The 128,292-nt window shown below is 35.3% G+C and overlaps 8 protein-coding genes, 1 long non-coding RNA gene and 1 pseudogene across 11 annotated transcripts in view; 4 read left to right on the top strand and 6 right to left on the bottom strand.

Moving 5' to 3' along the window:
- The first annotated feature begins 14,404 nt into the window (after nt 1-14,404).
- Nucleotides 14,405-16,269, top strand: LOC114165204 (uncharacterized). The gene is made up of 2 exons (XM_085667490.1): nt 14,405-15,359; nt 15,452-16,269. The coding sequence occupies exons 1-2, from the start codon at nt 14,405-14,407 to the stop codon at nt 16,267-16,269; spliced, it is 1,773 nt and encodes a 590-aa protein (XP_085523616.1).
- Nucleotides 16,270-25,602: 9,333 nt separating this feature from the next.
- Nucleotides 25,603-26,874, bottom strand: LOC146883249 (uncharacterized). The gene is made up of 2 exons (XR_014985316.1): nt 26,391-26,874; nt 25,603-25,812 (listed from the first exon to the last, which is right to left on the bottom strand). It is a non-coding gene; the product is annotated as an uncharacterized LOC146883249 (long non-coding RNA).
- Nucleotides 26,875-29,388: 2,514 nt separating this feature from the next.
- On the bottom strand, nt 29,389-35,722 carry LOC114167543 (isoleucine N-monooxygenase 2-like). The gene is made up of 3 exons (XM_085667772.1): nt 35,355-35,722; nt 30,282-30,884; nt 29,389-30,132 (listed from the first exon to the last, which is right to left on the bottom strand). Exons 1-3 carry the CDS (start codon nt 35,718-35,720, stop codon nt 29,509-29,511), a joined length of 1,593 nt encoding a protein of 530 aa, XP_085523898.1. The 5' UTR covers nt 35,721-35,722; the 3' UTR covers nt 29,389-29,508.
- On the top strand, nt 31,372-35,012 carry LOC114188859 (phosphatidylinositol 4-kinase beta 1-like). 3 transcript variants are annotated; one of them, XM_085667769.1, is made up of 9 exons: nt 31,372-31,582; nt 31,738-31,827; nt 31,938-32,042; nt 32,501-32,635; nt 32,887-32,984; nt 33,068-33,172; nt 34,087-34,140; nt 34,257-34,400; nt 34,619-35,012. In XM_085667769.1, the coding sequence occupies exons 7-9, from the start codon at nt 34,105-34,107 to the stop codon at nt 34,694-34,696; spliced, it is 258 nt and encodes an 85-aa protein (XP_085523895.1). In that variant the 5' UTR covers nt 31,372-31,582; nt 31,738-31,827; nt 31,938-32,042; nt 32,501-32,635; nt 32,887-32,984; nt 33,068-33,172; nt 34,087-34,104; the 3' UTR covers nt 34,697-35,012. The 3 variants fall into 3 exon arrangements, with proteins under 3 accessions (XP_085523895.1, XP_085523897.1, XP_085523896.1); XM_085667771.1 differs by lacking the exon at nt 32,501-32,635; XM_085667770.1 differs by lacking the exon at nt 32,501-32,635 and having other exon boundaries at nt 31,738-32,042.
- Nucleotides 35,723-61,999: 26,277 nt separating the features above from the next.
- LOC114167296 (isoleucine N-monooxygenase 1-like) lies at nt 62,000-64,392 on the bottom strand. The gene is made up of 2 exons (XM_028052347.2): nt 63,344-64,392; nt 62,000-62,820 (listed from the first exon to the last, which is right to left on the bottom strand). The coding sequence occupies exons 1-2, from the start codon at nt 64,304-64,306 to the stop codon at nt 62,188-62,190; spliced, it is 1,596 nt and encodes a 531-aa protein (XP_027908148.2). The 5' UTR covers nt 64,307-64,392; the 3' UTR covers nt 62,000-62,187.
- Nucleotides 64,393-85,609: 21,217 nt separating this feature from the next.
- LOC146883248 (uncharacterized) lies at nt 85,610-88,438 on the bottom strand. The gene has a single exon (XM_085667489.1). It carries the CDS (start codon nt 88,436-88,438, stop codon nt 85,610-85,612), a length of 2,829 nt encoding a protein of 942 aa, XP_085523615.1.
- A 4,815-nt stretch (nt 88,439-93,253) lies between these two features.
- LOC146883247 (uncharacterized) lies at nt 93,254-96,082 on the bottom strand. Its single transcript, XM_085667488.1, has one exon. The coding sequence runs from the start codon at nt 96,080-96,082 to the stop codon at nt 93,254-93,256; it is 2,829 nt and encodes a 942-aa protein (XP_085523614.1).
- Nucleotides 96,083-100,570: 4,488 nt separating this feature from the next.
- LOC146883246 (uncharacterized) lies at nt 100,571-102,603 on the bottom strand (annotated as a pseudogene).
- A 10,185-nt stretch (nt 102,604-112,788) lies between these two features.
- On the top strand, nt 112,789-113,783 carry LOC146883245 (uncharacterized). Its single transcript, XM_085667487.1, has 3 exons — nt 112,789-113,269; nt 113,571-113,601; nt 113,702-113,783. Exons 1-3 carry the CDS (start codon nt 112,789-112,791, stop codon nt 113,781-113,783), a joined length of 594 nt encoding a protein of 197 aa, XP_085523613.1.
- Nucleotides 113,784-126,845: 13,062 nt separating this feature from the next.
- The window catches only part of LOC114166643 (cytochrome P450 83B1-like), a 1,642-nt gene continuing 195 nt past the window's right edge, over nt 126,846-128,292 (top strand). The window contains exons 1-2 of the mRNA XM_028051397.2: nt 126,846-127,721; nt 127,855-128,292. The exon at nt 127,855-128,292 is cut by the window's right edge and continues 195 nt beyond it. Of these exons, the coding sequence (XP_027907198.2) occupies nt 127,359-127,721; nt 127,855-128,292 (801 nt within the window). The 5' untranslated portion in view covers nt 126,846-127,358. The remainder of the gene's footprint in view (nt 127,722-127,854) is intronic.

Below are 128,292 nucleotides of genomic sequence, written 5' to 3'. Positions count from 1 at the left end.
TAGTATTTTTATTGCATTTTAAATATTAAAATTAAATATTTTATATTTAAATGTTAATTTTATAAATATTAGTTTACTTTTCTAAAATATTTTGAATATTTAAAATATTTTTAAATATCAATTTTAAAAGTATTTTAGAATATAAATATTAGGAAAAAACATTTAATAATTATATTCTTATAATATTTTAAATAATTATATTCTATTTAGCAATTAAATATAAAAATTTTATTCAATTTATAATTAAATTCAATAATTTATAATAGAATTTAAAAAATTATAAAATCATATGTCAATTTTAGAAAAAATATTAATATAATTTGTATAAAAGATATTAAATTTAGTGTCAATTTGAAAGGGACAATATTGATTTATTTTAACAGAAATTGGTACTAAATTGAACAAAAATAACGAATATAGAAACTAAATTGAACAAAAAAAAGTAACACAACCACAAAATGACACGTGGCACTAGTATTGACACATGGCACAATTGTGACTTGACACGTGGACAATTTTTTTCAAATTAAAAAGTTTTTAAAGATTAAAAAAATAAAAAAATTAAAAAAAGAAAAATAAATTCAAAAAACCCAAAGCTGACACGTGGCATGTACGGTTCAAAAACGTTAACTATTTAAACACCGTTAGTGAAAATGACCAAATTGAACAAAATTTGACGAAAATGAGAACTTAATTGAACACAAAACAAAAATGAGGACCAAATTGAATAAAAACAACAAAAATAGGGACCAAATGTATATTTAAGCCTTTAAAAATTTATTAATGTGCCATAACTCAAAATCCATAAGGTAAACTCTCCGTTTACAAAATCAAATAACTGATTATAAATAATTGTATACAAAATAGTAAATATAGAAAAGTTCTTCATGCTAGCCCCTATCCGGCTCTATGTGTCAACAACTCCACCTAAACATTTTTTGCTCTTGTGTAACGAGTCATACGACAATCACCAAACACAAGCAAATAGAGTGAGCTAATAGAATAAACACATAACAACATCATAATGTAAACACACCCATGTCGGAGAACCACCACCCCCCGATACTAGAAATCATGGCCACCACCACGCACATCCATGTTCTACCTACTCTGATGATGACCTTAACATAACCCTTGCTGCCATAAGCTACAACTCATGGTCCCACCTCTACAAACAACCACTGGTAGATACACTGTAGAATTATCATATTACGAACCACCATCCGTAACGCTAGGTGGAATTTCCCAATACGAACCACAATTCATATTCTCAACACAAGATTCACACATCACTAGCCACTACCCATGATTGCCAATCAATTGGAGCCAACTCATATGAGCCACAACTCGCATACTCACACCGGTTTTCCAATATCACCAGGCCACTACTCAGAATCGCCACATATTTACCCCCCATTCCAAGCCACAACTCAAGGAATGTCTCAGTAAGTTCCATATTCAAGTTATCATCCAAAGCGAGATATAGACCATGCACAATTCAAATGGAACAACCTCTTTCCCCTGCACTATCACCTAGCACTACCAAAGCGCCGCCAAGTGAAATTACATTGCAGACCGCCTAGCAAAAATCACATGTCGTTAGGTGCCACACACCCCAGAAGTCTCTAGTTCTATAGGTATCACCTAGCGGGACCATCCTTACCGCAAAGTGCTATGTGTTCTAGTGGCCACTGTTTTGGCCGTTATCGCCTAGCGGAACCATCCTACCACCAAGCGTTATGCGTTCCAAAGCTTCCCCGGTTCCTCCTACGTCTGGCAGCTCACCCCGTGTCACCAAGCGCCACACCAATAGTGTCAATGCTACTGGATTTTGCACTTTAAGATAGGTTCCCACGAACCTAAACACCCTACACACAATCCAGAACAATTCAATGGCACTCCATGGCACCACCATAGAACTCAAACCTCAGTTATGCATTTATAGAACTATACCAATATATATATATATATATATATATATATATATATATATATATATATATATATATATATATATATATATATATATATATATATGTATACCTTCACAATTTAGAAACCTACCACTCTTGAATTTGACCACAAACCAATTCTACTCCAAAAGACTCTAAATTAGTAATCAATTTATACTTGATGTTCCCCAAACCCAAATCTTATACCAAACAATATCTTCTAACATCCAAGTCATTATATGGATAGTCAAGTGTTTCCCTATTAAACCACTCTCAGCATGTGATCAACCCAAAACCTTAAAGTACAATCAAGTTTAACCTCATTTATCCTCCCTTCCATGTAGTAGCTTACCACCCTTGTATACTTTATCTATTATACCAATTCTCTGCCTAAACTAAGTTAATCATCCACATAATCCCAATTCCGCAATCCTTCGCATCACACAACACTCACTGCCATCATTGTTGCATTGGCGCCTAACACCAAACTAGGTGTCGTCACACGGTGCATGCAATTTTAGGTAAAACCCATAATTCCCTTGCACCTGTAAAAAATCCACAATATTCCCAAACTCATTCTCTTTGTCCATCTCCACAAATCAACAGGCAATCCATACCCCAACATTACTTAATATCAGTTTAAACTCCAACAAGCAGATCCCTAACGCAAGTCATACATCAATTAACCCCCGAGCTTAGAATCCCTAATTTTCCAAACCCTAACAGGCATACATACAATTATTTGTCCAATTACCTTAAACCACGACATAATTCAACAATTAATAACATCTAACATTCCACCAACAAATAAATATCCATTTTCCCCCAAACAGAATGGCCCATAACTCAAAAAAACCAAAAAACAAGACAATTATGCTCGTGTCGCCTAGCGGGTGTTCATCATTGCCAGACGATTCATGCCCTAAAACTCAGAAACTGTGTTCTTTAGGTTGTATCACCTGGCAACCAATTCATATCGTCAAGTAGTTTCTGGCAGAAATCTAGAATTTGACTACAACTCACATGAGTCGTCTGGCGGGCCTTCAAGGCAGTTAAGCGGTTTCTGGAAAATTTCAAGAAACACAAAAAGAAATCTAGAAAATTGAAAGGATCAAAGGTTCATATACATTTCATACGACATACAATCAAACAATCACATATTAAACATACAATCAAATAATCACATATTAAAGCACGAAACACAAACCTATGACATACACAAGACTCAAACCCAAGTTCTTTCATACTAGCCAAGTATTCTCAACCACTTGAGCTAGTACTATTCCTTATCATAACTTCCTACATTAAATGTTATAAAGATCTCTTTACCAGCATTTATATTAAATAAATATTTATTTATTTATTTAATTTCCGTGGGTCTTACACACCCTACCACTGCCCAACATCACTCATTATCGCCCAACGCAACTCAAACAAAGAAGTCCCTATAGCTCTTAGGATTTATTTTCATTTTATAGCGCCTAGCGATACTGATTGGTGCCCAACGACACCAACTCTTTGAGCTCTCTGACTTTCAAGTCCCCTATCGAGAAAAACTCTTACCCAACAATAAACATTCTAGAGAAACTATTGTCTCAGTGGCGCCCAATGCCATCTTAGTTCGTGGAAAATCCCCTTTTGATTTTGATTTGTGTAATTTGACGTTGCTTGAGCTAATTCACAGTATTTCAAAGTTCATAAAATTTGTGGGTCTTAGCTCAACCAATATCAAATTACTTAAATCAAATCTCATAGAGGCAATTTCATACCAATTCATAACTCTTCTTCACATTACAGTTCAATGCACAAAAATAACAATTTCACAATTTAATTATATCATACATGATTTGTAACAATATCACAAATGCAACAAAATCTAAAACATTAATACAAGCCTAGCCAAGCAAAAATTCTAACTTAAGATTTCAAAACACTCAACTTAAATCAACAATAACCACAAAACAAGTGTTTCATCAAAGTAAAGATTTAGTCTCCTTCACCTTTGAAAGACAGTCCAAATAGCTCCAAGAATGCCAAAACTCCTTTAACTGCACTGGATGCTTTATCTACCAGTAAAAAATCACAAGAACAATCAGGACACATACCATTATGATCATTGATAAGCAAAGACATGTATTGGTGAGTTAAACGACACATGCAACCAAAAAGGACAGCATGCAAAGACAAAATAGATTGGATAGAGAAAAAAGGGACAAAAAACTAACTTACAGGAACAAAGAATTTGATTATTCCAAATCGAAGAGCTCACCGCAAGGATCACTCCAACGATCTCATATCTTCAAACAGATGAACAAAGAAGGAGAACTCCTAGAGAAAAGTCAGAGAACTCTAGAAAATTGATTTTTAGAGTGATGGTGTATTTTAAAATAATGAAACTCGTTTATAACAAAATTATTTATACTAAATCCTTTTAATATTAAAATAATTGAATTTCATTATTTTTAAACCACTATCAATTATAAAATACCATTTTCTAGGTCTTTACATTCTTTGCAACAAGAAAAATTTTCATTCTAAAAAATTCACTCATTAGGTAGATGGAAGTTTATGCTCTTCTCATTTTCTCATGTACAACAACCACCTAGACTTTCTGACCTGCTGTTCCCAACATCTTAACTGAATAATTGAAAACTTTGTCTTGGTGCTAAGTGATATCATGTTCAATAATGTAAGATTGGCCTAGCCACCACTCCCAAAGGCAACTTCTCAAATTTAATTCTAAACCTTGAATAATCCTTTATGCCTGACCAACCCTTTGTAGCTAATACATTGAACTCATATTCCATATGCTCTCCATTACCTCTACTAAGATTTTACCAAAATATAAAGATAACATTGGATCTCAATCTAAAACGTGCTAGTTAGCACTTCATACCATCTTATTCTCTCCTTAATGTACAACTCAACCAAATGAATTGTGTAAAATTTGGTTACTTTGATAAAGGTGTACATATAGTGATCGGGATAATAGTTAAGAAAAGTTGAATCAGTCAAGGTAAGTAGATAACATAAGCGTATCCCAAAAGACATTTTACCTTTAGCCCTATAAAAAAAAACAAAAACAAAAGGGGAAGTGTGGAATAAACAAAAATCGTTCCTTTAGTCCTCCAGAATTTAACACACAAGAAATAGTAAATTTGTATAGAGATTCAGGGAAGTCAGGACGTTAGTAGAGTAAAATTGCAATCTGAGCATCATGAAGCTTTATTAAAAAAAATATATCTCTTTAAATTGATTTTGAAGAAAAGAATAACATCTAAAATGTTTGAATGAACTTCATTCCTCGTATTAGAAACACAGTTTTAGAAAACAAATATTATTAAATAATAAAAAATAAAGCAGGAAGCACAATTTCTAAATAAAGAAAATTGTACTTTAAAACACAACTACAATTAAAAAAGTAAGACGATTTTACTGATATATTTATCAGTACGATTTTTTGTTTTCAATTTAAAATTGTGTTTTCAAAAACATTTACGTGTAGTAATCTTTTCAAAATTTACCCATTTATATAAAGAAACCATCACAACTAAAATTTTTTCATATGATATTTTTCTTACAAATTTATTTTAAAAATTTGCAAAAAAAAAAATTATTTTTTTATTTTTCTGAAAATTTTAATTAGCAGATAATTCTTTTATCACTACCAAAAAAACAGGAATTACAGATGACAAAAATCCGTGGGTAATGACAAAAGTCCGTGGGTAATCAAAAATTATCCACGGATTACCGACGACTCTAAATCCGTATGTAATAGTGGCATAGGTAAATTTTGATGGATTTTTGGTCCGTGGGAAATGTCAGTCCGTGGGTAATACATACAGAGCACAGTCCATGGGTAATTACCCACCACCCAAATTCTGTGGGTAATACATACGACCACCTTTCGTGGGTAATTTCCCACAGCTTTGCTTTTGTAGGTAATGCTCACAGATCATTATCCATGGGTAATTTCCCATTGTAGATAGTTCGTGGGTAATCTCCCACTACTAAATTTTATTAGGTAAAATTATTGACCATTTTACACCTGTGGATGATTAATATGGATATATTCAAAAACCTAAATAATGCATTAACAATTGCAATCATTTTAATATTGAAATATCATTGAACACAATATTGTTCAATCATTTGACAATTAAAAATTAATTTCAAACACTATCCAAATCAAACATAATAAAAAATAAAGTGAAAGATAGCATGTCAAAATGCAATTAATCTAAAACATCATCCAAATTGCAAATGAAATTGAAACACAATCTAAGATTCAAAAGTTAACATAAAATATCCATCCAAATATATTGTAAACAAAGTTTAAACATAATCAAAATGAAGTCAAATATCCATCCTAATAATTGGCATAATCATGATCTTCATCTTCATGTTGTGCATGCTCATTGTGTTCTTGGTTGGGTGGTGGTTGTTGCTCTTGGCTTTGTCTAGGATGTTGTTCTAGTTGTTTTTCAAATGCACTTCGAGCATCAATGGGAAGCATAGGGAGGACAACACTAAGCAATGATTGCATTGTCTGTTTAAGTTTCTCATTGTCTTCCCTATAATTTTGGACTTGTTCTTTAAGTTGTTGGTTGCCTTCCCTGTAATTTTTGACTTCTTCTTTAAGCTGGTCAATTTGTTGTGAATCAAGAGAGGAAGTTGAACCTACATTATATATGAGGTTATCACCTAATTTAAAGTTATGGGCAAGCTCTCCAATCCCATAGATTCGACCTTTCTTCTTGCCTCCTGTAGCAACAAGCCAACTTTCAGTTCTTATTCTCTCTTCCTCTGTAGGATCAACGGGAGATGATTCTGATTGTCCATTAGAGGTATCCTGTGATCGAGCTTCAGAAAATCTAATCTCAAATTGTTCCTGTTATTCATAAATAAATGTAATTTCATATACATAGTTTATATCATTAAAATAAACAAAACATAAAAGAAAATTAAACTCACATATATTATTCTCGATCTTTCATCAACAAATTCGCCAGTAGTCTTTCGTACATGGGTTTTCTTAAATACCTCATCAATGTGTGCAGGACGACCTAACTCCTTTTCCTAAAAAGTAAACATGGTTAACCAAATACAATGCAATATTTCCAACTACTTAATACTTCATTGAAGCATCTAATACAATATTATCCAATAACTTAAATATCTCATTAAAGCATCATCCAATGATATATAATCTAAATTAATTTCAATTATAATCCAAAATCAAATTCAAATATAATCCAAAATCAGCATTATTAAAAGTATACGGATGGCAATGATAATGATAGACAACATTTTAATTTACCATTCAAGTTTATCCTTTCTAAAAAAGTCTGCAACTTTAATCATAAAGTAAACTGCACACATGCAAAAAGAAAATATATACCTATCTATAATAAGACAAAATCATACCTCCTACAACATAGATTGTTTCTACTTTTTGTGTGGAGTGTCTTACTGCAAGGTTGGCACCAATTAAACGAAATCCAAATGCACCCTTATTAGCATATTTTTACTTCACTGAAATTAAATGTTTTTACTCATTTATTATTATTGATGTTTTTTCTCTCTTCTCAATCACTAAAATTAAGTTTGACCTAGATAACACGATTATTAAGCAACACAACACAAAAAAAATAATCTTAAACCATTTTGAGAATAATCTAAAGTGTAAAATAATGGTTTTTTTTCTATTGTAGGCAAATGGCATTGGTTTATTACGGATATGGACAAATTTTTTAAAAATTACGGAAGTAGGCAAAACATTTTGGGGGTGCACGTTTTCGTATGAAGAAATCGTGTAGCCCCCATACGTTTTTGTGGGTCAGCGTGGTCAAAGGCGAAATCGTGTGGGAGGTGAACGTTTTTGGTGGCGTAATCGATTACCGTTTGTTGTAATCGATTACTGCATGTTGTAATCGTGCAGGGGTTTAACGTTTTTTAATCAGTAATCGATTACCGTAGTTTGTAATCGATTACTGAATGTGTTGCATTTTTCTGGGTATTGTGTAATCGATTACGCACGTTAGGTAATCGATTACATGCGAAATTTTTTGAAAAAAAAAACATTTCACTCGATAGGAAAACAATGATGTATAATATAGTTGAATATGAGAGTAAAAAATAGTGATATTAGTGAAAAAAAAATGACTATCAATTAAAGTACTAACATAATAATATCAATGTCAAAGTGCATTAAAGAAATACAAAATTTTTGAATGAAAATAAACATTTGAAATGCATCTAAGATGGAGGAAATTGGCGCCGCACATAAGCCATGTCTTCCTCAAGTTGTCCAACCCGAGCATCTATACTGTCAAATCTTGAACCAACAAAAGCCCGGAGATCGCGGATTTCATGGATAATATCATTAAGCATAGCAGCAGATGCATCCTGGGTAGGCTGAGGCGGTGGAGATGGTGTTCGGTCATCATGAATAGGTGCATCCTGCATATCACGTTTATGAATCCATTCACCATTTTGGTTTTTTACAAAACCAAAGGAATGAATCACTTCAGCACCAATTGGACCTGTTCTCTAATTAATCTCCTTAAATGGTTCATCTTCTAGAGGAACATTAAACTTAATAAAAATGTCAGTAATATGATTAGCATATGGTAAATGGGCATGGTCTTTTAATGCCTTTTTCATCCGATATCTAATCAGATGACCCCAGTTAAGCTGCCTTCCGGTCAGCATTGCCCACATTAAGATAATGTCTTCTTCAGTAGCTTGGGCAAGGTTAGTTGATCGGGGCACTAGGCATCGACATAAGATGTAGTGCAGGATACGTGTTTCCACTCTCATTTGCCCTGTCAGTATTCTTCCTCCAATATTTACATTGTCACGACAAATCATCATTTTTGCATTGTGACTTGAATAATCATCTCTCCATTCCTGAACTATGTTTCCCTCAAAACAGACCCCTTGAGTGCCCAATTGAGTGATACGATAAAACATATCTATATCCATCCTAATTTTGACATGCTTAACTTCACTAAGAATAACCCCTTCCTCAGTAATTTGTAAGTTGGAATAAAATACCCTAACTAATTCCAGATAATAACGTTGACGATTAGTCAAAAAAGGTAATAATCCCAAGTTGTGGAGTATATCATAGCACTCAAAATTTTGCTCAGCAAGAAAATCATCAGGATATCTGGGTTCAAGAATATCTCTGGCAGAAAATTTTGAATTATACCTCTCGTATTGTGCTACGGAAGAGAAGAGTCTCTGTGGTTGTGAAGGTGCGATTATTTCTTCAGGTTCGTTGACGGCGGGACCACGGCGGCGGCGAGCACCGACTTGAGTCTTGCGTTTCCTTGATGATTCTGCCATTTTAGGGTGTTTTTGAAGATTTCAATCGGTGGGTTTTGTAGAGAATTGAAAATGAGAAAGATTGTAACAAACGGGATGTGATTTGGTGAAGATATGAAGGCAGAATGATGAATTCACGGAGGAGAGAATGGAGGCGCGGGTGGGGTTTTTGGGATGCAGCGGTGGAGAGAGAAAATGTTGTTTTTATAGTGGAAGACGAGTCGCAATCGATTACAGGGTTTGTGTAATCGATTACGACGTTAAAAATAACATTCCAGGGGCTCCTGAAAGTTGTGTAATCGATTACAGGGTTTATGTAATCGATTACGAAGGAAAAGAATCAGTTCCAATGGTTCGTGGTAGAGTGGTAATCGATTACAGTGTTTATGTAATCGATTACGAATGTAGAAATAAATTTTGGCAAATTCTCCTGTTAATCGATTACGAGGGGGGTTGTAATCGATTACGAAGGTATTGTTTGTGTTCCAGGTTGTCGTGTAACTTGCGTAATCGATTACAGACTTTGGTAATCGATTACATTGAACAAATTTGGGGTTGTGTAATCGATTACGGTGGTATCAGATGTCCAAATTTTGGTAATTGTAATCGATTACACTTTCATGGTAATCGATTACCACACACTTTCATGATAACAATTTATTTTTTTAGCCTTTGTAATCCATTGATAAGAAACTTTAACATATTCCATTAATTAAAGAAAAATAAAATGAGAAATAAGTTGCACATAACTTCAAATGGAAAGCAAAATAAAAAATAAAAAAAAACGATTTACGGCAACCATCTGTATCTTCTTCTTCCGCGGTGATCCACAAACCATCCAGAATTGATATCTTGGTATTCTTCGGAAGGTGTTGGTGGTCTGATGTCTCTAGTTTGGATGAAAAGCTCGATATAGGAAGACATGCGCGATTTTTTGACAAATTGGTCTAGACTTTGTACGTGTGTCCAACGACTGATCATTTGTGAAACATCAAAGTCACATTTGATTTTCGCGGTGTCATGATATAGTCGCCTGTTGCGTATTGTTGAAGGGCGACGATAGTCAATTTGTTTGACAACTCTACGGTCACCACAGTCCACTAATTGAGTTACGGTTTGTAATAATTCATTGTAGGTGCAATCATGTCTGATGGAGAAGGTTTTCGTGGAATCGGAACGAAACTCAAGACCAAAACCTAATCGACTCTCTATGATATCAGCACCCCTTAAAGGTCCACCAAAATAAATAATAGTTGGTGAAGTTGGGAGAGTGTTTGAGGATGATGATGATGGGGTGTTTGTAGTTAAAAGAGAAAGTATTTCTTCAGGTGATCTTGTGAAGGTCACGTACAATTCAATCATGGTGTTCAAAGGGAAAGAAGACTTACATTCCAACATTTGAAAAACATGTTCATCTGTCTTTATTTCAAATGCGTCATAGACAATATTTCCTTCAGAAGTCATTGTGGGTCGTCTGAAGTATAGGTTGTTAATGGTTGTGTGTGACTGGCTTGGAATGGCTGCACAAACTCTTTGCTTCAGCATGTTGTATGTGCAGTTGTATGGAATGCGAACAATCTCCGGAGTTTGACATATGAACTTCACCCCATCCTCATAGAGTTTGATTTCACCATTTGTGTATAAGGCAGCTATGTAAGAATTGGAGAAATCCTGTGACTCTGTTATGCCAAACATTTCAGGGGAAAATTGTTCCATCTTTGGGTTTTGTATTAACAAAGAAAAAGAGGAAGGAGATGTCAAGCAATTGATGTGTTGAAAAGTTGAAACTTTGCATTTGATGTAGTGTGGGGATGTGGTTTTTATAAGCATAGTAGTTGCACAATTATTGAGTGAATGAAGAAAGACAAAATGATAAAGGTTGAATTCATTATGTACATATGCAATTGTCATATTGAAATAATACACATACAAAGTACAATATTTTCCCATAATGTGATAAGTTTATTTCACAACAACATTATTCAACGGTGGCTGCCTGTGCCGCATGGTGGCCTTCGTGTCGGTCGTCGAGGTCGTCTCTCAGGTTGTGGGGGAGGAGGGGGTGAGTCACTTTCGTCATCAGTATCTTCCACTTCCACAGATTCAGAACCTCCTTCTGACACATTAAATGAAATTTCAGGTCTGTAGTATGGTTGTGAAGATGAGGCACCTCGGTATGCAGATGGTGGAGTTAGTGCTGATGTCCCAAACATTTGTGATGGAACACCCCCATAGCTGGAAATGTGTGGGCCACCTGAACCACCATAACATTGCGCTGGACCTGATCCAAAGTTTGAAGGTGCTGGAAAAAAACCATATGAACTGGGAACCTGTTGAGATGACGATGGAGGATGCATTCTGTGATCCCAATTCCCAAATCCAGCAGATACATTTTGTGACTGAAGGAGGCCGGAAAAGGGTGTATCCGGACGAAACTGCTGATGTGAAGGCGGATTCTGATATTGCTCCGGCATGTCATACTAATACAAAATAAAAAATTAAATTTTATTATTTCAAATCAATTATAATCAAAACTTTAATTAACATGCAGGGAATGATAAATTGATTCTCACTTCATCATCGGATGATTGCGCATTAGCCGTTATATACCGGATGGTATGATTTATGTACCATTGCATGTAGGGCGAGTTATCACGCAGATGGCCACTTTTGGTGAAAGGTTCGCCCTGAACAATGGAATTATGGCGATTATTCCATAGCATGATAAAGCGATGGTGATATTGCCTCCAATTAATTTCCCCCCTTCCTCGGAGATCAATTCGGTGAACCTCATCCAGGTTCATCGGGTCGGATGGAATGTTTTGTCGCCAACCAAATTGTCTAACTACCCGGTCAACTTGGTGAAATTCAACCGTCGCAAAACAAATAAGAGGAACCAATGCCCGACTAATTGGAGAAACATTTATTATTATCATGCGATTAACATGTGGCTGTCGATATGGTGTCCATAAAAACTGCAAAAATTAGTGTTAATAATTTGAAAAGATAAAACTAAGGGAATTTCAAGGAACAAAATACTAAAGCATGGATTGATAATGAACCTGCTTTGGTTGAATTTGATCAAATTTTTTCCAGAAGCCAACCACAGTTGTTTGGTCATGGAACACAGAACGTGTTTGCCGACACCATCTCACACTTAAGGGAAACGCAAGCCCAGCCACAATCTCGTCCTCCGTGACTGCTTGTATTTCTGGAGAGATGCATGTAAATCTCTCCCATGCCCAACACTGGAGCAATAACATGCATCCACCAATGTTGTCTTGATGGAATTTTGTGCTGTGATCCAGTGCACGATAGAGGCATGCCAATACTGCGGAACCCCAACTAAAATTTGAAATATGCTCCAAATTTGTTAACAAGGGCAAGAACATAAAATGCACGAGACTGGCTGATGTATCCGGCATCAACATGCTGCCAATCAAAATGAGGATGTGTGCTCGTGCATACTGTCCAACTGTAGCCAGTGTTGCGTCATCCGGTAATTCTCAGAATCTGTTATTTAGCCATGATAGCTTTATTCGGTTCCCTGTAAACATATTTTCGGGAGGAATATCCCCCAATAAATCTTGACACAGTTGTAGTAGGTTTGCTGAAGTTCCACCGGTGACAGGTTCACCATCAATTGGCATCCCCAGTTGTAGTGAAACATCTTCCAGGGTAACAGTTGTTTCTCCGAGTGGCATGTGGAAGGTGTGAGTTTCAGTCCTCCACCTTTCACATAATGCTGTTACCATTAAGTGGTTAATCTCCATATTACTCACTTTCAGAACGTGACCAAAACCAGCTGCATCAATTACCATTCTAACCCTAGGGTCAATAAGATCTGTATGTTTTAGTATCCAGATAGAATGGCGTCGTGGTCGGAGGACCCTCTCGTTTCCTTCCCAAATGTGGTTGGTGATGTGATCGTCTTGATGACGCAACACGGACAAGTTTGCTGGGAGGTTGTTGTTCTGAGCCATAATAAACTACATAAAAGTTTATGAAAATATTAACAGAATATCATTTGAACTTAATCACTAACAAAACAAACAAAAAACAAATTATCATAAAATTTACCAAACCTGTTAGGTTAACGGAGGACAAATAAATTTTTCTATGCTGCAAATCCAACAACTACGGGAAGCCAATGAAGTATTCAGTGATGTGAATGTTGCACCTCATATGGATACTTAAACTACTTCACCACACTATTCACTCACATGCCTTACTTCTCATTTTTCTCTCTCTCACGTACTCCACCACCTGTCTAAAAAATAGGACCCTATTTTCCTATACCTCCATGCACACCACCACATGGCTCCCTATGTTTGCCACTCAAACCTTCTCTTCAATAATAATCACTTTTTCAGAGAATCTCATACTATTTCTCATATTTGCAGGTGGCAGAGACATTTCCAATCAAACCATTATTGTGAATACTATAATGTACAACAAAAAAGGATGCATTATTTTCAATAGTAATGTGCAGAAGCGTGATTTAATTTGACCACAGAAGCGTGAATTTGTAATAGTATGATGGCAGGTGCAGTCCAGGAATCACGCGGAATCGAAAAAATGTAAGAAGAAAACGTGCTGGGGGTCCACGTTTTCTGAATAGAAAACGTATGGAGGGGGCACGTTTTTAAACTAGAAAACGTGTGGGGGGCACGTTTTCTAGTAGAAAACGTGTGGGGGGTGCACGTTTTCTTACAAAATTAATTTTTTTTACTTTTCACACCCCCTAACCCCTCCTTTTGCACACCAACCCACTCCAATTCATTGTAGTCACTAAAACGCGTATATATTCTACCACGCTACCATTGTTTCTCTTATCAAAAGTTCTCTGCATACAAGCTTCACATCTGAAATTTTCTTATCTATTTTTTGATCTAAAAAATTCGAGTGTAACCTTCCATACCAACCTGTTCATAATGAGTTCCTGGAATTATGGAGGATCTTCTTCGCCTAATCCAATTGATGACGAACCTATCATTCCAGACATTGTCGAAGACTTTACTTCCGATGATTTTGAGGAAGACAATGCAGACAATCAAGAAATTGTCCCAATTCCTCCTATGGATTACAATCCCTATGGGGAAGTTCAACTATAAGAAGGCATGCAATTTGATTCTAAAGAAGCAACGGTGTCTGCCATCAAACATTATCACATCACTAATGGATACAGCTTCAATGTGGTAGAATCAAAACCGCATCTTTATGTTGCACGATGCATCCATTACAACAATGGATGTCAATGGCGTCTGAGGGCCAGTTATAGTAAAATCCGACATCATTGGGAAATCAAGTCCATTGATGGTACACATACGTGTTTCTCTACATTAATGTCACAAGATCACTGCAACCTAGATTCGACCCAAATTGCTTCCATTGTTTTTCATTTGGTCCGCACAAATCCAAGCATTCGCATCAAAAGCTTGGTCGCTAACATCAAAAGTCGTTACGGATACACAGTCACATATAGAAGAGCATGGATTGCGAAGGAGAAAGCAATAACAATGGAGTATGGTGATTGGGACCAATCTTATAATGAAGTTCCCAGATGGTTACTAGCTGCCCAACAAACCAATCCTGGGACAATTTTTCAACTTTCCGGTCCTCCAGTTAATATTGATGCTGAGGATGGAAGTTCCACATACATTATGGAACGTTGCTTCTGGGCATTTGGACCTTGCATTGAAGGTTTTAAGTATTGTAAACCTGTTGTTCAAGTGGATGGAACCTTTTTAACAGGCAGATATCATGCCACCTTGCTAACTGCAATTGCTCAGGATGGAAATAGAAACATATTTCCTTTGGCATTTGCAATAGTAGAAGGTGAGACAAAGGAGGCATTGATTTGGTTTTTTCAACTACTGCGAGAGCATGTAACTCCTCAGCCAAATCTCTGCCTAATTACTGATAGAGGCAAGGGAATTTTGTCAGCCCTACGATCAAAAGAAGTTGACTGGGAATCAGACAATCTTCACTTTGTCTACTGCATACGTCATCTGGGTTCCAACTTCAACAACCGCTTCAAAAATGCCGATCTCAAGAAACAATTCATTAACTTGGGTAAGACGTTTTCCTAACTTTAAATTCCAGATGCACAAAATATTTCCTATACATAATACTTTTTCATTTCATTTTATATTTCTTTTTCACAGCTTATGAAGTGAAACAACCTATCGTGCAAGCAAAACTTTCAGCTATGAGGTCCCAATTCCCACAAGCAGTAGCTTGGATTGATAAAATCCCCTTACATAAGTGGTCTCAGGCTTATGATGGGGGGCGCAGGTACACGCACATGACAACAAACTTGGCGGAGTGCATGAACTCTGTGCTAAAGGGGGCTCGCTCATTACCTATCTGTGCACTTTTGAAAATTACATTTCAAAACATAAATGCTTGGTTTGTTGAACGCGGCTTAAAGGCAGACTCTATGTTAAGAGCTGGACATCAATATCCAGAAGATGTCACAACCTTGCTCCAACAAAATCAACATAAATCTGCATATTGTCATGTTCAACGCTACGATCGAGATAATTCAGAATTCGAGGTGCAAGAGATATCGAGCCCCCATTACTATCGGCCAAAACCAATCTCATTCACTGTCAGATTAAACGATTGGTGGTGTGATTGTGGTCACTTCCAAGCTAGTCGATTACCCTGTCAGCACGTCATAGCTATTTGTTCTTTTGGTCACATGCCACTTTCAAATTTTATCGATCCAGTTTACACCCTTGATAACATAAATAAGGCTTATCAAGTCCAATTCCACCCCCTGCGAAATGAGGACTATTGGTCAACATATACAGGTCCTAATTTCAATCCAGACCCCCAAACTAGGCGTAAGGCTTCCGAACGACCTCCAAGGACTAGGATCCATAACGAAATGGATCAACCCGTTACGGATAAGCCAAAAAAATGCTCTTATTGTCGCACTGAGGGTCATCATAGGGGACAATGTCCATTTCACCAATAAGTTGTACATTTTTTATTTCAATTAATTTAATTTTCAATGTTTTTTTCTTCTTTCTACAATGTCAAAACTAAGACAATTTTCTATGAACATTAATATTTCTTATGCCTTCATCAACTACAAGTTCAAATACTTTATTCTTTTATGGACCAACAAAACTTTATCAAATGAGAACAAATTATTATGCTCGCCTATGTATCCAATTCTAATTTAACAACTTTGTTTTTCAAAATTTGTACTGTAATCGATTACAATACCATTGTAATCGATTACAATTCACTCGAACAAAATGCATTAACCATGTAATCGATTACACTCCGTCTGTAATCGATTACATTACACCCAGAAAACTGCAACACATGCAGTAATCGATTACAGCATGGGGTAATCGATTACTCAACTAAAAACGTATTCCCCCCCACGATTTCATCTAAAAACGTGCTCCCCCCAACGATTTCCTTTCAATGTCGTTCCCCCCCCACACGATTTCCTTTAAATGTCGTCCACCCCCCACGCGATTTCGCTCGTTGACAAAATCAGATCGAATAACGTCCGGGGGCTACACGATTTCTTCATAACGAAAACGTTCTCCCCCAGAACGTTTTGCCTATTTCTGTAATTTTCAAAAATCTTGCCCATATTCGTAATAAACCATGCTGATTTGCCTAGAAGGGAAAAAAACCGTAAAATAATAGTACTGGGAAAAGAATATGTACCAAAAAAAACCAAAGAAATGACCTGTTTTCCCATATCACCATTACCTATACAATTTCAGAAATCTTAAATCACATAAATACCTTTTCGAAAAGATCCCAATATTTGGTTGTCCTCTCAAACTCTACTTTGGTTCGACAATACCATCTAATTCATAGTCCTGAAACATGTAAATTGTAATGCTGTAATGAAACATAGAAAGACTACTACACACTTAGTATATGTGATGCAACACCAGCCACTTTTTATCTTTATGCAGCCTTTTGTTCTCTTTATTTCACTTTAACTTTAATGACGGACAACACATATCAGCACATAGCAACAAAAAGGAAAAAAAATAAAGAAACACTTTGCAAACTTTGGAAGAGAAAAAGTATTAATGCACTAGGATTCCACATCACCGTACCACGTACGTCATCAACTGTATCTGCACTAATATATAGCAGAAATAGATATCAAGTTTTTTAATGCATTCCATATGCAGTAATATATAGCAAGTCAACATGGCTTTGTTGAACAATTCTAATATAACCAGACAATCACAGACCATCCATATCCAAACACAACTTCCACATCAGAGGCACACCCACCATTTCCACCCTCAGAAATGTTACTCCCACTTTCTAACTTCAACAGCAACATGTGTTGCATATGTTGGTTTCACACGGCAACACATCATTGCACGCCACTCCACAAGAGTAGTCAGGTTAGCATTTTGGCACTAAACTGAGGTTGGCAGTTGGGCCAGTCCCGTATTTGAATATGGCACCAGAATCTTGTTAGTTTCAACAGCCTTTCCTCCCAACAATATCCAAAGGCTAACCCTTTATTCAATCCTTATTGGCATTCTTTACTACTGTTTCCTTGTGGCTTGGATTAGAGGAGCAAGAGCCAATGAAAATAGAACCAAACTATCATCGCTTTTATCTTTTTGATCTTGCTAAGCCTAGGATGGATTATGCAGTTTCTGAAGCATGCAAGCATCTTTTGATACTTGAGAGATGTTTACCACAATTAGATTGGTGGAACTCATAGACTTGGATCTCACTAGAGTATTTTGTTTCCGTAGTGGGATTGGCACATATAGCCTAACCAATCACAATGAATAAGTGGACCCATGAATATAACTAATTCAAACCTTATTCAACTTCTGTCAAGTCAAAAGTTGTTACATAACCTAACATATATCAATGAAGTAAATAGAAAAACATCATATAAATGAACAAAAGGTTCATGAAAGGTCAACATCACTTTGAACCAATTTTGAATGGTTGTTCCGTCTGATAATAGCCTTGGAATGTGCCATGAAAGTTGGTTTTGTATAAAACTCGTGTGCATATCTCAAATATCTATTCTAATATATTATTCATTCATCCAAGATTTGCAATCGAACCTGCAAACAGCTTTTACTTTAGCAGCATCAACGACTTTCACCTCAATAAAAACTTTTGCTTCTCCCACCCTTTCACCTGCTAATTACAAAGGAGTATCAAAGTTTTCAAACCAAGAATCTTCCTTTATACCTAAAACATAAAATATTTCAATCCTTTACAACTAAAACAAAAAATCATTCACCCACCTGTGAAAAACCAAATAGGGAAAAGAGACGTAGCACTTATGTGAGAAGGACCCTTCTTTCTTCTGCTTTGTTGTGACAAAAGAATCACGCAGCAACACTTGTGCACAGCGGAAAAAAAAACTTAGTTCTCCCCATTCAAGATTCTCCCATTTTCCGTAGATTTAGGGTTCATTGTCAAAAATTTTGGAAGATTTAGAGATTTTGGGAGAGTGGGAGCTAGGTTTCAAGACATTTGTGGAGGCAATAGGTTTGAATAGAAATTTTATGAAATTTGGAACGTTCAATAGATTTTGGCAGAACAATATTAATTTTTTTTGTTTTTAATTTATTTTTTTTAGGATTATTTTATCCATGGATTAATTAGTCTTATCCATGGATTTTATTTCCCATTATCCCTATTCTCGTAGATAACTTTATTATGGGTCAAGCTTTCCTATTTTTTTATTTTTTTATTAATATTATTAAAATCAGTGGGAAATTCCGTATGTAATAGCTATTTACAGACTAACTTTTTTCTGTAGATAATTATCCGTGGGTAATTCAGCTTATTCTTGTAGTGTATGAATAATCATTTCTTACAAAATTATAAAATTTATAAGTATTTTCTATAAAATTGTCCATGAAAAATGTTTTCACTACTAAAAACATACGTTTCCCGTCAATTTTGTTTTGAAAATATTTTTTAAAAAATATTTACGATTATTTTATGAAAAATAATTTGCACGAAATTACAACCAATTTTTTTATAAAATATTTTGTATAAAAAAATTTAAAAAAAAAATTGCAAGAAATATATGCAAATTTTATAATCTTATAAAAAATAACTATCTACTAAAAAATTAGTTGTCAAATTATATATCAAATTTTTAGAAAATTCTCATAAAATATGATAAAGTCTAATAGTGTTTGTGCAAAATATTTTAGAAAAAGATTTATAGCAATTTCTTACAAGTTATTATTTATAACAAAATTTACAAATAATTTCTATAATAAATTTTTAATAAATAACTAATAAGAAATATATATTTTATTACTTGTGCATTAAAATCAGTATGGTTTATTCCAGCTATAACAATGGAAAATTTATGAATATTTTAATGATTCCCAATTTTAAAACATTTTGATGATAAAATAATTATTTATACAGCGTTGAAGATTTTATTATTTTTTATAATCATTTCTTTAAACACGTTTTCTTTTCTGAATTATGCTTTTGTTAGCATGTTTGTTTTAGGCCATACTTCTTAGTAGTACTTTTGTTTATTTATTTCAAAATCATGATAATCATGTGCTTAACTTTTTTTTTTATTCATAATCTTACCAAAATTTTGTCGTACCTTTGTGTAAACGTGGACACATGATAAACAGCTGTTCTTATAAGTAATATAAACTTTTTGAGGCAATGACTTCAAGAAGCACATGCATGGTTGCATCGTCAGCCGAATTTTTCTAACCTAGCTTCGTATTTTAGAGCACGATAGAAAAAAAATGTACAAACAAATGCTTACTTATTATCATATTATATATATATATATATATATATATATATATACATATATATATATATATATATATATATATATATATATATATATATATCAAATCAGCAGCACAATGTTTTAAATAAGATAAACAATAAATAATAAATATTACTATCATATGTGTTTTATTGTAACGGTTCAAAGGTTTGAGAGACCTAAACAAACTTAAGAATGAGACCATTTTTGAACTTATACAAAAATATTCATTAAATTGTTAAAATTAATTTCATTTAACATTTTGTATGTATTTTAAATCATTATCATAAGTTTGAGAATCAAATTTATCTTTATCATTACCTACTCTCTTTATTATTGTTTTCACTTATATCTATATTGTTATTATCTTTTCATTCAAATAGCACCCATTTTCTTATATATTTTTATAAATTTATTCATAGTTCATTTCTGTGATGTAATTAAAGCCTCAAATTATCTCTTCTTATGGATTTTTGAATAGCTTTATTTGAATTTTCTATTAGTTAACATATATATATATATATATATATATATATATATATATATATATATATATATTATGAAATAAAAAATTATAATGTATATAAAAAGCTACTAAAAGTAAGTATATAAAAAATGAGTTAAAACAAATAAAACTTAGTTATGATTTTCAAGAAAGTAAACTCGATCGTAGATTTGTAGTTTCTTAAACTCTCAAGTCTCTTTCTCTTTCTAAAGTCTTAATTTTTTCATAAATATTAAAAGTTTATTTTGAGACTAATCATTAATAAATAAATTTAAAACAAATTATTGTTTTTCAACTAGAATCCTAAACCTTAACAATACTAGGCAAAACAAACACATTTCTAAGCATAATAAATAAAATAAAAACAGTATCAACACAAATAGAAAGAAAAACATATTAACAAAAAATGATAACACTACATGAAAATCAATTATTAACAACAAATTTTAGTGACAAAAAATTGTTAGTCACTATAACGACTAATTTAGATACCAAATTAGAGAATAAAAAATTATTGGTTACTAAAATAGTCACTTTTATGAATAAAAAATTGTAATTAATTTTTAAATTGGTTTCTAAAATTTAGCTACTAAGATTTTGACTACCAAATAAAATTGGTCACTGAACATTAACTACCAAGGTTTTTTCTACCAAAGAAATTAGTTTGTATAAATTAGTTTGTAATTAATTAGTGACTAATTTAGTGACCAATTATGATTTATTATTCATAATAGTGACTCTTAGTAACCAATAATCTTTTATTGTATAAATTGGTATTCAAATTGATCATTATAGTAACTAAAAAAATTTTATCAGTGAAATCGGTGGTTAATGAAAGATTTTCTTGTAATGAAATAAAATGATTGGTACACATGAGTAGAGATGTCAACGGGGTGGGTAGGGTACGCGTAGTAGCTCCTCCGTACCCTACCCGCTGGATAAATATTCGCCCTGTACCCGTATCCATATCCGTCTGGGTATCCGTTATACAGGTACTCGTCTATTTTTTTCAATTAATTAAGTTTTATAAAATAAAAAAAAATTACAGTAAATAAAACATAATATTATCAAATATTCAATATTAAAAAAAGAATTGTTTCTTCAATATAAAATATTTTAAAAAAATTATAATTGTATACATTTCAAATTAGACTACCAAATAAAATTCTATGAAAACCAAAACATTTATTAAATTTGCAAACATTAATTAAATCTAGTTCATAAAATTAGAAAATATTTTTAAAGAAATATAAAAGGAAAATAAATATTCAAAATAAAAAAAAAAATATGTTAAATATTTGTTTACTTCACTTTTCAAAATTCTAATGGAATCTTTGATAAACTAATAAAAGTTATAAATACATTAGTTGATCAAAATGACATAAAGAACAAAGATTAAACTAATAAATAATAAAATTTTAACATAGATATTTCATCTTTTAAACTTTCATATATGTTGGATGGTGAAAAAAATTATTCATGGTAGTTAACGGCCAATTTCATCTAAGTAAATAAATTTATTTTCGAAAAAATAAGAAAAATATGTTTTCAATAGCAAATAAAAAAAGTGAAATAAGTCTTCTTTGGAGATTTTCAAACTTTGATTTTAGCACAAAACATAACAAAATAAAATAAAACACAAAAAAATAATAAAATAAGAATGAAGAGAAAATAATAAAAAAAGTAGAAGGAAAAGTCCAATTTAGTTTTAATTATCACATCCCTCCTCATCAGTCCAACCGACGATCTAAAGGTTTTATAGATATCCTCACCTCCCACTCTTTATGATGTGTTACTGTGATCACCAATTTCTTCCTTATATTCTTCATTATAATTAAGACTAACATTACATTGGTATTGCAATGTGTGAATATAAATACACATTTTATCATATGAGAGGGGATCAAAAATTACTTCTCTACACTCCTCTCTTTATTTCCCATCACCACTCACACACTCACACTTTCTTTTTACCTCCTTTGGAAAAAAAATAGACTTATAGAAGGAGGCAAAAAAAAGAAGAAGAGGTAGTTGTAATGTAGGATAAGATAGAGTGACATTGTTAGGGAAGAAGAGGAATTGAAAAGTTTGGAAGGTATGTCATTGTTTATATTTTGATTTATGCATTCTTATTTCTCATTATATTTTGTTTTAATATTGAACACATTTTTTTATTTTACAACTAATTTTGGCATTTTCTTTTAAGGACACTATTTCTACTATTCATAAATATTTTATTTTAAAAATCATTATTTTTTTTTTCATTTCTTTTAGTGTTTGTTCGGTCACTTACGTCGCGTAGCACTTATTTTCAATTTTTTTCTAAAATATATATAAAGAACTAAAAATAAAAAATAGTTTTTCTTGTTTACTCGTTGTGTCTGTCCGGTCACTTGCGTCGCATAACATTCATTTTAAAATAATTCAAAATACCCAAAACTCATAAAAGAGTTAAATTTATAAACAACCAAATAAAAATTTCTCAAAAGGTTTCTTTAAGAACTACTTGATTGATTTTCTAATATGAATGGAAATACATACTAGCGACATCAATCCTTCTCGAATTCACCAAATAAAAATTAATTTTTTTTAAAATATTTTTTTTTTATTTAGAACTACATGATCATGATTCTCCTTTGTAAATTGAGATACATGTGAACATGGTCAATCCTTGTAGGGTTGACTAAAAAAAAGTTTATTTCCAAATAGGTTTCTATTTAGAACTATTTGGTCCATGATCTTCGATTTCATTTTGAATGGAAATACGTAAGAACGAAGTACATTCTTGTCGAACCCAAAAATAAATAAAAAAATATATCTTTTTGTTTCCTTTTGAACAATAATTTCTTATTTTTTGGGAAGTTAAATTTTTTGAAGACGACATATATATTTTTGCACATTTAATTAAAGGAATTGTCTTATATTTTTCAATTTTTTCGTAGTTTTCCATAATAAATTAGGATGGCGACTTCAAACTGTTTTTCCAAAATTTATTTTTGGTTTGTCATTCCATTGCAATTTTATTTGCGACAATGACAAATACATTAAATTAATATATTATAGTAAATAAATTTATTTATACAATTATATTAATAAAATTACAAGAATGATAATGAGTTATAAAATAAAAATAATTACATATAAATATCAAAATAGTATTCTACATTATAAAAATAAACAACAAATAAAAATATCAAAATAATGATAATTGTGTATCTTAGAAACAATTTGAGAGTTTGAGACCATCGAATGAAATTGCATAAAGGAAAACAAATATATAATTAAAGGTATGATAAGATAAATACCTTATAGATCTAAAAAAAAAAATCAAATATCAACCTAGTCCATAGTTAGAGATAACGAAAATTGTTTTAACGAAACAAAAAGAGTTCTTCAAATGAAACAAAGTGAATAATAATAATAATAATAGAATCAAGAAGATAATTTTTTTATATTACCTAGTAAATGAAATTAAGAGTGTTAAGCGTTCTCATATGAAAAAAATATATACAATAAATAGAAATATTAAAAAAAGTAAAAATATTCCAATGAGAAACATAAAAAATATTTAATTGACATAATCATTTGAACATAATTACATAAAGATTTTGATAAGATGAAAAATATCTTAGAGATACGAATGTATTACAAACCAAATAATTAAAAAATTAAAATATAAAAACTGTGTAGTATATATATATATATATATATATATATATATAATAATTTTTGAGGAATTTTAATTAATAAGTAATTCATTCGGTAATTAATTATTATAAAATTTGAAAATTTACAAGAAATTTTCTACGATATTCTTTATGAAAAATACCTGCAACAAATTTTCATGTTAAAAAATTCTTCAAAAATTTCATTGGAAACAAGTCCATTTAAAACACGACAAATGCAAATTTAAATTTTGCAATAATTTTTCTACTAATTTTAAATGTACGAGTCATTTCTTGTAAGTAGAATTCTCAACTGTTTTTCTGAAAAATTTATTTTTTTAATTTTTTAAAAATGTATTGCAGGATTTTTTTTAAGTATTTATAATTTTTATTCTCATGTTATTTTAAATTGAAAAAATAATTTATGAACTATTTATTGATTCATTTTTATTAATATTTTTATTTAAAAAATAAATTGCAAAATTAGTACTTAAAATAGCATAAATAAGAATATGGAAAGGTATACTTATGAATAGTGTAGTCTATTTTCATGATATTGTGAGTAAGTATTCTCTTATGCTATATTTGTTGTATTTTATTATTGCTAACAAGGACACAAACTAATTCATATCGTGAAAAATAAAGGTATATATACACCGTTTATATAATATATAATCAAATGAGACTTCTTTATTTTATCCTTTATATAATAGATAGTATCTTTATTTTTACAACACATGTAAATCCTTTAAGAAGATTATAAACATTTGTTTATATGGAATTAAAAGTCTTTCATTCTTTTTCCTCACTAAAAAATTGATTTTCAACAAAAGAGATCATAAACTCTAAAATGAATTTAAAAATTTATTAGCATACGTGTTTCAATCAGAAAGAAGCCTATTTTATATATATATATATATATATATATATATATATATATATATATATATATATATATATATATATTCATACTTTGTATGTAGACACTTTCATTCTTAACTTGACTCCGAAGTTTGGTTACAAATTATTATATATTATAAATTATAAAGAAGATGGAATAAAATACAAAGTATAATATGAATTATAAAGTGTAATCTGATTGTAAAAAGTTAAACTAAACTAGTTAATTGTAATTAGGGATGTCAAAACGGGCCAACCCGGCCCGTTTTGACCCGGCCCGATTTTGGCCCGCCTTTTACGGGTCGGGCCGGGCTGGCCCGATAGAGTGAAACGGGTTAGATTTTTGGACCCGGCCCGCGGGCTGGCGGGCTGGCGGGTTAACGGGCTGGCCCGCATGTTTTTTTCCATATGTTTAATTTGTGGTCCAAAATCAAATTTCAATTTGTTTCATTCCAATTTTAGTTTGCTGAACATTGTCCCAATGTTATATTACCAAAAAAAATTCTCCTTCAATGAAGAATACAACAACAAGGATTTATTAAACAAGAAAATGAAAATATTAAAAACACATATAAATGATGTTTTGCTCTCTACAAGTCATGAAGGTCACTGCTGTAGCATCAATACAAACCCTTTTTGGATAATGCAAGAAAATGGACAGATTGACTGCAAGAAAATGGCAATAGTTATTTTATCACAGTGGCAAGACTTCTTTATTGATCATCAGTAGGCAAGATTCAGAAACATACATAGGACAGTACACAACTTAATATTTATTGATCACTACGCAAGATTTAGAAACAAAAACATGTAAGGGACAATACATACAAGTTCATTACTAACAGTACTTATACATTAAACATTAAACATCAACATTAGGAGTTGAAAACAGCAACACAATGTCATTATACGGCAACCCAACAACATACATCTTAATAACATAACAAAAACATCTCAATTTGAAAATGAATCTAACAGCATTTTACTACACAAACATGAACAAACAATCCAATTGCGCCATTAACGACAGCAACGAAATTGAAATTGGGGTTGGGGGAAAATTGAAGCAACACCACACCAACAATTACGATTCATAGAATGGGTCAAATCCAAAGAAGGGCAAATTGCAACAACAACAACCAGATATAGACCATAACCCCCAATTATGGGAAACGAATTTTAGGGTTACAAAAATTAGAAATTTAGGTTACAAATCGAAAAAAAGGGAACTAGAACGCGAAAACCTGTCTTCGCGGTGGTCGTGGCTGTCGGAATCGTCCGCGAATCGGAGTTCGATGGTGGCTCTGTGTTCTCCCTGCACTGCGTTCTCTTGCTGCTGCACTCCCTTCATGTTCCTGGCCAGCAACGTGGTGGATGTCACGGTGGAGGAGAGACGCGAAGTGGTGGAGGTCACGGTGGAAGAGAGACGCGAAGTGATGAATGGGCTGCACTGCCTTCGTTCGTGTTCTTGGCCAGCATCTTGGGTGGAGGAGAAATGGGATAGGTATGGTCGCGAGAGAGAAAGGAAAATGGAGGGGAATGGGAAATCTGGCAGAGAGAGCAGAGCACCAAAATTAAACACACACCTCTGCACGTGCTTTTTAATTAAGGCATACGGCCCGCGGGCTGGCCCGTTTTGGCCCGCGGGCTGGCCCGACGGGTTATCGGGCTTGACGGGCCGGGCTGTTTCGGGTTGGCGGGCTGAATTTTTTGACCCGGCCCATGCTTTTTTGGTCGGGCTGGCGGGCCGGCCCGTCGGGCCCGGCCCATTTTGACATCCCTAATTGTAATAGTCGATTCAGCTAAAGTATTAACAAGTTTAATTAATTATTTATAATTAAAATAAAATATTATAGTTACTGAACTGTAGTATTTTTTAATTAAATTAAAACTAAAAGGTAAATTCTGTCGGTAAGGTCAAATACATATTTTTGTATATCTTATAGCAACAGGTTCATAAGTATCAAAAACACATGATAAATGAGGAATAAATAATAGAAAATAATATCGATTTGATGTATACATATAAAATATGAATTCCTTATTAATCTTCATAAAATATTAATAGTTGCGTTTTAAACAAAATCTTGCAAGAAAACCTGTGTAATATATATCTATCATACGACTGTGTCAAGTGACAACTAATTATATGAGAGTTATTGTCTGTAATATATATAATTGTGAAAAATGAGAGTGATTTTTAATTGGTGTACTATATTTTAATTGCATTGTTTGCTAACATAGGATAGCCAATAATGTATAAGTAATGCAAAAGGTCAACTTTGGAAATTAAAACACAAGTAGTTTGGTCTTAATGTCTCTGTTCCGAGGGACATTTAACAATATTTCCTTAAGATCCTTGTTAGTAATCAAACAAACAAATAAAAGAACTAAGGTTTGCCATTCACATGGAATAATTTATCAAATAATAATGTTTGGATGGAATGGGTTCAAATTCTATTTGTAACCAATAAATTTCATGTGGTCGAAGTTCTATTAAAGTTTGTAGATCTGTACGAGAAACTATATATATATATATATATATATATATATATATATATATATATATATATATATATATATATATATATAATATGAACGTGCATATTCATATAAGCATCTTTCAAATAAATTTATACCATAAATAAATGGTTATAATATGAATACTATAGTTCAAGTGGAAGCTGTATTACAGAAGTTGTGAAGATGGAAAATGAGCTCACAACTTTCAAAAACTAAATACAAATGATTCTTGCCTACATTACTTTTAGAGATGACGTTTCTTAACATTTTGTTATTATGGTTGCTGGTTTGGTACATCCCCAGATTAATGAGGTAAAATTTAGTAATTTACTTAAAAAATTAAATTAGTTTATTATAACAACCTTGAATTTAAATAATTTATAAGTTTTTTTATTTTATTTCAAGAACGGGATATTAAAAGTGGTGTTCCATCACCGATTGTCACAAGAAGATCAAATGAGAGTGACAAGACTAACTAAGAACATTATTATAGAAATTTAGGATATTTTTTGGTGTAAGCTATAAAAGGGTATATTATAATGATAAAATACTTTATTTGGCTTTGGTTTTCAACATGAAAACCTTTGGATGATGTTGGACAAATAACATTTTTCTCACTCTTTCTAATTTTATAAAAAGGAGGTTAAATAAATAATGAATTGAAAAAATAATTTTACATTCAACTTACAATAGTTTGATACGTCGTAGTACAGTGACAATACTGGCACTTTTAGGTGTCATTTTTTTATGTTAGAATTCTTTTAAATTATGGCAGTTTTACTTGTCATTATTTGTGTACTGAATACGACGGTCTGAATTGTTATTATTTGTGCAGTGCATTAAATGGCAGATGTTGCGACGTTTCGCATCAGACCACCATAACTTATGACGACAGAAAATGGCAATACCTAAATCGGACATAAGTACAAAATATGACGATCATAAGCATTAGTTTATATCACAAATAACTATTGTATCTAATAAGATTTTTTGTAATGTATTCATGAAATTTAATGTATGTATATTAAAATAAACATACACAAATAAACTATTAAAAAATGATTAATCTTCTTAAATTTATTCATAATAATGACTATTTTAACAATTAATATTTTTTTTACTTTAAAGATTGATATCTAGATGAGTTACTATAGTGACTAACACTTTTTTGTTATTAAAATTGATTATTATTAAAAAAATTTCTTGTAAAATTACAAAAGTGTCACCATATTTTTATATACTACTTTTTTTCTTAAAATCATAACAACCTATCATGCGTAGTTAAATTCTTGCACTTTTGTATATAATGACTTTACAGTATATGTTTGCCATTCATTCTCCTTCCAAATCCATTTACATTTATATTAGTATTAGTTATCTGCTGACTTTTGAGTTTGTTTTAAGAGAATTTGCGTTTAATTAAATGTAACTTTTAAGATATTTATTTTTATCTTAAATCAAATAATTATATAAAATATTGAACTACATTTTAATAAATTATATAAATATTTATTTTGATTAAATATAACTAACATATCTTTATTTACAAAAAGTAAACACAAGCAGATAACCAAGAATATGCAAACGTATTTAACAAACCTCTAAGAAGAGAGAAGAAATAAAATTTGTGAAAGAAAGAAGAGAAACATGAAATCATGAAGAAAAACAACTTTATTGAATCTGAAAAGAATACACTTAAAAGAAGCCAAAAGAGGCGTGAATATACAGCAAAGAAAAATAGAAAAACATTTATATGTCCTTCTTCATACGACATGACAGTCATTTATATCATATATTTGACACTTTGATTTTGGGAACAATATTAGTTGCTTCGGTGAGTTAAAGGTGATATAATTGTGGTGCTAATCTGGGCTTAGCAACTGCCATAAGTGGCTCTGCAAGATTTAATTGATCCTTGGACTCAGCTAGGTTTATTTTTGAAACAGTGGATGGTGCGGTCCAAGTGAAGCCATGGAGCAACCTAGCAAATAACATCACGGTCATTGTGGTCCCAAGCATTACTCCAGGACAACCACGCCTTCCTGTGCTAAACGATATGAATCTCAAATTTGGTTCTGTCAAAACTACATTAGACCCATTAAGGTGACGTTCTGGTTTAAACTTGAGGGGTTCATTCCACACTTTTGGGTTTCTTCCAAGTTCTCTTCTACTTAGTATTACATGGCTAACCTTTGGGATGAAGTAATTTCCCACAGTTGTATCACTCATTGAGACATGGGGAACATTAAAAGCTGCCAAGGGATGAAGGCGAAAAGCCTCTCTTGCACAGGCCTTTACAAAGTTAAGCTTTGCTATATCTGATTCTTGAACCAACCTCTCTTTTCCCACCACACTGTCCAATTCTTCAGTGGCTCGTTGGAGCAAACTTGGTTGGTTTATCATTTCAGCTAGTGCCCATTCAAAAGCATTTGATGGATTGTCCACTGTTGCAATCAGTATTTCCTTCAAGGAAGATTCAGTATGGGTTTCCAATCATCAATCCGTAATATGAATAATAACAAGCATAGAGAAGTGAAATATGATAATGCAAAGGACTAGGGTTTCCAAAATTCATTGCTCATGAAAGCACAAAGCGAGAAGAGAAATATTACCACAATTTGTGTACTAATTTCTTCCATTGTCAATAATGGATTATTGTCGCCATCTTTCAAGGAGATCAAAATGTCAAGCCAGTCCTTTTCGTCAATCTTTCCTGCATCATTCCATTGTTTAACTCTTTCTTGAATGATAGGATCATGATATTTCTTCATGACTTTCAAAGCTTCCTTCACCTTCTTCTGGTGTCCATCCAAGTCAAGTCTCTTCAAACATGGGATAAAATCAGAAATAGAAAAAGCATAAAGATACCTAAGTAAAACAAAGACGGACTCAACATGTTCTTCCTCCTCAAAACCAGGTCCTCCATCCTTTCTACCCTTCCCAAAATACCTTGTATTAAAAAGGATTTTCCTCATAACGTTGCCACAATAATGCCTTGCAACACTCCTGATGTCCACAAGGCCAGTAACATCATTGTTCACAGTTTTGCTTTTGTTGTAGACATAGAACATAGTGTTGTCAGCTTCTTCAATCCTTTTGTCATGGAGCAATAGGTGATTTTGTGAGGAAAGCAAAGCAGTGGTTAAGATTTTCTTCATTTTCTTCCATTGGTCCCCAAATGGCACTAAAATTGTGGTTAAATACCCGCTACGTAGCTACAGTAACATTTACTCAGCTACATTTATTAAAAATGTTACTATAGATATAATATAGTAACATTTTCTTAAAATTGTTACTACAAAGAATATTAATATTAATATTGTAACGTTTTTAAAAAATGTCACTATAGATAATTACACATTTTCTATTTTTAGTAACATTTTTATTTTCATAACTATTAAAAATGTTACTATACATTAATTTTCTAAATTATAATAATGTTTTCTAAATAAAAATTATTATAAGTTATATTTTAAATAAAAGTTATTATAAATTATTAATTTATATTAATAATTATATAATAATATTTTTAAATAAACACTACAAAGAATTAAATTTTACTAGTCAATTTTGTGTAACCGTAAAATTTTAAATAATATTTTTTCGTTTTATCATTCTGTGTAACCGTAAAAAATAATTTAATTGTATAATTGATTTTAATCTACGAAAAAATTAATTTAGGTTACCATTTGCTCCCCCTTTCGTTTTATCTCTCATGCTTTGAAGGTATTCTACACCAGAAGCTAGGATAAAATCTTCTTGATCTAGGGTTCGACATAGAACTTCGTGTGAATATGGGCGTCAGTGTTCTCACTGGTTTCGGCATTGTTGCCTAGCGTCACGCTCCGCTGATTGCTGCGAGAAAGGTGTTCTTGATCGTTGCATTGTTCAACAACCCAAACCTCTGAATCAGGTAAAGATTTCGGTGCATCTCGACGATTTAAGCAATTTCTAGCTGCATACGAGGTTTGTAGAGGCAAATAAATGATTTGTATAGGTGATTTTATTCCTGATCAAAATACAAAGTAGAGGACTTTAAATGTATAAGCTAATTTCTGTTTTGTACAGGATCTGGGTCTGTTCTTCTCTTGGAGTGGGTGCATTCTTTGAAAATGGACCTTTTAGACCAAATGGGAAAGTTCGATTCCTTGATTAAATGTGCGTTTTCTTTGTGGCGAAAGGTTTTCATTTGTTTTGGTTATTAGGTTTATTTGGGAGAAGGGTATTATGCAAAGAGAACTTCGAAGCAAACTGTTGAGATTTTGCAGTGAAGAGGGAAGTCCTTGGATGCGGAGTTTGATTCCCTTGAGGCTAATATCAAGGACCTTGAAGCAGAGGCTTCGTTTTTCAATGCCACAGCTTCTCAAGTAGCGGTGAGGGTTCACTTCTTTGTTTCATTCTTCACTTTGATGATAATATGAATTTGATTTGTGTTTAGGCAATTTTGACGGTGACTTCTGTATTCTGTTTTAGAAATAGGTTGTGGTTTGATTGTTATAACCATTTAGACCATGTTAGAATAAGTTTATGTGAAATTTTTTACCATTCTTCTTAAACTCTGTATTTATGTTTTTGATTTTATGATAAACAAATTGCAGAGCCACTTCCAGTTCTTTTTCCATTTCACACACTTATGTCCAAGCTATTAGCTTTCAGATACTACTTATGCTTATTCAAATAACTTTTATATTTGAAATCAGTCATGTATATTCTAATATAGTGTTGAGTACTAATCTCCCATGCTTTGTTTCGTTGTTTCTTTCACTTTCTGAGTACTAGTCAAAATATGTTTGGATTAAATCAATTTTTTGTGTTTGTTTTACTTTTGTAGGAAGAAACCTATATGTAAACTGTTTCTGAACTATCAGAGAGGGAAAAACATGTAGAATCCATTTATCCTAGTGAAAAGATTCCTATTGGTTCTACAGAAAAACCACCTCAATCAACTATGACATAAAAAACTGAGGTATGATGCTCTTGTGACCCTGGTGAAAAGATTCCTGTTAGTTTCTCACGTCACATGCTAGTCTATTCACAATGCAGTTGTTTAACACGTTGGTTCACTTTCTAGTCTAAATATTTTAGAGCTTTGAACTTGACATCCTTTTAGAGATTTTCTTATGTGTGCTTATTATTCATTGTTATGTGAGTTTAAGCCATTATGTGAACTGAACTGTGTCTTACATATTGCTTAAAATCATTGGGCTTTGATGCCAGATATTTTCCAAGAAGCTGGTCTACCCCTCTGGCTGCGACCATATGAAGTTCTGTGTACTTCTTCTTACACAGCTATTATTGAAACAATTCCAGATACGGTAATTCTATGCTCACACAATTTAAATGTGTTGAAATATCCAAATTTTCGCCTTTTTTATTAAAAATTTTTTCTGCTATCTAGGCTTCTCTACACTCTATCAAAAGTAGATATCCCAACATCTCAAGCTTACGTGAATTCTTCAGTGCTAAGTATGAAGAAAATTCTTCCAGTTTTAAACTTGCCCAGGTAATTTAAAGATGCAGATGCACTGAGTTATTGTAGACTGAACTTGTTGATCTTATTGTTAATACTCTAATTTCACATTTTATTATATAGACATCAACTATGTTTGCACTATTTTTTGTTTAACTTTCATATGAAGAAAAGATATGAACATAAATTATTCTGTTGGGAGAAGTGCTGGCAACACAGTCTCTTTCTAACAGATTTTCTCCTCTTAGGAATTTCATGTGAATGTGACTAATCTAGGAATGGAAACCACCAAACGGGAGTCGGATCCACATGAATTTCACCACCCAATAAAACTGTCAGAAAGAGTGTTGAAAATGTATTGCTAGCATTTGTTGGTTGCTTGTTTGTTAGTTTTTCTCAGGTGGATTTATTGGCCTCCTTTATGTGTTACTTTTCTTTCTTTGCAACAAATCTTTATTTAAACAAAATAAAAAGCGTTGTCTGACACTGTAAAGAAAAATGCTTTGTCGAAAAATTTATTTAAGAAGTTCCTTTACATTCAAGATCTCCTGGACATCTGTTAGCACTGAAGGAAAGAAAAAGTTTTAGGGGCAGTCTGCAATTTTGTAGCTATAGGGAACATTAGTTAAGCAACGGGTTTCTTTTAGGCTTAACATCCATGGACCCTTTTCTGAGATGTACTAGAGCTTATTTGTTTTGATCAGTTCAGTCTGGTTGCTTCTTACTTTACCTTTGTACTTGTCCTTTATTTAATCTGGAATAACTGTTTACAACCATTTGTTTCAATGTTTAAATTTTTAGGGATTATTACTTTTTAAAAGTTGTTTGTTTAATAAATTTGCTAATGTTGACGTGCGTGATGAAGAATACCTTGTTTTTATGTTTAAAATGGAGATGATATCATTTCCGTTATTCTGTTTTATTCTGATAATTTTGCTTTCTTTCAGAGAAACTTTGTTGAAAGTATGGCAGGATATTCCCTGGTGTGCTACTTTCTGCAGGTGTGAAAGTTCTTAGTAATTGATGCTGAGTGACAATTTGAATGATAACACTATACTGTTGATTGTCATTGGATGTTTTTTGTTCAAATTTCTCTTTTTTATTTCTTGTCATCTAGGTAAAGGATAGGCATAATGGGAACCTCCTATTGGATGAAGAAGGTCATATCATACATATTGATTTTGGCTTCATGCTCTCCAATTCACCTGGTGGTGTTAACTTTGAAAGTGCACCTTTCAAACTAACTCGGGAACTTCTTGAGGTAAAACTGAGTTTGTTTGCTTTCTATTATACTCCCCGTATTCAAATGTCCATTTGATTATATATTATATTTCTATCTACAATGAGAAATATAAAGCAGTTCAAAATCACTTAATGAGTCCACACACTCTTTATAAGTGTGCCTTTGTGTTGGTTTATGTAGTTGAAATTGAAATTGTTATTGTTCGTGAGCATTGTTTCTTTTTTATTATTCAACAGGTCCTAGATGTGTTCTTTCGTGTGCCAAAGGTGGAAGGCCTTTGTCTAAGCAAGGCTTCACTTGTTGCGTTGCCATAGGAGATTAAGGACTTGTTTGTTCTTTCCAGGGTTATCCTTCCTCTCTTTTAGATGTTTTTGGTTAAATTAAGGACTTGTTTGTTCTTTCCAGGGTTATCCTCCCTCTCTTTTAGATGTTTTTGGTTAATCTTTTGGTTTCTGAACTCTGATAATTTAGCTTTGGTTGCTTAAATAAATGTAATATGTATCGGCTAATATAATAGTCCTTCAGCATATTTTAAAATTTTGGATTTTTTCCTTGTAATATGTATCGGCTAATATGATGGCGTTGGGACTGTGGTTTTTGTCCTGCCTAATCACGTGAAATTTTCTGTTATTTTTAGTAACATTTTTAACATGTAGCCTTTTTATTAAGAAAAAGTTACTAAAACTTTCTAGTAACATTTTTATAATGTCACTTTTCTATAAAAAAATGTTACTATAAACTTTTAGTAACATTTTAAAAATGTTACATTTTTATTAAAAGAATGTTACTTAAAATCTTTAGTAACATTTATGTAAATGTCTCTATTAATAAGTATAAATGTTACAAAAAATCAATAGTAACATGGGGAATACGTAACATGTGATAAAATGTTACTAAATTTTATTAATAACATTTTTCATGATTTAGTAACATTTTTTTAGTGTTACTGTACATTATATATCTAGTAGTAACGAGATCAGTGCAAGTGGTTAGTGATCTTGATGCAAAAGTTGCATCGTGTTCACTCAAAAACTGTCTGGCAATGGTGGGACATGTGACAGGGATAACATAGGTATTTCCGAGGCGGATGCATGCAATCTCAGTGTTCATTTGTTTCATGAGATTGTGTATCCATCTATGAACAGGTTTGTTTGCAAGCATCTCAGGAAGGTTGCCCACCACAGGCCATGGTTTGGGACCTGGAGGAAGTTTTGGTTTTTGTTTCTTGGACCATTTCTGAGTCAAGCTAGGTATCAGAACTTTTAGCACAATGATAAAGGATACAAACAACCAAAGGCTTTGAAGATTTGACCACAGAAGAGAAGGGGAATGTTCCATTGCTTGGAAAAGACCCTTTTGTGATGGTAAGTATTTGGATACTTTTTTCAATTTAACACTATCTCTTGCTTTAGCCACGGTTTAGAGGAAGTGAATATGATAGATATCTTGGGAGAATTTTGATTAGTATTTATACAGTGTAAAAACATTTACTTTTCTTTTATTATCATTTCCTTAAAGAGAAGTTTGATTAGTATTTATACAGTGTAAAAACATTTACTTTTCGTTTATAATCATTTCCTTAAACACGCTTTCTGTTCTGAATCATGATATCGTGCAGTGCACGTTTTCTAAATTCAAGCCAAGCTTAATTATATTACATATGTGCTCAAGTTGTTTTTTCTATTCATAATCTTACTTACCAGAATTTTGTCGTACTTTTTAAACTTGGACACACAATAAACAGGTGTTATAATATAACTAATAAAAATGTTCTTGTGGCAATGACTTCAAGAAGCAGATGTTGCATCAGCAGAATTATACTTGGCTTTCACTAAGATTTCATTACAAAAGTTGACAAATAGGAATTCATGTTCCTTATTAATGTCCTTGAATTCATACATTACTAAAATTATATGAATTTTTTTTAACAAATTTATTAAAAAAATTATAATTTTTCAATATCTTTTCTAAAAATTTTAATGGATAGATAATTTTTTTTTAAATAATTATTTTCTATAGAATTATAAAATTTAAAAATATTTTCTATAAAATGTTTGTAAAAAATATTTTATATAAAATATTTTAAAAAAATTGATAGTAATTTTTTGTAATTTCTTTTCATAACAAAATTTATAAATATTTCTTATAAAAAAATTTAAAATAAAATTATCTTGAAATATTTTTTGTCAACCTCTAGACTCTTATAAACTAAAGTTTTAGTTGAATAAATTACCAATCCAATTAATTGTTTTAATAATCATAGATACAGTTACGTAACTATCTAAATGATAATGATGTTGTGTACATGATTCAAAAAAAAAGAACAATCTTGCTGTAATCTCTGCATTTGGTTTACCGAACTTTAGAATTATTCAGAGATTATATTCATTACAGATAAATACAACTTCTAGCTAGAAAGAAAATGGTATTGAAATATAATTATCTTAAAACCAACTCACCTCAACCTATTTAGTCAAGATATATTACAAAAAGAATTATTAAATAAAATTAAGTTTAGAGATCAAAATTCAGTTTTAATTAATATTTAGAGATCAATTTAAATTCTAATTCACATATCACTTATATTATTTTATTTATAGTAAAAAGTATTTTAAATATTAAATTTTAGTTTATAAAATTCATTGTTATCTATTTTGAGTACGATGGAAACAAACGCGGACATTTTGTATTGAAAGTCAATTCCACCAAAACTTCAACACTTAGACTGAATAAGCAACAACACTTCATGGAATATAAACAATACATGACAAGAAACAATTGATGGTTATTCAAAAACGTGATCTTCGTTGGGTAATACACCAAAATGATGGTTTTAATATAGTACCATTTTGCATATGTAATGTAAATGGTTAAGAGAGACTTATTCTGTCTTTAATCGGTACTAGATTATTTCATATACAAAACCTACACGAGAAAAGTAGATTCAACTGCAATATTAATATTAAAATCAAAATTTTTTATATGAATTGAGGCATCCTAATATATATATATATATATATATATATATATATATATATATATATATATATATATATATATATAAATTTTATTGATAAAAATAATTTATGATTGATATAATAAGTTATTAGAAATGAATTTCAAAGAAAAGGACAACGCTTTTGCCTTTCTAACACATTTTAGTATTTTGGATTATGACAAAGAAATAAAACACTACCAAAAATATATCTTATTAGCTTATAAATAAATCTCTTTTAAACGACTTGTTGGTTGTTACTACTTTATAGTTTTGTAACAAAATATAACTTTCAAAAATTAATTAAAAAGGAAATCATAATTATATGTTTATTAATTACTTATTAATTAATTAATTAAAAATTACATAATATTATTTAATTTTATAAAAAAAGAATTAAAACAACAAATAATTACTTTTTATTTGAATTTGTTATCAGGGATAAAAAAATATTATTAAATCATAACCTCAAATTATAAATAATATTTAAATTTACTAAATTTTCTTTCATTGCTTATGATTAAGTATGTGATAAAGTATTTTGTATATTTTGACCTAAACTTTTGTAAGTTCTTATTTAAAAAAAAATAAAAATTCACAATGTTACAATGGAAACAGGGAAATTTATCTAAGAGAAGATCTAAGACATAGCTCCCTAAAACAAAGCAACACTATGTTTTTATAAAAATAAAACTCAATGCTCATTCCAACCTCTAGTGTTCAACAATAGAAGTTTTTTCCCTATCCAAGGTTTTATTATGACTTAAACCTCTAGTTTAATATTCTACATGGAGGTTTCAGGAAGGTTTTCTCTATGCTCAACTTTTTAATTTGGTGCTCATGTTCTCCAAATTTTGATCAATTTAAGTTTTTTTTTACAGTATTTTTCCATGACTCAATGTTTGCTTTGTTGTCGAGCTGTGAAGATAAAATTTGAATTTTTTTTAACTGTTTCTCAACATTCAACATCAACTTTGGAGCCAGGGGCGGAGCTCTTAAAGAGCATGCGGGGCCACGGACCCCAAAACTTTTCCAATTTTTTTTCAAAATTTTTGAATTATATGTGTTTAATATTTTTTAAATTATGTATATTTTAAAATTATTTAAATTAAATGTATCTTTTTAAATTAGATAATATTATATTGAAAAATTAATAAAAATTAAATTAAATGTTTCTTTATTTTTTTTATAAAGTATAATATTTAATGTTAATAAATAGAAGAATATAAAGTCAAATATAATAAATCAAAAAATTATTAAGATAATTTTCATTTTTTTTTCTTATTGTCTTTTGAGGTTTTTATATATTGTACTCATCTTTCATCTTTACTTAATTTCTTTTATTATCAAAGAAAAAAAGAGAGTTAAACATAAATTTATTATTTTTGTTCTCATATTTACATCTTTAAATCCATTTTTAAAGAAAAAAAATTGTCTCTCGTGAAATACTTGTTTAATATTTAGTATAATTTTTATCTCATGATATTTTGTATATTATTTTTTATGAATATAGAAGAGTAAGTAATGTATTATGTGATTTTTTATAGACAATTTTTAAGTGGACTTGATTATCATAATTTTTTTGTCTCTTAATTTTTTATTAGATTATGATAAATTATTTTTTAATCTTAAACTTATTTTTTAAATAGGTATATTGATGAAAAACAAAAGAATAAATCCATTTTTTAAAATTGATAAAAGAGAAGTGAAGATCAAAATAGGACAATATCGTTGATCATCGTATAACAATGAAATAAAATGTTTGTGATTACTTTTGAATCGTTATGTGCACATTAGTAAAATAAAAAATGAATATTTGTAGATAATATGGTTATTTATATTGAAAAAAAATAGCTGAAAAATTTAGTTATGATTGAATAATTTGATAAGTTCAAGAATATAAAAAAATAATAGACAAACCTTTGTATATGTGTAGTTTTTTTTTTTATAGTTATAACTATACTAAATTATCTTTTTATTTTTATTGAATTAGTAACAATTATTTTTAAATATATAAATTTTAAGTATATTATTTTGACTACCCCAATAATTTTGGTCAAGATCCGCCACTATTTGGAGCTCAAGTGCACACTTCTTGTAACTCTTTCAACAAGCATTGCATTTTCATCAAAAAATTTATTAAAATGACACTTAACTAACTTTCAATACAATTTTGTACCTCTAAACTAAAAGGGTCTTATTTACTCAAGAATATATTTAACTCATACATTTAAGTACACTTATTAGTTACTATAATCACCAATTCAGATACCAATTTATAAAATAAAAAATTATTGATTACTAAAATAGTCACTACTATAAATAAAAAATTATAATTAGTCGCTAAATTAATCACTAATTAATTATAAGGTAATTTAGAAACTAATTCCTTTGGTAGCAAAAACATTGATAGTTAATGTTTAGCGACCGATTTCTTTTTGTACTAAATACTAAAAACTAATTTAGAGATCAATTATATTTTTTTATTCATAATAGTGATTATTTTCGTAACCAATAATTTTTTATTTTGTAAATTGGAATCTAAATTTTTCACTATAATAACTAATAACTTTTGATCATTAAAATTAATTGTGAATGAATCATTTTCTTGTAATGAAAAAGTATAAACTGTTTATTATAAAATAGATAATCACTTGCAAATTCGTTATTTCCTCCTTTATTGACAAGATTATAACATGAAAATTTATTGAAATAAAATAAAATAAAATAGAAATTTATTTTAAATTAAAAGTCTCATTGTTTTCTTACTAAAATATTGATTTTCAACAAACGAAAACTCTTTAAAGTCATTTTAAAAGTTTAGTCTTTCAATTAGAAAGAGGCCTATTATATATTCATACTTTATACGTATCTTTTCATCCTAAACTTGACTCCAAAGTTTTCTTATAAAATATTATATATAAATTATAAAGAAGATGGAATAAATAATAGAAAGTAATATAAATTATAAAGTATAAACTGATTCTAAAAAGTTAAACTAAACTAGTTAATTGTAATAGTCAATTCAGCTAAAATAGTAACTAGCTTAATTATTTATTTATTTATTTATTTATAGTTACTAAACTGTGATATTTTGAATTGAATTAAAACTAAAAGGTAAACTCTGTCGACAAGGTCAGATACACATTTGTGAATATCTTATAACAACAGGTTCATAAGTCTAAAAAAAACACATGGGGAATAAATAATAAAAAACACACATGATAAATGAGGGAATAAATAATAGAAAATAATATGGATTTGATGTATACATATAAAATATAAATTTGTTATTAATCTCCATAAATTAATATGTAGTTACGTTTCAATAACAAATCTTGCAAGAAAACCTGTGAAATGTATCTATCATACGACTCTGTCAAGGGACAACTAATTATATGAGAGTTATTGTCTTTCTTTCGGTAATATATTATAACTTTGAAAAAATGAGGGTTATTTTTAATTGATATACTATATTTGAATTGTATTTTTTGCTTACATAGGATGCCAACAACGTATATAAAATAATGCAAAAAAGTCAGCTTTCAGAGGGACATTTAAGAATATTTCCTTAAGATCCTCGTGAGTAATCAAACAAACAAATAAAAAGAAGTAAGGATTGTCATTCACATGGAATAATTTATCAAATAATAAGGTTTGGATGAAAAATGAGTTCAAATTCTATTTGTAGTCAATAAATTTTATCTGTTCGAAGTTTTATAAAAAGTTTGTAGATCTCTACGAGTAACCAAACAATTATTAAAATATAAACTTCACATTATAGAGCTACCAAATGTAAGCATTGTCTCTCATACTTTGAGAAAATTTGTTTTTTTACTTAATCCAACAATAATAACAAAAACGAAAATCTGCTGGAATAAAGCAAAATTTCTCTTCAACCATTTCAGTTCCATTTTTATGAGCTAATGTATACCAGCCTTCATTGTCTTTTACTTTTATATTATTTGCCTGAAATTATAGATATTACACACTATCGGATAAAAATAAGGTTATTCATTGATCATATAAAATAATTTTACACTGTCCATGCTAAAGTTATTCATTTTTTATAATAATTGTTTTAAAAATCATATCAACATAATTATATTTTTTTATCAGTAATAACACATTTAATTATAATAAAAGCAATTGTATTGTCTCAATCCATTTATAAAAGAAAAATCAATGATCATTCTCATAACCTCTAGTTTACATTTTTTATATTGTTAAAAAATAAAAGACAAAAATGAAGAGTTTCCCTCTTATATGTCAATGAACCACTTAATCAATATTGTTTTTTATACAAATGCACATATTGATTTGTACACATAATTTCCCAAATCAACTACAAATCTTGATACATTGGATTGTCCTGTTTTTTCATTCAAGAGTGGCATATTGATGCGTATATTGCTAAGTATATTATATTGTGTTCTAGATCAAGTATACTTTGTTCAAACTGCTAAACAAAAAAAAGAAGTGAAATTTGGTTCTTAAGATTTGACCTCATCAATTTTATGCCCTTTGTGTGTTCCACTTGCCTGAAACTATGTTGCAATATATAGTAAATATTGTTGACTAAGTTTTAGAGAACTATTTCCCATACATTGACTTCCCATTTATACTGATCCATCCTAAGACGGTCTCTACTAATCTCATCTCATTCACACCCGTACTTTATGTAGTAAAATATGAGCAACATACACTAGAATGTCATACCCAATTGATAACCTGACTTGAAAACTACAAGTTTGTACACCTAAACACTAAAGTTCCTTACATATACACACATGGGTTATAGGCACTTAATTGGACTTAAGCACCGGCCAAAATACAAAAATGTTCCTTGCGTATATTTATTACTATCCTTATAGGGACAATATATATCCTATGAAGCCTTCCACGCTATCTTCCAAGTCTCCATTGTCTTCTCTCCGAGGGTGCTTTTTCTTCATCTTTTGAACATAGGGGGAGATGCCCGTAAAAGACATGATGATGCTTAAGTTAGTTTGAGGCTCTAGGTTCTTGAGACAGAATAGAAGTGTAATAATATGTTTCATAAAACGTGTCTTTTATAATAGGGTTTATGGGCTTACCTGGTTGGGCCTTGATGCAACAACCTTAATTACCTTCTAACTACGATTAGTCGCTTAACTTGTGGTTACATTTTCTTATGAATTATTAGGCTTACTAATAAGATCATTAAAATATGAGTCAACATGTTAAGGCAAACCATTAGAGTTCTACGAGCAGTAGACGAGTCAAAACAAAGCATTAGACGGGTCAACGCAAGCAGACAAAGGTACTAGGTGAGATCAATCTTAGACAAGTCAAAGTGAACTCATGAAACTAAATGTTGAATATCCCTATTAGACGAGTACTTTCATTACACAATTCAAATGGAATAATGACTAGATGAGTATAATGAAGACAAGCATTAAATGAATCAAGTTCAAATGGCAAGAAAGAGAAAAATCAAATCACAAGGTGATATGAGGGTCAAGTCTAAATTGATGAAAGAAATGGGAATGTTGAAATTGATTATTTAATAAATCAAGATATTGTCAAATTATCAAGCTTAGAAGATTGTGCAATAAGGCTCAATATTATTTGGAGATATTCTGATCGAAGATTTGATTGAAGGAAATATCAAAGTTTATTGAATATTTTGAATGAACAAATATAAAAGGAAATATTCTTTGATTGAAGATTGCTAATGGTATTATATATTAAATATATTTATCAACCAATCAAGAGAAAGAGAAAGACTCTACAAGTCAAAGATTGCAAAAGAATCTCTAAAACATTGAAACCACAACGCATGATATTTGAAATTTTATTGAATAACTGGAAAGGAAAGAAGTGATAATTTACATGAAGCAAAATACTCTGAATGAAATATCAAGAACTTCTAAATGAAGCAAGAAGAAAATATTAAAGATATGAAGAATTGAATACGAATCCAAGGTCAATAGCACAAAGTGATTATAAATATCAAGACCTAGATAATGAAGATAAGAGGAATGCGAAAAAAAAAATACAGAAATGCTATTGAAATCTATTTTGTATAGAACCACCTTGTACCAACAAGAATTGCATTCTACACTCACACCTCTAATAAGTAAGTTATCTCTTGCATCCACCTTATTTTTATTATGGTTCTACATGTGAAGTGTTATGGAGATGGTAGGGCTTTACTTTTCCGTTTTTGGTTACGTTTGGTGGTGGTGGTGGATACTTTGGAGGCTCTGTTTAGGTGGTTGGGTTCAGTCAATGTTTTAGGTATTTCAAACGAGTTTTGTTGCGGTGTTGCATGTTGGAAATATAGACTGAAGGGATAAATTAATTCTGAAGTTTGGGTAAGATCACAGTTTTCTTGAGTTATTGATTTTGTCTGGATTAATGAGTTTTTAGTTTGGGAGGGTGCATAGCCCGATTTGGTTCCAATGGTATAGGGGCTTCTCCCTACACCTCCAATTATCTCTCTTGTACCCCCAAAAACAAATATATTTTCATGTTTGTCCATGGTAAAAATTAAAAGTTACTAACTCTCTCTTTTTCACCGCATACCCTCTGCACCCCAAAACCATACACCCTCTGCACCCCCAAAACGCACCCCAATAAAGCAATAAAAGGAATCAGATTCCCTGCACCCCCAACAGAAGAATCTTTGACCTAGCTGCGTGAAGCTTTTTTTTTTTCCTAGCAAGCATATGTTGCACACTCTTCTCCTAGCCACATTCTGCTCTTCTCCCTCCACACACTCTTCTTCTCCGTAGCCTCCACACAACCTCCACACACTCTTCTTCTCTGCAGCCTCCACACACTCTTCTTCTCTGCATCCTCCGCAGCCTCCCCTTTTCTCCTTTCGCGCACCTCTGCAGCCTCCCCTCTTCTCCTTTCGCGCAACAGTATAATCCAGTTAAGTAATCTTATATCATCTCTGTATATTTTAATTGATTTTAGGAATGGTTGTGCAATAGATTACAGATCTGTTTCATAAAAATTAGAAACGAATATCATCTTAATTTTTCACTGAAACGGCTTTCCAAATCCATTTCGCACAAGCCTGAAACGGAACACACAATCTATTTTTTTCACCGAAACGGATTGTGGAATCCGTTTCGCAGAAGGCTGAAATGGAACACACAATCCGTTTCTTTTTTGTTTTTGTTTTTCACTGAAACGGATTCTGGAATCCGTCTCGCAGAAGGCTGAAACGGAACATGGAATCCGTTTTGGTGTTTTTTATGTTTTTCACCGAAATGGATTGTGAAATCCGTTTTAGAATTGTGGGAAACGGAATTCAAAATATGTTTAATGTTTTTTATTTAAATTTTTTTTTGTAATTAATTTAATACCAAAATGCGTTTCATGTTTTTTATTTAAATTCGTTTCATGTAATTAATTTGATTGTGATTCATCTTGAATTTGGAAATTTGTGAAATTAAACTTGCATTTAGAATTATTGTTTGCACTATTTAAAGACAGAGAGGTTTATACGAGGAAAAAAAAGGAAAGATGAGGGCGTGAGGCTTTTTTATTTATTAATTTTTATTTTATTTTATTATGTTTTCATATTTTTTAATATATATCTAAAAATAAAATTATATATATATATATATTGAAATTAATTAGATAAAAAACAAAAACAAAATGGCTAAGACACGAGGAAATTTATATTGGATTGTAATGTTTCAAACTTTGAATTATAGATATGGTTAGGACACGAGGAAATTTATCTAGATGTGGTTCACATGATGCACCCGAGAGTTCCACACATGGTGCCACTAGTGCAGAATTCTCATTTTACCTCGCCTTATATGCCTCGGTTGACCAGAAACCGAAGCATATAATGGCGCGGTGGCATTTTTGTTATTAGAGTCAAGTTTTAGGCCTCGGTTCTCCAAATACCCGAAGCCAAAGAGGGGTATAGGCCCCGGTTCGCTCAAAACCGGTGCCAAAGAGGGGTATAGGCCTCGGTCCAGTAGGACCCGAAGCCAAAAAGTTGCTGGAAGTCAGGGGTATAGGCCTCAGTCCAAGGAGACCCGGTGCCAAAAGAGGGTCAATGGCTTCGGTTCCTCTAACAACCGAAGCCATACCCTTTATTTAGGGTTCAAAATTCATAAACCCTTCTTCCGCCCCGCACCACCAGCGCCTCCCTCTCTCTCTGCGAGCACGAGCCTCCCCCACAATCTTCCACACGCTGTCACCGGCGCCCGAGCCCCGCCGCCGCGAATCCTCCCTCGTCGACGCCTCCGATGGCCCCAACTATGGCCCGGCACCACCAGCGCCTCTCTCTCTCTCTGCGAGCACGAGCCTCCCCCACAATCTTCCACACGCTGTCACCGGCGCCCGAGCCCCGCCGTCGCGAATCCTTCCGCGTCGGCGACTTCCAACGCGATGGCGCACACGCCGAGGCCGTGCTTGGCGGCGAAGGAGAGGCAGGCGGCAGCATCGCAGGTTGGAATGGCGGCACCCGCGGAGATGGAGGGAGAGAAAGTCGCGGAGACCTCCAACGGCACCGGCGGAGATGGAGGGAGAGAAAGTCGCGGAGATGGAGTGATCTTGGGTTGTTCTACTCTCCTGCAGTTTGTGTTTTGGTTTGAATGCAGGATGATCAAGCACGCGGGGTGAATGCAGTTTGTGTTTTGGTTTGAATGCAGTCTGCAGCAGCCATGAGCGAGCAAAAGGGTGAATTAAAAAAAAAAATTTATTACCTATGGCCTCGGTCCTAACTGACCCGAGGCATAAAACTGGGTCTATGGCTTCGGGTGATAACCGAGGCCAAAAGGTAAACTTTTTGGCCTCGCCCCAATATGCCTCGGTTCCAGACCCGAGGCAGAATGCGGAAATTAACCGGGGCAGAAAGCCCTTACTGCACTGGTGTGCTGCACAAAAGAGACCGACAGCTTCAGCTCGATGAAGGGGTCAGCATGAGGCTAATGTTGTTCAGGATGATGTTGTTGAGAATGAGGTTTCTGATGTTCCTCAGGACGAGGAGCAGGGGATTGATAACAATGGTGCAGTATTTCCAGGTGGTCTGTCTGATACATCTTTATTGACTCGGTACCAGGATCATGTTGCACGCATGATATGGGATCGTCAGGTCAGTAAGAAGTTTTTATATATGTTTAATTTTGTTGTTGTTATGTATTTTTATTCTTTTTTGTTTCTTTTATGTTAGGATCGAGTTGTGAAAATAGTCTCCCATATTAAAAAAGTGAAGAAATTAGGACGTCCTCACCCTTCTATTCTACCCTTTGTGGTAGTTTCTGGATTATCGCCTCTATGTGATATTTTATATGAATATATCGATCTTGGGTTAGTATTGGGTTTCGTGGAGAGATGGCATCCCGAGACTAATACTTTTCATCTACCCATTGGGGAGATGACCATCACTTTAGATGACATTTGGTCACTCCTCCATCTTTCCATCACTAGAAATTTTTGCTCCACTAAAAATCTTGAATATGAAGATTCAGTTGAGATTTTGATGACACTTCTTGGTGTTGATCGGGCCATGGCTTGTGAGGAGCTGAATAAAAGTCGGGGTGCACAGGTCAGACTTAGCTGGTTGAGAGAATTGTATGATAGCTGTTATGAAAACGAGCTATAGGAGTTTGCTACACGTGCATATCTTTTGCACCTTGTAGGGTGCACGATATTTGCTAATAAAAGCGCCACCTATGTTCGTACACATTATCTCGAGCTATTTAGAGATCTCCCGACATGTCATAGATATGCTTGGGGAGTTGCTGCTCTTGTCTACTTATATGAGCAGCTAGAAGATGCCAGCTTTGCAAATACAAAGCAATTAGCTGGATATCTACCTCTTCTACAAGTACCCATTTATATTACATTTTATTCAATATTTTACTTGTTTTTTGTTTTATATCACAATGGTTAAATGAAATGTTATTTGATACAGGCTTGGATATACGAGCACTTCCCTACATTAGGAAGGAAGCAATTACGGGATACATATGTGGAGACCGAACCCTGTGCCATACGTTATGTCACTGGATGCGCTATTTCCGCTATAACTGATGTTAGACTTCAGTTGGATGCCTTGACATATGATGGGATGATTTGGAACCCATATGTAGCACATAGAGCTGCTCGACCACTTCTAACACATGGCATGTTTTCTGGCTTCCTGAGGCTTGGTACCCTCGTACACCGTCATCTGCCGGAGCGTGTGTTGCGACAATTTGGCTTCATGCAGCCTATTCCACGATCGTCGAGTTCGCTTCCCATGATGGACTTTTAGGCTATTGATGATCGGTGGAAAAAGCACGAGCAGTATGTTGTACATCAAGTGGTCCAAGCACCAACTCCTTTTTCATGTTCAGATGGATATTTGTAGTGGTTTAGGAGAGTCTCCCATCCATACATTTTACGTGGAGCTGAGGCCAACCGACCTAGCCTTGTGATTGTGCCCCGACTTCGTCGGAATTTGCCAGATGACATAACAGTTCAGAGGACGTCACCGTCATCATCTTCCAGTGGTTTATTGGTATGTTACAAATTTATTTGTTCATATTATTAGTAACTTTAATATTTGACATTAACTTGTTATTATCACAGGGTCTCGTGAAACGCATTTGTAAGCGGTCTTCAGCGGATGATAGATTGTAGAGACGTTACTGAGGGCACAATTGCTTGGGATCGCACGCATGAGTTATTGCATATGGCTCGTGATAGCGTTGAAGAGGATGAGACTAGAGGAGGACGTAGAGTTCGAGGTTGACGACCATCTACGTCTGGATAGTCGATTTACTATTTATTTGTATTTGATGTTAGAATTTACATTTTATTGGATTTTATATTAAGATATTTCGTCTATATATGGGATTTTATATTAAGTTATTTAATGTTAGCAATAAGGCCAAAATATATTCGTCCCTTGGCCAGAGGAGTTAGGATTTTATATATTATTAAAATAATTACAAACTACAACAGTCAAATATTTAATATAATTAACAAATATCAGTCTTCCATGAGATCTACATAACTATGATCCACTACGTGTAAATCTAGGAATGCTTGCATCCTATCTCTATAAAATGATGCCCACCCTTTTGCCTTTGGGTAACAATTGCTAGATGATATGATATCCATTGTCGGTAATGGACAACCTTCTTGTAGACGAACCTGTAAATATGCAATTAGTCAATAGAGAAATAAAGTTGTTTAAAAGAATTATATATATATATATATATATATATATATATATATATATATATATATATATATATATATAAACATATATACCTGCACAAAATGAGAACTGTAAACATGTCCGATACAAATTAGTCGATGTTGACTTTGCGAAATAGGTGGGGATGTACGAAGTGGGAATATCGTCAAATTCTGAACTGATAACAAGCACACGAGGATTACATTATACGGATTAGCAATCGCATACCCCATGTCTGGTATAGTCATCCACTTGTCTCGATTAGCCTGTATATAATTAATTAGATTATAATAAAACAAAATCATAAACTTTTAATACATAAGTTTCAACATTAGTGTGTAGAAGTTATACCCCTGATGGTGGATGAACTAGCAAAGACTTTCTCAGTTCTTTCAGACGATCATAGCCTCCAACTAATGTTGCATATTCATCTCGCCATCGACTAAGTTCTTTGTATAGATCAATTTTTTTAGAAATATTTATTACATTTCATAACATTCAATTCAAATTTTTTTTTCAAAATAAATGTTTCAAAAATAATTTTTGTATTTGGAAATACATTACAATCATATCAATTTTTTTTTTTTATATTCTAGAATGACTATTTTGTAAGATATTTCGAGATTCAAAAATACTTTTTGTAACAGCGAATTCAAAACAAAAAAAAAGTTTCCCAAAATTGGTGTTTTGGAATGTATTTCCAAATTCATAAATGATTTTCAAAATATTTGTTCTGGAAATCCTTTTTCGTTTTCCGAAATGTATTTTCAATTCTGAAATATATTTATGAATACAAAAATACTTTTCAGAACAGCCATTTTGAAATATAAAAAATAATTTTAAAAATAAACCTTTTAGAATGTACTTTTCGAATTTGGAAATACCTTGGGAAACATTTGTTCTAGATTTTTTCTTACATTTCAAATTTAGAAATATCTTTCGGAACACCTAATCCGAAATATAAAAATGAAGTATTTGTCGCCAAGGCTCTTTTTGTCATCTCCTACATAGGTCGAAGGAGAATTGTTGCAAAACGTGGTAATTGAGAGAGAATGATAAGTGTAATTACTAAAAAAAATATATATAGGAAAACACATAACAATTACCATATATATGCATGAGAGAATGTTACTATGAAACTAATATTATTATCAAATGACAGAAGAGAGATTTATCTTTATTTTTTCTTTAAGATACTATAAGAGTTAATTTTATGTTTTCGAAATAGAAGAAAACATGTGTTGAAATGAGTGATGAGTAGAAAGAGTAAGTAACTCAAGAGATAAGGAAAGAGGAAAAAAAATCTTAATCAGACTTTTTTTCTTTATAATAGTTAGTTTAATTTTTTATTATTTACTAACATTAAACAATATTTTTATAAAAAATTTAATATCTATCTAATTTAATTCATAAATTCTCATTATAAATAGAGTATATGTATTTTTTTTTTACAAATTTAGGGAGTGATGGCACGCTAATAACTTCCATAATCCTCCTGCACTCGTAAAATCCATATAATAAAATGATAAACATTATATAAGCAATATTTCAGACAGTCCAGATCAGTAGAGGACCCAAATTCAATCAATTAAGTCTGGTTTTCTATTCATACAGTGATTTATCAAATGAGAAACAAAATCATGTGGTCATTCATATTTGGATAACCCTTCGAAATTAACTAAGAAAGAGTAAACAACAAACAAACCAAAATTGAAGAGAACGAAGGATCAGAGACAGTGATCACAAGCAGATAAATCAGGAATATGCAAACGTATTTAACAAAGCTCTAAGAAGAGAGAAGAAATAAAATCTGTGAAACAAAAACAAGTGAAATCATCAAGGAAAACGATTTTATTGAATCTGAAAAAGAGTACACTCCGAAGAAGCCAAAGAGGCATACATATATAACAAAGGAAAATTAATTACAGAAAAACACGCTAAGCTAATAACAAACACGTTGAGCGTGGAGCAATGAGGAAAATGGCGCCGCCCAACGACAAAAACGCTTCAAAACAGCACAAACACAAACTAATTTTCTCAGAAATTTTGAGATCATCCAAAACCCAACCAGCGACAAAACATTATATGTCCTTATTCATAACACATGAGATATCATATATTTAACACATTGATTTAAGAATAATATTTATTGCTTTGGCAAATTCTTGTGCTAAATTAAAGGTGATATAAGTGCAGTGCTAATCTGGGCTTAGCAACTGCCCTAAGTGGCTCTGCAAGATTTAAATGATCATGCAATGAAAGAAAACTACCATTCTTTGAGCAAATAAATCTTGTTACATGAGAGAAAAACTAAAAATGAGAAAGCGAATTTTCTTAACCATGAGTCAATGTTTTAAATGGGGGACAAGAAAGTGAAGGGGAGACAAGGACATGTTAATTTAAATTTATGAAATATGATTTGTTTCTGCCTGGGCAAGTTGCAAATTAATTTATATAGTGTACATGTGCTAACCTATGCCTAGAGAGAGATATTATATATTTAAACGGTTTTCTCAATATGTCATTATAAAAAGAATAAAAATTTTGACTTTGCCCTAAATTATAGCTTGGTTAATTAGGTATAAGTGAAAGAAATAGTTAAAAAATGAAATAATTATTTTGCAAAATTTAATGTACTATAAATTAATTGTAATCTATGGAAAAATATTTATTTTTGTTATGAAATAAAGCGAATAATAGAGATAATAATAGATAATAGAGAAGAGAAGAAACAATAGAAAATAGAGAATGAGAGAATAGGGAGCAACTCATCTGTGTCTTATTATTGATAGGAAGAGTCTTATTTATAGATACAACATGTATTCCATAAAGGAAACAAATCAACGTAGTCAATACAAAAATTTACATAAAGAGTAATGAATCATATTAGTATCAATCATATGAGTAAATGTATCAAATCAATGGACAATCATTAATTCATTAATTCATAACACTCCCCCTTGAGTGTCCATTGATACAAGAATGTGTCTCGTTAAAACCTTACTAGGAAAAACCCTTTGGGATAAGAAAAAATCTAGTGAAGGAAAAAGAGTACAACATTATGTATTCTGTAATACAATATTGTTCATCACATATTCTATTTCTCTTCCTCATATAAACTTACATCATTAAGGTGACAGAGTCCGAACTTGTGAATCATTTGCTCAAAAGTTTTTCTTGGCAAAAACTTCATAAATAGACCTGCCATATTTTCACATGAATGAATTTTTGGATATCTATATCATCCTTTCAATTGAACAATACACTATTGTCTTCATATATGGTTGTTGATTCCATCTTTGTCGGGGATAGTCACAAGTTTCTTACACATGTTGAATTATAAACCTTAACCAAACATATTCACAACTTTCCTCGTAATTCTCTATGATTAGATGATGTTGCTACTATGGTTTGTTTCATATACCTTCATGAAACCATTGTGCTACCACATGTGAACAAACATCTTGTTTGTGATCAACCATTGTGACATTGTAAGAATATGTAAAATAACATCCATATCCATAACCCATTGGTATGAATCTGAATCATTTGGATGGAATAAGCCCATATTCATAGTACCCTTAAAGTAACGAAGTATATGTTTTACTCCAAACCATTTTCTTCTTGTAGTTGAAGAACTATATATTGCTTAACAAATTTACAATAAATGCAATATTAGATCAAGTATAATTAGCAAGATACATTAGTGTTTCTATGACACTAAGATATGGTGTTTCTGGACCAAGAAGATATTCATCATTTTCTTGAGGTCTAAGAATAGTCTTTATCAACATCTAACGATCTCACAACTATTGGAGTGCATAATGGACATGACTTGTCCATTTAGAACATTTTAAGCACCTTAATTATACAAGCTTCTTGACGTATAAAAACACCTTTATTTAAATACTCAATTTCTAATTTCAAATAAGACTTTGCCCTTCGAAGATCATTCATCTCAAATTATTTCTTTGAGTAATCAATTGCCTTTGTGAGCTCATTAGGAGTTCCAACGATGTTTATGTCATCTTCATAAACAATAATTATGGCAAATTCATTATTTGGATCTTTTCATATAAATACAAGAACAAATAGGATCATTTTTATATCCTTCTTTTAATAAGTACTCAATAAGACAGTTATGCCACACACGTCCTGGTTTCTTTAATCAATAAAAGAGCATGTTCAATTTTATTGAATAACCCTCTTTAGAATTTGTCTTGTTGGGCAAATAAAATCCTTCAGGGATTTTCATATAAATATGATTCTAAAAAAAATGTACAAATAGGTTATAACATCATTCATTAGATGTAAATGCAAACCTTGTTGTGCAACTAGGATAATAGAATATTACAATGTTGTTGCATCCAATACTAGTGAATATGTTTTTTCTTAAATCAATACAAGGTTTTGTGAATAACTTTGAGCAACCAATTGTGCTTTGTATCTAACAATTTCATTATTCTTAATTTGATTTTTGTGCAAAAATCCATATGTACCCAACGGGTTTCACAACTTCAGGTGTGCGAATTATACGTCCAAAAACCTTTCGTTTAGCAAGCAAATATATTATGCTTCTTTGCATATTTTCATTTTGGCCAATCTTTTTTTTTTTGCCAAAAATCTTCAATGATCATTGCTTATTGATCCTCATTGTCATTCATAGCATTCATCGTTATGTTATAAGTAAAAGTTTTGTCAATGTTAACTTTATTTTGGTTCCATATTATATGATTCATAACATAATTTATTGAGATAATAAATATAATTAATTGTATAAGTGAAAGAAATAGTTAAAAAATGAAATAATTCTTTTACAAAATTTAATGTACTATAAATTAATTGTAATCTATGGAAAAATATTTATTTTTGTTATGAAATAAAGCGAATAATAGAGATAATAATAGATAATAGAGAAGAGAACAAACAATAGAAAATAGAGAATGAGAGAATAGGGAGCAAGTCATATGTGTCTTATTATTGATAGAAAAAGTCTTATTTATAGATACAACATGTATTCCATAAACGAAACAAATCAACGTAGTCAATACAAATATTTACATAAAAAATAATGAATCATATGAGTATCAATCATATGACTAAATGTATCAAATCAATCACTACAAAAAATCATGTATATAACGATGTTTTTAATACGACGGTTAATTAAAATTGTGGCTTTTCGCAGTATAATATGTTAGTTTGATAACAACCATAATATACATGTATAATATGACGTTTCTAACCACCATCTTTTACATTGTCATATTATTATTTAAAATTGTGTCATTTTGAAATGCCACTTTATATAAAACATTATTTTTATAATTTTATGAAATTATTTTCTGTCCCACTTTTATCTCGATACCCTCTTTTTTTTTTTTGTAAAACTTTGTTCCATCTCTTTTCTATTTCATTTTCCCACTCAACAATTTAATATTTTCTTAACTTTCCAATGACACCCAAATTACTCAAACCCCATATCACTTCACTCTCACAACGTTCACTCAGCTCTTCGTTTCGCCTCTTTCTCCTTTCTCCTTTCTCCTTCATTTCACCCTAAATCACTTCATTCTCACAACGTTCACTCACCTCTTCGTTCACTCACCTCTCCGTTTAGCCTGTTTCTCCTTTCTCCTTTCTCCTTCATTTCACCTCTTTCTACTTTCTCCTTCCTTCTCGATCTATGTTTGCACCTCCATCGTGAACAGCCTATCATCAGGTTTCTGGACCCTTGTCTCTGGCCTGGGATTAATATTGGGGGTGCACGAGAAAAACCACACAGACTCATTTTTTCTCTAACCCTAATTAAGCTCACTTCACCAAGGCAGCCCCTTCTCTGTTGCCTCTTCCAAACTCAAGCAACTGCAGCCCATGTCGAGCCTCCACGTCGCCGCCGCAATCGCTGATGTCGCTGCCCCCCATGGTCGGCCAAGGCCAACGTCAGCGACACCATTTCGACTTCGCTCTTTCCTTCTTGGCAGTCTCTTCTTCTCGACACCAACAACACCAATCCAACCCCTGAAACATGCGTTCACCTTCTAGCCATCACCAATGACACCGACACCCGCCGGAGGCCTTACCGGCGACCCCGTCGCCCTTCGCTCCGCCACGCATGAAGCGCTCCTACACTAGCGTTAACAGCGTCTCCTCCTCCGTTTCTCCAGCACGTTCGAGACAGCGCAATTCGCCACCACCGCATCAGCCACCGCAACTGGGTTCGTAATTGTTGCGACTGGCTGATTGGGGTATATGAGGCTTGAGTGTTTGGTACTGGAATTTGGGTTTCTATTCTCTATTCTTGTGGTTGGGGTTGTTATGGTGATTTTGGGTGTTTTGTTGTATATGGCTCGAGGGTGATGAATGATGCGAGTAGAAAGGTGGGTTTGGAGCGTTGTATTGATTATCTTTCTGTGTATGCAGATTCAGGTGAATTGGAGGTATACGTTAACCGAAGAGGGTTTGCCTCTAGGCATTGGGGTTCGATTCATCGTTGAACCCGAACATGGCACCCCTTGCTTCTTCTTCAATTCTAGTGACAACACTAACATCGCTTCTTCTCTTCATGTTCAGGTACCTCATTTTCCTTCAAGTCTAATTGTCTCACAACAAAATTCCTAGGTTCTTCTCTTCCTATGTTCAATTAAATCATGTTTCCTTCCTCGTCTCTTATGGGAATTGTCAAAGTTAACGACTTTATGGAGAAACTCCCCCTATTGAATTATTGATTTCTTTCCTTTCCAAAAATTATGCTATTTTCTGGTCATATATTGTTATGAGCGACTTTATTGATGTTACAGAGATGTTATGATTTCGTGGAATGACAATATTTTTTTTTGGAAAGGCGATATTTGTTTGTTGTGCTATGTTTTGATGTCAATTGGTTTTTGGATAAATTGAATTTGTTTGTGATCCTTATATATTTGTTTGAAGATGAAGATGATGACGTCTTTGTGATTCTCGTGTGGTTTTGTGATGGGTGTGGATGGTGAAGGTTCAAGCTGTGTGTTCTATATGGGTGCCCCTTTGCTCTGTGCGTGTTGTGTGTTTTGGAGGTTTTGGTTGGTGTAATGAATAAAGGTAAAGAAATTGAATATGAAGAGTGTGATGTGGGCGAAATTGAATCTATGACTTTGAACGATGAAGGAAATGATGAAATGCAAGTGCTGAAAGTGTGATGAATCCTCTATAAAGGAAAGAAAATTGAAGGGAAAGTAGATAGATAGGTGAGTGTGATGGAGAGTTTAGGAAAATGAGTTTGCCACTTTGCCAAACTTTAAAGTCAATGACAACAATTTTTTGATCAAACATTACACAGATGGGTGGCAATTCTCTTGTTCTACATATGATAGAAAAATTAATAATTGATCAGATAATAAGTTGACACATTTTATTTAAGTTTTCTTGTGTGAGATTTTTTCTGTCTACTTTTCTGGTGCTTCCCAAGCTCATTTATAAACTTTTATTCAAATACTGATTTTGTACCACAGCCGAAAAAAAAGTCTTCTTTCGGTGATAGTGGCTATCTCCTAAGAATGCTTGTTACATAGGATTCAAAATCCATTAGATTTTCTGAACAAATTGTTGCTGCTTTGGGCCATTAGATTCAAAATCCATTAGATTTAGATGTAACTTGGTTTCTTGTTTTACATATTTTGATCTTGGTTTCTTAGTTCATGCAACCTTTATTTTAATACTTCCTTGGTTTTTTCATGTTTAATCTTTATTTTACATTTTGTTTCTTTGCAGGCTTAGGTTGTATAGAAAGTGGGCCTGTAACGGTTAAGAATCAAATGCAAAGTTGCTTATCTCTATTGCTTTTAGAGAAGAAGTCTCGAAACATCTTGTTGTAATGGTTATTGGTTTGGTACATCTCTCTGCTAATAAGATATAACGTAGAAAACAATATTACTTAAATTTATTGTATTGTTATCTAATTCATAAACTGATATTCTTATTCTTTAATCATTGTAGGTACTATATGTTGGGAGTGACGTATCATCTTCAAATAATATAATCGAAGCTAGTGGTGAAAGAAAAGTATTTTAGGATTAGGATTAGGACTTTTAATGTTGTCTTCTTTTTTTTCAGATGCTTGAATATTTTGGTACTCTCAGTGTTGTCTTTTTTTTTTTCTCAAATGCTTGAATTGGTACTTTGGCGTAGTTATGTTATATTGACAATGAATCAATTTAGTTTATCAATTTCTATTTGATAGAGCTATAATTTTTTATATATTTTAAATTATCATGAAAAAATAATTTTATCGAATTATGAAAGTATAAGAAATATTAAAAAAGAATAAATAATTAAATATTAAAATTACGTCACTTGATACATTTGATAATGATGTAATTAATCTCAAAATTAATTGTAATTAATTAAACTGGTGACATTTTAAAATGTCATAATATAATGATAATAGTGTCAGTTTAAAACGTCGTTTTTCACATTATATTTGCCATCCAGTAAAAATATTCGTCAGTTTTAAATGATGCTTTTTGCCTCTTTAAACCGTCACTTTATAAGTTATATAAAATGACGGTTGTTGCGGCAGTTCATCTATAACCGCCATATTATACTTTGTGACGACAAGAATTACGACATTTCAGGAAACCGTCACTCAAGTAAATAACGACAGCTAAAAATGACATAAATTACAAAAATAAACGTCGGTATTTACATGTTTTTTTGTAGTGAATGGACAATCATTAATTCATTAATTCATAATATTTTTTCTTATTACTCCTATTTTTAATTCGTAATACATAACTACAGAGAATTGAAATATGATAACGCATAGCATTAGGGTTTCCAAGAATCATTGTTCATGAGAAGTATTTTTAATTCGTAATACATAACTACAGAGAATTGAAATATGATAACGCATAGCATTAGGGTTTCCAAGAATCATTGTTCATGAGAAGAGAAATATTTCTTCTACAGTGCAGAAGACAAAGATGATAATGCATAAATATTAATATTACCACAATCTGTGCATTAATTTCTTCCAATGTCAATATTGTTGGCATCTTTCAAGGAGATCAAAATTTCAAGCTAGTCTTGTTCTTCAATCTTTAGGGCATCACTCCATTGTTTAACTCTTTCTTCAACGATGGGATCATGATATTTCTTTATCACTTTCAAAGCTTCCTTCACCTTCTTCTAGTGTCCATCCAAGTCAAGTCTCCTGAAGCATGGGATAAAATTAGAAATAGAAAAAGCATAAATATACCTAAGAAAAATGAGGATGGAATCAACATGTTCTACTTTCTCAAAACTAGGTCCTCCATGCAACCTGCATGTCCCAATGATCCTCCACCATTGATCGCACCAATACAATGACAACAACTTCTTGACATATTAAATGTTTCCAAAATTAAGTATCGTCTTGAAGATAAAATGCCATTCATTAGACTATTAAAATGGTTCTCACACCATGTGATAATTTATATTGTTTGATAAATATATAAAAAAATACAAACATACCAATAAGATTGTCTGTCGAATGAAAATGAGGTCATCACTACAAAGAAGGGCAATGCGATTTTAGATGGTGGTTTGTAGCTTGATAATGTCCTTTTTTTTCCTCCATTAACAACAACTTAATTTATGCCTCTAGTTATATTGCTCAATCTAATAAAGGACAGGGAAATGAGATTGGAGCGGTTTAACGAACCAATGAACTTTATTTTTATGTTTTTGTATTTTAAAGGTACATGATGTTATGACATTGACAAGTATACCAAATTATATAAGAAATAAAGTGAACAAGTCTAGATGTCATTTTTCTACAAAGACTCACGTTGTTTAAAAAAATTGTGATTCTTTACTGATTTAAGCGAAAAACTTTGAAGTAATAAAAATTATTGGTTTTTAATTATAAAATAATTATAAAATTGTAGACAACAACTAAATTGATTTAATGAACTATCTGGTAAAGATTTCGTCAGAGTTGGGTTTCACGATCCAATTCAAAGCAAAAATACAAAACAATATACTTCTAATTTATGCTCTGACATTCACACCTTCTTTAATAAGCCTTAATGTCTTAGTGTTGCGAGATTGATAAATGTAACAAATTGCACAAATAATAAAGTAGATAAGTAAAGATATTATTTTCCCACAAAGATTCACGTTGTGTAGAATAACTATATATGATTGTTTACTAATTAGAGCCAAGAACTTTGAAATAATGAAAAGTATTAATTTTTTTTATAAAATAATTCAAAATTACAAAAAACAAATAAAATTTATGAAATTAAAATATATGGTAAAGGCTTCACTTGGGTTAAATTTCATGCATCAAATCAATATGAAAATACTAACAATATATTTCTAATTCCTGACTCTAGCACTCACACTACTATGTAACAAACCCTAATGTCTTAGTGAAGAGTCTAAACTTTAATAAGAACTCTAATGTCTTAGACCTTTTCCTTATTAAAAGTTTGCATTAAGCCTTAAGTTTGGATGTTAACAATGACCAATTATGTACTTTATGTCTAGATGCACAATGAAGTAGTTGTCTATTCTAGTCTAGGTTCTAATATCGTGTATAATGATTAGATACCCACAAGTATGCCATAAATAATTATCATACAGTTAAGATCAAGAATAAAACAAAAGAGTATGGAAATAAATATATTGAATAGAAGAAATCACAAAGAGTTAAGATACATTACATTCAACCCCTATGAATAGGGAATTAGTTACTCCTATACGTTCTGAACACTAGAAAAAGAATGATGTTGAATACCTTCAGCCTCTAGAATGCTCATTGATAAGTGTCAAGAATAAGTAAAATTTCCATTTGAAATTGACACTTATCATGTATCAAATGGTGTTATTTGTGTACAAAAAAAATCTCCTTAACTTAAGATATAGAATTAGGTATTTAGAATTGGAGTTTTATGAACTATAATGATATTTTTATGTTTTGCAGTGAATATAAAAGAAAAAGTCAAGAATGCAGCTAAGCCACCGTACTAGAGTTGAGGCATGGAAGTAGAAAAAATAGGACAAGCTGAGCAAAATAAATGGAGTTGAGCCTCGTGAGGAAACTCTATTTTTGCAAGGAAACCTAGAGCCCAAATCCATGAGACTGAGTAGCCAAGAAAACCATTCAAAGAAGGAAAGGTCACGTGCTAAGCACTAGGACAAGTGGCTGAGTTGAAAAAGAAACCCACTTGTGAAGTAACCCTGTGGCTGAGCACTAAAAGTTGGGCTGAGCACCACCCAAAAATTTTTATAAATAAAGACCTTGGGTTGTCATTACAGGCATTGAGTGGAGGTTAAAAATCGTAGCAATAGTATAGAATATAGTCAGTGAGCCATGAGGGAGGTGCTTTTGATGTAAATCTTATGTGTAGATGTTGCTGGAATTGCATTGTAATATTTTATGAGTAGCTGAACTCCCTCGTGCCCAGGTTTGATGTAATCAATTATGAATTTATATACTTCTACTTCTTGGGTATTTATCTTAGCTTTCATTCAATTGTTTGTGGTTTGATTTATGGTTAATGATGACTTAATCACTCATCTTCTTTCACGGGTTTGATTTGAGTTGGAAGACTGGTCTCAACTTGTGTGGATGAATTTATGACTCCTCCTATTTCACTGGTTTGGATTGAGTTGAAAGACTGATCTTAAACTAAGGTCAAATCTATCATCATACCTGTACTAGTGCTTATTTAAGTAGCCAGAGGGGATGCTGGAGGAGAGAGTCTTGCACATTAAAGCAAGGATTCATCCTACCAAGAGTTGAGGAGTCACACTAGGTTTGAAGTTCTTAGGTTCTAGTGTATAAGGGATGAACCTTGATCTACATAGAAAAAGTACTCCAAAGACACTGAATGATTTGCACAATAAGTTAACAAGATTGTAATAGTATAGTAGAAGAGGATGAGATGAAATCAATTAATAGCACCTACTCTGCTCAATTTAATTATTACTATCTACTTTTACACACACTCTTTATCAAAAATCAAAAACCCAAACATCAAACTACCAATACGGTCGCTAAATCCTTGTGAATACGACACTTGTTGATACTACTATGCACCAATGCACTTGTTGGGAAATAGTTGTTAAGAAACCATCATTAAATTTTTGACGTCGTTGTCGGGGATTTAATTTAAGTATTTGATAGTTCTAACCATTATTTTTGTGAATATGTCAATACTTTGTAAAAACCATATATATATATATATATATATATATATATATATATATATATATATATATATATACTATTTTCGTTTTTATTTTTTTTAAATTAAATTTAATTGTTTTTAATTTTAATATAGTTTTATTTTTTTATATTATATAAAAATTAAATTAAATATATAAATTTATATATTATATATATATATATATATATATATATACATATTTATTAATATTTTATTTTATTTTAAAATATGTGCTAAAAAATAGTAATATTTTATTATATTTATATCTTAATAAATAAATAATTAATAATATAAAAAAAAATTAAAGAAAAATAATTAAAATTTGAAAGAAGTTAAAATTTCAATTAAATTTAATTTTTAAATATATATTAATAAATATGAAAAAATAAAAAATAAATAAATCAACAAGTAATGAACCAAAAAACATTTAAAATTTAGAAAAGTTAAATTTTTTTTCAATTTTTTTTAATTTTACTTAAAGTTTAAAATTTTAAATTTTAATTATTTTTTGTTTTATATATTTTTTATTTTTAACTTAAATTGTTTTATAATTTTATTTATTCTTAAGTATCGTTGTAATTAATATATTTATATAATTAATATATTTTTTATTTTTTTAATTTTATCTTTTTTTAAAATAAAATTTATTCTTTTAATTTTAATTATTTTTTCTTTAGCTTTTTTTATGTTTTCTTATATTTATTTTCCATTTTTTAATTTAAATTTAATATAGTGTGTTAAAAAATAAAAGAATTAAAAATAAACAAAACTTAAAATGCAAGAAAAGTGAAAACGAAATATATATATATATATATATATATATATATATATATATATATATATATATATATATATATATATATATATATATATATATATATATATATATGGACGTTGACTTCCAATATATATTCTTTTTGATATCCGAAAATTTAAACTCTTCATCGGATGTGAACATATTCTTCTCCGAAAGTCAACGATCCGAAGTAAATTTGGAGATATGTTCTGCATAACTTTTCTCAAATAATCAAAGAGTATTTTAGGTTTTGAAAAATTTTAGGACATATAGGAAAAATTTTACGGGTGTAAGAAGAAATCTCCAAGCGAAAATAGGAAGGCCTGTGGGGAAGATACATTAGGGCATCCTCACGATCATTCGACTCACGGCGTGTTGGGAAAAAAAGTGAGCGACATGTATTACGTAACAAAGTAAGAAACTGCATGCAACATGTATTACGTAACAAATAGACAAAAGAAAAGTTCCAATCTACTTTTATTGTATTACATCATCATCCTAAACCCTACCAGCGACAAAACATTTATATATCCTTTTTCGTAACACATTACGTATCATATTTTTAACACTTTGCTTTGGGAACAATATTTATTGCTTCGGTAAATTTTTCTGCTAAATTAAAGGTGATATAAGTGTGATGCTAATCTCGGCTTAGCAACGGCCATAAGTGCCTCTGCAAGATTTATATCATCATCGGACTCGGCTAGGTTTATTTTTGAAACATTGGGTGGTGCAGTCCAAGTGAAGCCATGGAGCAACCTAGCAAATAACATCACGGTCATTGTCGTCCCAAGCATTACTCCAGGGCAACCACGCTTTCCTGTGGTAAATGATATGAACCTCAAATTTGGCTCTGTCAAAGTTACATTAGACCCACTATCACTCTTAAGGTGACGTTCTGGTTTAAACTCGAGGGGTTCATTCCACACTTTTGAGTTTGTCCCAAGTCCTTTTCTACTTAGAATTACATGGCTACCTTCTGGGATGAAGTAATTTCCCACAGTTGTATCACTCATTGAGATATGAGGAACATTAAAAGGTGCCACGGGATGAAGGCGAAAAGCTTCTCTTGCACAGGCCTTTACAAAGTTAAGCTTTGGTATATCAAATTCTTGAACCAACCTCTCTTTCCCCACCACACTGTCCAATTCTTCAATGGCTCGTTGGAGCAAATTTGGTTGGTTTATCATTTCAGCTAGTGCCCATTCGAAAGCATTTGGTGGATTGTCCACTGTTGCAATCATTATTTCCTGCAAGGAGATTGAATATGGAATTCCAATTTTATATTTGGAACATGCAATGGAATATAGAACTACCATTGATTTGGCTTTTTCCTGGTGTCTTTACAAATAAAAATTGTTACATGAGAGAATAACAAACAGAAAGTGATATTCTAACCATGTGTCAATATTTTAATTGGGGGAGACAAGGACATGTTAATTTCAAAGAAATATTTTTTTTTTTTTGAAACGACAAGTTGCAAGTTAATTTATATAGTGTGAATGTGCTAACCTATCTCTGATGGAGACGATATCTTTAAAGGATTTTCTCAATAAGTCATTTAAAAATAAATAAAAAAATTGACTTTTCCCTATATGTATAAATTGGTTTTAATCTGTGAAAATTTTATATTTTTTCTTATTTATACTCATGTTTGTCATCTATATATAATAATACGATCAAGAAGAATAGTGAATTACGATAATGCATATGATTAGGTGTTTTCCAAAATTCATTGTTGGTGAAAACACAAAGAGAGAAGGGAAATATTACCACAATTTGTGCATTAATTTCTTCCAACGTCAATAATGGGTTATTGTTGGCATCTTTCAAGGAGATCAAAATATCAAGCCAGTCTTGTTCATCAATCTTTGGTAAATCATTCCATTGTTTAACTCTTCCCTCAACGATAGGATCATGATATTTCTTTATCACTTTCAAAGCTTCTTTCACCTTCTTCTGGTGCCCATCCAAGTCAAGTTTCCTCAAGCATGGGATATAATCAGAAATAGAAAAGGCATAGACATACTTAAGCAAAACAAAGATGGAATCAACATGTTCTTTCTCCTCAAAACTAGGCCCTCCATCCTTCCTACCTTCTCCAAAATACCTTGTATTGAAAACAATTTTCCTGATAACGTTGCCACAATAATGCCTTGCAACACTTCTGATGTTGACAAGGCCAGCAACACCATTGTTCACACTTTTGCTTTTGTTATAGACGTAAAACATAAGGTTGTCAGCTTCTTCGGTCCTTCTGTCATGGAGCCATAGGTGCTTTTGTGAGGAAAGCAAAGCAGTGGTTAAGATTTTCTTCATCTTCTTCCATTGGTCCCCAAATGGCACCAAAGCGGTGGTTAAATATCCGCTAGTAACGAGATCAGTGCAAGTGGTTAGTGATCTTGATGCAAAAGTTGCATCATGTTCACTCAAAAATTGTCTGGCAATGGTGGGACATGTGACTGGAATAACATAGGTATTTCCAAGACGGATGCATGCAATCTCAGTGTTCATTTGTTTCATGAGATTGTGTATCCATCGATGAACAGGTTTGTTGGAAAGCATCTCAGGAAGGTTGCCCACCATAGGCCATGGTTTGGGACCTGGAGGAAGTTTTAGTTTTTGTTTCTTGGACCATTTCTGAATGAAGCTAGGTATTAGGGCTTTTAGCACAATGATTACAAACAACCAAAGGCTTTGATGATTTGACAAGAAAAGATAAGGTGAATGTTCCATGGCTTAGGAAAGGCCTTTTGTGATGCTAAGTATTTGGATACTTTTTCAATTAACACTATCTCTTGCTTTAGCCACGATTTAGAGGAAATGGGTATGATAGATATCTTGTGAAAAGTTTGATGCCTACTAGTATTTATACATCGCTGAGCAACTCACCAAAACATAACAATGTGTTTGGAAATGTAAATTACTATTCAAATACTTGTGTAAAGTAGAAGAAAGTTCAAAACTAAATGATTGAAAAATATAAAAAGAAGAAAATGTTTAAATAAAACTTTGATCTTTGACTTTTCGCACAGTATATTTAGATGCATAACCGATTATAATTTAACATAATTAATTATGTTAGTACTACATTAGAAATTCATAATTGATGTGTGTATACATATCTAATTACTATTAATCAATTTTATATATTCTTACTATTACATCGGATAAAAGTAATCTGATGGCCAAATTGTTTGAAAATAAACGACTATTGAACCAGGTCAAAGTAATTTAATGTTGTGCTTAATCCAAAAATAAACTATCACCACATCAGATCAAGGTACTATAAAATTTTTTGAAAATAAATGGCCATAACAGTAATAAAAAAAAACGAGGATCACATTGGATCAAAGTGATACGAATAGCTTGATTGAAAATAAATGTCTATCTCATTAGATTAAAGCAATACGATGATCACAAGTTTCATGAAAATAAACTACTATGACGTCGAATAAAAGTAATCAAATAAGCACTTAAGAATGCATTCGATCAAAATAATATGATGATTTTAAAGGGTTGTTTGAAAAGAAATGTCCATCACATCGGGTCAACACAATATGATGAATATTAAAAAAATTAATTGTCAAGTGACTCCATCTCAAAGAAGTAAAAGTCTTTTATTAAAGAACACTCACAATCACATACGTGGTTATGATCATACCAATTAGAAAAATCGAATACATTAACCCTACGAAAGGTCACAAAGTATCAACCTCAAAAGATACACCAGTGCAAAACAACTTTTTTACAACAATGTTTTTATGTCCCAAATCCTTCTCCCAGCAACGCAACTATATCTTCATCTTCATCTTTGCATTTTTACTTTTCTCTAAGTGGTCAGAGCTTTGTTCAACAATGTTGGTTTGCTCATCATTCATGGTCCTCACGTCAACAGTGGTCTGCCCGTCATTAGTTCTGCACCGCTCGCCGCCGGTGATGTTCCGCTCGGTGACGGTGGTGCTCTACTCTGCTGTATCTACTTCGCTCGTCACTACTGTTGCGGAATATGCTTCGCCCGTTGTCGGTGTTGTTGAATCTGCGCAGTTTGTCACTACTGTCGTAGGATTTGCTCCGCTCGCCATCGGTGCTGCTGGATTTGCTTTGCTCGTAGAAGAAATTTTACAAAGTATATTCGTTTTCGTAAGAATATATATATATATATATATATATATATATATATATATATATATATATATATATATATATATATATATATATATATATATATATAAATATAACCTTATGAACGCCGAAAATCTGCAACTGGTTATCATAATAAAATATTTTTTGCAACTTGTTTGTCCTCAACCCTTTCTACACCTTTTCATTTTAACTAAACTTTTGCTGGGCTAACTGTTTTAATAATTTAGGTAAGTGTATATATAAAATGAAATTAAATAAACTAGCTGTTTTAGTTTATTACTACAAAGCTTCTTATACTATCTTCAATGAAGATACTTTAAAGAGTTTATTCGAATTTCTTATCACGAAAAAAAATATCATTAATCTGGGTAAAATAGTTAAAATTATTTATATATTTAAGTTTACAAACACTACTAAAAAAATTTGCAGGAAATTGTTGTCAATTTTTTTGCAAAATATTTTGTATAAAACACTTTTCGCAACAAATTTTGTAAAAAATACTTGCGAATTTTATAATTTTATAGGAAATAATTACCCACGAAGGAATTACCTGTCAATTAAAATTCTTAGAAAAAATAGTCGGAAAAAGCTTTTTCTTGTAATTTTTTTAACAAATTTGTAAAAAAAATTTCCATGTAATATGAAAATTTGTAGTAGTGAAAAATTTATTTCGTTGTTTCTTATGGTTGAGTATCTGAGAAACTATATTATATTTTGACCTAAAGCTGTCTAAGTCCATGTTTAATAAAAGATTTCACATGTTGACATTATTATAAAACAATTAATCTCAACATGATGAATATTAATTCATCAATCGTGTTAAAAATAGTTTATAAATAAATATAAAATAAATAAAAAAACACAATTATCAGAGTCTCAATTTAGTTTTTTTTTTTCAACAATAACAATAAAAGACATGTATAAAACACAGAAGTATATGCTGAAAAAAAAAGTTAGGAAAATCAGTCTTATTTCAAATAAAATTATTTCTAACGAAGTCACATCCAAGTAAGCTGACCAAAAAACAAGCATATCCCACCAAGTAAAATATAGCCAAAGATCAAATCATACAAAACAAGTTTGTTTGTTACCCTAAAATATGGCAAAATAAAATATCCATGCATGAACAAGTTGAAGGAATTGCTACATCTATCATGAAATCTTCAAGGCACATTAATATGATATCTGAAAACTTTAAGTACCAACATTAGTCATATTCAAGACAGAGTCACTACAAAAAGAAAATATAAAATTAGTTTTCAAATGTTAGAGTCGACATAATTAAATGTAACGTAACATAAACGATCAATATTTTAAATTGAATTGAAAAGAACAATATTGACTAATAAATATTTATTTTAATATTATATGTTAACAAAGTTGATTAAGTTGACTTTAAAACGTGAAAAAGTTATTTAATTTAAAGAAAATAAAAAACATAAATTGGTTTTAATTTTTTATAATAAATTTTTTTGTTAATGTTGGATCACTATAAGAATATTACCGTTTAGCTTCCGAAAATTACATCAATTGTCATAGAGACATAAAAGGCGTTGGCTAAACCAATACACAACGCACTCTACATAAATTTGTGAGAATTTATTAAAAGAAATTAAGTTGACAAGATGAATTAATCGGTGCTTATAAGTATTTTTGACCTTCTTGTCGGCTTGGCCCACGCATCATTCAAAAATTAAAAGCTTCGGATGGCTGACGCATACTATTTCAATTGTTGGCGTTGGATGGTCCACACATATGTCACTCAATTAAAAGAAAAAAGAAGTTATTAAGTTAAGTTATCAGGTGACTTTTGTTTTTGCCAATTTTCCCTTTTTCCCAATTTCATTGTTGCCTCCTTTTATTTCTGCCAAGTGAGGGTTCTTTTCCTCCCTTTCTGCCATGAGTGCTAGAGCGAGCTTCCATTTTGTGTTTATGCGAAGTCAAAGTTTTCGTTTTCCCCCTTTCTACCACAAGTGCGAGAGAATCATTTCTTTTTGCCACATTTCCTTGAGCAAGTGAGCTTCACTGGCGACGAGCAAGTGAGCAAGCAATTTCTTCCCCTTTTCTCTGTGACGAGCTTCAATGGCACAAGTGAGCTTTCAACGAGTGAAGTGTATGATACATAAAAGAAAATGTCATCCATGTTATGTAATATTAAGAACCTAATAAAAAAGAAATGAGTATGTACAAAAATATGATAAACATTAATTACCATTTTAAGTGGTAGAGAAAAGGTAGTTCATCACTCGTAACGTGCAAACTGAATAAGAGAACCACCTAATCACATGCAATTTGAATAAAACAATCACCATGAGTAGGACAATTTGCAGATGTCATCATTGTAGTTAATTTCAGTAAGTTCATCTATGTTTAAACAATTGAATAAGTTAAAATCAAAATAAAAAATATTGAATTACATACCTATAAACTCTTTTTTGTTAAAGAGTTTCAAAAATTTCTTTGAGAACAACGTTTTTAGTTATGTTGATGACATTTTCATCTTCATTTAGTATAAATATTTTCATTCCGCTTTTCGTTTTAACTTTAGTAATAACAACATATAGCTGTCAATGTGTGAATATTGGATGTGCAAGATAAAGTCCAACTCTAGAAAGTGACTGACCTTGACTTTTGTTGATTGTCATTGCAAACATAGTGATATTGGAAACTGTCTTCATTGAAATTTTAAAGGCAACTCTGAATCAGAAGGAACTAAATCCATTCTTGGGATAAATATTTTGTCACCAATGTTTTTTCCTGTAATTAAAGTTGCAGAAATGACATTCTTTCTTAAATGATTAACTTGCAATTTGATGTCATTGCAAAGACCTTTTGCTTGATCATATTTCTCAAAAGCATAATTGGTACACATGTTTTCAACTTCAATCTATGATTTGGTATTGACTCAACATTTGATATCATTTAAAAATTCATACGTAAATCATTTAGATTGAGTTTCTTCTTGTTCATCAGATTGGCAAGGTGTATATGAACTTAAATAAGTTACCTCTTCACCACTTAATAAAGACAACATAAATTCATTAACTTCCTCTATAAAATTAGTTGTGGGCACAATATTGCTCCTTCATCCAACATCAAAGAGTTCATCCATTGTCCATAAAAACATCATTTATCAAACAATAAAAACCATTAAAACATATCTGGAATACATTGAAAACATAAAAAATGTGTACATCATTGTCGTCTTCAAAAAGTGAAATCTTCAATCTTGATTGTGTTCTTCAAATATTTCATGTGAATCACATAAGCATTCATTCATAACAGAACAAAAACATGAAAAAGTATTCAGATTCAACCTTTATTCATATTCATCCGTCTCCCAGCCAACATTCATTCATCAGCGAAAAGAAACATAAAAAATCATTCAGATCTTAGAGAAGAACAAAGGATCAACCAAGGTATAAAACTTTCATACCTTTATTGTCGTCGTGAAAGAGTGAAAGGTTCAAAGATTCAACATTTTTTGTGTTCTTCAAATATTTCATCCATTTTGTAGAAAATATACAGTCATTAGTAAAAAAAAAATCAAAAACCATTCAGATCTTAGAGAATAACAAAAGATCTGCCATAGTCTAAATATTTTGTACCTTTATTGTCGTCATCAAAGAGTTAAAGCTTCAAAGATTCAACCTTTATTGTGTTCTTCAAATATTTCATCCATCTCACAAAAAACATTCATTCACTAGTAAAAAAAAAACATCAAAAACCATTCAGATCTTAGAGAAGAACAAAAGATTTGTCAAAGTCTAAAACACCAGTGCAGTAGAGGCTTTCTGCCCTGGTTATTTTCCACATTTTGCCTTGGGTCTGGAACCGAGGCATATTGGGGCGAGGCCAAAAGGTACACCTTTTGGCCTCGGTTATCACCCGAAGCCATAAACCCAGTTTTATGCCTCGGTTGTTTTGAAACTGGTGCCATATACATAGCTTTCTGCCTTGGGTCAGTTAGGATCGAGGCCATAGGTGATAAATATTTTTTTTTAATTCAAATTTTCGCAGGCTTTTGAACACATGGCCACCAATTTTCACCATGCATACTCATGAACTTCTGGAATGCGAGGTGGAGATCTGCAATACATATTTTAATAGCTCACTTGTGAATAAAAGTATGGGCATTGCACCACAAGAACAGAATTGCGAGCAACAATATCAAAATATGGCATACCAGAGTAAGAAAGTGATACTCAAGCAACTCAAATAGGACCCAAGCAGCAGTGGCTCCGCCAAGCACGCCAGCAGAACGAGATACAAAAGCCCTAAAATTTAAGAAGTAGAACGAATTACTGAAACTAAGAGTGAATGTTTGAACTCATTTGAGACAGAAACAAACCTTGGTGGCTCGAACCAGTGTCGAAACAAACGTTGAGAACAAACACCAAACACTTGACAAGCTGAGAAAACGTTTTACAGATAAATAGCTATCTAACACAAAAAAAAAGAAACAGGAGAAGGAAGGGGCCGACGACGAGTCGAAGATTCAACGAAGGCGATTCGGTCGCGTGTTAAAGGAGAAGATGATTGGTTTGTGTGGTTTGGCCCTCGCCGGCGATGCGTCAAATGGCGACCAGCGTCGCCGACGGCTCCTTTGGCAGCCATGGTGATGTACAGCGGTGATGGGCACTTGTGTGCGTTTTGTTCTTGCTGGAATGAGAGAATGGGCGACGAGGGGATGTTGTGGTGACGCCAACAAGGCCTCCAGTGTTGGCCGGTGCCGGCGTTAGTGACTGCGGAGGTCATGCAACCTGAACCTGAACCACCTGAACCACCAGATCCACCGGAACCACCAGAGCCACCTGAACCTCCAGAACCGCCTGAGCCATCGGAACCACCTGAAGGAGTTGGTTTGACAGGCTTATGCTTTGGCCTAGGGTGTGGGACGGGGCATGTCCCACCTGCTACCAATCTCCCACTCCCCTCACGCTCGTGCATGTGCGCGTTCAGGTGTTGTTGTTGCTGGTGGTGCGGCGGCGGAGACTCGTCGACGGTGGCCGGAGGGTGTGGTGGCAGTGGGTGCAGCGGAGAGAGAGAGAGAGAGCGCGAGAGAGAGAGAGCGTGCGAGAGAGAGCGCGAGAGAGATAGATAGTGGAATTGCAGAGGCGCTGGCACGAGGAGGAAGAAGGGTTCGCGAATTTCGAACCCTAAATAAACCCTATGGCTTCGGTTGTTAGAGGAACCGAAGCCATTGACCCTTTTTTGGCACTGGGTCTCCTTGGACCGAGGCCTATACCCCTGACTTCCAGCCACTTTTTGGCTTCGGGTCTTACTGGACCGAAGCCTATACCCCTCTTTGGCACCGGTTTTGAGCGAATCGGGGCCTATACCCCTCTTTGGCTTCGGGTATTTGGAGAACCGAGGCCTAAAACTTGGCTCTAATTGCAAAAATGTCACCGCGCCATTATATGCTTCGGTTCCTGGCCAACTGAGGCATATAAGGTGAGGTAAAATGGGAATTTTGTACTAGTGAAACTTTTGTACCTTTATTGTCGTCGTGAAAAAGTGAAACGTTCAAAGATTCAACATTTATTGTGTTCTTCAAATATTTCATCCATCTCGCGGGAAATATACATTCATCAATAAAAAATACATAAAAAACATTCATATCTTATAGAAGAGCAAAAGATCTGCCGCAATCTAAAAATTTTGTACCTTTATTATCGTCGTCAAAAAGTGAAAGCTTCAAAGATTCAACCTTTATTGTGTTTTTCAAATAGTTCATCCATCTTGTAGAAAACATTCATTCATTAGTGAAAAAGCATTCATCCATCTCGCAGAAAAAATTCATTCATCATTGGATGGTAGAAAGAGCACAACAAGTTACATTTTTATGTTGGGTGGTACAACTATCAGTTGGAAGTCCAAACTTTAAGAAAAAGTCCCCCTCTCAATCACTGAAGCTGAGTATTTAGCTATATCAGAAGCAACAAAGGAGATGATATGGTTAAAAAATCTTCTAAAAGAATTAGGAAAAGAGCAAGATGACTCTTCGTTGTTTAGTGACAATTAAAGTGCTATTGTCTTGCTAAAAATCCAATTCTTCATTCCAGATGCAAGCACATTGAGTTGAAGTATCATTTTATCAAAAACTTGATAAATGATGGACACTTATTTTTGTTGAAGATTCCATGTGTAGAGAATTCAACTTATATGTTGACCAAAATTGTCACAACAACTAAGTTAAGGCTTTGCATTGCCTCAACTGGCCTTCAAGAAAATTGATGATGAAAGTACTACACTAGGTGGTAATGTAAATCAAAACCCCAAGTGGGAGAATTGTTAGTATTATGGTACTTGATTTAGTCTCACATCGCTTAGGATTGTGAGATGTGGTTCTCTATTTTGCTATATAAGAGACCCTATGTAAAGCTTAATAGATACACCAAAATAAAAATACTTCTAGTGTCATTCTAGATGTAGGCATACACATTATACGCTGAACCATGTTAAATTCTTCGTGTTGTTTATTTTTCTTTCCTTTATTCTTTCCTTTGCCTTGTTCCTAACACTTATCGTATCTTACCTACCTCAAAGGGACTCCTGGCCATGGCTTCCTTCTTCACAACAACACAAATAACTCCCTTAGCCTACAATGACTCAAACTGGGCTACTTCTCCTGATTCACGTAAATCTATCATTGGATTCTCAATTTATTATCGAGATTCCACCAGTTCATGGAAGTCGAAGAAACAACATATATATAGTCGTTCGAGAACAGTTGAATAAAAGTTTTCTCAAACTTCTACCCATTGACTAAACCTCTCTTACTTGCCTCCCTTAAGAAGTTAAATTCCAAGCTGAGAATGATTACCATCTACTTCTAGCTTGATGGAGACTAATAACATGAGTTGTTTTTGTTACTCTAGTCACATGTTTAAGCGCGACTTATATATATATATATATATATATATATATATATATATATATATATATATATATATATATATATATATATATATATATATATAAATAAAAGAGTATTTTGGTTTTTCTTGTTATAGGAGCGTGTTTGGTGTTATGCATCTTGTTGCTTTCACGGCAGAACAGAATCATCTTGTTAAACATCATTTCTAGATTAGCCAGATAACTTCTTTTCAAAAGATCTTACAATAAAAATCTTACTAGTGTTATTCAAACATTAAATAATGGTGATTCTCAGACAAAGGAGAAATGGTTTCCAACAAAATATCTTACCATCTTCGGCAGAGGAGGCCACCACCGGTAAAGTAAAAATCGTCTCCACCTCAGACGAACATCCCATCTATTGCAATTGACTATTTTGGTTACTTAAAGTTACCTCTTTGTTCATGGGGCTCTATTTCTTTGATCCTTCCATGATTCTTTGCTTCTGCATTATTTACACCTCAATTTACTTTTTTGTTTTATATTTCTTTCTTTGTTTGAAATTTTCTATTTATTTTTGTTTTGAGTATCCCTATTTAACCTAAAAGGAACTAAGTAAAACTCATGAAACAAAACGAAAAACAAAAACAAACGAAGCACCCAACCTTGGCAAGCAAATGTATGCTTTATTGAAATAATATACAATGCACCATTCGTACCGTATATAGTGGGTGACTTGGAATATTTGAATTCAGTTTCAAAGACAATTTCTCTGCCACGCAATGAAATAAATTTCTATAATTTAACCATCTCTTACAAATCACAATCTACAAAGTACAGATAATACTAGTGAAGAACTTTCAAACAAAAAATATGTATACTACATATCAAAAATGAATCCTGTAGATAAAGAAGGCAAAGGGAAGAACCACCATCAACAATGTCTTTGAGCTCGCCAGAATACTCACTACTACATATTCATTCTTTAGTGACATTTAAAAAATGTTACTCAATTATTAAAAATGTTACTAATATAATTTAGTATCATTATACCACATGTTGCATATAAGATATATTATATGTTACTAATAAATATTAGTGACACTTTTCTATCAATTGAGATATTTATAAAAATTTACTAAATACCTATAATAACATTTATTTAATAAAGATGTAACATTTTAAAAAATGTTACTAAATCTTTTTAGTTATAATTTTTTTATAAATGAGAAACATTATAAAAATATTACTAAAAATCTTTAGTAACATTTTTTTTGAAATAAAGAGACATTTTAGAATTGTTACTAAAAATATTTAGAGACATTTTTTTTGTTAAGATAACATTCTAAAAACGTCACTAATATAAACAATCACACCAACACTTTTTTTATCAATTGATCTCTTGTAGTCATAAGAAAATTTGATTTTAATTTTTACAGATCAATTCTTTTGAATCTATATAACTATTTGTATCCCTTTTCTAGTTATTTTTAGTTTTTACCGTAAATAATCAAAGATTTCACTTTATTATAATATATTATGTTACTTAATGATAATTCAAAAGCATAGAAAGAGGAAAAAAACAAATAATATACCATGTTTTTGAGAAATTATCTCAGACTAAACAAAAACACACATTTATTTTTCAAACTTGATGATAATTCAAACGTATAGAAGGAGTAAAAACACTAATAATCTTTAATGATATATTCCTAAGCATTTAATCATTGTTAACTATTACTATTCAAACACAAATAGACAAAACCACCAATTCATCCGGACTTTAACAAAATCCAACAAAATCCATCTACCACCTTCCATAATTGACTTCCTTATTAATGACTTTTATGATCATAACCAAAGAAGTCTTGAGATTATTCTTAACTCCACCCTATACTATTTTTCCTGCAAAAATGAGTAAAATGAGAGGTTATGTATACTTACAATTGTAAATAAAGATAATTAACATTGATAAATTGGTATAACAAATACATAAATGTTTTTAACCAAACTATTATTATCATTTACTAAAAGACTTAGAGCAAACTTACACTTGCAAGATTTCTCTTGTTTGAATTTATTCAAGTTAGTCCTGTCAGAATGAATTTTGGGTTTTCGCTCTCTTTTTCTTATTTCTTTTGCTTTAAAGAAACTTCTCAGATAAAGTTCATTAACAAACAATCAATATAACAAAACAAAAAAAAGGAAACAAAAACTACTTATATACACGGTTGGATTTATTAGATTTAGTAACATTTTTTTGTTGCATTTATTGTAAATGTTACCTTAAGAATAACTATAGTGATATTTTTTGAAAATGTTACCATATATAATTAAAAATGTTACCATAAATAATGTTAATTATGATATTGTAACATTTTTATATGTGTTACTATAGATAAATAAATTTTAATTTTTTCATATTAATTGTAAATTTTTAAAATGAGAACAATAAATCTGTAATTAATTAATTTTATTATAACATTAAAATAATTAATATTAATTTAAAATTTATATTTAATATAATATTTTAATTTATTTAAAAAAATATTTAAAGTAATATTTAATGTATTTACAAATAAATTTAAATTAACAATATGTTATCTGTTTTAACAACGAACATATTAAACTGTTAGAATTATGGTGCTTGATTTAATCCCACATCGCTTAGAATAGTGAGATGTGGTTCTCTATTTTACTATATAAGAGACTCTATGTAAAGCTTTAAGACACACCAAAAATACAAATACTTCCTAGTGTAGTCGTGGACGTAGGCATACACATTGTACGTCGAACCACGTTAAATTCTCTGTGTCTATTTTTCTCTCCTTTATTCTTTCCTTTATTGCCTTGTTCCTAACAATTGGTATCAAGAGCCATTTTTCTTAGTATGGTCTGTGGTTGCAGCATTGTCTGATCTTCCACATCAGAAAAGATTTGGTTTCTATTTTTTCTTCTTGGGGATTTCAGTTTAGAGAAGTAGTGGGAGCTTTGGTCAAAAGTCGCAGCAGGAGCTTTGGTCAAAGGCAGCAGGAGCTTTGGTCAAAAGCCGCAGCAGGAGCTTTGGTCAAAGGCAGCAGGAGCTTTAGTCAAAAGCAGCAGGAGCTTTCGTCAAAGCAGCAAGAGCAATGGCATTGGAAGAAGGGAAGGTGAGGATTGAGAAGTTTGATGGCAGTGACTTCGGGTTCTGGAAGATGCAGATAGAGGACTACCTGTATCAGAAGAAGTTGTATCTACCCTTAACAGGGCAGAAGCCAACCGACATGGAGCAGGCAAAATGGGATTTGTTAGATCGGCAGACACTCGGTGTGATCCGGTTTACATTAGCCAAGAATGTTGCGTTCAACATCATGAACGAGAACACAACCGTAGATTTGATGAAGGCATTGTCAAATATGTATGAGAAGCCATCTGCAGCCAATAAAGTGTATTTGATTCGCAGGCTTGTCAACCTAAAAATGGGTGAAGGTAAATCGATTACTAATCATATTAGTGAATTCAATACAATTATTGCGCAGTTGACATCAGTGCAGATAACATTTGATGATGAGGTGAAAGCATTAATTTTATTATCATCTCTTCCGGAAAGTTGGTAATTAACTGTTACTACAGTTAGTAATTCTGCAAGTAATAGTAAGTTGAAGTTTGATAACATCTGTGACTTGATCTTAAGCGAAGATGTTCGTAGGAAAAGTTCAGGGGAATCTTCCAGTTCTAGTTCCGGTTCAGCATTGAGTACCGAAACTAGAGGAAGAAGTAGCCAGAAAGGTCGTAATCAAGGCCGGGGCAGATCAAAGTCTACAGAGAAATCAAAACCAAAATTCCGGAATTATATCACTTGTTGGAATTGTCAGAAAAGGGGTCACTTTACAAATCAATGTAGGGCTCCAAGGAAGAACAACAACAAGAGGCAAGATGATGATCAATCAGCAAATGTAGCAACTGATGAAATTGAAGATGCACTATTATGTAGTCTAGATAGTTCTATTGACTCATGGATTATGGACTCAGGTACGTCATTTCATACTACACCTTCCTTAGAACTATTATCTAACTATGTTCCAGGAAAGTTTGGGAAGGTCTACCTTGCAGATGGGAAATCTCTTGATATTATAGGAAGAGGTGATATCAATATCAGAACCTCTAATGGAAGTGTGTGGACTTTGAATAATGTCAGACATATTCTTGCCTTAAAGAGAAACTTAATATCTATAGGGCAGTTGGATGATGAAGGTCATTACACCACCTTTGGACATGGACACTGGAAAGTAATGAAAGGTAACCTTGTTGTTGCTCGTGGAAAGAAGCGAAGATCTCTTTACATGATTGCAGATGAGGATATGATATCAGTTGCAGAAGTTGGCAACAGTTCCTCTTTGTGGCATCAGAGGCTTGGGCATATGAGTGAGAAAGGAATGAAGCTCATGGTCTCAAAAGGTAAAATACCTAACTTGAAGCATGTTGACGTTGGACCTTGCGAACATTGTATCTTTGGAAAGCAGAAAAAGGTTAGCTTCTCCAAAACAAGTAAGTCGTCTAAAGTTGAAAGACTAGCACTAGTGCATACAGATGTTTGGGGGCCAGCTCCAGTGAAATCTCTTGGAGGTTCACAGTATTACGTAACCTTCATTGATGACTCTACAAGAAAGGTATGGGCTTATTTTCTTAAAAATAAATCTAATGTGTTTTCTGTGTTTAAAAGGTGGAAACAGGAGGTTGAGACTCAAACAGGTTTAAAGATTAAATGTTTGAAGTCTGATAATGGTGGAGAATATGACAGTAATCAATTCAAGGAGTTTTGTTCAGAGAATGGGATCACAATGATCAAGACGGTTCCAGGAACACCAGAACAAAACGGTGTGGCAGAAAGAATGAATAGAACCTTGAATGAGAGAGCAAGATGTATGAGAATCCAGTCAGGATTACCCAAGGTATTTTGGGCAGATGCAATAAGCACAACAGCCTATCTCATAAACAGAGGACCATCAGTTCCTTTAGGCTATCAGTTACCTGAAGAAGTATGGTCTGGAAATGAGGTAAACCTTTCACATCTGAAAGTTTTTGGTTGTGCTTCATATATTTTGTTGAACTCTAATAGTAGAGATAAATTGGACCCTAAGGCAAAGCGATGCTATTTCATTGGCTATGGATCTGACATGTATGGCTACAGGTTTTGGGATGACCAAAACAAGAAAATTATCAGAAGTAGAAATGTTACTTTTAATGAAAACATGTTCTATAAAGACAGGACTGCAGAATTTGCAAATGCAAATAAAAAGCCAGAGCAGGTATCATTAGAAGAAATTTCAGAAAGTGATGTAGCCAATAGAAGGCAGAATACAAAAGTAGAGCCTGAGTCAGAGCCCGAGTCAGAGTTTGGGTCAGAACCTGAACAGATAGTAGAGTCAGTAACTCCTGAATTACCGACTAGAAGGTCTAGCAGAACAATTGTAGCACCACAAAGGTACTCCCCTTCATTACATTACTTGTTGTTGACTGATGCTGGTGAGCCAGAGCATTTTGCTGAGGCTATGCAGGGAGGTGAATCTATTAAGTGGGAGCTAGCAATGGAAGATGAGATAAAGTCTCTTCAGAAGAATAAGACATGGTCTTTAACCAAGCTTCCAGAAGGAAAGAAGGTTTTGCAAAATAGGTGGGTCTATCGGTTAAAAGAAGAACCAAATGGCAGCAAACGATATAAGGCCAGACTCGTAGTGAAAGGGTTCCAACAGAGACAAGGAATTGACTTCACAGAAATTTTCTCTCCTGTTGTCAAGATGACTACCATCAGAGTTATCTTGAGTATAGTAGCTGCAGAAAATCTTCATCTGGAGCAGTTAGATGTGAAAACTGCATTCCTACATGGAGATCTTGAGGAAGAAATCTTTATGGCACAACCAAGAGGTTTTGAAGTACAAGGCAAAGAGAATCTTGTATGCAAGCTTCATAAAAGTTTGTATGGGTTGAAACAAGCACCGCGACAATGGTATAAGAAGTTTAATGAGTTTATGAGAAACTCAGGATTTCACAGATGTGAAGAAGATCATTGTTGTTACGTGAAGAAATATGTTGATAGTTATATCATTCTTGCCTTGTATGTTGATGACATGTTGATTGTTGGTGCTAATATGGCAGAAATTGACAGGTTGAAGAAACAGTTGTCAGAAAATTTTGAAATGAAGGATCTTGGTCCAGCCAAGCAAATTCTTGGTATGAGAATTTCCAGGGATAGATCTAAAGGTATTCTAAATTTATCTCAGGAAAAATATATAGAAAAATTACTTAGCAGGTTCAATGTTGGAAATGCTAAAACCAGGAATACACCTTAGGGAACTCACTTAAAGTTCTCAAAAAGGCAATCTTCTCAGACAGAGGAAGAAGAAAATCACATGTCTAAAGTGCCATATGCATCTGCAGTAGGGAGCTTGATGTATGCTATGGTTTGCACCAGACCTGATATAGCACATGCAGTGGGAGTTGTGAGCAGGTTTCTATCCAATCCCGGAAAGGAACATTGGGAAGGCGTGAAGTGGATATTGAGATATTTGAAGGGCACTTCAAAGATGCATTTGTCCTTTAAAAGAAGTAATCTCACTTTACAGGGGTTTTCTGATGCAGATTTGGGAGGTGATTTGGATGGTAGAAAGAGCACAACAGGTTATATTTTTACGTTGGGTGGCACGACTATCAGTTGGAAGTCGAAACTTCAAGGAAGAGTCTCCCTTTCAACCACTGAAGCTGAATATATAGCTATCTCAGAAACAGCAAAAGAGATGATATGGTTGAAGAATCTTCTAAAAGAATTAGGAAAAGGGCAAGATGAACCTTCATTGTTCAGTGACAGTCAAAGTGCCATTTGTCTTGCTAAAAATCCAATTCTTCACTCCAGATGCAAACACATTGAATTGAAGTATCATTTTATCAGAAACTTGATAAATGATGGAGATTTGATTTTGTTGAAGATTTCAGGTGCAGAGAATCCAGCTGATATGTTAACCAAGACTGTCACAACAACTAAGTTGAGGCTTTGCATTGCCTCGACTGGCCTTCGAGAAAATTGATGATGAAGGCACTACACTAGGTGGTAATGTAAATCAAACCCCAAGTGGGAGAATTGTTAGAATTATGGTGTTTGATTTAATCCCACATCGCGCCTTGTTCCTAACATAAACATGTTTTCAGAATTTTAGGGTCTTCAACCCAACGTTCCAACCCAAACCCTATTATCCTCAAAGTCTCCAACATTCTTTCTCTCTTCAAACTCTGCGATTCACAGTTTTCATTTTTTCTTCAAGTCCTGCGAGCTGCGTTCCTTCCGTCGCCGTTGAATCATTTTTTTCAGAACTGCTTGAACGTCATTCACTTTGCATTGTCACCATTGTCATCTTTAGGTAATATTATTCTGCGCAAAAATCTTCTTCCGATACGTTTTTCTTAGTTTTGAAAGACCTAATGCTTCTTCCAAAATTTCTCTTAGATTTCTTCCTTTTAATTTCAATATATCTCTTTATTACTAACAAATTACTGATTATTAGGGCAAATCAGTGATGGCAATGAAGGTGAGCTACATCTGCTGATATGAATAATGCATTTCCTTTTGTGCTTTTTGGAACCCATACAGATTGTATTTCATTCTGTGTGTTTGTTTATATGTGGAGTCTTTACTTTCCTATTTTACTATTTTTGCCTAAACATTCCTTCTCGCTTCTTTTCTTTTTCTTCTTATGTTTATGTTTAACTTAGACTAAATATTTCATAATTAATTCTAATTTCATGTTAAAAGCCAAAATAATAATTAATTACGTATAAAACTTAATAAAAATACAATACTAATGAGTGACTCATAGATAATTTTATTTTAGTTTTATACTTGCTTTTAAAAAATGAAATTGAAGTTGAATTCGAGTTAAGTTGTGTTGGTTGCAAATACACAATTTATTATTCAAAATGAGTTCAACTCTGACATTTGTTTTTTCTTACAGTAACTCAATATATAATACTAAATTTCATCATCCAAATTAGCTTACTTTATGTGGATATTCAGAGGGTTTCTTTTTATGATCCAACAATCTACACACCCCTGCATCTTTGTTCTGTATGTTTGCAATCTAGTTGATGGGATATAACATAAAACAAGGTGATTGGTATCTTAATTTTCTTTGCTATTATCATGTAATTTGCAGAGTTGCTTTAATGATCTAAATCAACTATGGCAACCTCTTGGCAAGGAGAAGGTTGAATACTTCACTCTGCAAGATCTTTGGGACTACTACTATGAATGGAATGCTCACCAACAGAATCCTCTATGCAATCAACTACCATATTGAAAAAAAGGAAGATATAATCTCAGTACTCAATAACCTGACTTTGTTTTTCCTTATATATCTATTGTGTAACATCCCGCTAGGATATTACTAATTTATAAGTAAATAAATAGAATAATTACGACAACGCATTTAATAATACCTCATTTTCCCAAAACGCGGGAAAATTTAAAACTTTATTATGCGTGCAGATAATTAAAAGCGTTCATTACAAAACTGAAACCTCAATAACATCAAGTCACCCCTCAGGGTTTACAATTGTTTCCAAAAATAAGCAAATACATAAGAAAAGTTTTCCCCAGATAAATCCCCTCTCAGCGCCTAAGCTGCACCTGAGCCACCTGCATCACCAGCATCTGCTCCCGTGTACCGCGTACACGATCATCGCCACACACACGCAGATAGGGTGAGCTTAGCAGATAAAACACATAGATATACAGCACTTATAAACACATACATATAAATTAGTAAACATTCATATATCATCACTTAATTTAACTTCTCACATTATTCCATATTTTCATTCTCTCAATTCAATCTCCAATACGTTTATTCGTGTTCTACCTCGTCTGCTAATTACTTCCAGGTGACTTGCTGCCATACCTATCGGCCACAACCGATAGAGCACGTGCGGGAATACATGCTACGGATCATACACCGCAACGCCAGGTAGAGTTCCCACATACGAACAAAGTCCGTATCGTCCCAAGACTACCAAACTCGTCAGCCAACAACTGAGGAGGGCAATCTATCTGGACCCATCCTTACTGGCCACAACCAGCACACTCATACCGGCCACACTCGCCAACCCGAGCCACAACTCCAGGGTTCCTCGTGTCCATCCGCCATCCCGAGCCACAACTCAAGAGATGCTATTCCGAGCCACAACTCAAGGAATACCACGTGCTTAACCCCTATCCCGAGCCACAACTCAAGGGATACGTTCCGAGCCACAACTCAAGGAACTCCAGCATCATCACCTCTGAAGCATTACCAGAAACCTTGTAGAACACCCTACGAAGTCCAACAACTGGGACTTACAGCATCTAAAACCGCCTAGCGGGGGACACGTACCGCTAGGCGCCACAGCTTCCAGACCGCCTGGCGGGGGACACGTACCGCCAGGCGCCAAGCGCCTCAACACACAAAATCTGCAACCACCGCCTGGCGGAACAGTCTACACCGCCAGGCGGACGCTGTTCCAGGGACCACGTAATTTCTTCGTCACCGCCTGGCGGACGCCCTCTTGCCGCCAGGCGCCTCCTGCACCAGGACCCCCTGTTGCCCTCCTACCGCCTGGCGGACCTAATCCTGTCGCCAGGCGCCGTATCAGAACTTGTGCAGTACTAGTTTTTTGGTCAATTTCCTTTCGCATCTTGCCCTCACACCCATCCTTAATCCCTTATACTCCTAACTCAGTATACAAATATCCCTTGACCTTTCATCAATCCATTTGGATTGTTCTCCACTTGTCCAAATGACTACCCACTTTCGATGTGCACGTATTTGATTGTCTTAATCAGAACCCCATTCTTCTCTCCATAACATACTATATTATCCAGTACCCAATACTTACTAATACCTTTGCCTCAGCATTATATTCCCTCTCATATATGTTCCCCTTCCTAATCCTCAGTGCATTTATGCATTTTTGTGGTTAAACCTCAATTCTCAAACATCAACAATATACTCTGTAAGCATTATCTTCTATGTGAAACACATTCCTATCGCACTGGAACTGCTTTCCACCAGATCATACCCTACTCTAGTATTCCACATAACCATCACACATGATTATACACTTCTGCTCTTAGACCAGTCACCCGCACTTACACGCAATCTCTCGTCTACTCTTCATTTCCACGATTTCCAATACCTATTATTCAAATCTCGCACACCCTCATTAGCATGTTACCGTAGCATTTTCGAGTTACCAATAATACTTCCGACATCAACCCCAAGTGTTCAACCCTAAAACACCTCGTCACTGTTTCATCAAATTTCTCTATCAAATTACTCTCGAGAATCGACGTACCACACTGGATCATCTCTCAAGAGCATCCTCTTGATTTTCCCAAATTAACTCACGTCAAAAGATTTAGAAAAAAACCCAAATCGCGCCTCAGCCCCGTGTCGCCTGGCGGTTCCGATCAATCCCGCCGGGCGCTTCATACAGTGGAGCCCAGAATAGTGAAAAACCCGTGTGTCGCCTGGCGGCCGGGAATGTGCCGCCAGGCGGTTTCCCCTCAGTAACCCAGTATAAGGCAAAAACGCATGCACTGCCTGGCGGCGATGTATGCCCGCCAGGCGGTTTCTGGAAATTTTCCAGAAAACACAGAAAATTGCAGAATACACAGATAAGCATCCAGTTCATACATTTCATTTTACATTATCGAAATACAAAACAAAAACAACGATTACAACTCCCCTAACCTGGTTCCTTAGCTTTCAACCTTGACAATTTGAGAAAATCACCCTTGATCACCAACGGCCACCCTTGTTTTCCCTCAATTCTGCCTTCAACTCCCTCACTCCAGCCCCTCTCACTCAAACCTCACCAATCCCTCTGATTTTCGTGCTCTAGTTTAGGTTTCTATTCCAGCTTGCCAAAACCTTGCCTAAACACTAACTTTTCCCTTTTAAACTTAGTATTTTAGGTTACTTAAAATAATAAAACGAATTTAAGTCCATTTATCTTTCAATAACTTCCATTTCTCATCATGAATGAAATGCAGCCCCCCCTTGGCCTTACTGATTCCCATTGCCTCTGTTAACCTTTCCCATTTCCATTTAAACTCACCATTAGCAAAAATAAAAACAACATAATTTCCATTTAGCCTTTCCAAGGTTTGAACCCGTGACCCCTTTGTTACCACTCAAGTGCATAACCATTTCAACCAATCATGTTTCATGCTTACCATCACAATTCAATTATCATATCATAACAGAACATGCTTACATAGATTTAAATAATAAAACAATAACACAAAAGTTAGCATACATAGGACTCGAACCCAAGTCCTCTCACACAATCAAAGTGCTCTCAACCACATGAGCTAGCACTTTTCCACGTCATACCGATCATCATTTAATGCCATATTTATTATCCCTCCCGTATTTATTAATTAATTATTTATTTAATTAATTAAATTCTGCGGGTCTTACAATACTCCCCCCTTTTTAAATTTTTCGTCCTCGAAAAAGAGAACTTACCAGTGAAAAGATGAGGATAGGACTGCCTCATGACATCTTCCATCTCCCATGTCATTTCTTGAGTTGCCTCATCCCATAAGACTTTCACGGTTTTGATTTCCTTCCCTCTGAGCTGTTTCGTCTGAGAATCCAAGATTCTCACTGGTCCGGCTCCAATGGTTAAGTCCTCCCGTATCTGCACATCGTCATCCTCCAGAATATGTGTAGGATCGGCTACATATTTTCTCAACTGTGACACATGGAAAACAGTATGCAAGTTTCCCAAGTGCGGTGGCAATGCCATCTCGTACGCTGCAGGACCAATCCGCCTCATGATCTGATATGGTCCAATGAATCGAGGTGTCAGCTTCCTCGATTTAAGTGCCCTGCCAATGCCTGCAGTAGGAGTGACTCTGAGAAATACGTGGTCCCCAGCCTCAAACTCAAGCGGCCTCCTCCTCTTGTCCGCATACGACTTCTGTCTGCTCTGAGTCGCGCGCATCCGATCCTGGATCACTCTCACCTTCTCGGTGGTCTGCTGCAAGAACTCTGGCCCAAGAACCACTGCCTCCCCATCCTGCTGCCAACACAACGGCGTCCTACATCTCCTACCATACAAGGCCTCGTAGGGAGCCATTCCAATACTGGTATGATAACTGTTATTATACGTAAATTCTACCAATGGCAACACATCACTCCATGTACCCAGATGGTCTAGAACGCAGGTTCTCAACAGATCCTCCAATGACTGTATGGTCCGCTCAGACTGTCCATCTGTCTGAGGGTGATAGGCGGAGCTCATCCTGAGCTGAGTACCCAAAGCGTTCTGCAATGACTGCCAGAACCTCGATGTGAACCTCGGGTCTCTATCTGACACGATACTCGTTGGCACTCCATGTAGCCTGACCACCTCTCGCACATACAAGTCCGCCAGCCTATCCATACTCATCTTCTGGTTAATCGGCAGAAAATGGGCACACTTCGTCAACCTGTCCACTATCACCCAGATTGAATCGTGTCCCCTCACTGATCTCGGTAGGTGAGTGATGAAATCCATGGAAATGCTGTCCCATTTCCACTGTGGAATGTCCAGAGGTTCTAACATGCCACCCGGTCGCTGGTGTTCTATCTTCGCTTTCTGACATACCAAGCAAGAAGCGACATAATCAGCCACATCCGTCTTCATACCCGGCCACCAGAAAGAGGCTTTCAAATCTTTGTACATCTTAGTCATACCCGGATGTATGCTAAGACGACTCTTATGCCCCTCATCTAGGAGCATCTTCCTCAAAACCCTGCTGTTTGGAACACACACCCTCTCCCTGAACCGTAGTATCCCGTCTCTGCCCATTCGGAAATCCTTCCTCTTCTCAGTTCCCAACTCACCAATGATCGTCTGCAATTCCTGATCTTTCCCCTGTTCCACCCGGAGCTCATCTAGGAACTCATTAGTGATTCTCAACATGCTACATCTCATCTGTCCAGGACCCATATCTAACCCCAAATTCATGTCCCTCAGCTATTCTATCAGCTCCAACTCTCTAATCATCATAGCCGATACATGAATTCTCTTCCTACTCAAGGCATCCGCTACGACATTAGCTTTACCAGGATGGTACAATAGCTCAAAATCGTAGTCCTTTAAGTACTCCATCCAACGCCTCTGTCTCATATTCAGTTCTTTCTGATCAAACAGGTATTTCAAGCTTTTATGATCGCTGAATACCTGGAACTGCGCTCCGTACAGATAATGTCTCCATGTTTTGAGGGCAAACACGACTGCCGCTAACTCCAAGTCGTGTGTCGGGTAATTCTTCTCATGCACCTTCAACTGTCTCGATGTATAAGCTACAGGCCGTTTATCCTGCATCAGCACACAGCCTAACCCCTGATACGAGGCATCACAGTACACCTCAAATGTTTTATTCGTGTCAGGGATCGCCAATATCGGTGCGGTGGTCAGTCTCCTCTTCATATCCTCGAAGCAGGCTTCACACTCATCCGTCCATGAGAAAGGCTGGTCCTTTCTCGTAAGCTGTGTAAGAGGACTCACCCTCTTGGAGAAACCCTCCACAAAACGTCGGTAATAACCTGCCAAACCCAGAAAACTCCGCACCTCTGTAACTGTTTGAGGCCTCTCCCACTTCACCACAGTCTCTATCTTCGCCGGATCAACGGCTATTCCTTGGGCTGAGATCACATGGCCCAGGAATTGTACCTCCTCCAACCAGAATTCGCATTTCGACAATTTCCCATATAGCTGGTGCTCTCTGAGAATCCCTAATACCACCCTCAAATGTTCTGCGTGTTCTTCCCTGCTCTCGGAGTAGATCAGTATGTCATCAATAAACACTACTACAAACTGATCCAAATATGGCCTGAAAATCCTATTCATGTAATCCATGAATATAGCCGGTGCATTGGTCACCCCAAATGGCATCACTACATACTCGTAGTGACCATACCGTGATCGAAATGCTGTCTTCTGGACATCCTCCGGCTTAACAAGGATCTGATGATATCCCGATCTCAGGTCTATTTTCGAGAACACTGCAGCTCCCCTCAACTGATCTAACAGATCATCAATCCTCGGCAACGGGTACTTATTCTTAATCGTTAGCTTATTCAGCTGCCGGTAATCAACACACAACCGGGAGCTACCATCTTTCTTTTTCACTAACAGAACTGGTGCTCCCCACGGTGATGCACTCGGCCGAATGAACTTCTTCTCAAGCAGATCCTCAATCTGTTTCTTTAGTTCAGCTAACTCAGCAGGCGCCATTCTGTACGGTGCCATAGAAACAGGCCCAGCGCCAGGGACGAGATCAATGGAGAAATCCACATCCCTGCTAGGCGGTAGTTCTGGAATCTCATCCGGAAACACGTCTGAATATTCCTCCACTACTGGAATCCTGCTGATCTTCTCAGCCGTGCTCATCTTCTCTGCCTGAGCCACAATCATGTAACATGTAGCTCCAGCCTCAATCTCCCTCACTGCCTGATTCGACGAGATAAGCTCTAATCCCACCGTATCTGGAAACACTATCTTGCACTGTCCACAATCAATGACGACATGGTTGCTCGACAACCAGTCCATACCCAGAATCACATCTAAACCCTCCATCGGCAAGCATATGAGATTCAGCCTGAACCTACGACCTGCCACCTCCATAGGACACCCCACGCACATAGAAGTGGTGGATACCTCTCCAGACGCTGGCGTCGCGACTAAAAGCTCGCACCCCAGCTCTCGCATCGTAAGCCCGAGCCTCCTCACACATTCATTAGACACAAACGAATGAGTGGCTCCTGAGTCGAACAACACCACTACCTCGTGGTCACACAACAAACACAGAAACTGCAAAAGATTACCTGACTGTTTCGCCTCTGTGGTCGTCAGAGCGAACACACGTCCCGGTGCTCTGGGTCGGTCTCCTACTGGCCTCGTAGCTGGCGCACCACCAGCTTGTCTTCTGTTAGGACACTGACGTGCAAAGTGCCCTGTCTGCTGGCATGCATAACACCTACCCATACTACTGCCTCCACCTGTACTACTGGCAGGTTTAGTACAATCCCTCCTCAAGTGCTCCCCGCCACAGTTAAAACACCGCAATCTTCCCCCGGTAGTCGGCGGTCTGCTATAAGGTTTCCTCTGAGGTCTGGCATCTGAGGTGGTCCTCTGCTGTTTTCCCCCACTGCTCGATCCAGTCTCCAACTGCTCCACAGTTTTGGCCTGCTCGACCAAAACTGGAAACTCTCTAATCCTGAGCGGCACAATGAAGCGGCGTATCTCATGTTTCAATCCGCCCTCGAACCTCCTACACCTCCACTCCTCAGTAACCACTGGAGTGTAGAAACGCGCCAGGTATTCGAACCTCTCTACATAAGCCGCCACAGTCATAGTTCCCTGCTGAAGGGTAAGGAACTCTGCCTCCCGTTCGTGCCTCGCACTGTCGGGAAAGTACTTCTCCAGGAACCTCGTCCTGAAGGCAGTCCACGTTACCTGCTCGCCTCGGGCCTGCATCAACTGCTGCATCCCCTGCCACCAATACTCCGCGTCTGCCACCAGGAGGAAAGTGACAAACAGCAACCTCTGCTCGTCTGTGCATCCCAGCACTCTACAGATCTTCTCACACTCCCGCATCCAAGCATCTGCCTCGTCAGGAGTGGCCTTGCCAGAGAACTTGGCCGGCCGGTGTTTCATGAAATCCTCCATGGCTACTGGCTGAGTAGGTGCCACTGCAGCTCTGGGTGGCGCCGCTATGGGCTGCATCGCGTCCACCATACGATGGATCGCCTGAGCTATGTCATCAGCTCCAGCAGTGTTCCTCCTCCTCCTGTTAGCCATAGCTTGTGCACGCCACATATTACAGCTGGTTCACACACACACAGCCCATATTAGGATTTCATATCCAAAATAAACTAATAACACAGACAATTAATCACGCAACGTAACACGGCATGCTCACTCCCCATAGACCCCAAAAATCATTTTGAAAACCATTGCTCTGATACCAAATGTAACATCCCGCTAGGATATTACTAATTTATAAGTAAATAAATAGAATAATTACGACAACGCATTTAATAATACCTCATTTTCCCAAAACGCGGGAAAATTTAAAACTTTATTATGCGTGCAGATAATTAAAAGCGTTCATTACAAAACTGAAACCTCAATAACATCAAGTCACCCCTCAGGGTTTACAATTGTTTCCAAAAATAAGCAAATACATAAGAAAAGTTTTCCCCAGATAAATCCCCTCTCAGCGCCTAAGCTGCACCTGAGCCACCTGCATCACCAGCATCTGCTCCCGTGTACCGCGTACACGATCATCGCCACACACACGCAGATAGGGTGAGCTTAGCAGATAAAACACATAGATATACAGCACTTATAAACACATACATATAAATTAGTAAACATTCATATATCATCACTTAATTTAACTTCTCACATTATTCCATATTTTCATTCTCTCAATTCAATCTCCAATACGTTTATTCGTGTTCTACCTCGTCTGCTAATTACTTCTAGGTGACTTGCTGCCATACCTATCGGCCACAACCGATAGAGCACGTGCGGGAATACATGCTACGGATCATACACCGCAACGCCAGGTAGAGTTCCCACATACGAACAAAGTCCGTATCGTCCCAAGACTACCAAACTCGTCAGCCAACAACTGAGGAGGGCAATCTATCTGGACCCATCCGTACTGGCCACAACCAGCACACTCATACCGGCCACACTCGCCAACCCGAGCCACAACTCCAGGGTTCCTCGTGTCCATCCGCCATCCCGAGCCACAACTCAAGAGATGCTATTCCGAGCCACAACTCAAGGAATACCACGTGCTTAACCCCTATCCCGAGCCACAACTCAAGGGATACGTTCCGAGCCACAACTCAAGGAACTCCAGCATCATCACCTCTGAAGCATTACCAGAAACCTTGTAGAACACCCTACGAAGTCCAACAACTGGGACTTACAGCATCTAAAACCGCCTAGCGGGGGACACGTACCGCTAGGCGCCACAGCTTCCAGACCGCCTGGCGGGGGACACGTACCGCCAGGCGCCAAGCGCCTCAACACACAAAATCTGCAACCACCGCCTGGCGGAACAGTCTACACCGCCAGGCGGACGCTGTTCCAGGGACCACGTAATTTCTTCGTCACCGCCTGGCGGACGCCCTCTTGCCGCCAGGCGCCTCCTGCACCAGGACCCCCTGTTGCCCTCCTACCGCCTGGCGGACCTAATCCTGTCGCCAGGCGCCGTATCAGAACTTGTGCAGTACTAGTTTTTTGGTCAATTTCCTTTCGCATCTTGCCCTCACACCCATCCTTAATCCCTTATACTCCTAACTCAGTATACAAATATCCCTTGACCTTTCATCAATCCATTTGGATTGTTCTCCACTTGTCCAAATGACTACCCACTTTCGATGTGCACGTATTTGATTGTCTTAATCAGAACCCCATTCTTCTCTCCATAACATACTATATTATCCAGTACCCAATACTTACTAACACCTTTGCCTCAGCATTATATTCCCTCTCATATATGTTCCCCTTCCTAATCCTCAGTGCATTTATGCATTTTTGTGGTTAAACCTCAATTCTCAAACATCAACAATATACTCTGTAAGCATTATCTTCTATGTGAAACACATTCCTATCGCACTGGAACTGCTTTCCACCAGATCATACCCTACTCTAGTATTCCACATAACCATCACACATGATTATACACTTCTGCTCTTAGACCAGTCACCCGCACTTACACGCAATCTCTCGTCTACTCTTCATTTCCACGATTTCCAATACCTATTATTCAAATCTCGCACACCCTCATTAGCATGTTACCGTAGCATTTTCGAGTTACCAATAATACTTCCGACATCAACCCCAAGTGTTCAACCCTAAAACACCTCGTCACTGTTTCATCAAATTTCTCTATCAAATTACTCTCGAGAATCGACGTACCACACTGGATCATCTCTCAAGAGCATCCTCTTGATTTTCCCAAATTAACTCACGTCAAAAGATTTAGAAAAAAACCCAAATCGCGCCTCAGCCCCGTGTCGCCTGGCGGTTCCGATCAATCCCGCCGGGCGCTTCATACAGTGGAGCCCAGAATAGTGAAAAACCCGTGTGTCGCCTGGCGGCCGGGAATGTGCCGCCAGGCGGTTTCCCCTCAGTAACCCAGTATAAGGCAAAAACGCATGCACTGCCTGGCGGCGATGTATGCCCGCCAGGCGGTTTCTGGAAATTTTCCAGAAAACACAGAAAATTGCAGAATACACAGATAAGCATCCAGTTCATACATTTCATTTTACATTATCGAAATACAAAACAAAAACAACGATTACAACTCCCCTAACCTGGTTCCTTAGCTTTCAACCTTGACAATTTGAGAAAATCACCCTTGATCACCAACGGCCACCCTTGTTTTCCCTCAATTCTGCCTTCAACTCCCTCACTCCAGCCCCTCTCACTCAAACCTCACCAATCCCTCTGATTTTCGTGCTCTAGTTTAGGTTTCTATTCCAGCTTGCCAAAACCTTGCCTAAACACTAACTTTTCCCTTTTAAACTTAGTATTTTAGGTTACTTAAAATAATAAAACGAATTTAAGTCCATTTATCTTTCAATAACTTCCATTTCTCATCATGAATGAAATGCAGCCCCCCCTTGGCCTTACTGATTCCCATTGCCTCTGTTAACCTTTCCCATTTCCATTTAAACTCACCATTAGCAAAAATAAAAACAACATAATTTCCATTTAGCCTTTCCAAGGTTTGAACCCGTGACCCCTTTGTTACCACTCAAGTGCATAACCATTTCAACCAATCATGTTTCATGCTTACCATCACAATTCAATTATCATATCATAACAGAACATGCTTACATAGATTTAAATAATAAAACAATAACACAAAAGTTAGCATACATAGGACTCGAACCCAAGTCCTCTCACACAATCAAAGTGCTCTCAACCACATGAGCTAGCACTTTTCCACGTCATACCGATCATCATTTAATGCCATATTTATTATCCCTCCCGTATTTATTAATTAATTATTTATTTAATTAATTAAATTCTGCGGGTCTTACAATACTCCCCCCTTTTTAAATTTTTCGTCCTCGAAAAAGAGAACTTACCAGTGAAAAGATGAGGATAGGACTGCCTCATGACATCTTCCATCTCCCATGTCATTTCTTGAGTTGCCTCATCCCATAAGACTTTCACGGTTTTGATTTCCTTCCCTCTGAGCTGTTTCGTCTGAGAATCCAAGATTCTCACTGGTCCGGCTCCAATGGTTAAGTCCTCCCGTATCTGCACATCGTCATCCTCCAGAATATGTGTAGGATCGGCTACATATTTTCTCAACTGTGACACATGGAAAACAGTATGCAAGTTTCCCAAGTGCGGTGGCAATGCCATCTCGTACGCTGCAGGACCAATCCGCCTCATGATCTGATATGGTCCAATGAATCGAGGTGTCAGCTTCCTCGATTTAAGTGCCCTGCCAATGCCTGCAGTAGGAGTGACTCTGAGAAATACGTGGTCCCCAGCCTCAAACTCAAGCGGCCTCCTCCTCTTGTCCGCATACGACTTCTGTCTGCTCTGAGTCGCGCGCATCCGATCCTGGATCACTCTCACCTTCTCGGTGGTCTGCTGCAAGAACTCTGGCCCAAGAACCACTGCCTCCCCATCCTGCTGCCAACACAACGGCGTCCTACATCTCCTACCATACAAGGCCTCGTAGGGAGCCATTCCAATACTGGTATGATAACTGTTATTATACGTAAATTCTACCAATGGCAACACATCACTCCATGTACCCAGATGGTCTAGAACGCAGGTTCTCAACAGATCCTCCAATGACTGTATGGTCCGCTCAGACTGTCCATCTGTCTGAGGGTGATAGGCGGAGCTCATCCTGAGCTGAGTACCCAAAGCGTTCTGCAATGACTGCCAGAACCTCGATGTGAACCTCGGGTCTCTATCTGACACGATACTCGTTGGCACTCCATGTAGCCTGACCACCTCTCGCACATACAAGTCCGCCAGCCTATCCATACTCATCTTCTGGTTAATCGGCAGAAAATGGGCACACTTCGTCAACCTGTCCACTATCACCCAGATTGAATCGTGTCCCCTCACTGATCTCGGTAGGTGAGTGATGAAATCCATGGAAATGCTGTCCCATTTCCACTGTGGAATGTCCAGAGGTTCTAACATGCCACCCGGTCGCTGGTGTTCTATCTTCGCTTTCTGACATACCAAGCAAGAAGCGACATAATCAGCCACATCCGTCTTCATACCCGGCCACCAGAAAGAGGCTTTCAAATCTTTGTACATCTTAGTCATACCCGGATGTATGCTAAGACGACTCTTATGCCCCTCATCTAGGAGCATCTTCCTCAAAACCCTGCTGTTTGGAACACACACCCTCTCCCTGAACCGTAGTATCCCGTCTCTGCCCATTCGGAAATCCTTCCTCTTCTCAGTTCCCAACTCACCAATGATCGTCTGCAATTCCTGATCTTTCCCCTGTTCCACCCGGAGCTCATCTAGGAACTCATTAGTGATTCTCAACATGCTACATCTCATCTGTCCAGGACCCATATCTAACCCCAAATTCATGTCCCTCAGCTATTCTATCAGCTCCAACTCTCTAATCATCATAGCCGATACATGAATTCTCTTCCTACTCAAGGCATCCGCTACGACATTAGCTTTACCAGGATGGTACAATAGCTCAAAATCGTAGTCCTTTAAGTACTCCATCCAACGCCTCTGTCTCATATTCAGTTCTTTCTGATCAAACAGGTATTTCAAGCTTTTATGATCGCTGAATACCTGGAACTGCGCTCCGTACAGATAATGTCTCCATGTTTTGAGGGCAAACACGACTGCCGCTAACTCCAAGTCGTGTGTCGGGTAATTCTTCTCATGCACCTTCAACTGTCTCGATGTATAAGCTACAGGCCGTTTATCCTGCATCAGCACACAGCCTAACCCCTGATACGAGGCATCACAGTACACCTCAAATGTTTTATTCGTGTCAGGGATCGCCAATATCGGTGCGGTGGTCAGTCTCCTCTTCATATCCTCGAAGCAGGCTTCACACTCATCCGTCCATGAGAAAGGCTGGTCCTTTCTCGTAAGCTGTGTAAGAGGACTCACCCTCTTGGAGAAACCCTCCACAAAACGTCGGTAATAACCTGCCAAACCCAGAAAACTCCGCACCTCTGTAACTGTTTGAGGCCTCTCCCACTTCACCACAGTCTCTATCTTCGCCGGATCAACGGCTATTCCTTGGGCTGAGATCACATGGCCCAGGAATTGTACCTCCTCCAACCAGAATTCGCATTTCGACAATTTCCCATATAGCTGGTGCTCTCTGAGAATCCCTAATACCACCCTCAAATGTTCTGCGTGTTCTTCCCTGCTCTCGGAGTAGATCAGTATGTCATCAATAAACACTACTACAAACTGATCCAAATATGGCCTGAAAATCCTATTCATGTAATCCATGAATATAGCCGGTGCATTGGTCACCCCAAATGGCATCACTACATACTCGTAGTGACCATACCGTGATCGAAATGCTGTCTTCTGGACATCCTCCGGCTTAACAAGGATCTGATGATATCCCGATCTCAGGTCTATTTTCGAGAACACTGCAGCTCCCCTCAACTGATCTAACAGATCATCAATCCTCGGCAACGGGTACTTATTCTTAATCGTTAGCTTATTCAGCTGCCGGTAATCAACACACAACCGGGAGCTACCATCTTTCTTTTTCACTAACAGAACTGGTGCTCCCCACGGTGATGCACTCGGCCGAATGAACTTCTTCTCAAGCAGATCCTCAATCTGTTTCTTTAGTTCAGCTAACTCAGCAGGCGCCATTCTGTACGGTGCCATAGAAACAGGCCCAGCGCCAGGGACGAGATCAATGGAGAAATCCACATCCCTGCTAGGCGGTAGTTCTGGAATCTCATCCGGAAACACGTCTGAATATTCCTCCACTACTGGAATCCTGCTGATCTTCTCAGCCGTGCTCATCTTCTCTGCCTGAGCCACAATCATGTAACATGTAGCTCCAGCCTCAATCTCCCTCACTGCCTGATTCGACGAGATAAGCTCTAATCCCACCGTATCTGGAAACACTATCTTGCACTGTCCACAATCAATGACGACATGGTTGCTCGACAACCAGTCCATACCCAGAATCACATCTAAACCCTCCATCGGCAAGCATATGAGATTCAGCCTGAACCTACGACCTGCCACCTCCATAGGACACCCCACGCACATAGAAGTGGTGGATACCTCTCCAGACGCTGGCGTCGCGACTAAAAGCTCGCACCCCAGCTCTCGCATCGTAAGCCCGAGCCTCCTCACACATTCATTAGACACAAACGAATGAGTGGCTCCTGAGTCGAACAACACCACTACCTCGTGGTCACACAACAAACACAGAAACTGCAAAAGATTACCTGACTGTTTCGCCTCTGTGGTCGTCAGAGCGAACACACGTCCCGGTGCTCTGGGTCGGTCTCCTACTGGCCTCGTAGCTGGCGCACCACCAGCTTGTCTTCTGTTAGGACACTGACGTGCAAAGTGCCCTGTCTGCTGGCATGCATAACACCTACCCATACTACTGCCTCCACCTGTACTACTGGCAGGTTTAGTACAATCCCTCCTCAAGTGCTCCCCGCCACAGTTAAAACACCGCAATCTTCCCCCGGTAGTCGGCGGTCTGCTATAAGGTTTCCTCTGAGGTCTGGCATCTGAGGTGGTCCTCTGCTGTTTTCCCCCACTGCTCGATCCAGTCTCCAACTGCTCCACAGTTTTGGCCTGCTCGACCAAAACTGGAAACTCTCTAATCCTGAGCGGCACAATGAAGCGGCGTATCTCATGTTTCAATCCGCCCTCGAACCTCCTACACCTCCACTCCTCAGTAACCACTGGAGTGTAGAAACGCGCCAGGTATTCGAACCTCTCTACATAAGCCGCCACAGTCATAGTTCCCTGCTGAAGGGTAAGGAACTCTGCCTCCCGTTCGTGCCTCGCACTGTCGGGAAAGTACTTCTCCAGGAACCTCGTCCTGAAGGCAGTCCACGTTACCTGCTCGCCTCGGGCCTGCATCAACTGCTGCATCCCCTGCCACCAATACTCCGCGTCTGCCACCAGGAGGAAAGTGACAAACAGCAACCTCTGCTCGTCTGTGCATCCCAGCACTCTACAGATCTTCTCACACTCCCGCATCCAAGCATCTGCCTCGTCAGGAGTGGCCTTGCCAGAGAACTTGGCCGGCCGGTGTTTCATGAAATCCTCCATGGCTACTGGCTGAGTAGGTGCCACTGCAGCTCTGGGTGGCGCCGCTATGGGCTGCATCGCGTCCACCATACGATGGATCGCCTGAGCTATGTCATCAGCTCCAGCAGTGTTCCTCCTCCTCCTGTTAGCCATAGCTTGTGCACGCCACATATTACAGCTGGTTCACACACACACAGCCCATATTAGGATTTCATATCCAAAATAAACTAATAACACAGACAATTAATCACGCAACGTAACACGGCATGCTCACTCCCCATAGACCCCAAAAATCATTTTGAAAACCATTGCTCTGATACCAAATGTAACATCCCGCTAGGATATTACTAATTTATAAGTAAATAAATAGAATAATTACGACAACGCATTTAATAATACCTCATTTTCCCAAAACGCGGGAAAATTTAAAACTTTATTATGCGTGCAGATAATTAAAAGCGTTCATTACAAAACTGAAACCTCAATAACATCAAGTCACCCCTCAGGGTTTACAATTGTTTCCAAAAATAAGCAAATACATAAGAAAAGTTTTCCCCAGATAAATCCCCTCTCAGCGCCTAAGCTGCACCTGAGCCACCTGCATCACCAGCATCTGCTCCCGTGTACCGCGTACACGATCATCGCCACACACACGCAGATAGGGTGAGCTTAGCAGATAAAACACATAGATATACAGCACTTATAAACACATACATATAAATTAGTAAACATTCATATATCATCACTTAATTTAACTTCTCACATTATTCCATATTTTCATTCTCTCAATTCAATCTCCAATACGTTTATTCGTGTTCTACCTCGTCTGCTAATTACTTCTAGGTGACTTGCTGCCATACCTATCGGCCACAACCGATAGAGCACGTGCGGGAATACATGCTACGGATCATACACCGCAACGCCAGGTAGAGTTCCCACATACGAACAAAGTCCGTATCGTCCCAAGACTACCAAACTCGTCAGCCAACAACTGAGGAGGGCAATCTATCTGGACCCATCCGTACTGGCCACAACCAGCACACTCATACCGGCCACACTCGCCAACCCGAGCCACAACTCCAGGGTTCCTCGTGTCCATCCGCCATCCCGAGCCACAACTCAAGAGATGCTATTCCGAGCCACAACTCAAGGAATACCACGTGCTTAACCCCTATCCCGAGCCACAACTCAAGGGATACGTTCCGAGCCACAACTCAAGGAACTCCAGCATCATCACCTCTGAAGCATTACCAGAAACCTTGTAGAACACCCTACGAAGTCCAACAACTGGGACTTACAGCATCTAAAACCGCCTAGCGGGGGACACGTACCGCTAGGCGCCACAGCTTCCAGACCGCCTGGCGGGGGACACGTACCGCCAGGCGCCAAGCGCCTCAACACACAAAATCTGCAACCACCGCCTGGCGGAACAGTCTACACCGCCAGGCGGACGCTGTTCCAGGGACCACGTAATTTCTTCGTCACCGCCTGGCGGACGCCCTCTTGCCGCCAGGCGCCTCCTGCACCAGGACCCCCTGTTGCCCTCCTACCGCCTGGCGGACCTAATCCTGTCGCCAGGCGCCGTATCAGAACTTGTGCAGTACTAGTTTTTTGGTCAATTTCCTTTCGCATCTTGCCCTCACACCCATCCTTAATCCCTTATACTCCTAACTCAGTATACAAATATCCCTTGACCTTTCATCAATCCATTTGGATTGTTCTCCACTTGTCCAAATGACTACCCACTTTCGATGTGCACGTATTTGATTGTCTTAATCAGAACCCCATTCTTCTCTCCATAACATACTATATTATCCAGTACCCAATACTTACTAACACCTTTGCCTCAGCATTATATTCCCTCTCATATATGTTCCCCTTCCTAATCCTCAGTGCATTTATGCATTTTTGTGGTTAAACCTCAATTCTCAAACATCAACAATATACTCTGTAAGCATTATCTTCTATGTGAAACACATTCCTATCGCACTGGAACTGCTTTCCACCAGATCATACCCTACTCTAGTATTCCACATAACCATCACACATGATTATACACTTCTGCTCTTAGACCAGTCACCCGCACTTACACGCAATCTCTCGTCTACTCTTCATTTCCACGATTTCCAATACCTATTATTCAAATCTCGCACACCCTCATTAGCATGTTACCGTAGCATTTTCGAGTTACCAATAATACTTCCGACATCAACCCCAAGTGTTCAACCCTAAAACACCTCGTCACTGTTTCATCAAATTTCTCTATCAAATTACTCTCGAGAATCGACGTACCACACTGGATCATCTCTCAAGAGCATCCTCTTGATTTTCCCAAATTAACTCACGTCAAAAGATTTAGAAAAAAACCCAAATCGCGCCTCAGCCCCGTGTCGCCTGGCGGTTCCGATCAATCCCGCCGGGCGCTTCATACAGTGGAGCCCAGAATAGTGAAAAACCCGTGTGTCGCCTGGCGGCCGGGAATGTGCCGCCAGGCGGTTTCCCCTCAGTAACCCAGTATAAGGCAAAAACGCATGCACTGCCTGGCGGCGATGTATGCCCGCCAGGCGGTTTCTGGAAATTTTCCAGAAAACACAGAAAATTGCAGAATACACAGATAAGCATCCAGTTCATACATTTCATTTTACATTATCGAAATACAAAACAAAAACAACGATTACAACTCCCCTAACCTGGTTCCTTAGCTTTCAACCTTGACAATTTGAGAAAATCACCCTTGATCACCAACGGCCACCCTTGTTTTCCCTCAATTCTGCCTTCAACTCCCTCACTCCAGCCCCTCTCACTCAAACCTCACCAATCCCTCTGATTTTCGTGCTCTAGTTTAGGTTTCTATTCCAGCTTGCCAAAACCTTGCCTAAACACTAACTTTTCCCTTTTAAACTTAGTATTTTAGGTTACTTAAAATAATAAAACGAATTTAAGTCCATTTATCTTTCAATAACTTCCATTTCTCATCATGAATGAAATGCAGCCCCCCCTTGGCCTTACTGATTCCCATTGCCTCTGTTAACCTTTCCCATTTCCATTTAAACTCACCATTAGCAAAAATAAAAACAACATAATTTCCATTTAGCCTTTCCAAGGTTTGAACCCGTGACCCCTTTGTTACCACTCAAGTGCATAACCATTTCAACCAATCATGTTTCATGCTTACCATCACAATTCAATTATCATATCATAACAGAACATGCTTACATAGATTTAAATAATAAAACAATAACACAAAAGTTAGCATACATAGGACTCGAACCCAAGTCCTCTCACACAATCAAAGTGCTCTCAACCACATGAGCTAGCACTTTTCCACGTCATACCGATCATCATTTAATGCCATATTTATTATCCCTCCCGTATTTATTAATTAATTATTTATTTAATTAATTAAATTCTGCGGGTCTTACATATTGTGCTGAGAGAAGTTCATAATAGCTGAGTATTTGTAGAGAGTAGGAGGTGATGATGACAATAGAAGTAGTGGCAAATTGTAAAACACATTAAGAAAAAACTGAACAAAGAAAGAAATTTAGGTGAAGGACAAGGCAAGAGGACTAAAAAAGGTTAAGAAGTTTGTAGAGAGAAAAAGAAAGATATGTGGATGACAAAATTGACCAGGCAAGGACTAGAAACTATCTTTCACTACAAGAAAGTTACATATTAGCGAGGGAATAATCCCTAGCGAATCCCTAGCTAATCTCTCGCAAAATGATTTAGCGAGGGATTAGCGAGGAAATAGCGAAGACACTATGTCGTAGCTAAAATATAGGTAGCTAAGTAGCTAGAGAACCACTTTGTCGCTAATCCCTAGCTAATCCCTAGCAAATCGATTGTAGTTAAACCCTGGCTAATCCCTAGCAAATTAATTATAGCTAATCCCTAGCTAATCCTTAGCAAATCGGTTGTAGCTAAACCCTAGCTAATCCCTAACAAATTGTTTGTAGCTAAACCTTAGCTAATCCCTAGCAAATTGGTTGAAGCAAATTCCTAGTTAATCCCTACCAAATAGATTGTAACTAATTCCTAGCTAATCCCTAGCAAATTGGTTGTAGCTAAACCTTAGCTAATCCCTAAGAAATCGATTGTAGCTAATTCCTAGCTAATCCGTAGCAAATTGGTTGTAGCTAAACCTTAGCTAATCCCTAACAAATCGATTGTAGCTAATTCCTAGCTAATCCCTAGCAAATTGGTTGTAGTTAATTCCTAGCTAATCCATAGCAAATCGGTTATAGCTAATCCCTAGTTAATCCCTAGCAAATTTGTTGTAGCTAATCTCTAGCAAATTGATTATAGCTAATCCCCCGCTAATTCCTAGCAAACTAGTTGTAGCTATTCCCTAGCTAATCCCTAGCAAACTTATCCCTAGCTAATGCCTACCTAAGCCCTCGCCCATTGAACAATTTAATCCCTAGAAAAATAGTAACGAATTGCATCAATCCAAAATATTCCATGCTTTTACTTGTACCTTATGAAATGCATTTTGACATAAATATAACATTAAGTATAAATCTTGCCAAACATTTTATATGAAACATGTCAAATGTTACTACATTCAAAATAATAAAAGTGATGAACATAATGAAAGTAGTCTTCATAATTGTCAACATACATCATTAAAATACGTGTTTAGAAACAAAAAAAAATAACATAATCATCTTCATATTTTTTCTCGCCATGTTTCATGACAGACGGTGGTGAAGATATCTTTAATGTAGGAAATATTTGTGTCTTGAAAAACTCCATTTGTGTTTGCATTTGTGTATGCATTTGTTGTTGTAAAAGCTTTTGCATTTCTACTTGTGCTTGCATTTGTGCTTGTATTTGTGCTTGAAATTGTGCTTGAAATTGTGCATACATATCTGCTTGTGCTTTCAACTGAGCTCGCACCTGTTGTGCATGTGCCTCTATTTGTGCTTGTAACTCTATTTGTAGTTGCTTTTGAGATTCAGTTTGTAAATGTAACTGTGTCTACATTTCTTGTTGCATTTGAGACATTTGTGTAGCTATTGTCGTGATTTCTTTTGTTGGAGGTGCATGATTTGGATTTGTGGAAGTACCTATAACTGATGAAGATGAACCATTCACACTGATGATGGCAAGTTCCAAGCTACGACCAATACCGTGAATTCTACCTTTCTTATTTTCACCTCCCATTTTCATCCATACTTCAGAATCAACTTTAGGATGCTTTGATACATCTTCTCCATATTTTTCTACCATAGCACTTTCATATGATTCCTATATATAGTAAATCCATCATTTTGTAATATAAGATTAAATAAGTAAATAATTTATCTTACATGTATACTTACAATGAAATTTTTTGCTTTATTGGAGACATATTGACCGTCTTTTCTTTTATGAACTTTGTTGTATAGTTCACCATAAGAAACAGACCCATTATGTTCCGCCTCCTGTAAAATAATATGTAATTCTATAGAATGAATACTATCAAAATCCAAATGTATATCAAAATATATAATAAGTATGTTTATGTATATGATTGATGCACTAATGATATCCACCAAATGTATACAATATATAAGTATTATTAGAAAGTCATAGATATTTCTACAAAATAAGAAAATGAATACCATCTTTTTCAAGTGTTGTCCAAAGCTTACTGACCCTCCAGTGTGCACCATAGCCTCTGGCTTGGCAGCCCTATTGTTTTTACCAGCAATAGATTTCTTTTTCCAGTCTTTTGTCATCCATATGTCAATTAAAGTGTCCCACATCTCAGTACTTATTCCTCTTGGCCTAAAACCTTTTAAGTCTTTTATATTATCTGAGTTTGCTCTTTCTCTTGCCTTTTTTCTTGCCTTAGCTAAAGAGTCAGAATAGTGATCCATGCATGTTAAATTTCAAACTTTTCTTGCTATGCTACATCATAATCTGATGCAAATCGGTACTTATTCTACACTAATACAAATTTATCAAAATTAATGATAAGTAAATGTAATATAAAGATAAAAGATTATAGTAACTTGCCTTAAAATCATTGAATAATATTTCCTTCATATCAGCAGAATAAGTTTTCCATTTCTCAGCTGGATTAGGCATTCTCATCAATATTTCAGATATGATATCTCGAGTCACGGAATTAGGAACAAACCTTCTTCTGCATGTTCAAATAATCATTTTACAAACCAAAAATTAGCAACATTGAATTGAATATTTGATTGGATGTACTTACGGTCTGCTAACTTTTTGTACAGATATGACAAGTCTCCTATCAACTTCATTATGAGAATATACACTTGAAGGATCTTGAGTAGGTACGTCATTAAATGTTGGATTGACATTTGATTGACCACCATCAAACACTGGGTGGTAGGTGGTGATTGATTACCATCAATTGAAGTAGCACCTAAAAAAAACATTGAAACTATAAATTGTTGACAAAGCTAATTTATTGCCTTTTTTGTTCTTTTTTCTCTTAATCTAAACAAAATGAATTGTCATTTGTTTTTCATGAAGATAAATGTTGTTAAATACATACAAAAATTTAGAGTGCTTTCAACAATTATACTTGGTGAATACAAACTAAGATCTAGTTCTGAAGGACCAACATGACATTGAATAGGCCTAAGTTGACTTAGAGTGTGACTACCTTGACCTCTACCTCTTCCTCGAATAGTCATTTCAGTTCCTGTCATGGAAATATAATTGTGACATTATTTATAGCTAAATAATTGATCCACCTAGCCTGAAAACTTATCTACTTCTTATTGAATATATAAAATAACTTTTTATTGTCAACTTAATGATTAAATAAAATCACCATGAGTTCATTACCAGCTTGCCTTCTTAAGTCTATATACAATTCATATAAATACGAGCAACCCTTAGAAAAGAGTAATGCCATATTGAAAACTTAAGGAGCATAGCAGAGAACCATTTTCACGAGTAATTTTGACAAATTTAGTAAATTGTTAACAAATTTGATGTACTGTAACCACTACAGTTCAAGGTTCAAAGATTTAATACAATAGCATGTTATATATTTATCTAATAGTAATGATTTAATACAATAACATGTTATATATTTATATAATAGTAGGTTGCTAGAAAATTTGGATACCTGCTAGATAGGTGCACAAAAGAGCTCTAATTTAATAGCACTCAATCCAATTCTGAGATCCTATACGTTCTTGCTCAAGGAAGAATAAAGATATAAGAAACACAGCAATATTTGGCACAATACACAGCCTACTAGAAGATACGCATGTTGTGAGGACCATCATACCATACAAAATTATATAAATTAGATGATAAATAGAAATGCATGTTGAATCCCTTCAACACAACTAGCAATTATTAAAACATGTTAAAACATTTACAAATCCACACCTAATCTAATGGCTTCAGCTTTAGGGTAAGTTTGTTCGTGACAATATGGATATTTGTTTCATTCATTGCTTTTACATAGTTTTCTATCTTTGTTGCCTCTTTTATTGCCACTATTTTTGATTCACATTTCTGTTCACTTATACCATTTAAAGTAATGACAGTAAGAAATTATTTGAGATTTTACATTGGTTCAATATTTGAATATTTCTATTTCTTTAGTAGGAGAAACCAAACAAACTCAATTTTGTTGCTTCTAATATCCAGGTCAAAGCAATCTTTGAAGAACAACTTGTAAAATGTTGAACCGGTTAACTTGGTCCCTAATCTGTTTTCATGATTTAATTTGTGTTTCCATTGCATAATTCACATTTCAATTCAGAGTTCTCATTTGTTCATCATGGTGGGTAATATAGTTATGGTAGTTAATATAGTTGATCTTTTATTTTCAGATTTTATCACTGGTTCTGCATATTAGATTTCAGTTTCTGAATTCATTTTACAGTTCTATGCATTGTTTAAGTTTAGTTTCATCATTTGAATCTTGTTCATGACTTAAATTCAGTTTTGATTGCATATTTCAGTTTTTACCCCATTTTAGAAAGTTAGGTTTATTAGTTTAGTTAGTTTTCCCCATTTTAGAAATGTAATTTTGTACTTGTTCTTAGTATCAATTCTCAGTTTTAGTTTTCAATTAGTATGATTCTAGAATAAATTACATTTTCTGTTCATGATTCAAACCATTTTATTGCATCTTAATTCAGTTTTGCATATCAATCTTCACAATGTCTACTTTTCAGTCACATACACTACTCACTAGTTTCATTTTAGTTTGTTGTCTAACTTTGTTTACTGGTTTCAGTTTGTTGTTTTAGTTTAGATTTCTGATTCTGAAGTCGTTAATTACATTGATGTATTGATTCAAGTGTGTTCCAATTGTTGTCATAATCTATTTCATATCTTAGTTTCGCTCAAGCATTTTATCCTACAAATTTGTCAAGTTTTCATTTTCACTCAGACATTCCATCAAACACTTTTTTTTTCATAGTAACTCTCTGTTTTTCGTGCTTTCCATTGTTGTTTCATGTTACATTCCCCTTTTCATTGTTTTATATGTTTTCATTAGTCAATTCTTGCCATTGTAATTCATTCTCATTGAATTTTGCAACATTACTCACTTTGTTGTCATGCATTTTAACTTTGCATTCATGTGTTTTTTTGATATTGTTTTTAGCGTGGTTCTTTGTGCCTATATGTCATGCTTTAGGATAGCCCCTTTAGTTTTAATTATCATTTACACTTTCTTGTTTTTAAGAGTGCCAGTTATTTAACATTGAGCTCAGTTCAATCTTTCAGATGGCCAGGTGGAGAAAATTAGTGTCTGTATTCAATTTGAATTATATAGTGTATCACTCTTATTCAAGTGTTCGTTATATTGTTGAGTTTTTTTTTTCATACTTCTTTGATTTCCTTTTATCCTAATAATCAACACCTATGCTTGTGTGGATGCCTTGACGATAATTTTTTAGAGAAGAACATTCTGCTACAACTATCTCATCCTACAAAATTTTTGTTTATTTAGTTAAGAGGTTTATAGATATAAAACTATCTATATATTTTTTACCTATCAAATTTTCAATTCAAACAACATGGTCCTATATTCCATCTAGTAGGAACCTTTACACATTTGGTTGATAAGAAGGAAAGAAACGAGAAAAAAGGAATAAAGTGAATTGAAGTAAATAAGAAAAAGCGTAAACAAAGTTATTGATAAGAAGAAAAAATAGGTGCAGAATAACATGAATGAAAATAAATAAAGAATAGAGTAAACAAATGTGCAAGAGAATTGGAAATTCTTTCGTACCTCTTTCAAATCCAAGCTTACCATTCCTAAATAAATCATAACAGAATATATATCCCAAACATGTCTTAGTTTATCTATTTCACTTTTCTCACTACTCAAGATGAAGCTTTAAATTTAGGTAACTAACAAATGTTTCAAATTCGGGTTAAAATTGTGAATGGAAAAAAGAGAGGATAAAAGCAATCCATAATCAAAGTCAAGTGTAACGTAACAAAATAAATGTCGAAATTGACAATGACTAATGAAAGAGTATAATTCCACAATCTTTTACAAGGCTTGAAAAATATAAAAGAAATAGAGCAGGTTCCAGAATCTAAATTACTAGGAAGAATATTAAGGTAATGAAATGGAAAAGAATCAATCATAACCATTCTTCATCAGATTCATCTAACTCCATATTTTAATTATCTAAATCATCTAACTTCTCATCTTCATCCATGAACCTATCATCCTAATTGTGTTCATTGTTGACCTCATCATGATTTACATTTTCAATTGAACTTTGTATATCATCCATATTTACTTCTTCCATTGGAGCATGTACGTCAAATAGTTGTATGATCTCATTGTCAATAAGAATAGTACTCATTCTCGTGGACTCTTCATCTTGAAAATAATCAATAGCAATTTGCTCATTTGAAAAATCTTCTTCATTATTTAGTGTCTCAACTATAAACAATTTTGCTCTAACCTTGCAAGCTGCCCACCAATCACTAGTATTTTTAGTCCCACTTTGAGGATATTTTGTATAATAGACTTGTTGAGCTTGTCCAGCTAATACAAATGGCTCATTTGTTTGAAGCTCATTTTATTTTATTATTATATTTATTGTTTCATTTTATTATTGTTGTTGTTGTTATTTTTATTATTATCATTATTACTATTTTATTGCTCGTGCGATATTTTGGGGCAATGATTATGTGTTCTTCCTGATTTGTTTGGTTGTCCATGATTGTGTGTTGGGCATAACACTTTTATTTTGATGGTTTTATATGAGTTTAAAAAGGGATAGATGTGTGCTTATAATTGAATGATGCATATGAGTTGTGATGTTGTAAATTTGAGTATATGAAGTATATGAATGCATATTTTAGTTCCTGGATGTTTGAGAATTGAATTGTTGGATGCTAGGAATTGAGTTAGAGTACTTAAAACAAGTAGTGTCACATTACTGGTGTAGCTTCTGACGATGCAGAGTGAACCGCTAGGCAATAACTAGAAATAGGGAAGCTTTGTGTGTCGTGATGCGCGATAATGTTGTGGAACTGCCAAGCAGTCTGCACTTCCATTTCGCCTGGTGGCACTTAGGCAGTGCCATGCAATAGTGCAAGGGTAGAGGTTCGTTGCAGATGAATTTGCATGGACGATCTTGAAGGCTTGGTCAGGGATATGCTGGATTAGTTACGAGCGGGGAGGTTCGTAATGGAGATGTGATATGCGTGATGGATACGGGCAGGGAGGTCCATATTTGTTGTACTCTTGTGTGGGGATACGAGCGAAGAGGTTCGTATGTTCCGTGCTCACACTTGAGGCTGCTATGAGCGGGGAGGTTAATAGTAGGTGTTCACGCATGTTGGACTACGAGCGGGCAGGTTCGTAGAGTTGGACCACAAATGGGCAGGTTCGTGGAAGCATTTAAATCTCTAAGACCAGCTTGAGTGTGTATCTTGTATAGGGCAATGTGTTTTTCTTACTTTCATTTTAATGTGTTGCGATGTGAACTTGGACTAGGAGATGCTTGATTGTGTCATGAGCGGGTAGGTTCATGGCTGGTGGTGAACACTGTAAGATCCGGGAAAATTAAATAGTTATTTAATTAATTATTTAATTAGGACGGATAATGAGAATATTTAAGGCAATAAATGCGAGGAGCTATGACGTGGAAAAGTACTAGCTCAAGTGGTTGAGAGTACTTTATTGTGTGTAAGGACTTGGGTTCGAGTCCTATGTGTGCCACTTGGATGTTATTTAAATTATGTGTTTTTGTGTGATTATATATTAAACTCGTATGGATCATAATAAACTCTTAAAATTGTAGGAATTAGCATGAAATCTAGATTGGTTGAATGGTTTGGCCTTGATTTGGTATATACATGAATGTGGGTTCAAACCTTGTTGAGAACTAACTTACTTTTCTTTTTGCTAAATTTCATTAATATGAATATGAAGGGGTTTGAGAACCCTAGCAGCCAATGAATGGGCAATTCAGAGGGCTGGACGTAGCTTGAGAAGCGGCTTAATCAATCATTAAGCTTTATTTTACTTAAATTTTCGTTTAGTGGTAAAAAGGGGTAATTAGAGAGGTAGTTAGTAAAGGAAAGGAGGAGAATTAGCAAGAGGAGTGGTATTGAGACGAGAGCGTGGGCGTTGGGTGGAGAACATCTGGTCTGGACACAGTACAGAGAGAAATTGGGAGGAAGAACGGTGTAAAGGGTACAAATCAAGAGAGGAGAAGGTTTTACTTCAAAGCACACTCATCAATTCGTGTTTGGAGCAAGGAATCCAGGTAAGGGGAGTTGCTTTGCGTGTTTATCTTAGTTTTATTCAATTACGTCGTACCTCATGATCGAAATTGCATGAAACCTATCTGTTGCGCGCTATTTTGTTGAAGTTTCTGGGTTTTTCCCAGAAATCGCCTGGCGGTTCTATCCCCACCGCCAGGCGGCACATCAGAGATGAATGTTTGTTCTTGTTTTGGTTTGAATCGCCTGGCGGCGATGAATCCCTGCCAGGCGGCGCGACTCCGTTCGTGGTTCTTGTTGATGTTTGTTGCTATTAGTATAAGTGCGTAGGTGTTTTCTGTGATTGGTGTGAATGGGTTCTATTGGACATCTTTTTGGATCCAATTGGATTATCAAATTGCGGGATGGTAAGGGTCGAGGGATGATCATGGGTGAAATGATTTGGGGTTCCTGGAACAACAGGAACCGCCTGGCGGCACGTTGGTTACCGCCAGGCGCCATGTCAGTGAAGCGTGGTGTCTGATTCATGAAAAAACGCTGTTTTTCGTATTTTTCGTGGAACAGGAACCGCCCGGCGCTAGTTCATGCCGCCAGGCGCCATCAATTTTTCTGGTCTGCGCAGTTTTCGAAAAACTGCATTTCCCGCTTCGTTAACCGTCCGATTTAGGCGAAATTTTGTAAGGTGTTTCACAACATGTTGTTCTTCACTTTGAACGGTGGAGATTTGAATTAGATGTCTTCAGCTAGAGATATACATCAGTCATGATTTGTTGTTTTAATAACTTAATAATATGATTACTAATGGATGATTAAGTGTTCTCAAGTGCTGGTATGGCCTTGATTGGTGAATGTAAATATATAAATATATAGATGTGTGATTGATGAGTATGTTCTTGGCAGTGCTTGCTAAGACATGTTGACTATATGAACTTACATATGTTAGCTTGAATGTATGATGTTATAAGTGTGTGAAAAAAAAGCCACTATTGATGATATCACTATGACCAAGTGTTGCATGATCGTGACGGGTTTGAGGGATGTATGGAGAGTCACTGTTGGGACAATGTTCTTATTATTTGGAGGAGTTGGACAAATGGATCTGTCAGATTAGTGTATAAACACTTGATTAACCACGATTGGGGTAGACTAACCACAGGGAGGAGTCCTTATTGGTCCATAAGAGTGAGTATGTAACCAAAAGTCTAGTTGAGGTACATGTATTTGTTTACATACGATAATTGTAGGTTCACCTATGTGAGGGTTAAGATTGGGGTTCTTATGCGATCTATGGAAGGGATTTAAATGGTAAACTGGATTAACTAGAGTGTCATAAACCAGAAAAGTGTTGTTCTGGTGTGGCGCCTGGCGGTCTACTGATAGCCGCCAGGCGATAGCCTTAGCGAGAGAGGATCTGCACTGAGAGGCGCCTGGCGGCATGGTGAGCTCCGCCAGGCGGTGACGAGGAAACAATGGGTCTGGGAGCACGCTGGCGCCTGGCGGGAGGTGAATACCGCCAGGCGGTCTGGAGCAGTTTCGCCTGGCGGCAAGTGGGCCGGGCCAGGCGGAGACGCTGTTGTTCCTTGCTTCCTGGTGTGTTATTTGACTGACGATGATGCTTTGCTTGGATCGGGAGATGCTGTGCCATGAGCGGGTAGGTTCATGGATGGTGTGACATGTGATGATATGAGCGGGGAGGTTCATATCAAGTTACTCTCACGTGGGGATACGAGCGGGGAGGTTCGTATGTTCCGTGCTCACGTTGAGAGATGCCACGTGCGGGGAGGTACGGGGGCTGGTGGATCACATGTGTTGGACTACGGGCGGGTAGGTCCGTAGAGCAGGACTACGAGCGGGGAGGTTCGTAGAGCAGGACTACGAGCGGGGAGGTTCGTAGAGGCAGGACCACGAGCGGGCAGGTTCGTGTGAGCATCAGATTCCCGAGTCCAAGGCTAACCAATTGTGTGAATTGAAGACTGTTAAGTCTTGGGGTTAGGGTCTTGGCCAAGATTTATAGATAATGATTAAGATGGGTAAATGATCTATCTTGTGTTTTATATACTTGTTATTTTATTTTCTCAGCTCACCCTTTCTGTTTGTGTGTGGCGATGATCGTGTAATTCGTTACACGGGAGCAGATGTTGATACAGGTGGTGCTGAGGATGCTCAGATGGCGGAGTGAGGGCTAGCATGGGAATAGTGCTAGGGTTTTGATAAATTGTAATTTATATTTTAAATGCAAATTTTGGGAACTTGTAATCAGTTATGAACTCATTTACGAGTTTTGGCGCGCTATCTTAATAAATTGGAATTTTCCCGCTTTGGGATTTTTATCGAGATGGCTTTTAAAGCAATTATTTGTTTTATTATTTATTTTTAAGTAATAATCCCTAGGGATGTTACATTTGGTATCAGAGCAAACGTTTTGATGCTTTTGGGGCAAACTGGGGAGTGAGCTTGTCGTGTTTCGGTTGCGAAACCGTGTAGGAATGAATTTGCAGTCTATCGATCATACTATCGATTGCGGACTACGTAAAGTTGTGAAACTGGAAGCATTAAGAACAGAAAATTTCTTGGTAAAGTGATGAGGGTGCACACTCATGACTATATCAGGGATAGTTCCTTTCTTAATTCTAAAGGTTTTGGTAAAAGAGAGGGAAGTTATAGGTTGAGTTTCTCTCCTATGCCTTTCCTTTTTATGTTTGCACTCATGTGGTATGTGTTTGTTATTTATGATGGCAAAGGAATGCAGATTCAAGGTCAAACTTGATCTGTTTGCCTTGCAAGGGTTAGTGTAGGGCCTTTAAGGTAGCCGCTTGACCGAAGATACGAGTATGCAGAAGGTTGTGTATCAGTGTACGAGTGAAGTTAAGTTGTGAATTTGTAGGCGAAAAACACTAAAGGAGTTTAGAAACATCGCGTTAAACTAGGGGCAAGAATAGGTTCTTGGAACGAATACCAAATGTTTTGGCAGAGGAATCAAATTCAAAGGTTAGAATAAGGAGAGGTGTTCAGCGCATGCTTATGCAGCAAAGTTGAGAAGTCAAATCGGTGCTACATCCTAACATGGGTCAATGGTAGGAGTGGAAAGTAGTGAAACGTATGAGGCTAAGGCTAAACCAAAAAGGGTCGAGACAAGGAAGTGAGAACCTCCAGCGGAATGTAAAGTTGAAGTAGAGCTCGAAAGATTAGGTCGACCAGGAAATGTTCTGAGAAAAGGGGAAAACCAATCACGTGGTAAGAATACCATATGTTCAAGGTTTTATGTCGGTCAACCTCCATGAGAGGCAGTCAAATCTTCTTGGCAATAGCCACAATTTAAGTCAGGAGTAGAATAGATGTTCTAAGTAAGGTGGCTCACGAGAGGGAAAGGTCTGACTTGGGGCATGAGATGAACAGTTTCAAGTATCGAAAGAAGCAGTACTTCATTAAGTTGTTCTTATGGGAATGAGGCAGTTAGTAAGGTCATGGCACAAGGGAGGATGAAAGGAAAAGAGAAAAGTCTTGTGCAGCTGAAGGAGTGTCTCTACTAATTGGCGTTGGATCGGTTAAAGTAAATAATTAAAAGGATACAAGGTATAAAAGTGGTGTTTGGGGTATGCGTTTTGGTTTTAATTGAGATCAGATACTCCTTAGTATCGCCATTATGAGAATTAGGTTCTGGTTGTCAGTAAGAGGGAATTGGTAGTGAGATGTTGGTTTACTCTACAGTTGCGGCTAAGTGTGGAATACTTGGGTTTGGTGGTGTCTCGAGATGATCGAAGAATTCGTACTCAAGGTTAATTGGAATTGACTCTTTTGTGAGAAGGAGACATCAACACAAGAATGGATAGGTTATTTTCCAATCTCATGCTGGAACAGTGTGATACTCAACAAGGTAGTGTTCGATGATCCAAAGAGACAAAACGACGACGAGGTATCAATTGTAGATAGATCAAAAAGGTGAGGACAAAATGTCATGTGAACTAGAGTTACTTAGCAGAGACCAGAGAAGAATAGATGTAGAGCATCTCGATGGTGGAAGAGTCCTAGACTCGTTTTCAAGTATATGCTAGAATTTCACTTTGGAGTGGTGAAGTTCCTTATCGCATTAGTACCTGAGGAAGAGCTGGTGTCAATAATTTCTAATTGGATGGTGTCGCGGGGAATGGGAAGAAAGAGAAGAAGAGGAATAGATACTGAAGAATTGATGACAAGGACTTAGTGTAAACACTATAATGATTGCAATTTTTACACTTGTGTGAGAGGAGGAAGACGTTCAGGTACGTGAGGATCTAATATTGTGAGTTGGATAGGGACTGAGAAGGGGAAAGACTACAGGCTTGGAACGGATGGTATCTTAAGGTTTAGAGACCGAGTTTGTGTGCCTGGAGATTTGAGACTGAGGAAACAGATTCTGGAGGAGGGTCATAAAAGCCGTCTTAGCATACATCCAGGTATGACTAAGATGTATCACGACTTGAAACAGTCTTTTTGGTGGAACGGGATGAAGACTGACATTGCAGACTTTGTGGCATCATGCTTGGTATGTCAGAAGGCCAAGATTGAACATCAGCGACCAGGGGGTACACTGGAGTCATTGGATATTCCTCAATGGAAATGGGATAGTGTAGCTATGGATTTCGTCACACACTTGCCGAAGTCTGTAAAGGGGCACGACTCAATCTGGGAAATAGTGGACAGGTTGACAAAGTGTGCTCATTTCCTTGCTATTAATCAGAAGTGGTCAATGGACAGATTGGCGGAGTTGTACGTGAGAGAAGTGGTCAGATTGCATGGTGTGCCGGCCAATATAGTGTCAGATAGAGACCCGAGATTCACATCTCGTTTCTGGCAGTCATTGCAGGCAGCGTTGGGGACTCAGTTGAGGATGAGTTCTGCATACCATCCTCAGATTGATGGGCAGTCGGAGCGTACCATTCAGTCCTTGGAGGATCTGTTGAGGGCTTGTGTATTGGATCACATGGGTAGTTGGAGTGAGATGCTTCCCTTAGTGGAGTTCACATACAACAACAGTTATCACACCAGCATCGGTATGGCTCCATATGAGGCGTTGTATGGGCGGCGGTGTAGGACGCCACTGTGTTGGAACCAGGATGGGGAAATCATTGGTGTTGGGTCCTGAGTTTTTACAGCAGATCTCTGAGAAGGTTAGGGCAATCCAGGAGAGGATGAAGGCTACGCAAAGCAGACAGAAGTCCTATGCAGACAAGAGGAGACGACCTCTAGAGTTTGAGGCTGGAGATCATGTGTTCCTCAGGGTGACCCCAACGGTTGGTATTGGGAGGGCCATCAAATCGAGGAAGTTAACCCCGAGGTTTGTTGGGCCTTATCAGATTCTGAGGAGAATTGGGGTTGCGGCTTATGAGATAGCCCTACCACCACACTTGACGAATCTGCATAACGTGTTCCATGTCTCCCAGCTGAGGAAATATGTTGCAGACCCGTCGCACGTACTGGAGTCAGACGATATCCAGATTCGGGAAGATTTGACGGTGAGCACTAGGCCAGTGCGAATTCTAGACTCACAGGTGAAACAGCTGCGGGGGAAGGAGATTAAAACTGTGAAGGTGTTGTGGGATGAAACTACTCAGGAGATGACCTGGGAGATGGAGGATCGCATGAAGCAATCCTATCCGTACTTATTCCCTGGTAAGTTTTATTTTCGAGGACGAAAATCTTAAAAAGGGGGGTGTAATGTAAGATCCGGGAAAATTAAATAGTTATTTAATTAATTATTTAATTAGGACGGATAATGAGAATATTTAAGGCAATAAATGCGAGGAGCTATGACGTGGAAAAGTACTAGCTCAAGTGGTTGAGAGTACTTTATTGTGTGTAAGGACTTGGGTTCGAGTCCTATGTGTGCCACTTGGATGTTATTTAAATTATGTGTTTTTGTGTGATTATATATTAAACTCGTATGGATCATAATAAACTCTTAAAATTGTAGGAATTAGCATGAAATCTAGATTGGTTGAATGGTTTGGCCTTGATTTGGTATATACATGAATGTGGGTTCAAACCTTGTTGAGAACTAACTTACTTTTCTTTTTGCTAAATTTCATTAATATGAATATGAAGGGGTTTGAGAACCCTAGCAGCCAATGAATGGGCAATTCAGAGGGCTGGACGTAGCTTGAGAAGCGGCTTAATCAATCATTAAGCTTTATTTTACTTAAATTTTCGTTTAGTGGTAAAAAGGGGTAATTAGAGAGGTAGTTAGTAAAGGAAAGGAGGAGAATTAGCAAGAGGAGTGGTATTGAGACGAGAGCGTGGGCGTTGGGTGGAGAACATCTGGTCTGGACGCAGTACAGAGAGAAATTGGGAGGAAGAACGGTGTAAAGGGTACAAATCAAGAGAGGAGAAGGTTTTACTTCAAAGCACACTCATCAATTCGTGTTTGGAGCAAGGAATCCAGGTAAGGGGAGTTGCTTTGCATGTTTATCTTAGTTTTATTCAATTACGTCGTACCTCATGATCGAAATTGCATGAAACCTATCTGTTGCGCGCTATTTTGTTGAAGTTTCTGGGTTTTTCCCAGAAATCGCCTGGCGGTTCTATCCCCACCGCCAGGCGGCACATCAGAGATGAATGTTTGTTCTTGTTTTGGTTTGAATCGCCTGGCGGCGATGAATCCCTGCCAGGCGGCGCGACTCCGTTCGTGGTTCTTGTTGATGTTTGTTGCTATTAGTATAAGTGCGTAGGTGTTTTCTGTGATTGGTGTGAATGGGTTCTATTGGACATCTTTTTGGATCCAATTGGATTATCAAATTGCGGGATGGTAAGGGTCGAGGGATGATCATGGGTGAAATGATTTGGGGTTCCTGGAACAACAGGAACCGCCTGGCGGCACGTTGGTTACCGCCAGGCGCCATGTCAGTGAAGCGTGGTGTCTGATTCATGAAAAAACGCTGTTTTTCGTATTTTTCGTGGAACAGGAACCGCCCGGCGCTAGTTCATGCCGCCAGGCGCCATCAATTTTTCTGGTCTGCGCAGTTTTCGAAAAACTGCATTTCCCGCTTCGTTAACCGTCCGATTTAGGCGAAATTTTGTAAGGTGTTTCACAACATGTTGTTCTTCACTTTGAACGGTGGAGATTTGAATTAGATGTCTTCAGCTAGAGATATACATCAGTCATGATTTGTTGTTTTAATAACTTAATAATATGATTACTAATGGATGATTAAGTGTTCTCAAGTGCTGGTATGGCCTTGATTGGTGAATGTAAATATATAAATATATAGATGTGTGATTGATGAGTATGTTCTTGGCAGTGCTTGCTAAGACATGTTGACTATATGAACTTACATATGTTAGCTTGAATGTATGATGTTATAAGTGTGTGAAAAAAAAGCCACTATTGATGATATCACTATGACCAAGTGTTGCATGATCGTGACGGGTTTGAGGGATGTATGGAGAGTCACTGTTGGGACAATGTTCTTATTATTTGGAGGAGTTGGACAAATGGATCTGTCAGATTAGTGTATAAACACTTGATTAACCACGATTGGGGTAGACTAACCACAGGGAGGAGTCCTTATTGGTCCATAAGAGTGAGTATGTAACCAAAAGTCTAGTTGAGGTACATGTATTTGTTTACATACGATAATTGTAGGTTCACCTATGTGAGGGTTAAGATTGGGGTTCTTATGCGATCTATGGAAGGGATTTAAATGGTAAACTGGATTAACTAGAGTGTCATAAACCAGAAAAGTGTTGTTCTGGTGTGGCGCCTGGCGGTCTACTGATAGCCGCCAGGCGATAGCCTTAGCGAGAGAGGATCTGCACTGAGAGGCGCCTGGCGGCATGGTGAGCTCCGCCAGGCGGTGACGAGGAAACAATGGGTCTGGGAGCACGCTGGCGCCTGGCGGGAGGTGAATACCGCCAGGCGGTCTGGAGCAGTTTCGCCTGGCGGCAAGTGGGCCGGGCCAGGCGGAGACGCTGTTGTTCCTTGCTTCCTGGTGTGTTATTTGACTGACGATGATGCTTTGCTTGGATCGGGAGATGCTGTGCCATGAGCGGGTAGGTTCATGGATGGTGTGACATGTGATGATATGAGCGGGGAGGTTCATATCAAGTTACTCTCACGTGGGGATACGAGCGGGGAGGTTCGTATGTTCCGTGCTCACGTTGAGAGATGCCACGTGCGGGGAGGTACGGGGGCTGGTGGATCACATGTGTTGGACTACGGGCGGGTAGGTCCGTAGAGCAGGACTACGAGCGGGGAGGTTCGTAGAGCAGGACTACGAGCGGGGAGGTTCGTAGAGGCAGGACCACGAGCGGGCAGGTTCGTGTGAGCATCAGATTCCCGAGTCCAAGGCTAACCAATTGTGTGAATTGAAGACTGTTAAGTCTTGGGGTTAGGGTCTTGGCCAAGATTTATAGATAATGATTAAGATGGGTAAATGATCTATCTTGTGTTTTATATACTTGTTATTTTATTTTCTCAGCTCACCCTTTCTGTTTGTGTGTGGCGATGATCGTGTAATTCGTTACACGGGAGCAGATGTTGATACAGGTGGTGCTGAGGATGCTCAGATGGCGGAGTGAGGGCTAGCATGGGAATAGTGCTAGGGTTTTGATAAATTGTAATTTATATTTTAAATGCAAATTTTGGGAACTTGTAATCAGTTATGAACTCATTTACGAGTTTTGGCGCGCTATCTTAATAAATTGGAATTTTCCCGCTTTGGGATTTTTATCGAGATGGCTTTTAAAGCAATTATTTGTTTTATTATTTATTTTTAAGTAATAATCCCTAGGGATGTTACAAACACGTGATAATATGAGCGGGGAGGTTCATATTATGGTGCTCTCGTGTGAGGATACGAGTGGGAGGTTCGTATGTTTCGTGCTCACACTTGAGGGCTGTTGTGAGCGGGGAGGTTCATAGCTGTTGGATCATGTGTGTTGGACCACGAACGGGGAGGTTCGTAGAGTTGGACTACAAGCGAGGAGGTTTGTAGAGGTAGTAGGACCACGAGCGGGCAGGTTCGTGGAAACCTTAGGGCAGTAAGGTTTCTTGTTTAAGCATTGGCTGAAATAAAGTAATTTGGAATGAACTTATATGTATTAAATTATACGTTTATATTGTTACATGAGCTCACCCTTTCTGTGTGTGTTTGACGATGATCGTGTAATTCGTTACACGGGAGCAGACGTTGTTTCAGGTGGAGCTGGTGACACTTAGAGCCGGAGAGGGGATAACTTAGGAAGTTTTATAGAATATGTTTGACTATTTTGTAAACATTTAGTTGATCAGTTTTGAATTATGTAAACCTGAAGTTTAATTTATGGTTTTGAATTTTGAGACATTTTATTAGATTTTAATTTTCCCGCATTTTGGAAAAGAACTTAGAAAAATAATGGCATATTTAATATTATTTTACTTTATTTTATTTAAATTAGTAATATCTGACCAGGATGTTACAATCGGGTCCACCCAAAACGTCTAAGTCGTCTGGACCATCTGACTTGTCTAGGTCGTCGAGCTTGTCCAACCTATTTGGATCGTCGGGCCTATCTAAACTGTTTTGATCAGGCATACCTGACCCGTTTGTGTCATCAGGGCCAACTCGGTTTGTTTGGGTTGTCGAGCTTGCATGGCCCGTCAAGGTGGTCAAACTCGTCTGATCCGTTTGGGTCGTCAGGCCCTTCCAAACCGTTTGTGTTGTCAAGTCGACCTAGTCCATCTAGATCGTCTTACCGGCCCAGCCCGTCAGGGTTGTCGGGCTTGCTGGGTCCGTTTGGGTTGTCTGCTCATGCTGGCCTATTTGGATCATCAAGGCGGTTGGGCCCATCTATGTTAGCCAGCCCAGCCCGATAATATATTTTAAAAAATATTATATTTTTCATGTTTAAAAAGAAAGTCCATGAGCTGGCACAGGCCTATAGGGCCTTTGTGGTGTTTTTTGCCTTATGGACTTCTTTAATGTGGGGCTTTTTGGCCTTGTGGGATTCTTTAATGTGTGTCCTTTTGGATCTGTGGGCTTTTTTGACCTAGCCCATGTGGGTTAGAGTCAAGCCTTGTGGATTGGGCCAAGTTGACAACTCTATCAAAGAGTCCAGAATATGAGGTTGAGTGAGAAGAATTTCAAATTCTACCTATTTTGAAGATATTTAAATATCTAATAATTTAACTAATTGAAATACTTCAAAAAAATATTTGTATTTTAAATGTTTTTTAATTGCTCTGTCCAAACAAAACATTTTATTATAAAGAAATCTAAATTTTTCAAAGAAATAAATTGCTCCATTAAAATACTCTATCCAAAATACGGTACAATGTAAATTTAAGAACGGTGTACTTATTATTTAATAAATGTTTTACTTATTAGACTAAATGAAAACTAATGAACATAACATTATTTATTAGACTAAACAATTGTTTTTTATATTATTTTTTTATTAGTTAATGTCTTCGAGATAATTTTTTTCTTTTTGTACTTTTTTTCTAAGAGAGACTTAATCAAAATAATGTATTGTTAGACTTTATTAGTCCCATTTTTTATTGATTACAATGTTAATTATCGTTGTATGTAATACATATAATACATTAAAAGTCCCATGTTTCTACAATAACTTTTACCATTAATTAATCTATGAAGTCAGAAGATAAGAGTGATTTTATGTATTCCTGATTAAAAATAATACATTGATGTGAATGTATATTAATTAATTGTATGCATGTTTGTCATTTTCCTTCTATTTGTTTACCTAACAAAAACAATGAATACTTATTTGTCACCACCGTATCGGCCAAATCCGCCAAACTATAAATTAAATCCATTTGCGAAATAAAACATAAACTGCTTACATTCTGTTTAATATAATCTTTCCCGAAATGTATACCGTTGATATTTGTTGTTTGTTTTAAGATAGGTATAATTGATGCTAATTAAAGATGCATGCAGGAATTTAATATTGCCACTAAATTTACATTATATATTTTAACTTTAGGGCGTGTACTTAAATAAATAATTGTAAACCATGTATATTCATTGAATTAAATTGAGAATTAAGAACAAGTTGAACTTAAATGATTAACCCATTCGGCGTAAACTCTTGTCTGAACATCAAAGACAAATAAATATTTGTAAAAGTCTTCTTCTCATAAATTACAGATGGTTAGCAACGTCATATCCTTCCCTACAATACAACATTACTGTTTTTATTTTTTTTTTTCCAGTGAAAGAAAGGTATAAATTAACCTCAAACCGAAAATAAAAAGAAAAAAGTATTTCAACCTTAACAACTCACTTAGGCCAAAATAAATACGTATTTCTTGATCATGGGAGTAACACTCTTATTTATAGACTTTAAAATTGGTTACAACTGTTACAAATATATATAATTAAATATTTACGAAATATTTCTAATAATCATCTAAAATTAATCTAATAAATAACAGCTAAAACGCTTCCCATAAAATCTTCCTAAATAATAACTAAGATATCCCTTTTACATAATCTAAGATCTTTCCACCATCTATCTTGGAGCGACACCTCAACAATTTTGTCAACAACTTCAATTTATCACTATTCCGGCCTTGACTTTATGACGACGCCACTCTTCTTCTCTATACATCACCAACTCTGGGTCGGTTTTATGATGATGTCACTCTTCTTCTTTATATATCACCAACTCTGGCTCAGTTTTATGATGGTGCTAATATTCTTCTCTATATATCACCAACTCTGCTTCGACTTTATGATGATGCTACTATTTTTCTTTATATATCAGCAACTCTGTCTTGGCTTTATGACGATGCTACTGTTCTTTCTATATATCAACAACTTTGTCTTGGATTTATGATGATGCTACTATTCTTCCATATATATCACTAACTCTGCATTGACTTTATGATGATGCTACCATTCTTCCACATATATCACTAACTCTGCTCGGCTTTATGACGATGCTATTATTCTTCTCTATATATCAGTAACTCACATCTCTGCTCCTTGTCACTCCAGCGTCGGCAATAGATCCACATGTTGTTTCTGGACAGGTACAATTCTTTATTCTATTAAATATATTTTGAATCTTTCAAACATTGGTGAGATTTTAATTGTTCATCTTTCAATTGAATGTCTTAAGTTCAAAATGTGGGATTTAAGTTTTTCTAATTCTAATATCTCAGCACCTAAATATTACAAGTATATAATTTTAAGTTTTCAATTAGACACTATAACAAATTATAATTGAGGGAGGAACTAAAATTCTAATACGATAATTGAGAGACTCCATAAAATAGAAAGTCAAGAAACTAAAATTACATATTCGTGATACCTCTGACCCAATTGGTATATGTAGAACATAAAAACATAAAATCACATAGTTGGATTCGGGAAACTAAAATTGCATTTATGTCATTTCTTTTCTACGTCTATACATTTCACTCTAGATCTTATTTCTAGATCTTATTTATCATAAAAAAAAAACTCATGTTACACTTGAATGTATACTATGACATCTGATTTACACTAACATTTCAAAACACACAAATCATTTATCATCACATGAAAAATGTGATTAAAAAATAACAAAGAAAAACATAGAAATATCGTACCAAATTCATGTAAAAAGAATACATAATAAACATCCTTTAAAAGAAGATCGTACTCTAGATCTTATTTATTTAATATTTTACATTCAATCCAAAGAAGATCAAACTTCTATAAATTAAATATTTTCTTAAGCAATCCATTTTTTAAGTAAATTTGGACTACACAGATCACATATGACTATATCAAGAGAAAAATATATATAATTAAAATAAAATAAAAATAAGTTCTTTGACAAACTGTTTCATGACTAATTTAATTAATAAAAATAAAATAGGTATTTTTTTTATAGGCTCTCAGCCTATTATGTAATTTTAAATATGCAACCCTTACATTAGATTGGTGAAAAAGCAAAACTAGAATGGGAGACAGAGAGACAGAAGTTGTGAGTGTCATTGGTGAGAAAACAAAAGAAGTCTCGATCTAAAGAGAGTGAAGAAGAAGGAAAAAGCAACCAGTCTATCCTGTGCAAATCTGTGTAAAAAAGGTGGAGATTTGTTAGATGGACCACCAATTTATTAGTCCCACTAATTTAATTAAGAAAAATAAAATAGGTATTTTTCTTTATAGACTTTTAGCCTCTTATGCAATTTAAAATATGCAACTCTTGCATCAGATTGGTGAAGAAGCAAAAATAGAATGGGAGACAGAGAGACAGAAGTTGTGAGTGTCATTGGTGAGAAAACAAAAGAAGCCTCGATCTAGAGAGAGTGAGGAAAAAGGAAAAAGCAACCAATGTATCCTGTGCAAATCTGTGCAAAGAAGCTACCTTAGAGAAAATGTTTTATTTCTCATCTTATATTTTGGGGTTCGTTATCCACCTTGTTACTGAAGAGAATAGTGCTCTATTGATCCTTGAAAGTTCCAAGAGAACTTGTGGTGTACCCATTAATTATTATTAGTGGAAGATTTTACTGAACTAGGTCTCATGCGCTTCTTTATTTTCTACATTTTGTTATTTTGTTTATTATTTCTTTAGAGGAGATTTGATCTGGGTTTTGCTTCCGCTTATTTATTTGTTAATTTTGTTATCTTCCGAACAAAAGATTCTTAAGGTTCTTGTACTTGAGTGGAGGTCCAAATGGCAAGAATGGTGGAATAGATAGAAAATGGAGCAGTTACACATTGCCTAAACCTCGACCTTAAATTTAAAACTCTACTAGAGAAAGGAAATAGGAGTAGCCACACATGACAACGACGACGATAGTAACTAGCAGAACAAAGATGACGAGCAAAGAGAAGGCAACCACAAAGAGGATAACACAACCATCCACGAACGCAACTGCAAACAGGACCACAAAAGATAATGCGAGGACGACCAACAACCTATGACTAGGAACACAATCACAAACCCTAACGCAAGTAGAAACCAAGTAGTTTTGGTTTTAAAGAAAAAACCCTTTGGACTCGTCAGCTCGGTTGCAAACTTGCGAGTTCAACTGAGTTAACCAAGTTCATAGTGAGTCTATCGAGTTTGCTCCAAAAGCGAGTTTGTTTCGAAGTCAACTCGTCGAAGGTGAGGGATAACCTAAACTAGAATGTATTAACTTGCAAGTTTGATAACCATGGATATAACTGCTTTTGTTGCTCACAATAGCCTATTTATAGCTTAAAAACTCAAAAGATTATATTTTCGTATAAAAGTAGCACTACAAAAAATCATGTAAATTGCGACAATTTTAATATGACAGTTGTTTAAAACTGTTGCTTTTTACGACATAATACGACAATTTAAGAATTGTCACATTCTACATGTAAAATATGACGATTTTAACTATCAATCTTTAAACCGCCATATATTACATGTAAAATATGGCAATTGTAAGTATCATTATTTTCCATCTATCATTTTCCAACTTAGTCTAAACCAGTTTGCTCTGAATTTTATTCTCCCGCCTTTGAGATTTTATCCTTCTTATTTTCCCACCCTTTGAGATATACGTTGTGGAACCCTAGTCTAAGTGGGAGTTCATCCAGAGGACCTTCATCGTCGACTTCCCCTTCATCACCTTCCCTGACCAGCAGCCCCACGACCCACCTGCAGCCCCACGACCAGCATGATAATTAGGTTTTTTATTCACCTTGCTTCCCGTTACATTCATATGTTTTCCACTTTCCCCTTAGGTTTTCCCCTTTTTACTCCCCTCATTCGCCATTTGGCCAAAAAGAACAATGCCGCTATTAGAGCCACTTCATATCCCTCACGCACATTTGCAACAGAGGACTCCCACCCTACATTCGCAGTAGAGGAAGGACTTCCACTCTGTGTTGTGGTTGTCGGTCGCTAGGTGAGTCTCCTTCACCTTTACATAATCAATTATAATATCGCTAGAAAAATTCTCTTTTTTCCAATCTTCAATCTGAAATTAAACTCCTCTTTCCTATGAAGTCATACAAAACAATGCGTGGAGAAGGATCTCTGACACTGCCTCCACGATTCTTCACTATCTTTTCCTAATTGATGTTTTCCTCTTGTCGTGGGTCCTCGTGTTTGTTGAATTGTGTTCATTGTTGGGTTAATAATCGATTTCTTTTTCTATTTATTGAATGATAGGTGTAGGTTGATATAGGAGAAATATATGAAGCGAAACTGAAGAAGAAAAGCAAGAGAGAGTGTTACTTGTTCCAGCTCCAAGGTACTACCTAACTAACCATTTTCCCTCTTTCTTTGGAGTTTATTCAGTTTTGTGCTTGGTTCCAATCATGCATTACATACTAATTAAATCCCATTTTTGTCTTGGACTCTTAAAACCATGTCGATTTGCCTTTGGTATGGTCACATTTGTTTGTTTCTTGTATTTTTTTTTTCTAATTGAACTAATAAATCAGGTTCGGTTCAAGGTCTGTGTGGGTAAAACATCAGTGGCATCACTATAATGTTCAGAAAAGAAATAAACCTAAGTATATTGAAATATCTTTGAGGGTGATTTGCTTTATTGAGTGGTTTTGTTTTTGCTTAATTCTCCTTTGTTTTGGATCTAGTTTCAATTTTCCAGTTGAGTTTATGTCCACCATCTGATGGGTTAGAATCAATATTCCATTTTTGTTGGTATGGTTTTGCCAATTCTTTTCGTGTTAAGGTGAGGTGATTCTCCTCTTTTGGAATCATGATGAGTCTAGTAGCCGATTAGACCCCCTGGGTAAATGATATGCCCCAAAAATATATAGAATTATCCTTAGTCATTTTATGGTTGATATTAACTATTGTTGAATGCTATCTACTTAGTCATTTCAAGTTGTACCCATTTTTGCCACCATAGAAGACACAATGTATTCATTTCTCCTTGGAAATCTCCTGACTTATACCATCATTCATCATTATCCTCTTCTTTTGCAGATAGAATATGAAGCATCTTATATGCAAGGTATGGTTGGGAACATTCACACACACTATGCACCTTGGAATTAGGAAAGGTTTCTAAATGTTCTAACTTCCAAGAAAAGTTTAATGTCCATGATGTTGTATGAAAGGTTATCTTCTGTGATTGTTTAGTTATGTTGATTGTTGTTTTAGTTGTTATCCCGGGAGATTGTTTGAACTCATTAAAGATACATTTTCTATTAACTTTAGAGGAGATTACACTAAAGAAATAGAAAAGCTCGAGGATCTTGAAGAATTAACCAATTCTTATTTGGGAGTTTGAGGTAATCCACCTATTCTTTTGGTTACTGTGTTATTGTTTATTATTATTCTTATTGGTATTATTATTTGAGAAATGACATCACATTCTTTCTACTGCGTTAGTATTGACTAAAATTTGTGAGTTTCACAAAATTATGTGGGCTGCACTCCTTATGTAATTGTGTGGGTTGCATTCCTTATTAGATTCATCGCTGGTTACTAAAATCATCTTATATATAATATAACTATTCAATAAGATATTATATTGCAATAAAATACTAACTTATCCATTAGTGTGAACCTAGAAAAAGAAGGGGTCTTTTGAGACTGGATTGATGTTCTATTTTTTGTGAAATACCAATCTACTCTTTTTACCACTTACTTTTGTTTTGTCTTTCTGTGTTCTTTTTAGATACCTTCTTTCATCTGTCTTTTAATTAGTTTTAATCCTTCTAAAGCTGTAGTGTTTCTTAAGCAATTACTACGTACGGGCTTCACGGACGTTTCTTTTATCTTGCTTTTCTTTACGCTATATTTTTTTGCTGCTTTCAATTTGTTTGTTTACTAAGGAAGGCTATTAGAATTTGTCTACAAGTCTTATTTTTAGATAGTTTAGACTCGTGGTCTTATATTTCATTTTATTATGGGATTATTGGTAAAAATATGTAGCTGTGCAAAGTGGTAATATCCTATACTCCTAGATTATTAGTTTATGATGTATGGATATTTTATAAATGATGTATTTGTATCATTTTTCAAAATTGATTTGGGGTTTTATAATATTATTTTAAATCTAAACTTGAACACAAAAGTTTAAAATGTTTTGGTGTGTTGATGCTTAGTGCTTCCAGTATTTTCATTAAATAATTTTTACAGTGAGTTAATATAGTATATTAAGGTGTAAACATTATTTTCTTTCCAATACTTTTAATTATTGGGACTAGAAACTGTTCAAGCTCCACCAAATTGATTTATCATCAAAATTGAATAACGAAATTATGTTTTTTTATGTATTTCAGAACCAAATGGAAGTAGTTCTACATTGAATGACAAAGGAGGCTCAACGAGATGAAGCAAGGCCTTGGAAAGATTATTACAATCTTAGAAAATATGTGATTGTGACATGATGGGGAAATTTAGGAACTTTTAGAAAGTTCTAGGATTAGGATTACGATAACAACTTCAAATGTAGAATTGTATTGTTTAACAATTACTTTCAAATTATCTTTTTTGTTTTTGGATTTTTGAATTCTTGAGTACCTTGCGATTTGTTGATCAATCAAAGAAAAAAAGGATGTTTATTAATTTTTTGTACAATTTTCATAATATTTTGCATATTTTAAATTAATATTAAAAATAAATTTTATTGAATTACAAAAAAGTATAAATATAGGTAGAAAATAATAAATAATTAAATATTAAAATTATGAAAATTGATAATAATGCAGTTTATCTGAGAATTAATTATAATATTGACAGTTAAAATGTCATAATACAATGATAATAATGTCAGTTCCAAGCGTCGTTTTTTCTATTGAATTTGTTTTCTAGTAAAAATATTACGTCTGTTTTAATTGACGTTATTTGCCCTTTTAAATTGTCACTTTGTATATAGTATAAAATGATGGTTCTTGCGGCGGTTCATCTTAAACCGCCATATTATACTTTGTGACGGCAAGAATTACGACATTTTTGGAAATCGTCACTCAAGTAAAAAACGACGGTTAAAAATGACGTAAATTACAAAAATAACTGTCGATATTTACATATTTTTTTGTAGTGTAGGCCTCTAGATTAAACAGTTTTTGGTAACAAATAAATCTAAAGAGCTAAACGAATATATTTATGAAGGAAACAGTTTTAGGTCACATATAGAACAAGAACAAAGTGCTTAGAAATATTAGGAGTGCAACATGGATCTAGTCTGTTGGGCCGACCCGTAGTGGCCCGACCTGCAGAAGCCTGTAGCCTGCACAGGCTGGCCCGTGACCCGCATGAAAAAAAAAAGGTACACTTGTACAGTTATTTTTTTTTCTGAACTCTTGCATTAACATTTCAAATTCTTGTATGACTGGAAAAGTCAAGTATTATGTATTTTTTAGTGTGCTTAAATTTGAAGAATACATAGTGTATGTCAAAGTACGAAATGAATATGATGAAAATGTTAAATTATCAATTTATCATCCAACTCCCCAAAGTCTTTGCTTAATTGTGTGAACTTGTTAAATTTTTTAATTTTTTAACATTGAAAGTTTTATCATAAGAATTTAAAAAAAAAACAAAACAAAAAACCGGATTGGTCCGTAGGTCCGCGGGCCTACACTTATACGGGACAGGCCAAACTTTTCAGTCCGCGTTAAAAATACGGGGCGGGACGACCAGCACACATTGTGTAGTCTAAGTGCGGGTCGGACCTAAATAGGCTGGGACGGCACGTGTTGCCATATATATATATATATATATATATATATATATATATACGGACATTGTACTTTTCCTTTGAATCAAATATATTCTACTGTTTCATTTTATTTCATTATACTATTTTGTTCTACGATTATATAATTACCTATCCATTTCTTTATTACGTTTGTAATATGTTCTGTTTTGATTTTGTAGAGTGCGAAGCTCAAGGGTGATATTTTTATATAGGTTGGGGAAACCTACTACCTCCTCTTAATATATTTGTTACTGCCAATATAAGAAGAACGTACAAGAAGAAAAATAGTCACTTCTAATACAAACATTAAAAATTAAAAATATAATTGACTGAAACAAATAACTATTTTGTTGTATGAGCTAAAACTTAAAAGTCATAATGTTTTAAACCATAATAAAAATATTCTTTAACCACTATTTATAATACCATTTAATATTCTCCTGAACTACTCTCAATTGACCTGGATTTGTTGCTTTGAGAATATGTTGTCATCTAACATGCTTATGCCTCTATATATGGTGTTGTTATTCAATTATTAGATTCATAGCATGTTTTCTTTCCACCTTAGGTCATAGGAAACAATGGTGTCCCCAGTTACACTTCTTTGCTATTCTCTTCCCATACTTTTGTTATTCTTCTTCCAATTTTGCAGATCCTTCAAGAAACCATCCCTTCCACCTGGTCCTAGAGGCCTTCCCATAATAGGGAACCTTCATCAGCTGAATAAGACTGATCTTTCTTTGCAGCTATGGCAACTCTCAAAGAAATATGGACCTATATTTTCACTTCAATTAGGTTTAAGACCGGCCATTGTTGTTTCCTCACCTAAATTGGCCCAAGAGTTATGGAAAGATCATGACCATGTGGTCAGTGACAGACCTAAATTAGTTGGCCAGCAGAAACTGTCCTACAATGGGTTAGAGATGATATTTGCCCCATATGGTGAGTTTTGGAGAGAAATTAGAAAAACCTGTGTTACCCATGTCCTTAGCTCCACTCGTGTCTCAGGGTTTTCCTCAATAAGACAGTTTGAGGTCAAACAACTGATAATAAAAAAAATCTGGGCATGTCTCGTCTTCCAAGCCTACAAATTTGAACGAAGTGCTGATGTGTCTTTCAAGCACTATCATATGTAGAATTGCCTATGGGAGAAGCTATGAAGACGAAGGAACAGAAAGGAGCAGGTTCCATGGACTACTCAACGAGTGTCAAGCCATGTGGGGGACCTTCTTTTTCTCAGACTATATTCCTTTTTCAGGTTGGATCGATAAACTGAGGGGACTGCATACACGTCTTGAACGTACTTTCAAGGAGTTCGATAAGTTCTTCCAAGAAGTGATTGATGAACACATGGATCCTAATAGAAACACCCCAGAGAATGAAGACATAATAGATGTCTTGCTCCAACTCAAGAAGCAGCGTTCGTTTTGTGTAGATCTCACAAACGATCACATCAAAGCTGTGCTCATGGTTTGGAGTTCTTGTCCTCTCTTTCTCATTTCATTTCTGATTCATCATTTTGAAATCCCAGAAGTTGATAAATAGTGTTTCTTATGCCAGATCTATTTTGGACCAAACAACAATTGATGATTTATTTCTGCAGGATATGCTTGTAGCAGGAACGGATGCAACTGCAGCGACATTAGTCGGGGCTATGACTGCACTACTACAAAATCCAAGAGTAATGAAGAGAGTTCAAGAAGAAATTAGGACTTTAGGAGGTAAAAGAGAGTTTCTAAATGAAGATGAAGTTGCAAAGTTTCCTTATTTGAGGGCTGTGATAAAAGAGACACTGAGACTTCATCTACCAGCACCATTACTTGTGCAAAGAGAGACAAATGAAGCGTGTATGATAGATGGTTACGAAATTCCAGCGAAGACAATAGTGTATGTGAATGCTTGGGCTATACATAGAGACCCTGAGGCTTGGAAAGACCCACATGAGTTTATACCTGAGAGATTCTTAGACAGTAGCATAGATTCTGGGGGGCAAGATTTTGAGTTAATTCCATTTGGTGCTGGTCGTAGAATTTGCCCAGGA

Source organism: Vigna unguiculata, chromosome 10, assembly GCF_037176805.1.
Source record: "Vigna unguiculata cultivar grain cowpea cultivar isolate G323 ecotype 2 chromosome 10, ASM3717680v1, whole genome shotgun sequence".
NCBI lineage: Eukaryota > Viridiplantae > Streptophyta > Magnoliopsida > Fabales > Fabaceae > Vigna > Vigna unguiculata.
This window is presented reverse-complemented; position numbering and strand designations above follow the sequence as displayed.

Coding starts and splice junctions, on each gene's coding strand:
- LOC114188859 (XM_085667771.1), top strand. CDS start 34,105: ATGGCAGGATATTCCCTGGTGTGCTACTTTCTGCAG. Junction 34,141..34,256: donor TGGTGTGCTACTTTCTGCAG/GTGTGAAAGTTC, acceptor CTTGTCATCTAG/GTAAAGGATAGGCATAATGG. Junction 34,401..34,618: donor TAACTCGGGAACTTCTTGAG/GTAAAACTGAGT, acceptor ATTATTCAACAG/GTCCTAGATGTGTTCTTTCG.
- LOC114165204 (XM_085667490.1), top strand. CDS start 14,405: ATGCAATTTGATTCTAAAGAAGCAACGGTGTCTGCCATCAAACATTAT. Junction 15,360..15,451: donor GAAACAATTCATTAACTTGG/GTAAGACGTTTT, acceptor TCTTTTTCACAG/CTTATGAAGTGAAACAACCT.
- LOC146883247 (XM_085667488.1), bottom strand. CDS start 96,082: ATGGCTAACAGGAGGAGGAGGAACACTGCTGGAGCTGATGACATAGCT.
- LOC146883248 (XM_085667489.1), bottom strand. CDS start 88,438: ATGGCTAACAGGAGGAGGAGGAACACTGCTGGAGCTGATGACATAGCT.
- LOC146883245 (XM_085667487.1), top strand. CDS start 112,789: ATGAAGGCTACGCAAAGCAGACAGAAGTCCTATGCAGACAAGAGGAGA. Junction 113,270..113,570: donor CTATCCGTACTTATTCCCTG/GTAAGTTTTATT, acceptor TTAAAATTGTAG/GAATTAGCATGAAATCTAGA. Junction 113,602..113,701: donor AAATCTAGATTGGTTGAATG/GTTTGGCCTTGA, acceptor ATGAATATGAAG/GGGTTTGAGAACCCTAGCAG.
- LOC114167543 (XM_085667772.1), bottom strand. CDS start 35,720: ATGGAACATTCCCCTTCTCTTCTGTGGTCAAATCTTCAAAGCCTTTGG. Junction 30,885..35,354: donor TAACCACTTGCACTGATCTC/GTTACTACTAGA, acceptor ATGTTACTGTAG/CTACGTAGCGGGTATTTAAC. Junction 30,133..30,281: donor AAATTAGTACACAAATTGTG/GTAATATTTCTC, acceptor TCTTCCTTGAAG/GAAATACTGATTGCAACAGT.
- LOC114167296 (XM_028052347.2), bottom strand. CDS start 64,306: ATGGAACATTCACCTTATCTTTTCTTGTCAAATCATCAAAGCCTTTGG. Junction 62,821..63,343: donor AAATTAATGCACAAATTGTG/GTAATATTTCCC, acceptor ATCTCCTTGCAG/GAAATAATGATTGCAACAGT.